The following is a 144,179-nucleotide window of genomic DNA, read 5'->3' on the forward strand; positions in this document are numbered from 1 at the left end:
ATAGGACAAATTACTGCTCTGTGTCTGCACCGTGGAAAGTGTACCCTCACATCTGAACAGCTCGGGGTTCCTGAGGCACATACCTACCCTCTGAGAAAGCTTTCTAGGGTGAATGACATTTGGGAAAGTTAGGAGGTTGGGGAACTGGATGTTGAGAAGGTCAGACTTGGAGTCCTTGGACAGTCTATATAATGGCCTGATGATAGGAGCCAAGTTAGCTAATACCCATCCATGCATCCATCCACCCATGGGTCTAGCCATCCATGAGTCCATCCATCATCTGAATAGAATACCTCCAGTGTCATTTCCTTTCTCTTGAATCTCCCACATCCTTACACCATGTGGCCAGGCTATGCTGCTTCTTGCCCAAGTAACATGAGAGAGAAAACCTCCTGGAAAATAGAAAGCTATACTGTACAAGAAAAGATGATAAGAAATATAGGGATATCTGTCCAGATAGCAATGCGTAATCAAAAACTAGTCTGGCATCAGGGTTTGGAGCAATAGGCAGAGAGAAAACCCAACCTGAGGCTACACTCTGTGAAGTGAGAGCTGTTGTGTCTGTTGTGAAGGAGGTAAGGAAATAATAGTGAAGAATAGCTTGCTCCTAGAGTCTCAGAGTCTAGCTCTAGGAAATTCTAAGTCTTGGGTTCAGCTTGGCACCATGTCCAACACATGTGTGACCACCCGAAGGAATAGCACTTGAGGGAGGGAACAGCAAGTGCAAAAGCCCTGAGGCTAGATTTTCCTTGACAACTTCAAGGAACAGCCTGGAGGTCAGAGAGTCTGGAACAGAAAAGGAGGGGAAGAGAGGAAGGGGGTTAAGTGGAAAGGTATCCAGCACTACTTCAGACAGAGCCTTGCAGGCTATGATTAGGAATCTGGATTTTGTTCTGAATGTGAGGAAAAGCCATTGAGGTTTCAAGGCGTGAGATTGTAAGGAGCACTGGGGAATCTACAAATACTCCAGTGGAATTGAACCGTCACATTCACATGAGGGATCATAAAAGAATGAACCAGAGAATAAGCTGGAGGCCAGACACAAACAACCAGAAGATCTGGGACTTATCATGTGTAATGGAGACACTGAATTGACACAATCCGATTCAAGTTTTGGAAAAACAGGTAGGAGGCGTTTTGGAGGTTGGATTAATAGAACAGGAGAGTTATGTAGGAGAGAGAAGGCAAAATAAGGGCACCAAAAAAACAACCAAGAAGGCTGCTGTAGTCATCCAGATGAGAGTTGATGACCAGGCAGGTGCTGTGAAATGGAGGACTGAGATAGAACCGCATGTGATTGAGTTTGAGAGGTAAGGAGGAGACTGGTTTTCTTCTCCCTCTGAGGAGTTTTGTCCGTTCCCATGGATGGAAATACCATCCTCCGGAGAGTGACTCCCCAAATTATATTCCCAGCTCAAATCTCACCTCTGAGCTCTCATCCCCAGCTGCCTCCTTGGCTTCTCTGTTGCCTCACAGATACCTGTGTGTTCCAACGACAGCCCTGATGGGCCCCTCTGGCCCCCACCATCCAGGCTTTCTCACCTTGGTGACAACACTATCCACAAATCTGCTCAAGCCAGGTCCTGCACCTAAGGGTGGGCCTTGGTTCCTCCCCACCCCCCACGACCACTCCATTGCAAGTCCTAACATTTCTAAGTGCATTTTAAATCTGTTCACACTTATTAGATCCACTGCTACCATCTTAGCCACAGTCACTATCATCTGTGGCTCAAATTGTGAGTTCAAAAAGGCAATGCAGAAGACAATCAATTTAGCTCCAGGAGATACCAGAACTTCTACTTATGTTTATTGTAGCATATCCTTTGTAACTTTTGTTTTTGTATTTGTTTCACAATATGCATTCTACATTAGTGTGACAATACTGATAATAATAGTCAACACTTAATGAGACCTACTAGAAACTGGGCCCTTGTCTAAGCACTATGCATTCAACAGCTCATATAATCATCCCAATGAGTGGATGAGGTTGCTATTATTATTATAAAACTGATTTTGCAGATGGAAAAATGGAGGCGCAGAAGTTATAAATACCGCAAGATCACACAGCGAATGGTGCCTGTAGTGGACCTAGAGGGGCTGTATTTACGCCCCTTGAAAGGATGTGATGAGGAGGGTTGGGGTGGGTCAGTATGTAAAGTGATTTTGGCTCAGGTCATGATGTCAGGGTGGTGAGAACCAGCTCAGAGCTCAGCAGGGAGTCTGCTTGAGATTCTCTCCCTCTGCCCTTACCCCACTCACATGCACTCTCTAAAAAAAAGAAGACAAAGAAAGAAAGAAAAATTAAAGAAAGGCTGGTAAGCAGACAACCTCCAGTAGTTCATTTTCCTTGGCACCCTCATCTGTTTCCAGTGCAGCCCAGCCTATGCCTGAGCAAGGCGACGGTACCTGGGTCTCGGCCTCTCCACTCAAAGTGGGATTCCTCTAATGGGCTCCCCCTCCAGCACTCTCCTCTGGCAAGCATAAATTTTATTGGAAGGATTCCTAGTTCTTTAAAGATTTTTTTTAAAAAAAATTATTCATGAGAGACACAGAGAGAGAGGCAGAGACACAGGCAGAGGGAGAAGCAGACTCCCTGTGGGACTCAATCCCAGGACCCTAGGATCATGCCCTGAGCCAGAGGTGGACTTTCAACCATTAAGCCACCCATGCATCCCCGAGGGCTTCCTGGTTCTAGCAGTTTCCTCTGCCCAGTCTGCTCACTTCCCTCCCAATCCTACTCCTCCATAAACCTCTTGGTCTTATCTGTGGCTCAGCCTCTGTTTCCCAGTATGCCCAATGGACATGGAGGCAGAGCCAGGACTGGATGCCGGGGCAGAGCAGATGACTCTGTGTGCCCCCACTATCCTGTCCCTCTGTCTGTCTTTGCATTTACTACACTTGTAAAGTGTACATTACACTTTAATGTAATTAAAGTGAGATTTTTGTGTGTCTGAGTCTGGGGTGTGTGTGCCCCAATACACGTATAATGTAAAATTTGCTGTTTTAACCATTTTGCAGTGTGCGGTTCAATGGCTTTAATTACGTCCACGCTGCTGTGCAACCATCTCCATGCTGTTTCCAAAACTTGTTCCTCATCCCAAACGGAAGCTTTGCGCTCCTTAAACGGTAACCCAAATCTGCTTTTTTAGATTCCAAAATAAGCTAAGGTTCATTAGGACAGCAATTATGTCTCACTAATCTCTATCCACAGTTCCCAGTAGGACCTGGAGTTTACTAGGCATCTAGGATATTGCTTACTAAACTGAAGAATTAAAAGGAAATTTCTTCTAAGATATTTGGAAAAACTTGGGAAAGGTGACATTTCATTGGACTCTTACAAGATGAATGAGATTTCAATGGGTGGAGCAGAGGGAAGGGCATCCCAGGCTGGGGGGAACAGCAAGACAGGGTAGACTGTGCTGGTGGCCACCCTGGAGTCAATGTTCCCCTCCCAGAACTGCAGTTTTGTTTAATGCAGCAAAGCACACAACTAAGAAATATACATACATTTCCTAACCCCTTGTTCAGATCCAGGGGGCCACATAACAGTTGTAGCCGATGAGATGTAGGCAAAAGATGAATGGTGATTTCTGGGGAAGGTTCACATTCCTAAAATGGGTATTGCTACCTCCTCTTTGTTTTCTTTCTTCTACTTCTCATGTGGAATGTAGATGTAGTGGCTGGAGCAACAGTAGCCATCTTGCAACCTTTCAAAATTATGGAGTCATTGCTCCTGACATTTTTGAGCCACTGATTTAGCAACTCTAGACTTCTCTGTGTGCGTGTGTATGTGTGTGTGTGCATGTGCATGTGCATGTGTGTGTGTAATTCCTAACTCTAAAAGTTGCCTGAGATTTTTTTTTTGTAATCTGCATTTAATATGAGTCTTAGCTGATATGACAGTCAATGGTTATAAACGCAATAGCAAGACTGGAAAACAAGACTAAGTACAACCTCAAGAGCCATGGGCAGCTCTGGCCTGCAGAAGAACTTCTGTCTCCTCTGCTTCAGGGAACTGACAGCCAAATGGGGAAGTTGCCTCTGCAGCTGTTCTCTGCCAGGATCAGGAAACTACCCAAATCACCAGAAGCCACAGTCTAGAAGCTAAAATGACCAGAAGGCCACTGCAATCAAGTGGTGTCTCAGGAAAGCCAACCTCCTGTGCACTTGCCAGCACAGCCACAGACGCCGGCAGGTGAGGAGGCCACTTTGTCACTCCATCTTCCAAACCCTGCCTGAGAACATCTGACTGATTGGACTAATTCACATTCAGAATTTGTGCCACAAAAGAACCTGGGAAATGTGATTTTTTTTTTTTCAGCCTCCCAGTCTCCACGCGCCAGAAGGAGGCTGGAGTAGGGATTGAATGCCATAGATGACATCTGCCATAGCCTGGAACAGAGTCATTCTCCTTCTTCCCCTGACCAAGTACAGCTTGTCTTCCAGGTTTTGCATTAGATTTCACTTGCTTAAGAAGGCATTCCCCGACCCTCAACCTATTTAGACTGCCCATCTCACCTCCTTGCTGAAAATCCCCATATCCTTCTGCAATTTTCTATTACAAATTACATATTCACCATTCTCTGACTCTAAGAACTTGTCTTCCTTGCTAAGCTCCATGATAGCAGAGACTCTTTCTGTCTTTCTCACCTCTGTGTTCACAGTAAGTAGTGTGCCCAGGACACAGTGCATTATAGTCTTTCTGTATGGAACAGGTCAATGTCTTGCACGAGTAAATACATGGAGGCACAAAAGAGAGCATGGAGGTGAGCACTGTGGAACAGCGTGCCGTGAGGCAAATATAGACAGACATCAATTGGAGGAAAGTTCTTTTGACATGGGAGGGGTTTCTGTCTCGGCAATTTGTTTTGCAGAAGTGGATACCCTCTAAGTATAAAGTATGGCAGACCTGGATATCCTCCGGAAATACCCATCACACTCTACGTAATTTTCATCAGCAGCCTTGAATGAAACCAGATTTGCCTAGGAGAAGGGCACTTATTTCCCATTCATGGGTATCTGTCTCCAATAAGAAACATTGGTCCCCAGTGTTGGGGACCTGAAGATGAATGAGATGCTCAGGAGCCTAAAAGATGCAGGAATGGTCTTTGTTCAGAGGTTGCCAACAGCCTGGTCCTCAGAACAGACAATCACAGAGAAGGAATATTTCTCCTATAGTTCTGGGACAGGAATGTTTGAATAGAGACCAATTTCTTGAAGGATTGGGCCTGACAACTTGTTCTCCTGTGTGGATGCCTTGCCATAATATTGAAAAGTTCATTTCTCTGAAGAAAGAGCCTGAATGGTAGCTACTGTGTTTGGCACAGTAATGCTTAGGCTCTGGCACAAAATCAGGTCATCAGAAGCTCCTTTCCTCTAAATAGAGGGATCCTTTACATTGGATGGACCAAGGTCTCGTGTCAAATCAATGCAGAGCCCCATTTTTAGATTCCCAGTCCCTTTTCCTCTTGCTCCAAAAATCCCTGAAATTGTTAGCAGAGTGAGTTTAGTCACAGCCCAGAGGCAGCAAAGCCCAGGGGACAAACTGGGGCTGCTCAAGGGGGAGCCACCGCTCTGGGGCTTGGTTTTGACCCCTGTTATATAGGGTCACACTTCCACCAAGATACACTAATATGGTCAACAAAACTAAGGTTTGCAAGATCAAGGTCACACAGAAAAAAGTATTAATTAGAACTGTTTAATATGTGTATATGCATATGTATACATATATGTAAATATGGAATATAGCTATTTATGAAACATCAGTAGACAGTGGTCAGGGTCATGTAAGATGTTGGGGACCCATTTGTGCCTCATTCTCACTTGGTATCATTATTAATCTACCTATCCCCAATCCCTCCCACCCACAAATCCTCCTGCCTTGCTTACAAATCTATGAAACATTTAATCTTTTTTCTTTCAGTGCTCCTGTTTCTTTCTTGGTTTAGAATAGTCATTGAGAGGTAGAGCTCTGGAGTCAGACTTTCTCAGTTTAAATTCCAATTCAACCCCTTGCTGCTATGTGACCTAGGACAATTGACCTAATATTTCCCTTCTTCAGCTCCTCCTCTGTAAAATGGTGATGAAAATATCTCTAACCACATGGAATTGTTGTGGGAATTCAATGAAGTAATCTATACAGCATTTAAAGAAATGCTTGGCATATTGTAACTCCTCAATTATATTTGTTATACTTCTTATAATTATTGTTATTAATATTTATGTGCAGCATTCTTTTCCTCTTAGGAGGCATAACTTTTGTAGATTTTATGTAGTAAGTCAAATTTATGGTTTAAGTGACAGCTGGATCAAATTTGTTTCCTTCCCATTCTCCATTCTGGGGCTTTGAATACAGCAAGTGAGTATAGGTTGAGCTCAGGATGAGCTGGTACTGAAGAAATTAAACCTCCTGACCAAATGTGCAAATTTCAGAAAAAGGAACTATAGCATTCATTACATTGCCTTGGGCAGCAAGCAACAGACCCTGCACAAACTGGCTTAAGCTAGAAGCAAACACATTAGTTCACATAGGAGATATCCAACAGTAGAGGGGACTTCGAGTTGGTTGATTCAGAGATTTGATGATGCCGTTTTGGCCCTCAGTTCTTGTTCTTATCTCTCCCCTGTGTCCTCTGTGGTACTGGCCTCATCCTAGGTCTGGCTCTCCTTGTGTTCATATGGTGGCTACCAATGGCAACTATGACACATGTGTCTTCTTTGCCATCCAGTGAGGGAGCAAAAAAAGGCTAGATACCCCTGAAAGATTCTTGACTGGTGTCTCCAGGAGGCTCTCCTCATGACTCAGGGGCCTCCCCACATCTATCTGGAAAGGATGGTGTTATCATGGTTTCTCTAGACTCTTCAACTGGGGTGGCATGAATATTGGAGTTCAGTCACCATGACCTTGGCAGGATCACATTAAAAGGCTTTCAGATGGTGCCAGGGCTTACCTCCTTTTATATTTTTTGAATGTCAACAAATGAGGATGTTCTGTTTATCTGTTGCTATATGGAAAATGAGCCCAAACTTAGTGATTTGAAGATATAATCATTTTATTATACCTCATAATTTATGGATTCTGAATTCAGGCAGGGTGCAGCTGGGAGATACTTCAGCTTCATGTGGCTTTGAGTGGGGTCACTCATTGGTATCAGCTAGTAGCCAGGCTGGTCTGAGGGTCCTAAGATGGCTTCACTTGAGTGATTGGCGCCCTGGGAACAGCTAGAGGCTGGGCTCAGCTGGATGCCTCTCCCTTACTGGGTAGTCTCAGGACCTTTCCATATGGTCTCTCTCCAGCAGACAGGCTGGACTTCTCACAGCTCAGTTTGCTACCGAGCTGTAAGAGACAGAAATTGTGACGTAGAAGAGAATTCCAAATAATTTGAAATGCTGTCTTCAGTACACATGAAAAACATAAAGAAGGCATGCAACTTCTCATAATAGACACCTTGTCTCCCTTCACACCCACGAAATGGAGATGTCCATTTAAAAAATCAGTTTGAGGAGGGCCCCCTGAGTGGCTCAGTCGGTTAAGCATCTGCCTTAAGCTCAGGTCATGATCCCGGGGTCCTGGGATTAAGTCCTGCATCAGGGTGCCTGCTTAGCGGGCAGTCTGCTTGTTCCTCTGTCCTCTGCTTCCCCTGCTTGTGTTCTTTCTCTCCTTCTCTGACAAATAAATAAAACCCTAAAATAAATAAAAATAAAATCCTAAAATAAAAAAGAAGACGAAGAGGTACTGCTTTGTCATACTGCCCAGGGTGACAGCATCACTGGCTTAGCCCAGTGTGGTTTCTCTGAAACACAAATCTGCTCAGGCCATTCTCTTGCCTAACATCAATATTGGGTTTTTATTCAACACCCAGGTAAATTTCAAATTCTTCAGCATGACTCATAAGCATTTCCTCTCCTGGGTCAAATCTTCCAATTAGCAGTGGAATGTAAGCTCCAAGAGGGCGGGCATTATATCTTTCATACTCATTGCTTTATCCACGGCACCGAGACCAGGCCTGGCATCTAGCACGCACTTCATAAATATTTATGGGTGGAAGGGAAAAAGGGAGGACAAGAAGGACAGTGGAAGAAAGGAAGAGAAGCAGGAAGTTAGCTTCTGTAGCACCCTCTACCTGACCCATAATACTCACTTTTAGTTTAATGCCTGGCTTCCTCGTGAATGGTAAGGTCCATGGGGGTAACAGACACACCTTACATGCTACATCTAGCACAGTGCCTGGAACAAAGTAGGTGCTCGAAAACATTCCTAAAATAAGTGAATTATTTAATAATGTGGTAAGTGCTTAAGGCACATACACAGCCTGAAAAAAAAAATGTCAATTGATTCTCTGGAGTTTGGGAGTGGAAATGGGAAGGAGACAGGACAGGAATGAATCCTTGGAGAGTGATGCCAATGGCTTCTGCTTGGGGGCCCAAGCTCATGGGAGGCCAAGTGACTGGTCCCCTTTAGGCCTATGGCTCTGGAAGTTTGAGTCCTTTGCTTGGTCCTGATATCCCTTTATGCACCCAGTTTTCTTATTTGGCACAGGTATCCAACCCTGCTAGTTTTTTTCCAAGAGAACGAGTCTTTTGAAGTGATGCGTGGACTGCCTTGCCTCAGCCTCCTGGAATGTGACCTCATTCCTCCCCCAGGTCAGTCATCTCATTAAGCAGCCTGCCCAGTCCTGCTCCAGCAGGCAGCCTGCCAGGCATGCACTTGGCATAAGAGTGCCAATTCAGGGACCAAGAGAGTCTTCACTATTTAAGAGCATGGGCTTCAGCCTCAAATAGACCAGATTTTGTATCCTGTACCCATCACTTACTAGCTGTGGGGTCTTGAGCAAGTTGCTGCCTTGGCTTCAACATCTGTAAAATGGAGCTAATAACAGTGCCTATTTCATAGTATATTTGTAGGGATTAAATTAGATTCTCCATAAGCCTAAAACACAGAGTGCTCGGTGAATGTTGATTATTATTTTTCTATTCAGGACTACTCAAGTCATGAATTTCTCTGGGATGGAGCAGGGGTAAAGGGAAAGATGGGGAGGGGGAAGTAGCATATATTAAGCACTTACAATGTACTGGGTACTGGGCTGACATGTCTGCAAGGGTCATCTTCCCCACACCACACAATAACCCTGTTGCTGTGTCTAGCATTAGTCCCATTTTCCAGTGGAAGGCATGCGGATTGTAGAGTAGGCCAACAGTTGGAATGCAGGTTCTAAAATGCACTTGCCATGTGAGTCTGGGCAAGCCCCTTCCCCTCTCCGGGCCTCAGCTCTCCATCAGTTGCAGCAGTTTCTATCTTCTAGGTTTGCCGTGTAGATTGAATGAGTTAGAGGTAGGTAAAAATGCTTAGCCAAATGATGCTCTCAGTACATGTGACTTTCCTCATTCCCAAGGGGACCTCTGGTTGGGAACAAGGTTTGAATATAGAGAGGGAGATGCCAAGGAGAGGTACCCCAAGGCAACAGGATTCTGGAGGGGATACCCTTACTCCCCAGAGGAATGGGCTGCCATAAAGACTCTGATGGCTGGCTACCTGCATCCCTGACCTTGCATTTACTAATGAGTAACAATAATCACACCAAATTGCAAGTTAAGGTCCCCAAAAGCAAAAATTGGAGCTTTTTGCATCTTTCGCACCCAGCACAGAGCCTGACGGTAGAAGGCACTCTGAGTGAGCTGAACAAGTGAATGCACTCTGCAAAGAGCTGTTTCTAGGTTGAATCCAGCCGCACCTCAATAAGCGTCACAAAAAAAAAAAAAAGGCTGAACAATTCCTCTTCTAGTTTCCATTATATGCCAAATATAGAAACCTGCACCAATGCAGGCAGGACAAAAGCACTGACCCTGAAGGCAGGAGTCTGGGTTTCTAAACTCCATGCAGCTCTGCTTACTATCTGATCTCCAGCAAGTCACTTCCCCAACCTGGGCCTTTGTTTGCCCAATGGTAAAATAAAGCTGTGGTGAATAGATGATGGGGTCCCCTCTAACTCACAAATGCGGTTGCATTTGTGTCTGATGTTTCCCTCACAGGGATGCTCTAAAGTAGAGTAGGTATATGGGCAGAAGGTGCCTGAGCTGGGATAACTGGCCTACTATAGATCCAAGAGACAGGGCTTTCCCAAGCCCCCAGAGCTGGAAGATGGCAGGGTGCCCAGAGCCCAGAACAGGGGTAGCTCTGGGGTAGGCCCTGCCTATCTTCTTCCTGTGCCTCTGCCCCTACCCAGAAACAAAGGCCTGCGGTCCCCATTCTAGCCCCTCCCAGAGCTCTCTGCCCTATGGTGCTGGCATCGGACTTGAGTCTTCCCTGAAAATAATTAGAGCTTGTGCCACTTCACCCACTCAAGCCAGACGTGGACGGGAAGGCCTCTGCAACAGGGAGGAGCAGGGAGGCTCCGTACACCTTGGCAACGTCGACTTATTCGTAACAAACAGGTTGGCTGAGTTGGGTGGCCAGCACCTTGTTTCCTGTTGGGATTTATGCCACATGGAGGTGACCCTGGTGTTTGAAAAAGTCCTGGTTTGAGAAGGCAGAAACTAGCACCTATGAAAAGCTTGTGGTGGGTTATGTGCTGCTCTAAACTAATGGTCAGCAAACTACATATCCTGTTTTTGTATGACCACCTATTTTGTATATGGTCTATAAGCTAAGAATGTGTTTTACATTTTTAAACAAATTCTATAAGGACTCCCATAATAGTCATGAATTTCGCTCCTTAGCCAACAAAGCTTAAAATATTTACTATCTAGTGTTTGCCAAAAGTTTGCTGACCTCTGCTCAAAGTTTTTCACATAGATGGACTCCTAAACCTCCTGCCTTGCTTACACACAGTAACCTTATGAAGTTGGTTATTATTACCTCCATTTTACAGATGAGAAAGCAAGAGGCCTAGTAAAGGTAAGTGGTTTACTGAAAATCTATAGCTGGCAAATGTTAAGATCAGGATTTGAACCCAAGTCTGAGTTCCTTCTTACGACTAAATAGATTTTTTTTTTTGACTGACTGTGTGACCTCAAAGAAGTCACTGTAGTCTGGGTTGAGTGTAGAGGTTGAGTGTCTGCTTTTGGCTCAGGTCATGATCCTGGGGTCCTGGGATCGGGTCCCTCATTGGGTTCCCCACAGGGAGCCTAGCCTCTGCCTAGGTCTCTGCATCTTTCTGTGCGTCTCTCATGAATAGATACATAAATCTTTAAAAAAAAAAAAAAAAAGAAGTCATTGTAGCCCCTGCTCAATGAGGTGAAGGCATCTAACTCCATCAGAGATTTTAAATTGGGGGTGGGAGGGACTTTGAGTAAATCAGCTCCAGGGAATCCCAGGTCCCTCCCCTGGAAATCTCAACAAGGTTCATGAGTTTCGTGTAGAGGTTACTGCCTGTGCACAGCTGCATTTACTTGAGGAGAGAATCCATGTCACTCCCCTCAGAAAAGAATCCCATGACTCCAAACAGAGAAGAACTACTGTACTAGCTTTCTTGGAAAGTTGTTTCCGGCTTTAACATACGTTGACGTCATCCATTTGGGTTGTTAGTTTTTTTCCCTCAAGGGTTGACTTTGTAGGCTGTCTTTTCCAGCCCAAATGTTATTTATTTCAGTTGTCTTTTCCAGACCTGTTACTTTGGGTTGTATTTTTCCCCCTCCCCTCACCCTCAAAGCTCTTCATACTCCTCACTGGGAAAAATGATAAAAAACAGGCACAATTAAGAGCGAGTAAGGTTTTTCTACGATGTATTCTGTAACGAGGGGAATAACCCATGTCAGTGGGGAGGGCAGGAACTGTACTTTATGACCTTTTATTATAATTATTCATGTTTCTATGTTGTCTGTTCAACAAATATGCACTGAACCCGACTAGACGGTTTTTGCTGTGTGGCCTGTGAGCTGCTCAGAGTCCGGGGTTCAGTGTTATTTGTCCTTTAGCCCCATAGCCTAGGACAGGCTTGACACGTGTCAGGCCCCCTCCATAAGCATTCGAAATGAACTAATGATGCCTGGCTGGCTGGATAAGTAGATGGTGAATGGGTGTAAGAGAAAGCAGTTGGGTGGGCAGGGAAGGGAGGTGCTTGGTGCTGGGCAGATCAGTTCTGTTGGCTCCCCATTGCTTTCCAATTGCGGCCTCTCAGAGTTCTTGGAGAAGTTTGGGAGGGCAGTCTCCGTTTTCCCATCAGCCATGGTTTGAAAGGTTATAGCTGACGTTTAGCTGACAGAGCCAGGACTTCCCACATGAATCCAAAGAAATGAGTCCAATCTCTTGCATTCCACACAGGCTAGAGGAACAATGCGGACTTCCCCACCCTTTGTCTCAGACCCAGACATCCTCACGTTGGAGAACAATGAAGTCTCCTCACCCCCCTTCTCATTCTCCCCAGACTTCCGAACTTTTCTTCTCTCCCACTCCTCCTCGCCTCTACTTCCATCTGGTGACTCAGCTAGCTGCTGAGGGTAGGAGGGCAAGACCCTCCACACAGCCAGCCCCTTGGGCTGATGGGTCTAGAGAGAAATAGCCGCAGAGGCAGGGAAGAGTGGAGAGGGCAAACCACAGCTCAGGAGAGGGCTGGGGTGCTCATGCCCATGGAACACAAGGCTAAGGAAAGCTTCTGCTGCTGGTAAGTCTGAAAAGTTCTGATGTTTTCTTAAGCTGGACAAGCTGCTAACCTGCACTGAGCTGGACTTTCTTCATCTGCACGGTGTACATAATCCTTTATCCACTTCCCTGAAAGCATGATTTCAACCATGATGTCAGGGAGCAAAATTGCAAGTTATCCTATAAAATCGAATTTCTATCATTATTTGGATTCAGGTGAGAGATGATTTTGATGCTCTAATTCAGCAGCTGTAGAAGGAAAAGAAGTTGCAATGTAGTTTAAACGTGGAGAGAAGTGAACTCGTACAAAGGTGTGGTGGAGGTTGAAATGTTTGGGTTGGGAACAAAAACACAGTTTGTGGCAGTAAGGTGTCACAAAGAAGCACAATCTCAGAACCAGACAGAAATGAATGTGAATTCCAGCTCTGCCATTTACTGTATGTATATTCTTGGGCAAGTGTCCTCTTGAGTGAGTTTCTTATTTGTAAAGCAAGAATAACAGAACCTACCTCATTTAGATGATGTAAGGTTAGATAGCACAGCCTGTTGAGCAGCTGGCCCATAACAGGCTCTCAGTAAATTGTAGGTATTAGAAATATTGCTCAGACACCATCTGTTCCAAGAAAAGAGGGAATTAGTAGACAGGCAGGGGACACTTTGGGTTATACCTACCCTTCCAGGCAGAGGACAGGGGTGGGACAATAGAAGCAAACCCTCCTTCACAGCTTCTGGAGGATCCTCAGCTGGGATCTCCCGAGAGGGCCTCATTCCATAACATGGTGTGTTGAATGGGGCCACCGGTGGAAACAACACCACAACGCAGAGGGTGAGATTGGCAGAGGAGGAAGGATGAGGACATAGGGAGGTTTCACTAGAGAAAGGCAAAGAAAGAGGAAGGAAGGAAAGATTGAGAAGGGGAGCTTGTGTACGGGAGAGCTGCCTTCAAATCAATACCTCAGGAGCCACTGAGTGGAAGATGAAAATCACTTATTTTGTGTTGCTCCAAGAATGGAAATTCAGAGAGTTTGTGAAGATTACAGAGGCCTAGAGTTTCCCCGAATGTTATGATGAACCTTCTCATGGAGCTGGTTGGGATTGGGCCAGGCTGTCTTGTGGGGAGGACGGTTGTCTTGACACCACATCAGCGTGCCCTGTAAGCACCTGTTGAGGACTTGGAGACAGGACTCCACACTTCAGGTGAGAGACTGTGATAAATGACCTCTGATGTCCTTCTCAGTAATCCTGAGGAGCATCCCCTGGATGAGTAGGACTGCCCCAGACAGGCAGCCTAGTTTGGAAGAAGCAGCAGCACATTTGAGACCTGTCACTACTGCTTTCCCCTTGGAAGGACTGGAAGTGCTCAGAAACAGCAACACCTCCACAGCGCCCCAGGGCGCCTCACACCTCAGCTGGCTAGCTCTGGGAAAGAAAGCACTATGACTCACAAATGTGGGGTTGGAGAAACGTGGCTGCCTCGGGAATGTTGTGACAAGATTTCCCAATCTCTCCTCATTTGCTGCCAAATCTCTCCTGAAACAATGGACCCAAGAGCCAGTGAGATTAGCTACAAAGTAACTACAAAGTTATTGGGTAGGGGCATCCGGGTGGCTCAGTGGGTTAAGCGTCTGTCTTCTGCTCAGGTCAAGATCTCCAGGTCTTGGAATTGAGTCCCATGTTGGGCTCCCTCCTTCTCAGGGAGTCTGCTTCTCTCTCTCTCTCTCTCTCTCTCTCTCTCTCTTTCTCTCTCCCTCCCTCCCTCTGCCTTGTTCTCCCCCTCTTTCTAATAAATAAATAAATAAATAAGCAAACAAATAAAGAAATAAAATCTTTAAAAAAAAGTTACTGGGTATTTTATTGGCTTTTCCCCTGAGTATAAAACCTCTGGAAAAGAAGTCAACTACTCCTAGGGAGAGACCAGATGTGAGGGGAGGGAGTCAGTGGTGGGTTGCAATTCCTGACAGGGAAACCATGACAAGAAGATCATAGGTAGTAGATACCTAAATGAAACCATGATACACACTTTTCCGGTGAGGTTGCAGTTACTTTCAAAACCTGATGGAGTACAAAAAGCTAAGCAACATCATGGATGTCATAGCAAACCTCTCCTAATAAATGGAGTAAGGCCCCACCCAAAGGAGCTCACAACAGAGAAACTATTATCTTTCTAGAAAAGTGAAAAGATCATACATTCCATTCCCTAGGCATCCCAGACCCAAACCACACCCAAACTACACCCAGTTTATCATTCTTACAGTTTCCTTCCACTCTTGCTCATTCAAGACTCTTCAGTAAGACACTAAACTGTGTCATGGAGGAGTGTAGATGTCCCTATCACCAGACCTGGGTTCAAGTCCCTCCTCCACTGAGTCCTAGCAGTGTGACCTTACACCTCAGCTTCCTCATCAGGTAAATAGGGACAAGAGTAATTATTTTGTAGAGATTCTGGGAGGATTATAGGGAATTTATTTATAAAGGGCCTGGTACAAGGTTGGTGATCAATAAATGGCAGTTCACATTAATAACAGAAACTATGGAAATGGAAAAGAAAAGACAATTAGAAGCAGAAACAGAAATTTTACTCCAAATACTTTTTTTAAAACTTAATTTGAGGGATCAACTTATTTAAAAAGATTTTATTATACACATTTTAATAATAATAAACAAGAAAATATAGAGGGTGTATCTATCCCCTGGCTCTTTTGAATTCTAATATTTTGCAATGTTTTTTTTTTTTTTTTACATTTTTAGAGAAATAAAACATTACAGTTAGAATCATATACCCCTTACTCATTCTATTGTCTGCACTCCTGCTTCCCAGGCCCTGGGCCGACTTCTCATTCTTTTTATGGTTTCTTGGGGCCTCCTTCCTCCATCCTGAACTAACAGTCACCACAGCCCACTTCTCTGTCTGCATTTTCTGCATTCTGGCTGAAGGATCACCTGCTTCCTCTAGTGCTCTGAGCTGTCTCTGAGGAGGAGGGGAAACCCCAAATGGTCTTCCAGCATTGTCCATGTCTCAGTGGTGCTCCTGACAGAGGCCAAAGTTGACCATGGTCAGGCAAAAAGAGGAGGGAGGGGTCTTCCCAACTTGGCCAAGGCAGCTTCACAGAAGATACAACCATGGAACCCCCACCAGGTCACTAACAGGCAACATTGCCTCTTTTCTACAAAAAAAAAAAAAAACAAACCAACCAGAAGGAGCTGCCCAGGGCCTGGCCATGCAGAATTCAAAGTCAGGCTGCTTCATCACAGCAAAGCAGACAGCAAGAAACACTTCCACTCCAATGTGGGAGGAACTGGTGGTTAATGGCATGGGCTCTAGGTTTTAGGTGTGGGATCACTGTTGTGCCCTACATAAAGTAGCTAGTTTTTGCTTTTCGGAAAACCAGAACTTTCTAAAAAATATTTCTATAACTAAGAGAAAGAAAGAAAAATAAAAGAACATCAGAGGACCCTAAGTTGAGACTCTGACCTCTTGACCCCTTTGATCCTCTTCTGTCTCTGTTAATTTGTATGTATATGTGGTGTCAGGAGGCCTGGATTCCAGGCCCAGCCTCTCCACTTACAAGCATGTGACCATAAGCAAGTCCTTCTCTTGTCCTCCCAAGGCCTCTGTTTCCACATCTGTAAAATAGGGGTAACATCTTCTCTGCCTACGCCCCAGGGCTGCTGTAGGGCTTTCAGCAGATGATGAGTGTAGAAATGCTAAAGCACTATCTGCATCTAGATAGTCTCCATATTCCTGCATCCTATAGGTCAGGATGAAAAGGGTTCGGGGGCAGCTCCCCTCACTCACACACAGCTCCTCAGGCCTGGTCTTCAGCAATCCCCACCAGCTTTGTGCAGGAACCTATAATGAACTCAAAGCATCCTGAGATGGCTGATAATAACAGCTGAGATGAATTTTCCTTAGTGTATGCCAAACACCATGCTGGGTATTTTATATTCTTTATCTTGAATCATTAAAATAATTATAGATGGTAAGTATTTTTTTTATTAATCAAATACAGTTTTGTTTCTGTGTTTTGTTTTTATAAATCACACCCTTCAATATAAAACTGATGAGTTGGTATTGGTCTTACACCTAGGGAAGTCAGATCATTAGCACCAGATTAGAAAACAAAGCACAAGAATAGATCAAGTACGAAGTTCAGTTGGGGAAAAGCATGTTCATAATAACAAGTGGGAAGTCATCCTTTTCATAGACGTTGGAGAAATGAAGACATTATTACCCCCATTTTATAATTAATGAAATTGAGGAGTGAAGTAACTTGTTCAAAATCATACAGCCTGCGAGTGATGTGAAGCCAGGATGTGAGCTGAAGTTTCACTAGATCCAAAGTCTGTCTTCCTTCAGCTGCACTAGATCACATGCCTTCAGAATCCTGTCTGCTTACAGACTAAGCAGATTGTATCCCTATTCCCTATTGCCACAGGGTGATAAAAGTTTGGGATCACGCATAAAAGCAAAAGTAACAGTTCATCATTACTCAGTCTTCCTTGAAACTGGGTATTTGGAGGTTGGGTAGAGTAAGTAAGGATAGAGGTTCATGGCTGGGATTGGTGATGAGAACTGGACTAGCAAAGAAGAAATGAAATGGTCACCATGAATACTCCTGGGAATGTATATTGATATCTAGAACATTCCAGACAACTCACTGTTAATTAACCCAATAAACTCTACTGAGCCCCTAATATATGCTGGTGCTCGGACAACAGTGCTTAGATATGGTTCCTGTCTCTCATACACATTTGACAAGTCTGAGTTCATAGAATACTTTGATTAAATACTTGAAAATTGGGGATCCCTGGGTGGCTCAGCAGTTTAGTGCCTGCCTTCAGCCCAGGACATGATCCTGGAGTCCCGGGATCAAGTCCCACGTCGGGCTCCCTGCATGGAGCCTGCTTCTCCCTCTGCCTGTGTCTCTGTCTCTCTCTCTCTTTCTCTGTGTCTCTCAATAAATAAATAAAATCTTAAAAAAAAATAAATACTTGAAAATTAAAATTAAAAAAAGTATAAAGAGTTAGAGCTAACATGTGATGTTTTGCAGACCTAGGCAGGAAAGGGAGGAAAGAAGAAGGGAGAATCAGAATAGAGCCTGTGTTTAGTTCGTAAACTCATCATAAGGGCGTCTGGCTGGCTCAGTCAGTAGAGCATGTGACTCTTAATCTTGGGGTTGTGAGTTCAAGCCCCACATTGGGCATAGAGCTTACTCAAACAATTAAGGATCTCCCAACTAATTCCCAAAAGAATTTATTAAAAAATCAAAACAAATAAACTCATCATAGTATTTGTGTGCCTGTTGAGGAAAGCCTGGCAGACCAAAGAAATTAAGAAAGGGGAGGAAGGGTCACTCCATCTGCCACAGAGGACATTGAGAATGGGCTCCCTTTATCTCCATCCTCCAAACACTTACCATGGATGAAAAAGGCCAAAGACCTCAGGGCACTAGCCTGATTAGCTAAGCAGTCAGACACCACTGTATACATTCCCCAGCCCTGAAAACGCTTCCCCATCAGCTTACCTCCTGCCGTCCTGGGATGCATTGAAATGTCAAACAGGTAGCTCTGCCATTTACAGAGGACAGTGGCTACTTAGTAGCTGGAAAAGCAAAAAAAGATGGGATAGGTATTTAAAAGATAAAAATGCAACCTAACATTTTTACAGTGTCTTAAAGTCCATAAAACTTTGGTATCTACTGTCTCATCTATTTTAGATATGACTGTCAGAATGCCTTATAAAACAGAGAGATGTTATCATCTCCATTTTACGGATGGGCGGACAGAAGCCCAGAAATGTTAGTGTTGCTGTTCTGGTATGTTAACAGGATTTAGGAAAGCACAGAGAAGGAGCACTCCCCTGAGTGCAAAAGACAGGGCCTATCAGGGAAGGCTTCCTGGAGGCCATCCAAGAGCTCAGTAGAAAAACACAATTATGCACTAAATAAATGAGGGGAAGACTCCTGGTATATGATTTTTCAAAGGCTTGGAAATGTGACAAAGACTGGAGACACTGGCAGGAGCAAGATGAAGATGATGATGGTTGTGGTGGGGACCACGACAGTGGCTAACACCCATCCATGCTTACTAAGTGCAGATACTGTTAGAACAGATACTGTTCTAAGCCATTTATCTACATCAATTCCCACACCAACCTTGTGAGCAGGTACTTTTCTCATCCCCATTTCACAGATGAGGAAATTAAGGCACAGAGAAGTCCCTCGCTCAAGGCCATATATGATCATGTTTGCTAACTTACAAAGTGTGAATTCTATACCAAGAGCCAAGAGCACTTCCCACTCTGCTCTCAGCAGAGATGGACACAGATTTGTGATTTAGCAATCCTTCTCTGACCTAGGATGGACTGGGTGTGGGAGCGGAGAAAAGAAACTGGATCCGACTAGGCTTTTGGTTCAAGAAGCTGAGGAGAGACAGTGGGAATAGAGAGCAGAGGAGCATTCCCACAATGCCCAGTGCTTGTGGGTTAGAAATTGCCCTCACATGACTCTGCTTTCTCTGCCTGTAAATGCAGAATGATGTATTTCCACCTACCCGCCTCAGAAATTGCTTGAAAATTAATGGGGTAGAAGCCTCGCTGGCTTTTAAACAACACCCTTGTACTACGGCTGGTGTTCATTAAATGCTGAACATATAAAATGTGCTTTGAACGGAGGAGCTGGGAATAATTATAGCTTGCTAATTATTGTTAATTTTACCACAGCTTTGAAACCCTGGACTTTCTCAATGATTTAAAAAAGAGATTGCAACCCCTCCATCCCATTAAAGTAGCCACACAGAGGCAGACAAGCAATTTCCCACAGGCTCCATTCTTTCCTTATTTGCAGTGGTTCAGCTACTTCTATGGGACAGGGAAAAAGAAAAGCAATGATTTACCCTTTTAGAACCCAGTCATACCTTATAATCCTGGCCGTTCTTTTTAAGAACTAGTTCCTTTTGGTCTCCCTACACTGAAGACAGGTATAAATATTACATGTTTCTGTGTGTGTGTGTGTGTGTGTGTGTGTAGAGGGAAAAACAGGTGTTTACAGAACATCTGACACACCAGGCACCGGGGCACCTGGGTTTTACTCATGGTGAGTAACAAACACTGCTCCCTTTCTTCGGATTGTGCCCCACCGTCTTTCCGTAAACACTGATTCAAAGTTTCACAATGGCCAGGCCGAAGAGAAAAGCCCATCGAGGGGATCCTTGGGTGGCTCAGCGGCTCAGCGGTTTAGCACCTGCCTTTGGCCCAGGGCGCGATCCTGGACACCTGGGAGCAAATCCCGCGTCGGGCTCCCGGCATGAGGCCTGCTTCTCCCTCTGCCTCTCTCTCTCTGTCTATCGTGAATAGATAAACAAATAAGTAAATAAGTAAATAAATAAATAAATAAATATTAAAAAAAAAAGAAAAGAAAAAGAAAGGCCCCTCGGAGGAAGAATGGGAGGATGCTGATGGGCTGGGTGACCTTAAGTGTCAGCCTCAACTGCCCCGCCATAAAGTGGGCGTGAAAGGCGGTCCATACCTGTCAGGACTGAGGTGAGGCTGAGATCCTGCTCGCCTACTGTGAACTAGGACTCCTTGCTGCTAGCCGAGCTGGGGGTAGGGCAGGGTAGGGTAAGGGTGAGAGGTTGAGAAAGGGAGGGGAGGGAGGGGTCAAAAGCCTGACGATCTCCGGGGCCTTCTATTTCAATGAAATTCTCCAGGATTCCAGTGGGGGAGGGGGGAGCAGCCAGGCGGCCAGGGTCTGCGGGCTGGCGGCCGCTCCTCCCCAGGTGAGGCCGGGCGGGCCGGGGGCGGGGCCCCCGCAGCCCCCCGCAGCCCCCCCGCAGCCCCCGCAGCCCCCCGCAGCCCCCCCGCAGCCCCCCCGCAGCCCCCCGCAGCCCCCGCAGCCCCCCCGCAGCCCCCGCAGCCCCCCGCAGCCCCCCCGCAGCCCCCGCAGTCCCCCCGCAGCCCCCCGCAGCCCCCCCGCAGCCCCCCCGCAGTCCCCCCGCAGTCCCCCCGCAGCCCCCCGCAGCCCCCCCGCAGCCCCCCCGCAGCCCCCGCAGCCCCCCCGCAGGTGAGTATCGGTTTTCTCCTCCCGGGCGGGCTTTCGGTCTGGAGGAGGCGGGAGCTGCCTCCGCTGCCCCGATCGTATCGCGGGGCGGGGGCTGCGCCTTCCGTGGGACGGTGACGGGGCGGGGGGGGGGGGAGGGGGGATGTGTCACCCAAATACCAGAGGGCGAGTCCGCCCAACCAGCCGGGCAGGTCCGGCGGAGTATAAGAGCGCAGGGGAGCGGCGGGCCGCACACTCCGCGCTGTCCCCGCGCCTGTCCCCGCGCCCCGCCCGCGCTCCGCGTCCCGCCATGGCCCGGGGTCGGGGCCTCGCGCTGCCCTCCCCGCCGCCGCCGCCGCTGCTGCTGCTGCTGCTGCCGCTGCTCCTGGCGGCGGCGACCCGCCCCGCGGCCGCGCAGGGCAACTGCACGTGCGCCACCAACAAGATGACGCTGTGCCGCGCCGACGGCCCCGGCGGCCGCTGCCGGTGCCACCTGCTGGGCGCGGACGCGCCGGTGGACTGCTCCACGCTGACCGCCAAGTGCCTGCTGCTCAAGGCGCGCGCGAGGGCCAAGAGCGGGCGCGCGCTGGTGCGGCCCGGCGAGCACGCGCTGCTGGACAACGACGGGCTGTACGACCCCGACTGCGACCGCGACGGCCGCTTCAAGGCGCGCCAGTGCAACCAGACGTCGGTGTGCTGGTGCGTGAACTCGGTGGGCGTGCGCCGCACCGACAAGGGCGACCTGAGCCTGCGCTGCGACGAGCTGGTGCGCACCCACCACATCCTCCTGGACCTGCGCCACCGCCCGGCCGCGCGCGCCTTCGACCGCTCCGACCTGGACGCCGAGCTGCGCCGGCTCTTCCGCGAGCGCTACCTGCTGCGGCCCCGGTTCGTGGCGGCCGTGCACTACGAGCGGCCGACCATCCAGATCGAGCTGCGCCAGAACGCGTCCGACAAGGCCCCCGGCGACGTGGACATCGCGGACGCCGCCTACTACTTCGAGCGGGACGTCAAGGGCGAGTCGCTGTTCCCGGGCCGCGGCGGCCTCGACCTGCGCGTGCGCGGCGAGCCCCTGCAGGTGGAGCGCGCGCTCATCTACTACCTGGACGAGAAGCCCCCCCAGTTCTCCATGAAGCGCCTCACGGCCGGCCTCGTCGCCGTCATCGTGGTGGTCGTCGTGGCCCTCGTCGCGGGCGTGGCCGTCCTGGTCATCACCAATCGGAGGAAGGCGGGGAAGTACCGCAAGGTGGAGGTCAAAGAGCTGGGGGAGCTGAGAAAGGAGCCGAGCTTGTAGGGCCCGGGGGGAGGGGCAGGTGGAGGCGCGGGGGGGAGGGTTTCAGCCGCGGGGGACCCCAGCCCCCCCTCCCCGAGGGGACCCCACCCCCCCCTCCCCGAGGGGACCCCGCCCCCCCGCGCGGGCGCGCAGACTCGGCCCAAAGGACACGTGGCTCTTCCCAAATTCCCGCCGCGCCCCACCCCCACCCCCACCCCCACCCAGTTTAATCCATCCTGGCTCAGGTCACCTGTCTTTCCCACGTGGGGCTTCAGGGGAAGCGTTTCTAGAATTCCTTCCCTTTCGGTCCCCGACCAGAACCCCGACTGGAAGAGTTCAGGCAAGTTCGGCGCAGGCTTAGGCATAAGAATCACGTGCCTGTGTGACAGCCCAGCACCGTCTGCCATAGACGACGTCGATGTCGAAAGCTTCCAGGGGCTTCTATCGGGGAGGAGGAGGAGGAGGAGGAGGAGGGCGGGGGTGGGGGTGGGGGTGGGGTGGGAACAGCGCTTGCACTGTCTTGGCTTAAGTTATTTTTGATTAGCTCCTCTCCTAGCGCGCATGGCCTTGCTGGTGAGAAAGGAGTTCGCCAGCCGAGCCCGTGCAGCGTATGCCCGTTTGCTGTCGTTTGGGTCACCCACCACGGATGCTTGGTCACCGGGAAAGAAGCCTGTTTCAGCTGCCTCAACACATTTGGGATGTCTCTGTTGGAGGGTGGACTCTCCCCTACAACAAACTCAGCGTCTGTTCTTCAGCCTGCCCTTATTATTAAAGCAGATGTTAGTAATGTTTCTTTTGTAAAATGTTTGTACATATTTTGTCTTTGATAATGCTGCTGTGATTTTTTTTTTTAAAAGAACAACAACAACAACATGAATTTAATAAAATACGGAAAAGGCACAGACCAAAAGATGGAGTTTGTGAAAATGCGCTCCGGATTCGTATCACTAGGGTATCCTCTCATTTCCCACCACTCGGGGATCTTATTTCAAATTATAACACTTATTTTTTTTTTCTCCCTTTTCAGGAACAGGCATTTCATTTTGCCACTCTGGTGTTTTCCTGAGATGCGTTAACAGGCTGGCATCAATACTGGTCTTTCTGAATTAACATGGCTTGGAAACCTCCCTCAGAGTGCAGGAGCGTGGGTCCGAGGCAGGAGGCTAGAACTAGCTGCCTGTTGTAGGGAAAGGGGACCAGCTTTAGGTTCTCTAAAGAGTCTCCAGTGGAGAATGGAGAGCACTACCTTTGTTTCAGGAGCTGTATCTCCTCTGAATCCCAGCCCTACTTGGAAGTAGTGGTATTATTCCCATTTAGCCCCTGGCGATGTACTTCCTATCAAATCTCTTGGCTCCCAGACAGGTTAAAGGACTTGGCCATATAGTTACAGCTAGTCTGCAGTGGGCCCTACCTCTGGTTTGGGAGGGGCTGGGGGTGGATGGCACACACACAGGTTGTTTTCCTAAAATTTCAGCGGTCATATGCTTTAAAAACTTGTACTTCCTATTAGCTGTCAAAACTGGCGACCTATTGCTTCTCAGCCTTTTGGCTAAGATCAAGCGTAAAACTGGCAGCCTCTCTCCTTCATGCTTCTTTCCTCATTGTCACTCCTTTGTGTTATGTGGAGTATGTTAGAAGGTCACTGTTTGGTGGCCTACAGGTAAACAAGTTTCAGCAGTTACCAGGAAATTGGTGCAACAGTGGGTGTGCACAAAGGAGGGAGTGGCTCGTACACCTGACAGTAAGTAGCTAAATCCAGGACTTGAGTTTCTTCCCCTGAAATCCATCGCTTGTTCCTCCTCCCACTGCCACTCTGTGGTTTATGCCTACCTCTCAAAGGCTGAAACACCAGTTAAGAATCGGGGAGGAGGCTTTCGGCTTCAGCCTTCCCAGCTTGGGGCGGATCCCTAAGTCCGTAAGCACTCCTGCTAGGGTGACACTCCCTTCACCCCATGCCCAAAGTTGTCTCTGGGTCAGTTCTCTCCTCTCTTAAGGAGGGGAGGGGGGGAATGTAGGCTGGCTTCTCCAAAATACAAGTGCCTGAGGCTAGAATGGGAGCTGTAATAGTGTGAGACTCTACTCTCCTTCAGCTCCTCTGAGTCACTGAAGTGCCTTAGCTATAGGGACCTTGGCCATCACTTCTAACCCAGCCTCTCATTTCACGGAAGGAACAGGTGAGGGATTTCTCGAGACCAGTGTTGCTGTGGCACAGCTGGAAGGAGACAGCTTCCTGTCCCCTAGTCTGGTATTCTTCTCACGACACCAGGGTGCCATTGTTTTGAGTCATTCAAAAAACTGTCACTTGACTGCCTACAAAATAAACAGAGTAAGGACTGAGTGGGCAGCTGAGCAATGGGGAGAGCCCTGAAAAAGCCTGTTTCTTCGTAGAGTATCATTTGTGGATAATTTCTAAATTCCAGCAGTAATTCAGGACTAAGTCTTGGCACTTTATTACGCTTAATACTTCCCAAAAGCACTTTTTACACCTATCATCTTTGAGACATTGGCTTACTGGAAACAACCCAAGTGATGACAAATCTGAGTTCAAATCCTGCTCCACAAAGCAAGTAAGTCCCTTACCTCTGTGCAGTTTCCCCATTTGCTGAACGGAACTTACAGATCTCTTTCATCAATGCAAAGCTTAAATGAAGTAACTGATCAAAGTGCCTGGAAGGATCTGGGCACTTAGAGTACAGGGTATCTTAAATTTCCTCCTCTCTTACAGGTCTTATCCATTTTGCCAGTCAGAAAGCTGAGGTCCAAAGAGATTGGGTTATACTCAGGATCACACGACCTCCATGTGCCAAAGCCAGAGTTTAGAACCTTTGTGTTTGGCTTCCTAGCCCAAGTCACTATCCCATGCACCAAGCAGGTTGAAATACTTTTCTTAATCACTTTTCACCCCTCACACTTGTGTTTTGTTTTGTTTGTTTAATGTATATTTTTATTTTATTTTAAAAATTTCATTTAAATTCAATTAATTACCATATAATGTATTATTGGTTTTAGAGGTAGAGGTCAGTGATTCAGCAGTCATATATAAGACCCAGTGCTCATCGTATCATGTGCCCTCCTTTATGCCCATCACCCAGTTACCCCACTCCCCTATCCCTCTCCCCTCCAGAACTCTCAGTTTGTTCCCTATGATTAAGAATTTCTTATGGTTTATCTCACTCTCTGTTCGTCCTGTTTTATTTTTTCCTCTGTTTTGTTTCTTAAGAGTGAGATCCTATGATAATTACCTTTCTCTGATTGACTTATTCGCTTAGCATAATGTCTTCTAGTTCCATCCATCATTGCCAATGGCAAGATTTCATTTTTTTGATGGCTGAGTAGTAGTCCATGATATATATATATAATATATATTTATATATATCACATATATATATATATACACACACATATACATATATACAATTACGTTTTGAAACTCAGCTTGCATCTACTGAGGGCAGGATTATCCAGACCTAGTCTCTCTCCAGGGGTTAAGCCTCTACCTCCAGGATTTCCCCTAGAACACTCCTTCACTCACTGCTTTGTGCACAGGCCTGGGACTGCCCTTGGAAGGAATGTGAGGAGCAGGTGTGGCTCACCAAGCAGGTCATAGCTTGTCTTCTGGGCCCTATGGGAGGCTCATCTGATTTCCTTGTTTCGGTCATGGGGGCTTTCTCCAGTCTTGCTATTTCCTTAAATGGAGCAATTAAAAAAAAATCACATCATTTTTTCCCTGCTCACGTATTTTTGGCTTCAGTATTTTCCTAATAGAATCACAGAATGTCAGAGCTGGAAAAAAAGATCATTGAGTATGTGACTCCATTTTGTTGATGAAGAAATGGAGGCCCAGAGAGGAGAATAGATTTACCCAAGTCAGGCAGATTGGCAGCATTACCCTAGAGCACCAATACCCTGATTTCTATCGTGTCTAACGTTTGTTCCACTTGTCTCCCTAGTTAGTCTCCTGGTTATTTTTATTTTTTCCTTGATCATTTCTATTCTTAAATTGTGTTGTTCTTTAGCTTTTTAATATTGCTTAAATAGGAGAGATACTTTGATTACATGTAAAATGTATGGACTTTGAAGTTAGCTGGTCTTTCAGACTTTTGTTTTCTTATTTGTAAAATAGGTAGAGTCTTATCTAATATGCTTGATTTTAAAGATTACATAGAAGAGGGGTGCCTACCTGGCTCAGTCGCTGGAACATGTGACTCTTGATCTTGAGGTCATATATTTAAGCCCCAGGGTGGGGGTAGGGCTTACTTAAAAAAAAAAGATTACCTAGAAGATATGAAAATACTGAATATTTTGTAAATCATCACTCTTGTTAGAATGAAAGCAAAATCCCCAAGAATCTGGGAAAAAAATAACGTAATGATTAAACTCTCTCCAGCAATGTGACTAGCATTCTTAAGGGGATATCTCTGTCCCTTCCCTAGGGAATTAGGGTAACCTTGGAAGCCACCTATTTACAAAGGCAGGGGCATGGCCCACCTGGTTTGTATAAGATGACTGCCCACACCCAGTAGGATACCTACGTTATAGTATGAGAAAGAAATAAATGTCTTTGTTTTGAAATTACATTATTATTAGGTTTGTGTAATAGTCTTTTATTTTATTGTGGCATACTCTTTTTCTTTTACTAGTTTGAGTGTCTATAGTATTATTCCTGTAACTGATGAAAAAATTAAGACCCTAAAGGTTAAACTACTTGCCTATGGCCACAGATCTAATATGTGGCACATCTGGGACTAGAACCCAGGCAAATTGGCCTTCAAATGCGTGCTCACAACCAATGTGCTGTACTGTCTCCTATAATTTATAAATTTGCAAAGTGTATATTAGTTTCAACTATATTAGTTTCCACTAATTTATTATGTGTTGACTCACATCCATTATCTTACAATTTCCCTAGGTCAGAGGTCCAACATAAATCTCTTCGACAGAGGCAGGATAGTATGCTGGTTAAGAGCATGGATTTGGGGAATATTTCATGAATTGAACAGATATGGTTTTTCTGGTGTTCATTCGTCACTTTTTCCATGCTTACCTGCATCCTCACAACCTTCTCACTGGGGGAAACACCTCCATTATATGAGTCTTGGTGGGATGCCAGATGCTCCTGTTCCCTGGTTGGTGGGAAATGGCATGTGATCTGGCTCAGCCACTGAACTTTCCTGCCTTGGACACTGATAGGGGACATGAAGGTATACATCAGGCCACTTGATAAATTACAGCAATGTCAGTTTCACAGGTGCCACACGTATCCAGTGGCAGCAGCAGCAGTGGAGCATCTCAATCAGACCGTCCCATTATTTGACCTTTGCCATATTTCCACTGCCAAGTGAGCCTTAATTGCTTAGCATTTTCTGAATCTGGCTCTCCAGCCTTGCCATTGATTCTGTCAACTTACCCCATATCCTCCAATAAATTTTTTTATGCTTAAGTTTAGCTAAACTCAGTTTCTGTTGCTTACAACCAACAATCTGACTGTTAGACTCCTTGCCTCTCTAGAATTTAAAGCCCAGAGGCAGAGATACTTATTAATTATATGATCACATAAGTAAGGGCACAATTTAAAAATGAGGTAAGTGTTGTAAAGAAAACGAGCATATGTAGAATTCTGACCGTGTCTTAGCAGGAGACACATCCTTAAGGAATTGACACTTAATTTGAGATGCAAGGTATGAGTAGATGTTATCTGTGCATGAAGAGAAGCATTTTTGGTAAGGGAGAAGGGCATGTGCCAAGGTCCTGAAGCTCAGGGAGTATGGTTTATGTGAGGACTTGAGAGTAGACCAGCATAACTAGAATATAGATAACAAGGGGAAGGTAGTACTACATGAGGCCGGAGAAGTGGGCTGAGGACAGACTATGGAAGACCTTTCAAGCTTATTAAATATTTTGAGCTTTGTGTAAATTTGTAAAGGGAATGCCCTCTGTGCAGAAGGTTAAAAAGACATACTTTTAGTTGGACTTAACCCTGATGTGCAGGGATTGGCATCTGGACTGGTGAGAACCTTTGTGTGATGAAAAAGGGGCACCCTCCTCCAATGACACAGCCTCATCCCCACACCAGACAAGAGCATAGGGAAATCATTGAAAGAGTATCATATTTTTTAGGGGATAACATAATCATATTGGGTTCTAAAAATATCACTGGCTGGATGGAATATGGAGAACAGACTAAAAAAGAGTGAGAGTAGAGGAAAGGAAATAGTAGAAGACCAGTAGAAGAGGAATCTCAGGTGAGGGATACAGGTAGTTTGAACTGGGAGCAGGTGTATAGGATAGTGGTGGTGATGGAGCAAAGTGGGTGGATTGGAGGAATATTTGGGATACAAAATCAATAGGACTTGGGGATGGATTCAATATGAGGGTGGTAAGGGGGAAGGAGATGTCAAGAATGGATCCCAGGTTCCTGGCTTTCATGACTGGTTGGTGGTACCCTTCATCATCTGTGGCAGAGAACACAGGAGTGGGAACATCTTTGGTGAAAGTGAAATGATGAGTATGGTTTTCAGACACGTAGGATTCAGCTAGGAGTTGGATATATATGTCTGGTGTTTTATGGGCTGGAGCTGAGAATTTGGGAGGCCATAGGCATATGGGCTTTGAAATGCACTGGAATATAGGCAGTGCTTCAAAACCATAAGTAGGGATGGGATTGTCTAGGGAAAGGTAAAAGACTGAGAAGGGAAGAGAACTAACACTGTGCCTAAAAAGGCTCTAGCAATTCAAGGGTTAGAAAGAGGAGAATGAATTGCAGAAGGAAACCAGGAAGGGTCAGAACCAGGGGATGAAGACAGAAGGACAAGCCTACATTGGTACCAGGAGACAAGACCAAGTCAGAAGTTGGGGGCTACTGATCAGATCGAGAGGGAGTTTTGGAAGGAACAAAGCCCCAGACCAAAAGAGACTTGAGTATCTGCCATTCATGATTACTCTCCACCCACTGCCTGCTATCTGGAGGCGACCATTTGGGAACAAGGAGAGGGTTGGCACATGCAGCTCAAGTGACCCATTTGTGAGTGCTGGGGGGAGGCAGGTGGCTGAGACTGTCTGGGTGCAACTTCTGACAGAGCTACTTGTCAGTGTGTGAACTTGGATCCAGTTATTTAACTTTTTCATGCCTCAGTTTTTCCTTACTTATAAAATGGGGACAATAGTATACCTACCTCCTCAAAGGATTGGTAAGATAAGTAAATACACTAGTACCCATGTGTGCTTAGACCAGGGCCTGGCATACCACAAGTGCTCATAAATGTCAGCTGTTGTTAATAGTTATGTTAAACTTGAATACACATTGTCCAGTGCAAGCTCATGAAGGAAGGGGCTGTTTCTTTTTATTCACCGCTGCATTTTCAAAGTCTAGCACAGTTCTTAGATCATAGCAGGTGCTCAATAATTAATGCTGATGAAATGGCTGGATAGATGAGGTAAATATCGATGTCTCCCTAAATGGCTAGCTGTGGCCTGGGAGTTTCAACAGAACCAAATGTGTCCCTTTGACAACTGTAGTTAACCATTTAAAGAGGTAAATTTCATATGCTTCCACCTCTCGCTCACCACTCAAAATAATATTTGGAAGCAAAAGGAAGAGAAAGAAAACCACTTAGAACTCCATGAAGGTTTTGTTAATGAAAAGCAATGTGGAGGGATGCGTGGGTGGCTCAGCTGTAGAGCGTTTGCCTTTTGACTCAGGGTGTGATCAGGGATGGAGTCCTGCATCAGGCTTCTTGCATGAAGCCTGCTTCTCCCTTTGCCTGTGTCTCTGCCTCTCTCATGAATAAATAAATAAAATCTTTTAGAAAAAAGTAATGTGGAATGCATTTGAATAATTTATGAGTGGAACAAACACAAAACAATAAGCAAGGAAAATACAGCATGAAAGGATACACAGAAAATTAATAGCTTTACTATATAAAGAACCGAGACAAATTGATTAGAAAAACAAAGATCTAACCAAGGCCTTAGCTAGCTACCTTGGGGCAAATTAGAAAGGGCTTCTTCCCCCCAACTCTGGGCAGATAAATTTAGAAAAAGTCACCCCATATAGTCGGACCCAGTCTTGCAGTGCAGGCTTGCCAAGTCCACAGGTATGCAGGTTGCTTTGAAAGAAGAAAAGGGTGCCCTTCCTCAGTTGTGTGGGCACAGGTAGAAGACTGGAATCAGACTTGATTTTGGCCACTGTATGCCCTTGGCCTTGGCCAAGGCTCATATACAGAACAGCCTTATGAGATGGTCCTGACATCAGTAGAAAATAGACAAAGGTCACAGATAGACAATACCAGAAAATGAACTAGAAATGATAATAAATATCTTTTCTTTTAAGTTTTATTTATTCGGGATCCCTGGGTGGCACAGTGGTTTGGCGCCTGCCTTTGGCCCAGGGCGCGATCCTGGAGACCCGGGATCGAGTCCCACGTTGGGCTCCCGGTGCATGGAGCCTGCTTCTCCCTCTGCCTGTGTCTCTGCCTCTCTCTCTCTCTCTCTGTGTGACTATCATAAAAAAAAAAAAAAAAAAAAAAAAAAAAAAGCTTTATTTATTCAAGTAATCTCCACACCCAACAGGGAGTTTGAACTCATGACCTTGTGATGAAGAGTCTTATGCTCCTCCAACTGGGTCAGCCAGGTGCCCTGATAATAAACATTTCAAAAAATATATATCTAACATCACCAGTCCTTACAGCAGTACAAAGCAAAGGGGAATAAAAATTCTCCTCTGTGAAATTAATACAACTGGTATTATCCAGTGTTGGTGAGGGAGGGGTTCATTGATATAACCTTTCTGGAAAACAAATTGACGATATCCACCAAGGACTTTAGAAGTGTTTCTTTTCTTTGATTTCCTAATTCCATGTCAACGAATTTATGTTAAGGAAATAAAACAGTGGTGCACACAAAGGTTCATATATAAGACGTGTTCCCTGCAGCAAATTTTTAAGAGCAAAACGCCGAAAGGAACCTTAATATCCAACATCAGGGGGATGGTTTTACAGGTCCACAACTCCTTGAGAGAGTTTTAGAATTCAGAATTTTGGAATTTTATTTTATTTTTATATTTTATTTTTTTTAGATTTATTTATTTGACAAAGAGAGCACAAGTAGTGGGAGTGGCAGGCAGAGAGAGAGAAGGAGAAGCAGGCTCCTTGCCGAGCAGGGAGCACGATGCAGGGCTCCATCTCAGGACCCCGGGGATCATGAGCTGAGCCGAAGGCAGACGCTTAAGTGACTGTGCCACCCAGGTGTCCGCAGAATTTTAGAATTTTAGAAGGATAATTTGGTGCCTGTTATTTAGCTCTGTCAGTAGGGTCTGTGGCAGCATGATCCACACATCCAGGTTTCTGCCATGAAACTTATTTATAGTCACACTAATTGCTATAAATAGACCATAAATAGCCCTAGGCCACTTCAGGTTAGCTTTGCTGCCAAATGAGCTGGCACCAAACTTTCAAAACAGCTTTTGGTTTTTGGAACAATTTGGACTTGTAAATAAGAGATTGTGGATCTGTATAAATTTTAGTATAATCCTTGAGGACTTTCTAATATGGGGCGGGGGAAGAGTAACAAGATTATATAAGGATCCCACTCCACTTTAAAAAAGAAAAATGGGAACACATCTGCTACTTTAAATGTACCATTTGTTATTTTACATCCAAGCTGACCATAACTGCTTTCCTTTTCCTCTTTTTCTCTTCCTTTAAAAAAAAATCTTCAAGCAGAATGGTACAACTTTTATCAGAGTAGGGATCAATCTTTGCCCCACTCAGCCTTCTTTGAACAACAGGTGGGCTGAGGCAGGAGAAAGGAAAGCCCTCCTGGGCTGCCTTGCCCTTGGTGAAGCGGAGAATAGCCTTTGCATCTGCAGAGGGAGGGCACTTTGCTTGGGGGAGGAGTGAAAGAACCTAAATTGCTTTTCTGATGAGGAAGTGAGAGGGGATTTTTTGGCCTTGGGTGGAAGCTGGGGGATGGGGGAAAAGAAAGATCACTTAGCAGGTGGTTGGAGCCTCTTAGTTTCCTGGAACTGCCATTATGCAGCACAACAAATTTGGTGGCTTAAGAAAACAAAAAACAATTTCTCACAGTTCTGGAGGTTAGAAGTTCAGGATCAAGGTGGCAGCTGGGCCATGTTCTCCCAGAAAGCTCTGGGGAAGCATCTTTTGCATCCTCTAACTTGTGGTGGTTTGCAAAGCAGTCCTTGGAGTTCCCTGGCCTGTGGCAGTGTAATTTCAATCTCTGCCTCCTTCCATAGGTGGTCCTTTCCCACTGTGTGTCTGTGTCCACATTTTCCTCTTCTTTTATAAGACAAGAGTCCATTAAATTAGGACCCACATTAATAGGAAAACCTCACCTTAACTTGATTACATATGCAAAGACCTTATTTCCGATAAGGTCACATTTCATTTACAGGTTCCAGGTGGACATGGGTTTTGAAGGGGTGGTACTCTTCAACCCAGTACAGACCCCCGAGTGTGCAAATGGACTGAGAAAAGGAATTCTGATTTTCCTTTTTTTTGTTTTCTTTTTAAGAGAAAGAGAAGGGGGTGGGAGGCAGAAGGAAGAGAATCTTAAGCAGGCTCCATGCCCAGCTCAGAGCCCAACTGAGATAAAAAGGGAACAACCATGAGAAGTGAAATCAGGAACCCCATACAAGCGTAAGGTAAGAGCAGGAGCATTCCTGGGGGTAAAAGCCAGAATCTTAGCTGGTGTCTGGTTATGAATGCACACAGAAATAAAATGCAAAGATTCATTGATGGGAAGAATGGGGCTTTCTGTTATCTCCAACTACACTTTTATGGATTTCCTAAATTTTTCACAATGATTATAATTTGTTTTAATAATCAGGAAAAAAGTCCCAAAAATTATTTAAAAGAAGAGCAGTTCATGGTGATGTATTATTTAGATTTTAATCCAGATCTTCAGAAAATGCTTAAAGACCTGGCAAACTGGGTTCTTCCTTTATTTAGTCTAATTAGACCACTAAATACTATTAAAACAATAATTTTCATCCTTCGTGAATATAATTATCCTCTTCAAATTATTTTCTTTGATCAGCGTGGGGAGTTTCAAAAAATTATTATTTAATTAAGAAATCCTAAGCAAAAGCAATTACTAGCTTTTATACTAAAAATTAGCACATATTTACAACTGTCTAGTAGCCACACAAAAACACTTACACTTGGTCATCGTTTATTCTACTATACTTTTTTTTTTTTTTAAGATTTTACTTATTTATTCATGACAGACACAGAGAGAGAGGCAGAAACACAGGCAGAGGGAGAAGCAGGCTCCATGCAGGGAACCTGACATGGGACTTGATTCCGGGTCTCCAGGATCATACCCTGGGCTGAAGGCAGCGCCAAACTGCTGGGCCATCGGGGCTGCCTCTATTTTACTATACTTTTGAAGAACAAATGAAGATTCAAAGTGGGAATGAGTAGACATTAGCCATTTACTACATTGCATCACTATGCTGGAAACAGGAATAGAGCAATAAACAATTTCTCCCCTCAGAGATTTGACATGTCAGTGTAGTAGTGGTATTAGTATAGGAGGATCAATTAAACAGGTAGTTCCAATAACATGAGGCAAGTGTTACTGATATGGGAAACAAAGGCAAAAGAAAAAATTAAATTTCTTTCCTGCCTACAGCCTATTGACAAGTCTTTGAAACAGATAAGTGACCTTCTCCTGGGAGCTCAGCTGCCTCGATGTTGACACTTTGCTAAGGGCAAAAGGCAATCTTACTTTAACATTATCCTGACCACCTACCCCTCCCACCCCCTTCATCACCAGGATCCTGTGAGTATACTCTAATATATAAAAATTTCTTTGGAAACCTCCTTTATCTCTACCCCCCAAGATATATATTAGTAATCATCCCCCAAGCATATGATCCACCCTATACATATATCTAAAGGGTCTCATGACTAAAATGTTATTAGATGATCATAAATGACCTTTTCCCACCAATAGCTAGCCTCCTCAAAGTCCTGGAAACCTTACTTCCAAAACTCCGCTCTTTTTAACCTACTCCCAACTTGAAAGTCGATAATGGGCCACTCTTCATGACCCCAATGCAGCTCTTCCTGCCTGTGGGTCCTGTCCCTGTGCTTTCATAAAACCACTTTTTTTTGCACCAAAGATGTCTCAAGAATTCTTTCTTCGCTGTCAGCTCCAAACCCCAATGATATGGAAAATATCATTATAGTGAGGGAGTATGGGGCTCTGATAACATCCACCAGGGAGAACTGATGAACTCTGAGGTGCAGGTCGGTATCAGCTTAGGGAAGATCTGCTTCAGGAAGTTTTATTTAGACTGAGACCCAAGGATAAATAAGGATTCGTCAGGTAGGAGAAGAAGAGGAAGGGGAAAGGGATTGAGGATGAAAGCAGATGTGCAGTACTTGAGTGTGTCAGAGAGAACTGTTTTCCATTCCAAGTGTTAACAATTCAACTCAAACTAGTTTAGGCAAAAGATACTTGTTGACTCGTAACTGGAAAGTGTAAAGGAGAGGTGAGCTTCAGACATGGCTGGATCCAAGGGCTCAAACAATGTCGGGTTTCTATTTCTCTCTTCATATCTTTATTCTGCTTTTGGCTTGGTCTCATTTTTTAGGCCAGCTTTCTCCTCACCACGGGCAAAATGGCTACGAGCAGTTCCAATCCCATGTTCTAATTAAGGGCCACAGAGGGACTTTATCTCCTTTAAATTTCTTTTGGATATATTTATTGTAGATGTTAATCAAACTAAGGATCTTGACAGGAGATCATCCTGGAGGTAGGGTGGGTCTGCAATCCAATGACAGATGTCCTTATTAAAAAGAGAGGACACACAGAAACACAGAGCAGATTATGACATGAAAGCAGAGCCAAAAAAAAAAAAAAAAAAAAAAAGCAGAGGCAGAGATGGAGGGATGCATCTACAAGCCAAGGAGCTCACTTGTAGTGAACATGTTAGTGATTTTGTCCTAGGGTTTGGAGTGAGGCCAACCTGGGCCTCAGAGCTACTACTTCTAATCTCTTGGTAGGGATGACTTAAGCACAAAACTCCTGGTGCACAGAAAAGTGGGGCAACTCAACAGGCCTGGTGCAGACGCATACAAGCCTTGCCCATGTGGGTGATTTCTGCCCTGTGTTTTGAAGAATAAATTAGTTAGGTGACAGTAGACTAGGCATTTGTAGCAGATGTCACTAGTGCCCACTCATATCTCCCGGCATATTGGTGCCTAGCCCATATTTCTGCACATGCTGGTCTAACTGGCAACTGCCAGCATCTGAATCCCTTCGCTTGAGGCTTTTTCTGGGCTCCCAGGAGCACATGAGGGAGGCTGGAAGTGCTAGAGAATTAATCATCCCCAGGACAGCCCTCAACCAATGACTAGCTGCAATTAGTGGATAAATAGACCAGCAACTTCATCTTTCAGTTTGGAAACTCTGAGGTGTGTGTTACATGGTCTTCCCACGTTCATCAGAGGGACTCCACTCCATCTGCCCCCATTTGTAACTAGTTTGTTAATGCATCATCTATTGGCTTCCTTTCCTTCCCTGTCTCACTTTCCCACTCCCCAACTGGTGCTTCCTGGGATCACCTCCCAAATGAATGACTTGCATTTGAATCCTTGTCTCAGGGTATCCTTCTGAAGGAATACCAAGTTACACTGCATCCTACGCAGAGAGAATGACGTGTACAAGAGCCTGGGAGCATAAGCATGGAAATTTCATGACATATTTAAGTGATTGTCCAAATTATTTGAGAATCTGCCGTCCTGGTCTCTTGATCTACTGTGTGGACTTATCTGGGGCTTGGAAATCAGTGGGTACCATGTTGTGATGACCCCTGTTTTATATTGGGAATTATTGGAGTTTAGAACAGCAGGGGAATTGTTAATTTTCCCTGGAGTCCTTGGACCTACACAGAGCTGGACACTTAGTGTGCACTCCGTAAGTATTTTTGAATTGATGAACTTGTTTATTTTATTGAAATTAGTGTATTAAAAATTCCAGTGCCTATTATATAATACATGTTCAATAAATGTTTGTTGGACAGAATTGAAGGACACTGGAAGTCAGACCTTTTTTGTACAAGCACTGTGCCACCTAGTGGTGATTCTGAGGAGGGGGGCTTTGCCAGCACTGGGTTTGTAATCCAGGATTTGGGGGCTTTGATTTTAGTTAGGGCTCAAGGTTGGAAGCTGAGTTGCTTGTAACAGCAAAGTGACAGAAATGGCTTACATGTCCAGGAACAGGGGGATGATAAATGATTCTATGTCATCTTCATAGAATACCATGCAGTGATCAAAATGGATTAAGTTGATCTATATACACTGATAAGAATTTTTTTCAAGACCTGTTCAAGTGATAAAATTGGAAGTCACAGAAAATACACATAGCGTGATGTCATCATGTTAAAACAAACATGAAAATACCCCCTGTATCTTTGGTTGTTTGAAAGGTGGGCTTAGCAACGGACTGGGTGGGGTGACAAGATGGTTTTTAAGTCCCTTCCAGTCCTGAGATTCTGTAATCCTATGAAGTAAAAAATGTATAGTTCCTTTTAAAAAATGCTGCTTTGACCCATATAAGAAAACTGTAAAACTTTATGGAAGGACATAAAAGAAGACCTGGCTAAATGGAGACACACGTCAAGTTTTCTGGATTGATAGAGTCAACCTTGTAAAAGGATAAAATTCCTCAAAGTTAATCTAAGTTTAAAAACAGAAATAACAAAATTAAAATCCCAGTGCACTGTTGGGTGGAGAGGACTTGAAAAATTGTTCTAAAAATCCATCATGCATATGGGCAGCCCGGGTGGCTCAGGGCTTTAGTGCCACCTTCAGCCCAGGGCGTGATCCTGGAGTCCTGAGGATCCGAGGGATCGAGTCCCATGTCAGGCTCCCTGCATGGAGCCTGCTTCTCCCTCTGCCTCTCTCTCTCTCTCTCATGAACAAATAAATAAAATCTTAAAAAAATAAAAATAAATAAAACCCATCATGAAAGTCAAACGTATTAAGAAGAACCAGAAAGTATTTGAAAATGAAATTTATATTGTAAACTTAGAATGATTAGAATCAGGCACTAATGTCAGAACAAAGCAACAAAAGAGAACACCCCAGAAGCAGAGAATATACTATATACCAGAGTGGTGCTTCACGTCAGTCAGACAAAGATGGGTTCTTCAATAAACTCTTGGGACAGCAGTTGCCTTAGTGGTCCTCACCATGGGCATGACACCTGCATGTATCTTTCGTAAAAGCTCCACTGGCCTGATAATTCAGAAAATATTTTAAGTTATATTTTCTTGCCTGACCTTGTACTTAAATAAATTTCTGATAGAGATTTAAGAAAGAACAAAGTCATTAAATGCCAGAAGAAAATATTGGTAAATACACGATGTTGGGCTTGAGATAGACTATCAATACAGTCTCAAAGACAGAAAACACCATGAAAAGATGGATGGATTTGTTTATATCAAAAAATTTTTAAAGTTTGTATATCTGCATACATAAATTAACAAGGTTGAAAGACAAATACCAAGCATGTTGTTTATTACATAAACGACAGACAATTCTTAAACATATAAAGTACTTTCACAAATAAGATGAAAAGGAATACTTTATACAAAAATGGGTTAAGGCATGAACAGAATATTTGCCAAAGGAGAAATCCAAATAGCATATAGCATGGAAAAAATGTTTACATCGTTAGGAATCAATGGAATGAATGCACATTAAAAGGACAGTGAGAAATCTTTCATCCTAGTAAAGTTTTAAATACTGGAAGTAATTTTAATCTTGCATTTCAAGAATGTTGCATACCAGAGTGTTAACAGTGATTAATTATCTTTGGGTAGTGAGTTAAAGGTTCTTTTCTCTTTTTTGTTTTATTTTTTCTTGGTATTACTAGTCTGGCTTGCAATAAAGGAATAATAGTTTGTTCTGACTCTTAGAAAAATGCTCAACTGAAATCTCTGGAGAACTCATCTCTGGGGAGTAAGCAAAGGATGCATCGAAGCGGTGGCCTTCCTCTTGGGCCTGGCTTGCAGTTGGCAACCCATATAGCATCATCTTGGCCCCCAACTTCAGGACCTGGGGCCAGGTGCCTGCCATTTGGACAAGAGGCATGAGACCAAGACAGGGAGACCGCTCAGTAAGCTGGAGCATAACAATCCAGGAGGCAATTTATGAAAATAACACTCTAGAACTTGGTGTGACTATTCTCTTCAAGCCAAAAAGAAAAAAAAGTTAAAGGCATCTCTGTTCATGTTCTGTAGGAAGAAAAGCTGGGTTGCCAGAGAAGAAATAAAGTAAGTGGAGCCTATGGATGAAGAAAATGCTGAGCTAGTTTTGTCGAAGTAGAACAGGGAAAGGAAGATGCTACAGTTGTCTACACTGGGGTGATTTCAGATTCAGAACCTGTCAATTCCATCATTTGGAACTGCCTGGCACATGTTCAAGAAAAATGAAAGGTCACTTTAGTCAAGGTACCACCTGTCCATTGCAGCCAAATTTGTGACCCTTACCAAATCCTGTGGCCATTTTGCCTGGCTTGCAACCTGAATCAAATCGAGATCAGCAGAGAGCTGCATGGTCTGTTGAGCTTCTGTCTACACCTGGTTTTAAAACAATTTGAGCTTCACAATTCTTCAGTTACACTCCCTTTACCTCAGGATTCAGCTTCTGGTACTTCCTCTGGGAAGTGTTGATGAAAGTCTTTCTGTATCCAAGCATCTTCTACTTCTGGAGAAAACTGAGTTACCTTGGGTTGGGTTGCCTGAAAACAGACTCTGAGATTAAGTCTCTGTGTGCAGGGTTTTTGGGATGTGATGGAGGGGTCATCGGAGATGACATCTATAAGTAAAGGACAGAGAACTGGGCAGAGGGAGAAGTGGTGCTACTCAGCCAATCCTATGGAGAGCTGTGGAGCTGGAGTTGCCTTGCTGGGTTGTCCTCAATTGAGGCACAAGGGTTTGTATCTCCTTTGTACCTCTTAAATCCATCAGTCACTGGATGCATGTTGTCCCTGGAGAGAAGTCATATTCTTGGATGAGGCAGGTTATATCAACCTCAGCCAAGGGAAGTCTCCAGGGAAGAAGGCAGCTGAATTGCCCTCGCAGACTGTTGAGGAAGAAAAGAATGTCCTGAGGGAAGTGGGCTTGCTGGAACCAGAAGACAGACAGAGGGTTATGCTCCACAGGAGTCCCAAAGGACAGACCATACACAATGGCAATGAGAAATGTCCTCGTGAGAGAGGTATCAGCATGCCTATGAAGTTCAGAGGGGGCTCTCTTCTGCAGGCCTGGGATGATGGGAAGAGAAGCAATCACAGGGCTGGGGTTGGTAATATCTTGGTTGGTAATGACAGCATCCTGAAGCAATAGAAACCAGGTGGTGGCTTTAACCATGAGAAGCCTGGAGGCTGTAATTACTATAATAGCTGGCAAGTTAAGAGGGGCTGCACAGGGGACCTGATCCTCAGAGGCTTTTAAGGTATTTAATAGTACAAGGTGTCTCTAGGGGAAAAACAGACAGGCAGCCAGTAGGGTGCTGCTTAATATCTATTCAAAAAGAAGGCAAGAATAGAGAAGCAGGAGTCTGACAGTGCTTGCTCTATTAAAAAGGTCATGCTTCTTGCTGAGTTCTCAGATCTAAGTCAATCTTCAGACCAAGACCACAGAATCCATTGACTAAAGAGGGGGTTGGGTCCTTAGGCAGGACCCTGCAACCCTGAAACAAACATTTACTACAGTGATTACTCTATGGCCTATGACCATTTTCACAGCTAACTATATGTTGGGGAAACAAACACCCAGAAATTTTGCAGGACCTGAATGAGTCTTGTTACCCAGAAACCCAAAGTGTTATCATGGCCCCTCTGTAAGAGTGGGACTTATGGAGGTCAGGTAATAAACAGAGTCCTGGATAACATCCAGCTTACCTTGAGTCCATGGGAACATAGACCCATCCACTGGTCTTACCTCAGCCCCTGAGTGCATAATTGGGACTATATATTGAGAGCAAGCTCCACATTATGTCCCTGGTCTTGAGTTCATGGTGGGGAAAACCAAATGAAAGCCACTAAAACTGTCCCTTCCCTACTGAGTTGAGATAATCAGCCAAAGCAATATTTCATCCAAGGGGAAAGGATGATGATGGTAGAGATTAATGCCACCATTAAAGACCTAAAGGATACAAGGTAGTTGTTCCTCTCACATCTTCATTTAATTTGCCAGTCTGGCTTCTTCAGAAACCAGGAGAATAGTTTATAGACAACTGTGGATTTAACTACATAGTAGACCTGATGATAGTCATTGTATCATCTTGGTGATCTGTCTTAATACAGATCTCCAGTCCAAAGGGATCTGGACCATCTGCACATCCCAGAGAACCGCACCCCATCTGTTATACTGATAACAACATGCTGAACAGGCATCCTGAGCAAGAGATAGCTCGTATATTGGAACATTTGGTGAGGCACATGCACTTCAGATAAACCCATGAAGATTCAGGGACCTGCCACTTCAGATTTTTTGTTTTTGGGTGTTTTTTTTTTTTTAGATTTTTAATTTATTTATTCATGAGACACACACACACACACACACACACACACACAGAGGGAAAGACATAGGCAGAGGGAGAAGCAGGCTCCCTGCAGGGAGCCCGATGCAGGCCTCAATTCCAGGACCCCAGGATCATGACCTGAGCCGAAGACAGACGCTCAACCACCGAGCGACCCAGGAGTCCCTGCTGCTTCAATGTTTAGGGAACCAATGGTCAAGGGATCTGCCAAGATAGTTCCTTCAAAGTAAAAGACAAGTTTATAAAACACAAATAAGGGAGGCAAAGAAAACATTGCTTATAATCTTGTAAATCCTCTAAAACTGTTTATAGTGTTTATCAAGATGTTTTTCATCATGCATTGAAAATACATATAACATACTGCTGTAGCATCATACCACTATCTGATACCGTGTTTATTTACCTGTTTGCTTGCTGACTGCCTAGATTTCCTCGCCGGGATACAAGCTCCATGAATGTCACATCTCTACCTGGTTCCCTGCTGTACCCCTGGCACCTAGAACGCCCTTGGTGCTGGCTATTTTTTGGTGGCATAAATGGAACATACTGTACACATTGTTTTGTGGCTAGCTAATTTCCGGTGACTTCCAGATGCTTCATTGTTCTCAAAATGTGCCATTTCACAGGTCACGCGAAAGCAGAGAATTCTCTCGCTCCAAAGGGTACTTCTATCATTGCAACTTCACAACCAAGAAGCCTTCGTCCTTTGGCAGCCCTCGAGTCTCCTTCGCTTTGGCCAGGACTGCCTGAGAATCTTGAGCAGTCACACCTTTGCCTGGATCATTCTTTTTTTTTTTTTTTTTTTTTTAAAGCAATATATAATGCTTGCTTGCTTGCTTGCTTTATTTATTTATTTATTTAATTTATTTATTTTTAATTGGAGTTCAATTTGCCAACATATAGCATAAACACCCAGTGCTCATCCCATCAAGCCCATCAAGGATCATTCTTTAGAGGTCCCGAGAGTCAGGTTCCTGGACAGGAGTGAGGACCAGCCAGGGCCGACCGCCCAGCCCGCAGCCACGTCCCTCCTCCGGCCGCGCGGGGGCGCCAGCGCGCCACAGTGGCTCCCGGTCCGCGGCCGCGGGGAGGGCCACTCTGGGCGGGTGTGGCGACTGCCCGCGGTGGGCGGAGCCAAAGGCGCCCGGGCCCGGGCAGAGGGCAGGAAGTGAGGGGGCGGGGCTTCTGGGGCGGGGTGTGCGCTTGCGCAGGAGCCCGGCCGGAGGAGTCTCGGCGTTCGCCGCTGCTGGGGTCTGTCCTGGCGGGACGCCTCCGCTCTTGGTTTAGGAGTTGGGGTGGGAGAACTTCCAGGGGGAGGCTGAGGGGGGCACTTGGGGGCAGGGGCGTCCGGCGTGGGCGGGCAGGGGGCGAGGGGAAGAGGAGGGGGGAGGGTCCAGCCTCGCCGCCCCCCCCCCCCCCCCCCTCCGGGGATGCGCAGGGCCCCGGGTGCTGCGCTGCCAACCTGGGGGTGTAAGTGCGCAGGTGGACTTGGTGTCGGGGGGTGCCCAGCCTCTCCCCTCTGCCTTTCTTTCTCATTTGCGGCTCCTTTTTAATTTTTTTAATTTTTAAAATTTTTTTAATTTTATATTTTTTAATTTTTAATTTTTTTAATTTTTAATTTTAAATAGTATTGACGCAGCGTGGGGTGCCTCGGACCAACACCTTCACCTGCGGAAAACCGCTTCTAGCGGCCTAAAGCGACTCGGGGGGCGGGGGGGGCCCCTCCCTTAGCTTTGCAAAGTTTCCTACCTAAACCCTGTGCAGCGAAGAGCTGAGCACGTCCTCGTCTCTAAACGGTTCTAGGCAGTTGTGATAATTTCTTCACGAACCAGTCTGCAAGAAGTCACTTTTTAAAAAAAAAAAAAAAATTTTTTTAAATATTTTTTTTATTTTTATTTTTTAAAATATTTTATCTATCATTCATGAAAGACACAGGGAGAGAAAGAGGAGAGACACAGGCAGAGGGAGACGCAGGCTCCACGCAGGGAGCCCGACGCAGGACTCGATCCCAGGTCTCCGGGGTCAGGATCTGGGCTGCAGGCAGGTGCTCAACCACTGAGCCACCTGGGCTGTCGCCCCCCCCCCCCCCAGGAGTCACTTTTTATGGCTTTTAAATAATGCCACTGGCCTGTGTAGAACAGAGCAGCAGTTTAACTGCACCGTGGAGCCTCAATGAGAAATTTTAGTCCAGGGTTGGGGGGGTTGCGATGAAGACCCCTCATTTGGAATTCAGGGATTGATCAACTATCACCACTGCCACCGATGCCATGTGGCCCTCGCTCCAGTGATGCAGACTTAGAACATGCATCAGCTCGGCCACGGGGAAGGGGTGCGGTCTGACATTTGAAAGCTTGAAACCCAAGTCTGTTGCCTTCCTATTTATTTATTTATTTACTTATTTACTTATTTATTTATTTAAAGGCTTTCCATCATGTGTACACTTTGCTTGAATGATTAAAGTACATGTCCTATTTTTTTTTCTTTTTGCCAGTCTGACAGCTGTTTCCATAGAAACTAGAGAAGAAATAGTCATTTTCAGCAGACTTGTGAAAACCGTCTTCCAGGCTTCAGCCGTGAGCGCCAGTGAGTGCTGTACTTGCTCATTCTGAGACAGTACTTAAAGGAACTCAGGATCTGAAATGTTCTTAGGCTAACCATCCAGATTGTTTAATTTTCCTCACCTCGTTAATTTTGTAGTCTTAGAGGTTTGCCAGCTATGTTTGTTGGCCTGGCACGGTTCTTTGAAGAGGATGTGTCAACCCTGATTCTTTTTTAGGCTGGGTGTAGCCTGGTGTTGGCTCTTGGAAGATGTATAAATAGATTTCTTTCCCCTTTCTTGAGGATAAACCACGCATCGCAAAATATCAGGCACTGTTTCTGTTCTAAATGACGCTTGATTGTCAGTGATACAAATGAAAATGTTTTTAGTTATGTTCATGTGATGTTTGGAGCTTTTGCTTATACCTTCTGGGAGAGACTTTTTTTTTTTTTTTTAAAGATTCCACATAAGTCTTGAGGGATGATCAAGAGTTGCTTGCTGTAATTACAGAGCTAAGCAGTGTAATAAATGTGCATAGAAATAGAGATGAGAGCTTTTCTGAGGGGTGTTGGTAAATCAGTGGGTCTGGAGCTTAGGAATGGGTAGGAGCTGGGGGAAGGTGCCTGGAGAAGTAGTGGGAGGTGGCATCGTGAGAGGCCTGGTCTTCCATGTAGAGGAGTTTACTGAAACCGATAGAAACTGTTGGAAATTATAAAAATAGTTGCCTTTTTGGTTTTGGGGCTTATAAGAGTAATAATACATCCTTGTAAACATTTAAACAGCACAGAAATACATGAGGAGAATACTAAATCCTTTACACCTACCATTTTGCCACTCAAAGTAATCACAATGAATGGTTTGCTACGTTTTACTTTAGATTTTTAATTTCTATTTGTATATACTAGCATATTTCAGCATTACTATTTTTTGCAAATTGGGCAGAGATTTTTGTCTTCTTTATTTCCTGTGGTATCTCCAGCATCCAGAATGGCATGTGATATGGCATGTAGGAGGCACTCATTAAATATTTAATGAATGAATAACATCATTCAGAGGTCAAAAACTGAGTGGGGTCTGGTGTATGTGTTTGGCCAAGGTGGTTAAAAACTTTGTTTTCTTTTTTAAGTTTGTTGCCAGCATTTTAAAACTGATAACTTTAATTAAAAGTTTGAATTACTGTCTTTTGAAAATATTGAACTGTTTGGTAACACTAAGCTCAAGTTCCATTATACTTGTACCTTCCTTGTATGGGCATGAATTTGCGTTTATATCACTATGGCTTTGCCTGGACCCTACCGACTGGACCCAACAGTGCACTGTTAACTATAGTAGCACTAGTCACCGATGGCCATTTTGTTTTAAATTAACTAAAGTTGATTAAAAATTCTGTTGCTCAGTCACACCAGCCGCATTTCAAGCGATATAGTACAGTACCCATAGGTGGGAGATACCATATTGGACAACAGAGACACATTTCCATAATTGTAGACATTTCTGTTGTGCAGGGCTGGTTTACACATCTGAGTTTGCCGTTCCTGACCTATAGAATTCTTGCAAGTAGCATTTGTTGTTATTTTTAAGGTTTGTGTCTCTTTGTCATTACACAAATCTCCATTTTTAAAAATGGCTGCATAGTATTTAGCATTGTAGGACTTCATGTGAGTTGTGGGAGTAGGATTCTGTTGTCTGATTTTGCGTTTTAGAAAGACTGCTTTAGTTCTTGTTTGGGGGTGAGAAATGAACTAGGCAGATAGGAGTTGGTTGTTTAATAGGCAGAGACATTGGAGGGTATGTAGTAATCTACAGCCTAAAGCCACAGAGCCCAGGAAGGGCTAGGTTGAGATAAATTGACATGACTGATTTAATGTGGATTGAGGTCTTTTGTATGGTAAAGTCACTGCAGAGATAATCCAGTACTAATCTGGAACTGATTCAGTGTTGAAAATTGGGAATTCAGCTTTGCAAAGTCTAGAAGAAACCCTTAGCTAATTCTAGTAAGCAGCATGTATAATATTAAAATGTTATCAGCTTGCATGTAAAACAAGTGTAACTGTTTTATGCCCTGTAATTTTTTTTTTTTAAGATTTTATTTATTTATTCTTGAGAGACACACAGAGAGAGGCAGAGACATAGGCAGAGGGAAAAGCAGACTCTCTGCGGGGAGCCGGATGCTGAACTCTATCCCAGACCCCTGGGGTGTGATCTGAAGGCAGACCCTCAACAGCTGAGCCACCCAGGCGTCCCTGCCCTATAACTTGTTCTTAGATACAGAAACCCTTTGAGAGAGAATTGTTTGAGGAAGAAAGTAAAAGGTCATAAAGCTCAGTTAAATTTAGGAAGTACAATGGATTCTTGGGAACTAGGAAAGTATGAATCTTGCTCCCTCTCTTTCTTTCCCTGAGACTTCATGATCTTTTATTTTATGCACATTGATTCTATTGTCCTTTTTGTTGATCCACTTCTCTTTTGCAAAGGTTTTTGTTTGCAGTTCTTGCTTGCAGATGGCTTTGTGTTACCATGACACCAACTATAACCCCAGTTTATACATGCCCTTACTCCTTTGCCTGATACTGCCTCACCTCTATGTCAGATATCCTAGCTCTGTGGCCAATGGCAGGGGTCACTGGGGAAGAGTGACAGTCGGCCTATCCCTTAAATTGAGGTTTTAGGATGCCCTTATAAAAGGGGAGTGCGATTGAGCAAGTGTCTGAAGCTTACCTCCTATAGTAAAAGAATGTGGATTTGTGTTGTTTATGCAGTTTGACTTCTAGCAGATGACTTTTTTTTTTTTTAAAGATTTTATTTATTTATTCATGAGACAGAAGGAGAGACACAGGCAGATGGAGAAGTAGGCTCCCCGCAGGAGCCCGATGTGGGACTGGATCCCAGACCCTGGGGTCATGCCCTGAGTCAAAGGCAGACCCTCAACCGCTGAGCCACCCAGGCGTCCCTGACTTTCTGTTTTTTTTTTTTTTGACTTTCTGTTTTTAAACCTTAAGTATACTTTCCCATTTGAAACAGTTTTTTCTGCATCTGCCCAAATGGCCTAAAAAATAATAGTTGCCTTGAACTATTCTGCTATTCATGGATGTCCTTTCTTTTTAAAAAATTTATATAGTGCATAACACTTAATGAAGAACTATATTGTCCGCTACTAAGTAGTCTTAGGTACCTTTGCCCTCCTCTATTAGATAACATCCATGAGGGCAGGGATTGTATTTTATGCTGCATGTGTAAGTCACAAGTCACCTAGCCAATGAAGAACCTTACTAGCTACTAAAATTTAGTTTTGAAATGATTTCTAGGCTTCGGTTTGATTCAGAAAAAGAAAAGAAAAAAACCTAGAAAGTATCTTGTTAATGACATCAGATTATTATGTATCAAGTTTGGACTCATTTAAAATGGATAGTAATTCCAAAAGGTTAACTTGGAGTTAATGTTTACTTAGCATGCCCTTTATTCACATTATATGTTAATAATGTAAGGGTGGAATGTATAAAGTATATAAAAGTTTTGAGTGACTTTCAAATAGTTTGCTGTATAGTTAATACGGTTTTTTAAAACTGGTGTTCTGAAGCATCTTTCTAGATAATATTGTATTAGTCTAGTTTGAGTTAGATTTACATATTTTCCTCCAACTTTTATTATGAAGATTTTGAAACAGAAAAACCAAAAATATTTATTTATTTATCATTTATTTATTTTTTTTTTTCCAAAAAGAATTTTAATGAACACATGCATAACCACAATTTAGATGAATGTTAATATTTAACTGCATTGGCTTTATGGGGTGTGTGGTTGTGTGTGTGTGCGTATTTGTTATACAATTTGAAAGTAAATTTTATTCATCATAAAAACATACTTCAGTAAGTACTCAGGTGTAGGATATTCACCTACATAACCACATCATTTTCACCTAATAAGCAGTACTTAACCCTAAAATAACCTAAAAGTAAATCCATGTGCAAATTCCCCCAATAGTACCAATTGTCCTCTAAAGCTGATTTTTTTTCCTTCAAACCAAGATCTATTCAGAGTCCATACATTGCATTTGATTGTTCTTTTTTTAGTATCTTTTGAAAAATAGCTTAAGTGATGTATAATTGATGTAAAATGAATTGTACGTATTTAAGCTGTGTATTATAAGTTTTGTCACATGTGTACACCTGTGAAACTAACACCACAATCAAAATAATGAACATACTCATTACCTCCCAACTTTGTAATTCCTTTCCTGATCTTCTTTACCTTCCTGTCCTCAAGCAATCATTGATCTCTCTGTAACTATAAATTATTTTGCGTTTTCTACAGTTCATATTATAGAGCTGGAATCATAGAATTATGCATGTTTTTGGAGGAAGTACAGTCTGGCTTCTATCACTTGATAGTATATAGAGATAAAATTGCTTTTGTATATTGCTTTTGTATCCTACCCCCTTGCTAAACTCCTTGTAATAACTTTTCTGTAGATTCCTTTGGATTTTTTATATAGATGGTCATGTTATATAGGCATATATAGGCATAAAGACCATTTAGCTTTTATGTTTCTTGTCTGGATGCCATTTATTTAGTTATGCATTTGTTCTGTTGTATTGTTGAGGATCTCCAGTACAATATTGTATTTAAGCGGTGAGAGCAAACATCCTTGCTTTGATCCTAAACTTAGGCAAAAAGTATAGTCTTTAACCAATAAATATGCTGTTGGTTATAGTTTTCTGTAGATGTCTTAGTTTACTGAGAGGGTTTTTTTTTTTTTTTTATCAGGGTTGGATGTTCGATTTTATCAAATGCTTTTTCTGTATCTACTGAGATGATTATGTGGTGTTTCTTTTTCAATAAATAGGGTAGATTACATTGATTTATGAATTTTTTACTCAAATTTCCATTCCTGGAACACATCTCAGCTGGTCATGATGTAGTCTTTTTATATATTGTTAAATTTGATTTTCTAAAATCTTTTTTTTTTTTAAAGATTTTATTTATTCATTCATAGAGACAGAGAGAGAGGGAGGGAGGGAGGGAGGGAGGGAGGCAGAGACACAGGCAGAGGGAGAAGCAGGCTCCATGCAGGGACCCCGACGTGGGACTTGATCCCGTGTCTCCAGGATCAGGCCCCGGGCTGCAGGCGGTGCTAAACAGCTGCGCCACCAGGGCTGCCCTAACATCTTAAGTTTTGTGTCTGTGTTCATGAGAGATACTACTCTATCGTCTTCTTGTAATTTTTTTCCTGGCTTTAGTATCACAGTAATGCTGAATAAAATGCAAAGTATTCCTTTCTTTTCAGTTTCCTGGAAGAGTTTGAATAGAATTATTATTAATTCTTAAATGTTTGATAGAGTTGCCCAGTGAAGCTGTTTGGGCCTGGAGCTTTCTTTGTGGGAAGGTTTTTAAACTATGAGTTCAATTAAAAAAAAATAGATATAGGGCTCTTCAGATGTATCCATTTCTTTCTGAGTTAGCTTGGTAGTTTTTGTTTTTCAAGGAATTGGTCCATTTCATCAAGGATGTCAAATTTAAGATTTTCTCTTCCACTGGTTTTAAGAAATTTGATTAAGATATGCCTTGAAGTAAGTTTCCTTTGTGTTCATTGTTTGTGTGGCTTTTAAATTTCATGGATTTGTAGGTTTATAGTTTTCATCAAAGTTGGAAAATGTTGGCCACTATTTTTTCAAGTATTTTTGTTTACCATCCCTCCCCTCTTTTCAGGGACTCCAGTTATACATGCATTAGGCCACTTGAGTTATCCTATACTTCACTGATGCTCTGTGCTCTTTTTTTCCCTCTTAGTTTTCTTGGTTTCTATTGATATGTCAAGTTCACAAGTCTTTATTTCATTGTTAAGGTATCTAGTCTGTTAGTCTCATCCAATGTAATTTTCTTGTTTAATTTTTTTTTTTTTTTTTTTTTTAGATTTTGTTTATTCATGAGAGGTACACAGAGAGAGGCAGAGGCAGAGACATAGGCAGAGGGAGGAGCAGATCCCTGAGGGAGGAATCTGATGCAGGACTCAATCCCAGGACCCCAGGATCACGCCTTGAGCCAAAGGCAGATGCTCAACCACTAAGTCACCCCAGGGGTCCCTCATCCAATATAATTTTCATCAAAGACACTGTAGTTTTCTTGTCTAGAAGTTGAGTGTAGTTCTATTAAAACAACATATTCCATGTCTCTACTTTAAATTCTCAGATTTTTCTTTTAAGTTCTTAAAGACATGGAATGTAGTTGTAATAACTACTTTAATATCCTTACCTATCAATGCTGTCATTCATGTTACTTAGGAGTGAGTTTTTATTAATATTTTTCATAATCATGGTTCACATATCCTATATCTTTGCTGCCTGGTAATTTTTAATTATAAATTGTACCTTATTAAATGGTGGGGGTTTTTTTTCTTTTTTTTTTTTTTATATTCTTGTAACTAATTTTGAGCTTTTTTCTAGGATGTGGAGAAGTTCCTTAGAAACAGTTTGATCATTTTGAGTATTGCTTTTAATCTTTGTTAGGTAGGGTCAGAGTAGCTTTTAGTCTGGGACTAATTTTTCTCTAATGAGGTAAAACCCTTCTGAGTACACTGGTGCCCCAGGAATTCAAAGGTTTTCCACTTTGAAAGATAGAAATCGGCACTACACTCTGCCCTCCTTGAGCCCTGAATTTTGCTCCTCTAATCCTGTCAGGTGATTCTTTCCCATCTCCAGGGACTTTCCTAACATGAGTGAGTGCCCTGTTTAGAACTGAGATGAGTACTGGAGGCAGATTTTCCTGCACAACACCCTCTGGAGTTCTTTCCCTGCACAGTCTTCTCTTGTATTCCATTCTGTGGGGTCTAGCTACTGTGGCCTGCTTGAACTCCCAGCTTCACCTCTCCAATTTAGGAGTGCTGTTGGGCTGGGCTAGGCTTCCCCTCTCTACTTAGTAGCCTGGAAACTCTCCAGGCAGGAAGCAGGGGCAATTGTAGGGCTCATCACATTTGTTTCCCATCACTCAGGGGTCACTGGTCTTCATTGTCTAACGTCTAATGTGTTGAAACCATTGTTTTATTATTCTGTTTGTTCAGTGGAAGGATAAGTCTGGTTCCTTTTATTCCATCTTGCCCCCATTCAGAAGTGTGAGGATTATATTTGAAAGGATCAGGTTTCTATTTTAAAAAATATATTTTAAAACTTAGATTTTACTATTCCTTTACATGCTTTTTCCTCCTACTTACTGCCAGTTCCTAAAATCTGTGGTTATTTTTGCTTAATCCATTTCTTAATTCTCCTGTAATTTAGCTGTTAAAATAAAAACAGACTTCCCCCAACTAAAACTCAAAAACGAAAAGAAAAAAAATCCCAAGTTTCTAGAGTATGTGTCAGAGTAAAAAAAAGTGGGTAAAACCTGTTTGTTTTGCATTGCCGACAGGCATTACTGAGGGATGGTGGTGGAAACCTAAGGTAATTCAGTCTGAGATGTGTTAAGGGAAGAACAATTGACACACCTGTTTCTTAAGGGTTATGTTCCAGGCTTTGTAAATAAGTATTTTCCAGAGATATTTAGAACTTATTTTTTGTGTGTGTGTGTTTCAGATAATCAAGGAGAAGAAAGATGAGCTTCATTTGTGGACTGCAATATGCTACTAGAAACTGTGTTTTCTTCCGAATACATTTGCTGACCAACTGGAGAAGATGTAACACACTAACTGTGACCTCACCTGACTGTCATCACATTAGTCAGATAGTTAATAAGTGTCAGGGTCTGGAAGTGAATCAGTGTGATAGGTTGACTTTTCTGCCTGAAAATTTTTATTTCTGTAGGACTTTTAATAACAAACGACCGAAATGCCTCTTGAGCACAAGATGTAAGGAATTTGGGATGGTTACCCCAAACTGTACTGCGTGGAATGGCTCTTTTTCGAGACAGCTACTGATAAAAGAAGTTGCAGGAGTTCCTGCCCTTTCACTATTGCATCCTTTAAACTGTCTTCCCAAAAGAGACACCAGGAGTTTCCACACTTCTCCTCGGTTTCAAGCTGCTCCAGTTCCTCTCTTGTTGATACTTCTTAAACCAGTGCAGAAACTATTTGCAATCATTGTAGGCAGGTAAAAAGCTTTTAAAAAATAAACTTTTATATTAAAAACTATATTTTTATTATAAACTATATATATATTTTTAATTTTTATTTATTTATGATAGTCACAGAGAGAGAGAGAGAGGCAGAGACACAGGCAGAGGGAGAAGCAGGCTCCATGCACCGAGAGCCTGACGTGGGATTCGATCCCGGGTCTCCAGGATCGCGCCCTGGGCCAAAGGCAGGCGCTAAACCGCTGCGCCACCCAGGGATCCCTATAAACTATATTTTTAATGAAAACTTGTTAGATTTCCCATTTCCATATTCAGCTCAAAATTAAGTTTCTGAACAATTGGTTCTACACAGTTTTGTTAAGTATGATTTAGTAATCTTGAAATAGTTTACTGCATATTATTTTTTTAAAGATTTTATTTACTTACTTACTTATTTATTTATTTATTTATTTATTTATTTATTGACAGCGCAGGGGGTAGAGAGAGAGAGAATCCTAAGTATACTCTGTGCTGAGCATGGAGCCTGACACAGGGTTCGATCCCATGACCCTGAGATCAAGAACTGAGCCAGATTCAAGAATAGAATGCTTAACTGACTGAGCCACCCAGGTGCCCTAATTTATTGTATATTATAGTATAAAAATATCTCTAAGAAATTTTATAGACACTTTTTAAAGAATCTTATGTTTATGATTATAAGAATGAGAAATGTTGGTTATGGCTTGTGTGTAAGAATAGTAACAAACATGTTAAGTTTATGGAATCTGAGGCAATGTGTCATGAAACTGAAGAACTTCACTTAATTAAGAATGGGCTCCTTCCTAGCCAAGTTAACACTTAATTGCTATTTATTTTTCTTTTATTTAAATTCTTTTTATTAATTTATTCATGAGAGACACACAGAAAGAGGCAGAGACATAGGCAGAGGGAGAAGCAGGCTTCCTGCGGGGAGCCTGATGTGGGACTTGATCCCAGGTCTCCAGGATCACACCCTGAGCCAAAGGCAGATGCTCAACCGCTGAGCCACCCAGGTGTTCCTAATTAGTATTTATTTATTTCTTCTATTTCCAGCACATCTTTGTTATTTTCTCTTGGGTACTCCTTCATAATAATTACATTTTTATAGCTAAATAATACTTTAATTTAAACCTTCTCCCCTAAATAATCTTGTTTTCTCTTATTTGCTCCATGAAGATTGAAGAAAGGTAAAGTTAAGCATTGTTTCTTCATCAAGCTTTCTTATATTTGATGACTATGAAGGCCCTTCTAGCCTTCCTCCTCCCATACTAACCAAACCAATTTTCTTTTTATCAGAAATCGAGAACTTGTACTCTCTAATGTATTGTGTTCCTAAGATTTGACATTGGCACTCAGAAAAAATACAGCTATGTTAGCTCTTTTTTTTTTTTTTTTTTTTTTAAGATTTTATTTACTTATTCATGAGAGACAGAGAGAGGCAGAGACACAGGCAGAGGGAGAAGCAGGCTCCCTGCAGGGAGCCCGATGTGGGACTCTATCCTGGGTCTCCAGGATCAGGCCCTGGGCTGAAGGTGGCACTAAACCGCTGAGCCACTGGGGCTGCCCCTGTGTTAGCTCTGAATGTAAGTAATGGCCGTCAAAGAAAATCAGAGCTAGCCCACAGTTAAAGCAGTAAACATTTTATGCAGGACTGTTGCAGTACGGGAAGAGACCTAAGTATAGAACCAGAGTTAATTTTGAATACAGCATGGGTAAGTGGGAATTTATAGCCAAGGTGAGGTTTGGTGGATGGAAAATTAGTAAGAGAAAATATCAGGAGTACGGGGTGGTTCTCCCTGACCTGACCCTACGAGGCTTTTTGCTGAAGGCAGGTGAGGGTCAGACATGACTTGGAGGCTGGTGAATGATGAGGAACCTGATCAGATTCTGAGGTAATCAGATATGAAGGGTGGGGGGTTCTGGCTAAACTGATTTAGTGGGATTCTTGCTGAAAACTGGACAATGAAGAGATGAGATACAGAAGTCCAAAGGTGAGGCCTAGTTGAAAAAAGTTCAGGGGAGCCTGAGTAGAGTCTGATGGAAGAGAGAATCTTTGTCACAACTCAGCCCAGGTTCTTAGGCCAATGGCTCTTTTCATCCTTTTTAATCATTATTTTTAACTTTTTGTTGTTTTTACTATTATAATGACATTTTTTAAGCTGTGTTATCATCTTAATTTTAAGCAGAAAATAAGTCACATATAGTTTTTTTTTTTTTTTAAGATTTTGTTTATTTATTCATGAGAGACACACAGAGAGAGGCAGAGACACAGGCAGAGGGAGAAACAGGCTCCATGCAGGAGCCCGATGTGGGACTTGATCCTGGGTCTCCAAGATCACTTCCTGGGCTGAAGACGGATGCTCAACTACTGACCCACCCAGGCATCCCTATAGTTAGTTTTAAATAGAAAATAAGTCTCTTCAGCTTGAAACACTTTGAGGCATTTTAAGTGTATCACTTAATAAAATTAAGATAACTTGAAGTTATTTTATAAGATAAATTTTGTCAAGAGAATGATGTATGTATCTTAAGTTTTTGTTGTGATTTCACAGATGAGCTTATGAGGAAAAAGTTTGTCCCAGTGTTGAAAACATTGCTTGTCAAAATGTCTGTGAACCCTGATAACCAGCAGAGAGTATTGTTGCCTGGTAGGAAGTGGACCTCCTCATGTGTTAGCTGTACAGTCTCTTATTTCCTTATTTTTAAAAAAGACTTTATTTATTTATTGATTCATGAGACACATAGAGAGAGAGGCAGAGACAGAGGCAGAGGGAGAAGCAGGTTCCCTGCGGGGAGCCTGATGCTGGACTCAATTCCAGGACCCTGGGATCATGCCCTGAGCCAAAGGCAGATGCTCAACTACTGAGCCACGCAGGTGTTCCTCTTATTTCCTTACTTACAGTGTTTATGCTCTTCTCCTTTGTCGCGTTCTTGGGGGAATAGTGGTTTTTTTGGTAGTGAGCAATAGTTATTTCTAAAACTCAGTGCTGAGGTTTTTTCCTTAGTACCTTGCTTGAAGTCCTGGCAGATTGTGCCAGAATTCTGATGACCAGTAGGGAGGATCATGGTTAGAGGTATAGATTATTGTACCATAACCCCCTCAAAAGCATGTTAGGGCAGTTCATTCCTATTAAGTGGTTAAGTACTCTGACTCTGGAGTCACACTGTCTTAGCTGGTTACTTCTGCAACCTTGGACAAGTTGCTTTGCTCAGTATTCTCTTCTGAAACAGGGTTAATGTGAAGGTTAAAAGAGATGACCTATATATAACGACTAGAATAGTAGTTTGCATGTAGTAAACAGTCAATAAATGTTAACTAATGGTAGTTGTGTAAAATTGCTATTCCTTTATTGTTCATCTTTAAAAAAACTTAAGAAAATTTAAGTGAACATTAGAATTTTTTTAACACTAGAATTTTTAATTATAGTTCTATATAACTGAATACTTTTTCATTATTTAGCCAAGAATTGTATAAATTGAAAAAATTCATCTACACGGAGAAATATATCACAAAAATTCAAGTGTTTGATGACGTAAAATCCTAGCATAAGATTAAGTTTTGGTGATATGTGCTGATACTATTGTCAGAACTTTGAATTTTTTTTCTGCTCTAGGGGCATAAGGAAATGGTGGCAGGCACTTCCTCCTAACAAGAAGGAGCTATTTAAAGAAAGTTTAAGAAAGAATAAATGGAAGTTACTCCTTTGTTTCGGTAGTTTTGGATTGCTCTTTGTAGTGTTTTATTTTACTCACCTGGAAGTCAGTCCTGTCACAGGAAGGAGCAAGTTACTATTATTGGGGAAAGAACATTTCAGACTTTTATCAGAATTGGAATATGAAGCAGTAAGTAGTATGAATTGTTTGTAATTAGATTGCTTAATATAATACTCAAAGCCGGAAAAATTTCTTAAGTATGAAAGAGGCACTACTTTTTTGTTAGTCTTTGATAGAAAATTAACATTTTCCTGAAAGGCCTCCAACCTTTCATACTCAGTATTCCAACTGCCTACGTTGCTTTTCTTCTCATTTCTTCCTTCTCATGACATGTCACCTTGAATGTCACTTTCTCAGGAAAGCCTTCCTTGATTATCCAGACTGGGTTAGGCAGGTTGGCTACAGTAGGCTTTGAGGGTATACTTCATACAGACTAAATTATAAATCAGCTCATTTGTAATTGTGTCCAGTGGTGGCTATATTGGGGTCAGGACTCCTACTTTTATTTTCTTGCTTTTTTTTTTTTTTAAGATTACTTATTTATTCATAAGAGACACAGCGAGAGGGCAGAGACATAGGCAGAGGGAGAAGCAGGCTCCATGCAGGCAGCCCGATGTGGGACTCAATCCTGGGACTCCGGGATCATGCCCTGAGCCAAAGGCAGACGCACAACCACTGAGCCACCCAGGTGTCCCACCTACTTTTATTTTCCTTGCATACTGTGCTTTTCTTTTAAATCACTTATCATGAGGGTAACAATAATTATTTGCATAATTATTTATTTGCTGATCTGTCTCCTTTGTTAGACTAAGCTCTGGGAACAGAGGCCCTGTCTGTTTTATCATTTTATCTTAAGTACTAGCACAACGTACAAAGTAGTGCTTAGTATGTATTTTTTGGATAAGTAGGTATGTAATAGAATTTTTATACCTTGAAAGTAATGTAGAATAAGATTTTTTTCCCCCAAAACATCATTTTTGGCAATTTATTATATTTTTTGAATGCAAATTAAAGTTGTAATTCAGAAGTCTCAACTCCTTAGCAAATACAAGTTAAGCATTTTATACCACTAGTGAGTTTCTTGAGGATAGATCCTCTTTGACTAGTTCTTAGTGCACACATAGTATGTGCTCAATTAGTATATGTTGAATTAAAGTCTCGTAGTCTCACTTGACAGCTTTGGTGTGGCTAAATCTTTGTATTTTTAAATTTCAGTTCAACTTGAGTTTGTCTGTGGAAAGTTACCATTAAAAAAGAAATAACAATGTGTTTTCACTAAAAAGATTGTTCCCAGTAAAGATAAGATGCATCTCTTCTAGTTGAGTTTATACAGAGATTGGAGATGTTTCTTAGAGTAGTCTTGTCTGAAGCAAGTTTGAGGAAAATGTTGTGGAAGGATTGAGACAGGCCTAGTGTTAAATCAGTATGTTCTACCATTTATATCATTTAGAAGCTTTAAAAAATTATATATATGTTTGTATGTGTTCTTTTTTTAAAGATTTTATTTATTTATTCATGAGATACAGAGAGAGAGAGAGAGAGAGAGAGAAAGAGGCAGAGAAATAGAGGGAGAAGCAGGCTTCCCTGCAGGGAGCCTGATACAGGACTTGATCCCAGGATGCTGGGATTGTGATCTGAGCCAAAGGCAGACAGACGCTCAACCACTGAACCACCCAGGTACCCCTATTCTTTTTATTTTTTAACCTACAAATGTAATAACTTGCTTGATAGGAAAATTCAGGGATGCCTAGTTGGCTCAGCAGTTGAGCATCTGCCTTTGGCTCAGGGTGTGATCCTGGAGACCAGGGATCAAGTCCCACTTCGGGTTCCCTGCATGGAGCCTGACTGTCCCTCTGCCTATGTCTCTGCCTCTCTCTCTGTGTGTCTCTCATGAATAAATAAATAAAATCATTAAAAAAAAATTCAAGCACACATTTTTATACAGATATTATAAAGCACTATAATTCTATATAATTTTGTTTCATCCACTTCAGAAGGGTTAATATATAATGTTTTTTTGTTGTTTCAGTTTACATTGGTGACTTATGCTTTTTAAAAATGCTATTGATAAAAAGACTGTTTCAGATCCCAATTCTACAAAATCATCTTTTTTTAAAATACATCTCAGGGAAGGTTATCAAGTTCTTGATCCGCATGTAAAAGAAGTTTTACATTTTATGGAAATTAAAGTAATATTTTCAAAACATGTTTAATTTTCCTACACTTGAAAGGGTTTCTTATGGAATATAGCTTCAGAAAAAGTGTCTTCATTTGGTGGCTAGTCTTACTCAACATAGTATAGAGGAAATTGCGTGCCCATTAGTTTTAAAATTTCAGTAATTTCCTTTCATTCTGTGTGAATGAAACACTTTAAAATTAATGAAATGTCTTTTTTTTTTGGTAGAAGTTTAAGTTTTTCAGTAAGTATATAGGGTGTTTTTCTATTCAGTGGGTTATGAAAGTAATTTTCTTTTTGTATTGCACTTCCTTATGTGAAATCTCTGTTCCCCAGGCAATGTTTTGTTTTCTGAAATATTTGGGAAAGTAGAAATCTTAAGCATTTTCTTTCTTTATAGACTAATAGAAAAAGATGAAAGTTTTATTTCAACCAATTTATATGAAAAATATTAGTTAATAGAATTTATTCCATTTGCATTGCCTTTGCATGAATAATTCAATTTAAGGATTTGAGTGTTTAGAATATGTAGATTTTACATAATTAAAAATTAAAATGTTCAACAATAAGTAGCTATATAACTCTTCATAAAGCAATATAAACATTTTGTGGAGCTAAAACTCCTTAAAATAAAGATGACTTTTTAATCTTTCAGTGGATGGAAGAATTTAAAAATGATATGCTCACTGAGAAGGATGCCCGATACCTAATGGTTAAAGAAGTAGTTAATCATTTGATTGAATGCAATAAAGATATTCCAGGGGTCTCTGAGATCAATTGGGTTATCCATGTGGTCGATTCTCCAGATGTAAATGCCTTTGTGCTTCCAGTAAGTAAAAGTACTCACACTAAATTTTTAATTGTTAAATTTAATGTCCTTGTTTTTTTAAGGTGTTCCAGTTGCTTACATTATTTTCTTTATGGTGCAGAATGGACAAGTGTTTATCTTCACTGGACTTTTAAATAGTGTGACTGATATCCATCAACTTTCCTTCCTTCTGGGCCATGAAATAGCACATGCAATACTTGGGCATGCTGTAAGTACCTAGAATGAATGTTTAGTTCTTGAAATACTGCTTTGAAGTTAGCAAGTCAAATCTTTTAAAACTGAATCTTTTCAGGTTTGTTTTTCTTTAAAAGATGGAGTTTTAGTTTTTAGTCATTGACTAACTCTGTTATCTCAAAAAATAAGATTGGCTAATTTTGAGAATTTTTATAGTCTTTAGTATTTGATACCTGGATAATTAGTGTTTCTCTTAAATACTATTTTTATCACCTGTGTCTTTTGCAAAGAAGTAATTATTCTCAACCTCTAATTATTTTAAATTAGATTTTAAACTTCCCATAATTATTAACATACTTGTAGTCTGTTGAGAAAATTAACTATATGAAAGTGATATGACTATTTAAGTGGTTAAATCCTTTTCCTTGCTTTTTTATTCATTCTCAGAGGATGGCTTGGAGCATTTCTGAAAATCTCTGGAATGATATGTCATATATAATTAATGCAGAGTAATAATAATGATACCTTGGCATTTTACAGTTTGCTGAGCTTTTAAATACAAACCTCAATTATAATTTTAATACCATCCTCATTAACTACGTATCTAACATCCCTATATTACATATGAGGAAACTCATGTTAAAAAGATTCTAGATAACTGGAGTAATGTGTCCAACTGGCGAATTGGGACTTTAATCCAGTTCTTCTGTTTGCAAATCCAGCCCTGCTTGCTTTTACTGAAGTTACCTGGATACTGGCAGCACCTTTTTTTTTTAATGGATCATAGAATTCAGGTTGATTTATGTTCCTGTGGATACACATATGTTTGACTTGATGGGTCCAAAAAAACCAATGTGTTTGTTTACTCATATATTATTATTCATTAAAAATAAGTATGTCTCTTTTGTCCACATTAATTAGAGAAATTAATTAGAAATACTTCCTGATTGAAAACATGAAGATAAATAGTGAAAGGATCATGAAATGCTATGTTGGAAATGCAAGTAACATTAATTTTAAATGAAAATGATAATGTTATGAATTGCTGTAAAAATCATCTCAAATCCTGTCTATTCCTTAAAGAATTAGTAAATTGAAGTGGGCCACGATTTTACTTTTCTGAAGCATAAATAGGAGTTATCTCCTTCATTTCTTCTGTGGTACAGAAAAATGTAAAAAACATTTTCCATAAACAGATATGTACAAGAATAAATCAAAATAGATGGTGTTTCAAGAAAGGACTTCATCGCTGCAAAATCAATCAATTTTGGTCACTTTAAAAAACATTTAAGAGATGTTCATATTCTGTATCTTTACTTTTCTGGCCTCTAGCTCAGTGCCTCATTCAGCACACTGTTGTCATTCCTATCAGTGGAGGAACGCTAATTAGATAAGGCCTTAAAAATTGAAAATAGTTATTAGTATTTCTTTGTAGAGGTCTTAGCCCTTATCAGCACTATATTTTCTCTTTTAGCAGTCTCCAGTTTGATTCATTATAGCCTTCAGTGTTTTTTTTCTTCATTCCACAAATTCATATTTAAAAAAGATTTTTAGTTTTCTAAAACTAATAGCAATTATATTCTTTAATAATTAATAACAAGGATTTTCTCTTCAATAATAACTTTATCTTTTGTAGTTTTACTCTTTTGTGCTAAAATAATTCCATAATTGTTTTTCATGACACACAGTTTGTATAATGAAGCAAAGAATGCTTTGCGAAGGCAGATTATATTGTTAAGAGAAGTGTTCTATGTGATTATTTTAAGTTGTCAGCCATGTTTCATACATTCAAGTAATGATTCCTGTATGAACAATGTCAGCATTATATTAACATTTGTTTATCAACTTAAATAGGAAACAATGAACAATTCAGTGTGTTAAACTTGTAATTGGAAATTACTACTCAAAACAACTATTTTAACTAAAATTGGTTATTACTGTAAATAAATATAAAACTTCACAAAAGTTGATTTCCTAGTGAGAAATATCAGAGTGATAATTTTGCACACTTGCCTAAATGAATCATTTGGTCATAAAATCCAAAAGACTTTTATTTAAAATAAATTTCCAATCTTCTTCTGAATTTTCCTTGTTTTAACTATTTCATATGTTAGGTAGTGTTTAGTCTGTCCAAAGGTATAATCATAATGAGCACATTTGTTTGCTTTAAAAACAGTTTAATGACTACATTAGAAACTAAAACTTCCTGGGGTTTGATTTCTTGTCCTTTTACTAATAGCTTTGGGAATTTTGACAATTCTTTTAGTTTCTCTCCATCTTAGTTTCTTTATCAAATAGGGATAATTGAACCTATTTCACAAGATCTTATTTTACTAAATATAAGAACCATAGGTTAATGAACTTCTGTTCATATCTTTGAACCTGTCATTGTTCAGTTTCATCTATATGATGTAGGTGGCTCAGTAAATGTTAGCTGAATGAGTGAATATATATAAACATGTAAGCAAGTATGTAAGCAAGGGATGGAATAAATAAAGCACATCGAAGAAAAAGAACATGTGATCTTAGTTGGTGAAGGTCAGTTAAATGTAATTATTTAGTGTGATTATACATGATGAACTAGAAGATGTAGGTATATGCTGTCTTTTTTTGTACATATTCTCAATTTATTATGTGTAATTTTCATTATTTTGATTATTCTCAGGCAGAAAAGGCTAGCTTGGTTCATTTATTGGATTTCCTAGGTCTGATTTTTCTCACAATGATTTGGGCCATTTGTCCTCGAGATAGTTTGGCACTTTTGGGCCAGTGGATACAGTCTAAACTACAGGAGGTAAGTATGAGACAGTAAGTTGAATTTGTAATGGCCTGTGATGAGAATATTTTAAATATTACTCTAAAGTAACAGATAACTATTTTCACATACCATGAAACATAGCTACTAAATTTTAGTGTCTTATGTTTTTTCATTTTTAATAGATCTATATTTTTTAAAGATCTGTTTATTCTAGAGAGTGAGCATGGTCGCCATGCACACGCATACACATGAACAGGGTGAGGGGTAGCAGGAGAAGGGTTAGAAAGAGAAGCAGATTCCCCATTGAGCGTGCAGCCGATGGGGTTTGACCTCACTACCCACAAGACCATGACCTGAGCTGAAACCAAGAATCGGAGGCTTAGTTGACTGAGCCACCAGGGTGTCCCTTTAGGGGATATTCTTATTAATGAGCATTCAACTTAGAAAATACGACATCTTTTAAATGATGGGGGATAGATGGGTTACAAAGGCTTAGCAACTTTTGGCTAACATGATATGGAGGGGACATAGTTATTGGTCTTTTTTTTTTTTTTTAAAGATTTTACTTATTTATTCATGAGAGACACAGAGAGAGAGAGAGAGAGAGGCAGAGACACAGGCAGAAGGAGAAGCAGGCTCCACGCAGGGAGCCCAATGTGGGACTCGATCCTGGGACTCCCGGATCACCCCCTGGGCCGAAGGCAGGTGCTAAACCAGGGACCCTAGTTATTGAGCCACCCAGGGATCCCCCTAGTTATTGGTCTTAAGGAGAAAAAAGCCTTGTCACAAATCCTTTCCCTACTTCTGTCACATTGCGTTCAGACTTTTCATTTTTGTCTCTCATAGTGACTATGGTGTACTTACTAGATAACTTCCTTCCCCCAAATATTTACATTCTGATGGGGAACTTTTAAAACCTGTAAACTTTTATGGGCATGATATTGCTGAAGCTGCCCTCATCTCCTTCCTCCCAGTTAAACTAGAATTACCTGGAAAATACCAAAAGGGTAGTTATATTAGGTGTTTGTTAACTTTATTTTTTAGTGCTTATGTATAATGATAGTCGTTGCAAAATTTATTGAGGTCATTTTGTTCACATTTCACAACTGAAAGTAGGTCTTGCAATCTTGATAATTGCTTTAACTATAATTAATTATTTTATTTCACATCTTTCTTCACATATTTCCTCCTGTCCTAGGAGGTTTGGTTATTCAGGAACAATCTGTTATTTGTTTATTTAATGATTTGTGGAGCACCCATCATTGTGCCATCTGGGTGCTGTTTAAATCTAATGTGTAAAATTCTTTGAGACAAATTGCTTTTGAAATTGGATAACTAAGCCTTTTATCCAGCGTTACCATATTGTTTGGCTGCGTTTATATTGAAATAAAGGTTCTTAAAAGGAAAAAAAAAAGAATGGTTATTGTTTAGGTTATAGGATCTCGTATTTTGAATTTTATTTCTGTTATTGATATGCTGGGTAAGTCATAGGAGTTTGTGTAGTTTTCTCCCCATTAATTAGTATGTAGATTTTTTTCTGTGATGTAATCTGAAGATTCTGTCCTAAGAAAGATAACTTGTAGCTGTTTCTCCCTTGAAATATTTGATGAATCCTGCCACTTCATGTAATTCTTTAATAATTAAACTAAAAGTAGAGATCACTTCTCTTTGAATGCTTTTTCCCTAAATCAAGGCTCCTCCAGTTATTTTGGTGATAAGGATATGTTTCTCTAGAAGCCTTGCTCCAAGGGGATGCTGATAGTGAAGTCATAAAGGGAGGGGAATTGGCTGACATTCATTTGCCAGAAAAAGGAAGAAACAGGGGACTTTACATAACCATTGGGGGGTCCTATTTTTGTAACCTTAGAAGATTTGGGTATAAGGTAGCAGTCCTTATAGAGTGCTACCAGGTAGAGTTTTGAAAACTATTAGTAATAATTATGGTAGCTGTTTATGGAGTGCTTACCATATGTTAGGCAGTAGGTACACACTGTAGATTAATTATGTACAGGGGTTAAGAATATAAACTGTGAACAGATAGACCTGTTTTTGAATTTAGGCTCTGTTAGACCTAAATTCTTTTTTAATTTTTTTTTAAAATTTTTATTTATTTATGATAGTCACAGAGAGAGAAAGAGAGAGAGGCAGAGACATAGGCAGAGGGAGAAGCAGGCTCCATGCATCGGGAGCCCGATGTGGGATTCGATCCCGGGTCTCCAGGATTGCGCCCTGGGCCAAAGGCAGGCGCCAAACCGCTGCGCCACCCAGGGATCCCCTAAATTCTTTTTAAAAAAATACATATTTTATTGGAGTTCGATTTGCCAACATATAGTATAATACCCAGTGCTTATCCCATCAAGTGCCCCCCTCAGTGCCCGTCACCTAGTCATCCCATTGGCCTTCCTGCCTCCCCTTCTGCTATCCCTTGTTCGTTTCCCAGAGTTAGGAGTCTCTCATGTTTTGTCTCCCTCTCTAATTTTTCTCACTCATTTTCTCTCCTTTCCCCTATAATCCCTTTTACTATTTTTTATATTCCCCTTATGAGTGGAAAGTAGACCTAAATTCTATATAACTTGGGTAGATTACTTTACCAATTGTAGGCCTCAGTTTCTTGGTCTGTAAATTGGCATAATACTGGCTAAACTCAAAGCACTGTTATGGGTTTAGTGATGCATTTTAAAGTGAGATCCCTCAACCTAAGCACTATTGACATGTTGGGCTAGATAATTCTTTGTTGTGGGGAATTGTCCTGTGCATTGCAGGATGTTTAGTTAGCCTCTAAACATCTGACCTCTACCCACTAGATCCCAGTAGCACTTTTAACCGCCATCCTTCCTCCCCTACAGTAGTGACAATCAAAACTGTCTCCAGGGGCACCTGGGTGGCTCAGTCAGTTAAGTGTCTGACTCTTGATCTTGGCTTAGGTCATGATCTCAGAGTTGTGAGACTGAGCCCCACATCAGGCTCTGTGCTGGGTATGAAGCCTGCCTATGATGCTCTCTCTCCCTCTGCCCCTGCACCACCTGTGTGCACTCTCTTTCTAAAGAAAAAAAAAATGTCTTCAAACATTTCCAAATGTCCCCGGGGGCAGAATCATATCCAGTTGAGAACCAGTGATTATAGAACGGTTAGCACAGGCCTTAGTACAAAGTACGGACTCAATAAATAGGAGCTGTTGTCATAATTTGCTCGTTTTATCCTGTCTGTAACCCCTGGAGGTTGGTGCTGTTGCTACTCCATTTTACATATGATACTACTGGGCTTAGAGGGGTTAAACAATTAGCCAAGGGTTCACAGTTAATAAGTGTCAGCATTTGGACTTGAGTGTAAGATTCTGTCCTTTTAAAGACAATGCTTTTAACCAGTTACACTATCAGTAGACTTGGTGGAACCCTGCAGACTGCTTGTTGAAAGTGAAGACTGATACATAGTTCAGCAACCTAGAAAAGACCTGATCATGAAGGAAGAAAGTCATATACTGTGGATCAGATTGATTATATTATTTCTGGACATCACTGACGTGTAGCTACCTCTGAAAAAGTATTTCCTCTATTAATAACTCTGTTCTCAAAAGTTCTGACTATTGATCCCTCTCCTACAAATTTTAGTACTTACTGAAAATAAGAATTTGACTGGAAAGCATTCACATAAATACAAGTAATTAGGAAAGTTAAAAATACGATAGCTATTTATATTTTTTTATTGAAGTTGGAAGAAAATTTCATTTCCCTAACTAATCAATACCTCAAAAAGAAAGATGGAATTAAGATAATTTATCAAGGAAAGAAAATTCTGCTATTTGGTTAATTTCCTAACTGAAATAAATTCTCTAGTGGTGTCAGTGGTTATTATATAGCTATATTTTTTCAATTTTCTTTTAAAACTGCAAGATCAGGGGCACCTGGTGGCTTAGTGGTTGAGTGTCTGCCTTTGGCTCAGGTCCTGATCCCGGAGTCCTGAGATTGAGTCCCACATCAGGCTCCCTGCAGGAAGCCTGCTTCTCCCTCTGCCTATGTCTCTGCTTCTCTGTGTCTCTCATGAATAAATAAGTAAAATCTTAAAAAAACAAAAAAGAAAAACCACAAGATCAGAATGTTCCTTGGCCATATTAAAAGCTTGCATTAATAAGCTTTCTTAGAGAATCCTCTACACAGTAGGTAGAGGTTGTAATTGGGAAAATAGAAGTACAGGGATCCCCTGCTTTCTGAAAGTTCTTGTTATGTCACTTTCAGGCTTTTTTCATAAAAGTAAACATACTCTTTGGATTCTTTTGGTTAGTGAAAACAGGTACTAATGTAGGTCTTTAGTAAAAGCAAAGTAGAGTGAGGCAAACTTTTGGAAAGTGGGGGATACTTGTACTGTAGTATTCTTCTCCCATTATCCATGGGGTGAGGGGAGGGTGGGATATATTCAAGACCCCTAGTGGATAGGCTTAAAGCCTCAGATAGTATCCAATCCTATATATACTATGTTTTTCCCTATAAATACATATCTGTGATAAAGTTTTAAAGTTCAACACAGTAAGAGATTAACAACAATAACTAATAATAAAATACAACAGTTATTAACCACACACTGTAAAAAAAAGTTATGTAAATATGGCCTCTCAAAATATCTTACTGTACTCACCTGCTTGTGATGACATGAGATGAATGGTGAAGTGAGGTAAATGATGTAGGCATTGTGGCATAGCATTAGGCTGCTCTAAACCTGCCAGTGTGTCAGAAGGACCTTGTGCTTCCAGACCCCTGTTAACTGTGGGTGACTCAAACCATGGAAAGTGAAACTGGATAAAGGGGACTACCATACTCTCTGTGATACTATAGACTCTTCTGTAGTCTGTAGGCATAATTTTTTAAATATTCTTTTCATGTTTTTAAAATATTAATCTCTGGTGGAAGAAATAAAGGCTGCCCTTTGAATGTTAATCATGGAGAGTGTAAAAACTCTATCCTAAATGTTCCATGAAATTAATTTTAAAAATCTCACTTTGGCACTCCTTTTGTTGTAAGATAAATATCCTTAATAGAGCTTCTCTTTCTTATCTCTTCTTAGTATATGTTTGATAGACCGTACAGTAGAACATTGGAGGCTGAAGCTGACAAAATTGGACTACAGCTAGCTGCAAAGGTAAAATGCTCAGTAGTTGAGAAAACAGAATGTCCTTCACACAGTACAAGATAAATGTACATCATCTTAATGAGCTGTGGCATGAGCCAAGAATGAGAGTTGGGCTGTATGAAATTTGTCATTAATACCTTTTTAAATTTGTGCACACTGTACACTGATAGACTATCTTTATTTTACTCCTCTCCTTTGTTTCACTGATCTAAGGGTACTTTTCGAGTAAAGTCCTGTATAACGTCCCCCCCCACCCCCCGAGAAAGGTTTATCCTATTGTCGCTATGATCCTAGATGAACAAATTGAATTTTTACCATTTAAATAAACAGTAGAAGGACAGGCTTATTACTCTGTATCTTTAAGACTGCTTTTGTTGCAGCAAATGACCTTTGCTAGCCACAGAAAGCAACTCTAGGCCTTTAGCATGATTTAAGTTGGCTTTGTTCATGTCTGCTTTATAAGGGAACTGCATGCCTGCCTGCTATTTTTATCATCTGTGATAACTGAGCATTGTTAGTAGAATTTAATATTGGAAGTAAAACTGCATTTTTTAAAATGGTTAAAAAACAATGCCACTTTGTACATTAAATTCAAATTGTACTTGATTCTTTGTTGAGTTTCCAGTAGTTATTAAAAGTCCTAGCTATTAAAAATCACTATTATTTGAAGTTCTTATTAGGAGTTCTATGGATTTAATTTCATAAATGAAGATACTGCTTATTCACAAAAGCAAAAGTAGTTATTTGAATGTTATATAATGAAAGTTAAGTGAATTATCTCACTGTTTAGATTAAGAAGTTCCCGAATAGTGGGCCACAGATTGGCTATAACAAGAGTTTCCTAACTTTAATGTACTATAGTCTATGGAATTTTCTCTTTAAAGTATGTTTTATGTTCTGGTTAAGAAACCTTTGCCTATTTCAATAAATTGTTACTGTTTTACTTCCAAGAAGCTTATTTTATTATCTTTTTAAAATATAATATTAGAAAAAATATTAGAAAAAAATATTAGAAAAAAATATAATATTAGGAAGAAATCTAAATTGTTTTTTTTCCCATGTAGATATCTAATAGCCTCAGCACTGTTTATTGAAGAGTTATCTTTTCCCCACTATACTTCAGTGCTCTCTTTGTTGTAAATGTGGGAGGCTATAGAGAAGTCCATTTCTGGACTCCCTATTGTGTTCTGTTGTCTTTGAGCCAATACCACACTGTCACTGTAGCTTTGTAGTAAGATGTGATATTTGATAACTTCTGTCCTCCAGTGTGGTTCTGCAAGATTGACTTGGCTATTCTTAGTCCTTTTCCTTTCCATTTAAATGTCAGAATCAGCTTATCAAATTACACACTTCTACAAAAACATGCTTAAGATATTGATTGGAATTGTGTGAATTTGGGGATGGTTGAGTACTGTTAATAATATCGAGTCTTCCAGCCCATGAGGGATATATTTCTCCATTTACATAGATGTTCTTAGATGTTTCAGCACTGTTTTCAGATGGGGTGTGTGTGTGTGTGTGTGTGTGTGTGTGTGTGTGTGTATAGGACTTACACATCTTTTGTTAAATGTACTGCTAAGTGTTAGACATTTTTTGATGTTATCGTCAAGTATAATTTAAAAAATAAACTTCCTATGTATAGAAGTGCAATTTATTTTTTATAAACTTGTATCTGGCAACCTTGCTAAAGTCACTTAATTCTAATAGTGTGTAGATTCTTTTAGATTTTTTACATACATGTTTGTGTTACCTGTGAGTAATGACAACTTTAGTTCTTCCTTTCCAATCTATGTCCTTTCTTTTTTTACCTTATTGCAATGGCCAGAAACTTCAGTACAATGTTGATGGTGAGACTTTTATTTCTTCATGACCTTAGGGGGAGAGCATTCAGTATTTCACCATTCTGATATCTGCTATAAGTTTTTTTTTTTTTTTTTTTTGTAATCTGACTTTTTAGAAGAGTTGCCCTTCTATTTCTAATATGCTAAGAGAATTTTTTTAAATTATGAGTAGCTGTTAAATTTTATCAAATTCATTTTTTTTTGTATTGAGTATATAATTTTTCTTCTTTAACCAGTAAATCTGGAAAACTACATTTATTTTTATTTTACACATTAGGACAACTTGCTATTTTTGAAATAAACCGATTTTATCAATTATATTATCCTTTCAGTATATTACTGAAGTTGGTTTGCTAATGTTTTGCTTATGAGAATGTTTGTATCTCCATTCATAAGAGATACTGGCTTAGAATTTTCTTTTTTTGTAATGAATGTCCTGTCATGTTTTGGTATCAGGATTATGTTGGCCTCATAAAATGAGTTGGGAAGGGTTGTTTTTCTTTTCTCTGGAACAGTTTGTATAATATTAGTGACATTTATTTTTTAAATGTTTGGAGATTTCATGAGTAAAGCCATATGGACCTACACATTTCTTTGTGTAATGGTCTTTAGTTATGGCTAATCTCTTTAACAGATACAGAACTATTCACATTTTTCTGTGTTGTGCTAGCTTTTAAAAAAAAAATTATTTACTTTAGAGAGAGAGAGAATGAGCAAGGGAAGGGGCAGAGGGAGTGAGAGGGAAAGAAGCACACTCTGCACTGAGTCCATCGCAGAGTTTGGTCTCATGACCCTGAGACCATGACCTGAGCTGAAATCGAGAGTTGGAGGCTTAACCGACAGAGCACTGAGGTGCCCCAGTTTTGTGTCAGTTTTTATAAGTTTTGTTTTTTATAGAAACTTAGGTTTTATTTAAATTCTCAACATTATTGGCATAACGTTTGTCAATATGCATATATATATCTATATTTGTATTTTATATATTTTTTATTGAAGTATAGTTGACACACAATATTGCATTAGTTCCATGTGTATAAAACAGGGATTCGACAACTCCATATGTTATACTCACCGTAAGTGTAGCTACCGTCTGTCACCATGCAGTGCTGTGGCAGTACCATTGACTGTATTCCCTATGCTGTACCTTTCATCCTGTGGTTTATTTATTCCATAACTAGAAGCCTGTATCTCCCGCACCTTCATCTACTTTGCCTGTCCCTCATGCCCCTCTCTTTTGGCAACCTTCAGTTTGTTACCTTTACTATATTTTTAATGTCTGAAGGATATTGCATTCTATATATGTATTTTATTTATTTATTGAAAATCTAATTCAGTTTTATTTAAGGAGTTTCATATGTTGTGATTCCTTCCACTGTCAATCACTTTAGTTCTTCCAGAGTTTAAGTCATAATCTTCAAGGTAGCCCTTTTCTAAAGTCATGTGGTGTGCCTGGGTGGCTCAGTCAGTTAAGTGTAGAACTCTTAACTTAGGCTCAGGTCATGATCTCAGGGTTGTGGGATCAGACTCTGCGTTGGGCTCAATATAGAGTTTGCTTGAGATTCTTGTTCCCTCTCCTTCTGCCCTTCCTACTCCTTGCTCACACACTCTTTCTCTCTCTAAAAGTAAGTAAATGAATCTTTAAAAAGATGCTTTGCTCAGTCCACAGTTCTTTTAGTTGGGCTTCTTTGATCTCCACTTGAATATGCACGTACTTCAGAAATTCAACAGCTGTAATTTTTGGGATCCAGTGTCTTCAAGCAGTTTCCTTTAGGGCCACAGTTAGGGTCTGAGTAGATGGATCTGCCTAGTTCTCCATTTCAGACACCCTCTAAACGTGAATAAGTTCAAACTGTATTCACTCCTAAACTGTCAAACTCTAGCATAGTAAAGATTGTTGGGATATGCCAATATCTAAGGTTAAAATAATTTGACTATTAGTTCTTTCATAGTATTAGCAGATCTGTCTTGTGGTTCTTTCCCACAGATAACTCACGTTTCAGCATGTATATTTTCTGTCACGTCTTGTGAGCTCACTGATCTTACTTTCAGTTGCGTCCATTCTGCCATTCAACCTGACTTTTAAATTTTAGTTATTATACTATTCCATGCTAGAATTTCCCTTTGATTCTCTTATAAATTACAATTCTCTGGGGAAATTCTCTATTTTGTCATAGTTTTATTCATATTTTTTGAATATGTTAATTGTAGCTTTTTTTTAAACATTCATGTTTATTAACTATTTGCATTCTCTCTGGGTCTGTTTCTATTGTTTGTTTTTTGCCTTTGGTCTTGTTCTTGATATGCTTGCTCATTTTTTTTTTAAATAAATTTATTTTTTATTGGTTTCAATTTACCAACATACAGAATAACATTCAGTGCTCATCCCGTCAAGTGCCCCCCTCAGTGCCCATCACCCATTCACCCCCACCCCCCGCCCTCCTCTCCTTCCACCACCCCTAGTTCGTTTCCCAGAGTTAGGAGTCTTTATGTTCTGTCTCCCTTTCTGATATTTCCCACACATTTCTTCTCCTTTCCCTTATATTCCCTTTCACTATTATTTATATTCCCCAAATGAATGAGAACATATAATGTTTGTCCTTCTCTGATTGACTTACTTCACTCAGCATAATACCCTCCAGTTCCATCCACGTTGAAGCAAATAGTGGGTATTTGTCGTTTCTAATGGCTGAGTAATATTCCATTGTATACATAAACCACATCTTCTTTATCCATTCATCTTTCGATGGACACCGAGGCTCCTTCCACAGTTTGGCTATTGTGGACATTGCTGCTAGAAACATCGGGGTGCAGGTGTCCCAGCGTTTCATTGCATCTGAATCTTTGGGGTAAATCCCCAACAGTTGCTTGCTCATTTTTGATTGAATCCTGGACATTTCATATAAATAGTACTGTTGGCTCTGAATGATAATTTCTTCTGGTAATGGGGATTCTCCCTTTAGCCTGGAGGACTAGAATAGTCCAGAGTATTTCAGTCAGTCAGAGCCTGAGCTGAGACTTCATAAGTTTGAATTTACCTCTACTTCACCTTCATTCATAAAGGTATTGCTGTTCAGGGAAGTCTACTGAGGCATGGAGTATTTGCTCAGTTCCTTCTGTGTAGTGGTTTTTGCACTTCAGTTTTTCATCTACCAGCATCATGAGACTGTTGAAATGTCTACTCAGTTTTCATCCATTTTAAGTGTCCTGTGCAGCTTAAAAATTGATAGGACACCTTGGTGAACTGACATCAGGTGGTGTGTTTGCCTTCCTATGTTTCAGATCTTAGCTTCCCAAGTTTGGCTACCTTGTTAAGCCTGAAGTTTTGGCTCTCTAGCCCTGCTAGACAGCTGAAAAATCTCCTTAGTCACCTCTTTATGCATGAATTTCTTTAGAGTTCTGCTTATATTCTCAGCCTCTGGCTCTTTACTGCTTAGAATTTAACAGATTTCTTTGAAAGCAAGAGCAACACATAGATAAGACTCTCCTCCCTGAGCTTTCCTTCTGGGATTTTTGCTTTTCTAGTCTTGGCTGACTTGGTAACTTTCCAAAACCTTTGAACAAATATTATTTATACTTTATCCAGATTTTAAAAAATTTTTGTTGAAGTATAATTGGTATAGAACATCCTTTTAATTTCAGGTGTACATCATATTGATTCCGTATTTTTATACATTACAAAATAATACCCATGAGAAGTGTGATTACCATCCATTGCCAAAGTTATTACAATATTATTGGCTGTATTCCCTATGCTGTACATTATATCCCCATGACTTATTTATTGTATAACTGTTAGTTTTTACCTCTTAATCCCCTTCACCTATTAGATTTTCTAATTATGTTTGATAGTAACATTGTTCTGCTATAATTTATTTACTCTGTCACTGCTAGAAGAGGCAGTCCCTAACTTAGTCTTTTTAATAGCTACCTAATATTCTGTAATATCAGTAAGTAATTTAGTTATGTATCTATTCATGTGCTTTTGGATTATTTCCAGGTCTTTTGTCATTGTTTAAATTGCAAATTGGCATCCTTATACACATATCCTTATGTTCCTTGAGCTTTTTATAGCAGGGTGGCATTGCTGACATGCCACTTTTATTTTTAAAAGATATTCTCAATTATTATAGAACATTATGGCAAATCTTAACAGTGACATATCAGAATACCGTTTTTCTAATACCCACATCAGCACCATTTTAAATGTCTTTAATTTTTGTTAATTTGGACAAAAAATGGAATCTTGTTGCCTTAAAAAATTTGCATTTTCTTGCCTAGTAGTAAAGTTGAGAATATTGCTTCATTTTTATTGACTATTTTATTTCTTCTTTTGTAGATTGCCTTTTTTTTTTTTTTTTTTTTTTTTTTTTTTTTTAAATTTTTTATTTATTTATGATAGTCAGAGAGAGAGAGAGAGAGAGAGGCAAAGACACAGGCAGAGGGAGAAGCAGGCTCCATGCACCGAGAGCCCGACGTGGGACTCGATCCCAGGTCTCCAGGATCGCGCCCTGGGCCAAAGGCAGGCGCCAAACCGCTGCGCCACCCAGGGATCCCTGTAGATTGCCTTTTTTAAAAAAAAATGTTTTTTCTGCATAGATTTTAAAAATACATATTCTAGGTCCTACACTTGGAAATTCTAAATCAGTAACTAGATGATGAAACCCTGAATCTCAATATGTTTAGGAACTTCCAAGTGACTGTGCTGTCTAGACAGGTTTGGAAATTACTACTTTGAGTGATCAAATGTCAATTTAATGTTTTTGGATGACTCAGTAAATTAAATTTTCTGTTTTATTTGAGAAAGAAGAATGAAATTAGAAAAGTTAGTAAATATTGATATTCCTTTGATTACTTTAAAATATATAAGCTATATATTTTTAAAGAGAATATATCTGGGTAGATAAAACTATGATTCATTTTCTAAAGCACATTTAAATATTGTGGACAAGGTGACTTTTGCCAGTTGTCACATCATACTTAGTTCAAAGGAGAAAATGATACTGCTTACAGATGTTAAGTTATGAATCCATAGTGATACCAGTAATATCTTTGTTATGGAGCCCTTAGGATATAAAAAATGCCATGTCTGAGTATGAGTATTCATTTCCTATCAAAAGGAAGGAACAGTGTAAGAACCTCAGATATTATATTGATACTACCATTTATTCTGCAATATCACCTGTTTTGATGATAATGTCATTATCTGTGATTTAACACCATATTCTAATACCATGTTTAGTATGCTATATATATATCATCTGATCTAATCCTTTAGTAACTCTGTGAAATATTGATTAGTATCATTATCTCCATCTTATTGATAAAGGAACTGAAACCCAGATAGGCTGTGCTACCTTCTTACAAGTACAAAACGGTAAAGCCATGATTCAAACCCAAGTGTGTATGATTTCAAAGACTGTGCTCCAGTTTTGTTTCTGGTGTTATCCCTTTACCACAGTTACATTTCTCAAGCTCATCTTGTTTCCATGTTATTATATCCCTTGCATGCGTTTTCATCTTTGTGTTGTTCTTTTAGTAGCATTTGACACTATTAACCATACTCCCCTTTAAAAATATGTATGTATTTGTGTTTTTAGCTACACATTTCAGTATTGTATAGAAAGTTGTTTAATACTAATATTGTAAACTCATAATGGGAAATAACAGCCTTTACTGCCTCTCTACCTTTTACCCTGAAGTGAAAGTCACCTTAACTTTAGCTGTTTACCTTTATGTTTCCACATAATGTGTTTATTAATTTAATTTCTTGACTGATTAGGTTTAGACAATTCATTTCTTGTTATGGAAGATTTAATCTTTTATAACCCAGTTAATGTTTTTATGTGTTTATTTGCTATCTGTGCCTATTCCTCCATGGTTAAGTATTTTTCAGTTTTTTTTTCTTCATACTCTACTAGGATTGTGTTTTCTTACTGTTGACTTTGGAGTGTTCTTTACGTATTCTGGATACAGTCATTAGTTGTATGTGTGATTTGAAATTGTTTATTCCTTATCTGTGGTTCATCTTTTTAAACAAAGTTATGTGTGCTTTCTTTTCTATTTTTTTCCGGAGAAAACATTTTTAATTTTGATGAAATCTAGTTTAAGATACCCCAATGAAACTCTGCTAATTTCTGAGGCGAGCTTCTTTCTGAAACCTTAACCCACAAATTCCAACTACTCCTGTAGCCCTAAACTCTTGTCTTCTAACCCCTTAGCTTAGCCAAACTTACCATGTTCTGCTTGGGTTTCACCCCTTTATATTGAGATCAGGAAATTGCCTCTAGGCAGAGAGCAGGAGCAAATCTGGGGATCTCAGTACACAGTGTTTCTCTTTTTTTCAAGAATCATAGTCTTGTCTTGCCTTTTGTCCAGTACCTGAAAATGTTTGCTTCATGTAATCTGTCCATTTTTATGGTAATTTGTGGTGGGAGGACAAGTCCAGTGCCAGTTATTCTCATGAATGGAAGTGTATACACCCCCACATTCGTAGCTCATGATTGTCCATATTTTACACAAATACACTAAGAAACTTCTCAGAAGCTCTGCATACATAGGTTGGGATAGGGGACTCCACTGTAAGATGAAAAGACAGTGAGCTAGCTCTGTCTTTGGGAATTTCTACAGGGAAATTGTGGCTGTTCAAGTGTCTTTGCAGAAGAATCCTATAAAATTGGCTGTTGTTATTTAGGGGATAAAAAGGGAGAGGGAGGTGGGGTTATCCTTTTATTGGTGAGTCTCTTCCTTATTCTCTTTGTGAATCTTTCACCTCAGCCACTTTCTCTTGAGTACCAAATATGGAACCTTTCTGGAGTCCCCATGATGTGGGGCTGTCAGCTGCCAAAGAAGCAATATGTATAGTGATAATGAGCGAGCTCAGGAACTTGACTGCCTCTGTTTGAGAATCTGCTTTGCCAGCTCTAGAGTATTAGCTGTGTGATCCTGGGTGAATTTTTTTATCCTAGAATTTCTATACCTCAGTTCTCATCTATAGGACAGGAATAGTAGTAAGACCTATGTTGTAGAATTAATATAATTAAAGTCCCAAGAGCACTAATCTATCTTCTAATCATTTATATTTAAATGTATGCCTGTGTTTCAGCTGTAGTCAAAAAATTAAAAACAAAACAAACATATATCTGCCTGTTACTTCCTCTTTCTATTTCACAAGTATCCTAAACCTAATATATTCAAAATATCCTTGATTTTCCTTCACATCTACTTCTAGTCATCCTTTCCCCAATAAATATCCACCTTCTATTCAATTATTTTTGGAAAAGATCTGGAGTCCTTAATACTACCTTCTTTATCATTCACATGGAATCTATTACCACGTGTTAGTAGTCATGTCTATAAAATATATCTCAGTGTTTCTATCTCCACCATTAGCATTTTACCTGAACTGTGCCAGCCTCATGCCAGCTTTCATTGGCTCCAATCACATTTTCCTCTACTTTGCCATAAATTATAATTAGGTCCAGTCAGCTAGGATATTTACTTCCTCAAGGTAAGACCTAAGAGGACACTGGCCAGCATTTGCCATGAGATTTTTCAGATTCTATTTGATTGGCACTTTTTTCCCCATATTTGTTAATATATGCTATTAGAAGACATCTTTGAGACCTAGGTGACACTCTTTAAATTGACATACATAGCCCTTCTTCAGTCTATTATGTTGATTTCTGTTTATTAATTCAGTGTGTACTTAATGTGTATGTATCATTTTCCAGGATGTAGGGATTATATAATACCTTTATGGAGGTCAGAATTTGAGTAAAAAGCAGAGACATTCAATAAGCAATTTTTGTAGTTTAAAGTATTGTGATAGAAATACATAGGATCCCCAGAAAAAGTAGAGCAGAGAAATGTAACTAGGGATGAGAACTTGGCCTAGAGATTAGACTGAGAAAGAGATGCTTCTAGCAGACATCTGAAAGCTAGGTGGTAATTATGCTGGTGAAGATGTCTATGGGGATGTTTGTGGCATGGTGGACAGCATGTTCAATGGCAAAAATAATTGCTTAGTCTAGTAGTTAAAAATGCAGTGTGTTAAAATGTAGAGTTCAAGAGCACCAATGTCAAGAGATAAAACTGAAAGTTAGAGACTTGTTAGCAATTTTCAGAATTTTATATCTTACCCAGCATAGTGGTTGACACCTTGAACTCCAGAGTCATATTGACCTGTGTTTGACCTCTTGTCTCTTTCCCATGATTGTCAGCAAATCACTTAACCCTTCTCTTTTCTAGTCTGAAAAATGGGAATAATGATAGTACCTACCTCTCGTGGTTACTTGATTCTTACTTGTGTCTTGTATCCTCTTTTTGGACATTGATGCATCAAACTTTCTTAACTTCTTGCTATTTAATATTCACATCACAGAGCATAATAATCTTATTCCTAATTCTGTCCTTATTAGTCAACCTCCTCATTATAGCCTGACTTCCTTTGTACCATGCCTAAAAGGGAGGGAACATGATGACTAGAGGACACAGATGCCCTGTACCCTTCGTAGTTTTGGCAATTATAGTTATTGGCACACATTAATAAGTTGGTATTCTGCTCTTATATCAGCCTTGTGAACTTGGTTAATAGGAACTATTTCTGTGAGATTGAACTATTGGTCATGTGCTATCCCATTAGATTTATGAGATTTTACGGCCAAGGACTAAACAGAATATGGAAAATTCATTAAAATCAAGCTACTAAGGATGCCTCTTTGAAAATAGGCAGCTTGCTGCCTTTAGAGTGCTCTCTAGTTGCTCTTTGTTATTGGGTGTGAATTTATTTTGTGTTTTTATGTTTTTATAGTTTTATATTTTTATAGTTTTAATTTTTCATTTATAAAACATTTAATTTATCATTATATAAGTTATCAGAAAGACTAATACAAGGTTGGTAAAAACTGGTGACTCACAGAGTAATAACTAGTAGATGTCCTTACTAGCTGGCAATCAAATTACATATTTTATTTTGTGTGTGTGTGTATTCTGTGTCATTATAAAGATAATTTGACACTTCACAGTCATTTACATAAATGGCTGATTTCACCAGCAGCTAAATCATTTTTATTTTTTAGTATCTGTTTCTTAAATATGAAAAAGGAAACTGATTTTGTTTCAGTGTTTTTAATGCAGGAGCAGTCTTTTTAGTAGGGTACTTCTTGTGATTGTCACAATGTTTAGGGTAATAGAGATTTCTGGTGTTTAATTAGCATGTGATAGGCACTGGGAGCAGGGATCTTCAATACCCTGTAATGGCCTGGAGAGCCTTCCAAATGGTAGAGTTGTCCAGCCCCCCAAATTTGTAAGTGTTCCTGTTGTGAGGTGCCAGATGGATTTTTCAAGTAACCTGCATAACTGTGCAGAGAGCACCATCTAGTGATGGAAACAGGTAATAAACAAAATCTATTTTCATGGCAGAAATAAAATCAAAATTGTAAACTTTCTGTATATAATAGGTAAAAATCATAGACTTTTGGAGCAGGAAGGAAAGTTGGAGATAATCTAATCAACCTTCTCTTTTTACAGATAAGGAAATTAGGGTTCAAAGAGGTGAAGTGATTTGTCCCATAACATGCACCTAGTTAGGAAGAACCCATGCTAAGATGCAGGTCTCAGTTTCCAGGTTGGTAATCTGAGCCTTTGTCATAGCATACTGACTATTTTTGTATTCAATTTGGGTTAATATCTTAGGTGCTTTGCTTAGTGATTAAAGAATAAAAAACAGGAAATGAGGAGAACATCTTATTTACTAGGTGTGTTATAATGTAAATTTTCATAAAGCATACATCATGTGTTACATATTATTTGAACTTCATTATATCATGTAGACAAATGAGACAGGCTTTGTGTATTCACTTAATTTTTTAGTTGCAATGATTTTAACTCTGTTGAATCTTATGATAGAACTTTAGGATAGGGAAAATACGTACATGAAAGTTTGTTAAAACTTTATTGTATTGATGAACTGACATGTTGACAATTAAAAGATGCAAAAAACTTTAAAATGAAATGAATTTACAAAATGATTGAAGTCTTCTTATTTCTCTTTGTTAGGGCATATAAAATAGCTTTGGTAAGTCCAGGTTTTTTTGTTTTGTTTTTAATGAGGTATTGAGAATGGTTTAGCTGAAACCATCTTGATGCTATGTCACATTCATTTGGAAAAGAGCAATTTTTTTTTAAATTTTTTATTTATTTACTTATGATAGTCATAGAGAGAGAGAGAGAGAGGCAGAGACATAGGCAGAGGGAGAAGCAGGCTCCATGCACCGGGAGCCCGACGTGGGATTCGATCCTGGGTCTCCAGGATCACGCCCTGGGCCAAAGGCAGGCGCTAAACCGCTGCGCCACCCAGGGATCCTGGAAAAGAGCAATTTTTTTTTTTTTTTTTTGAAAAGAACAATTTTTAAGTATTGACTGGAAAATGTTGTTTAGACAAGAAATGTGTTCTACCATAAAGTGAGCTTTAGTGAGTGATGTCTTCAGAGGTATTAGGAAAATGATTGTATGAAAGTGAGAGACTGGGAGAGCTGGTTTCCTGGTAGATGGTAGTGACGGTGATGACAGCAGTGCTGGTAACACTGATGATGCTATTCACAACAACAGCAATACTGTTGACTAACGTCCCTGTACGTGAGGGGCCCTGTTTTGTTTGCATGTGTTAACTCTGTAATTTTCCTAACAGCCCTGTGAACTATAGGTGCTGTTATCATCCTCATCTTATAGATGAAACTGAGGGACAGAGAAGTTAAGTAATCTGACAACGATCTCTCAGATAGTAAGATTTTTCCCTCCTAGGATAAAAATACATGTTTCTGAAATGGAACTTTCTATGATATTGTAATGCACCAGGAACAATTTTGGTTTTCTGCAGCACTGCCCCAAAGATAATCGTTTTAAAAAGTGTTTGGTCTCTCTAAATAGCCTCAGTGTATTCTTCTATCTCTAGGAGTCCAGCTACCCTTCTGCCACAGTCCTTTGTAGTATTATCTCAGGTGACTATTTTACCCACCACATGTCTGTGTGAAATACAGGAGAGGATGTCACAAGGACTGACACAAGTGTAAGCTGTTAATGGCATTCTGAAAAATGACTCAGAACTGCTAATGTCAGATTTTACCTCTTAGGGTTATGGCTGGCAGGAGTTTTGTTGGAGAATCTAGGTGAATAGAAATCAAAATTCAGAGATACCTTTATTGTTACATTTCTAATGAAAATTTTGGCTACAGGTAGGATGTACTAGGTCTGGATTTATTTATACGTATTTTTTCTGGTATTGTTTTGACATTGGAAAATATTCAAATATAAGAATAGCTCTTCTACTATTCTACTCTTATGAATATCATATCCCACTGAGTTTCTAATTGAATAGTAGCAAATTCTTTTTGCATTAATATGTCCCTTAATGCATATTCATGCATGCTGATGTTATAGGCTGAATTAAACTAAATCCTTCTTTAATTGTAAATTTGTGATATCATCACTTATGACCAGACCTAACATCTTGCAAAATTCGGGGGAAAGTAAGAGTAGAAATAGTATCTACTGTGTTCTGGGTCTAGACTGACTACTTTAGAAGAGTTCCCACATTTAATCCTAATGATCTACTGCTTTCATTTCATTTTTAAAAATGAATCTGAGATTCCTGGAGACTAAGTTATTGGCCCAAGGTCACAAACACTTCAACCATTCTACTTCTGTTCAAATTGTGACCCTGTCACTTACTAGTTATGTTACTTTCAACAAATTACTTGACCTCTGTGGGCCTTGGTTTCTTCCTCTGATCTGTGAAATGAGTGTAATAATAGTACTTACTCTCAAAGGTTTGTTATAATGATTCAATGGGTTAACATTTGTCATACGCTTGGAATAATACCTGGCATTTAGTGCCATGTAAATCATTATTAATTAAACAAAATAAATAAGTGGTATTTTGAACCCAGTCTCTCTGTTTCTAAAATCTGTGCTCTTCCCATTGTTCCAGTATAATGCCTCAAAAAGTGTTCCAGGACCAATGTATTTTACTTAGACATATTTTCTTATATTTCCCTTGGCCAACTGTAACCATTACTAGTTCTATTTTAAGAAGGAAACCTTGTCTAGGAATTATCCCATCTTTTCTTAATGTACTTTCAGACACTTTGTAAACGCAAGTTCCTTATTTTGTGATAATTTTTAAAAATTTATTTTAGAGAGGGGGAGGGAGAGCACCCAAGTAGGGAGAGAATCTCAAGCATACTTCATGCTAAGCTTGGAGCCTGACACAGGGCTCGATCTTGAGATCACGACCTGAGCCGAAATCAAGAGTTGGACACTCAACCAACTGAGTCACCCAGGCGCCCTGCTGTAATTTTTATTGAGAAAAATGAATTAGGTTTGTGATAGGCTGAATATTTTTTTAATATTTCTGTTTTGATATATAATTATCATCTTTTTTTTATTGTGGCAAGAATATTTAATATCTTAACAAATTTTTAAGTGTATAATACATACTATTAACTATAGGCAGTGTTGTACAGCAGATCTCTAGAATTTATTCATCTTGTATAATGGAAGCTTTCTACCTTTTGAATGGCAACTTTCTTTTTCTCCCTATTCTCAGCCTGTGGCAACACCATCTATCCTCTGCTTCTATTTTAAATACTTCACATAAGTGGGACCATGCAGTATTTGTCCTTTTGTGACACGTTTATTTCACTTAGCATAATACCTCAAAGTTCATTCCTGTATTTGCATATAGCAGAATTTCCTTATTAAAAACTGAATAAGATTTCATTATATATGTATACCACTTTTCTTTATCCATTTTTCCACTGATGGGTATTTAGATTGTTTCTGTATCTCGATTGTTATGAGTAATGCTACAGTGAACAGAAGAATGTTGATATTTCTTTGAGATTTCAGTTCTTTTATATAAGTACTCATCAGTGGGATAGCTGGATCATATAAAAGTCCTATTTTTAATTTTTTGAGAAACCTACATACTCTTTTCTGTAGTGGTAATACTATTTTACATTTCCCACTGACAGTGTGCTAGGGTTCCACTTTCTCTGTGTTCTCACCAACACCCCCGCCCCCCTTTTTTAAAAATCATAGCCATCCTAACAGATGTGTGGTGATCTCTCATTATGGTTTTGATTTCCTTTACTCTCATAGTTACTGATATTGATGATTTTTAGATATACCTATTGGTCATTTGTACATTGTTTTTGAAGGACTATCCAAGATTTTTGCCCAATTTTAAATATTTTGTTTTTTTTGTTGTTATTGAGTTCTAGGACTTCCTTATATTAAATATTAACCATTTATCAGGTATATCGTCTGCAAATATTTTCTCCCATTCTGTAGGTTGCCTTTTCACTCTGTTATTTCCTTTGTTGTACAGAAGCGTTTCCATTTGATGTAGTCTCCTGCATCAGTTTTTGCTTTTGTTGCTTGTGCTACGGTGTCATATTCAAGAAATCATTGCCAAGACCAGTGTCATGAAGTTCCCCCCCTATGTTTTCTTTGAGGAGTTTCATATGTTTCAAGTTCTGTGTTTAAGGTTTTAATCCATTTGGTTGCATCTTTGTCTGTGGTGTAAAGTGAGGGTCCAATTTCATTGTTTTACATGTGGATATCCAGTTTTCCACTTAATGAGGAGACTGTCTTTTGCCCATTGTATATTTTTGGCACTTTTGTCAAAGATCGCTTGACTGGATATGCTTAAGTTTATTTCTGGGCTCTCTATTCTGTTCAAATGGTCTGTATGTCTATATTTATGCCAGTATCATTCTGTTTTAATTACTGTAGCTTTGTAATATATTTTGAAATTAGGAAGTATGAAGCTTTTACCTTTGTTCTTCTTTCTTAAGATTATTTTGCCTTTTTGGGGGTCTTTTGTGGTACTTTGTGAATTTTAGGATTTTTAAAAATATTTTATTTTTTTAAATTTGAGATATAGAGAGAGCATGAGCCAGGGCAGAGAGAGAGGAAGAAATGGGTTCTTGTTGAGCAGTTAAGCCCGTCTGCCTTTGGCTCAGCGCATGGTCCTGGGGTACCAGGATTGAGTCCTGCATCAGGCTCCCTGTGGGGCTTCTCCCTCTGCCTGTGTCTCTGCCTCTCTCTTTCTGTGTCTCTCATGGATGAATAAATAAAATTTTAAGAAACTCCAAAAAACAAAAAACCAGCTCTTAGTTTTTTTATCTTCCTATGATTATTATTATTATTACTATTATTTTAGTCTTTATTCCATTTATTTCTGCTCTGATCTTTATTGTTTCCTTTCTTCTAATTTTGGACTTGCTTTGTTCTTTTTCTAGTGCCTTTCATTGTAAAGTTAGATTAATTATTTGCTATTTTTCTCATTTCTTGAAGTAGGCCTGTATCACTATAAACTTCTGGCTTAGAACTGATTTTTTGTGACCTAAAGATTATGAACTGATGGTGTTTTTGTTTTCATTTGTTTTCAAGTATTTTTTTCTCTTTGATTTCTTCATTGACCCATTCATTGGTTCTGTTGTAGCATGTTGTTTAGCCTCCACCTGTTTGTGTTTTTTTTTTCAGTATTTTTCTTGTAATCGATTACTAGTTTCATACTGTTGTGATTGAAAAGATGCTTAATAAAATTTCAACCTTATTAAATTTATTGAGACTTGTTTTATAGTGTAACATGTGATCTATGCTGGAAAATGTTCCATGTGCACCTGAAAACAATGCGTATTCAGCTGTTTTTGGATGGAATGTTCTCTATCTACCTGTTAGATCCATCTGGTAATGTGTCTTTAGAGTTATTGTTTCTTTATTGATTTTCTGTCTGGATGATCTGTCCATTGATGTAAGTTGGGTATTAAAACCCCCTAGTATCATTATATTATAGTCGACTTCTCTCTTTATATCTGTTAATATTTGCTTTATATATTTAGGTGCTCCTATGTTGAGTGCATAGCTATTTACAATTGTTACATCCTCTTATTGGATTTATCCCTTTATTGTTATGTAATGCCCTTCTTTATCTCTTATTATAGTCTCTGTTTTAAAGTCTGTTTTGTCTGAAACAAGTACTGGTAACCAGCTTTTTTTTTTTTTTTTTTTTTTTTTTACTTTGCGTGGAGTATCTTCTTCCATCCCTCATTGTCAGTCTTTTTTTTTTTTTTTTTTAAGAGTTTATTTATTCTAAATAAAGGAAAATGAAGGATATAAACTTCCAATTATGGAATGAATGAGCCAGAGGGAAAAAAGGCATAGCACATGAAATACAGTCAATGCTATTGTACCAATTTGCATTCCTACCAACAGTGCATGAGGGTTGCTTTTACCCCACATCCTCACAATACTAGTTATTTCTTGATTTTTTATTTTAGCCCTTCTTATAGGTATAAGGTGATATTTCATTGTGCTTTCTATTTGTGTTTCCCTGATGATTAGCAATGTTGAGCATTTTTTCATGTGTTTGTTGGCTATTTGTATGTCTTCTTTGGATAAAGGTCTATTCGTGTCCTCTGCCCATTTTTAAATTGGATTATTTGGAGTTTTTTTGGTGTTGAGGTATATAAGTTATGCATTTTGGTTATTAACTCCTTATCAGATATATCATTTGTAAGTATCTTCTCCCATTCAGTAGATTGACTTTTTGTTTTGTTAAGAGTTTCCTTCTCTGTACAAAAGCTTTCTGTTTTAATGTAGTCCCAATTGTTTATTTTTGCTTTTGTTTCCTTTGCCTTAGGAGACATATCTAGAGAAATATTGCTGTGGCCAGTGTTAAAGAAATCACTGCCTGTGTTCTCTTCTAGGGTTTTTATGTTTTCAGGTCTCATGCTTAGATCTTTAATCCATTTTGAGTTTACTTTTGCATATGATACTAGAAAGTGGTCTGGTTTTATTCTTTTGCATCTTGCTATCTAGTTTTCTCAGCACCATTTATTGAAGAGACTATCTTTTCTATATTGTATATTTTTTCCTCCTTTGTCATAGATTAATTGACCATATATCCACGGGTTTATTTCTGGACTTTTCTATTCTTTTCCATTGATCTATATGTCTGTTTTTGTGCCATATCTTCATTTTTAAATTCTTTTTTCTTTTTCCTCTTCAGCTTGGTTGCTCTCAATTTTCCAGTCTTTCAGATCTCTGATCTGTTCTTTTATATCCTCTAATCTACTTTTTATTCCCCCTAGTGTATTTTTCATTTCAGTTACTGTATGCTTCACCTCTGATTGGCTCTTTTTTTTATATTTTCTATTTCTTATTGAAGTTCTCACTGAGTTTATCCACTTTTCTCATAGTGTGGTGAATATCTTTATGACCATTACTCTGAACTTTCTCATATCGATAGATTACTTATCTCCATTTGATTTAGTTCTTTTTCTGGGGTTTTGTTTTGTTCTTTTGTTTGGAACATATTCCTCTGTCGTCTTATTTTGTCTTATTCTCTGTTTGGTTTCTTTGTATTAACTAGTCGATATGTCTCCTGGTCTTGAAAGTAGTGGTATTACGTAAAAGGTATCATGTAGTGCCCAGTAGCTCAATTCCCTTGGTTACCAGAACCAGATGTTCTATGGGTATCATCTGTGAGTGTGCTGCATCTACTCTGCTATTATGGTTAAACTGTGAGTACTGATGATGTGTTGGTGGCTGGAGCTGGCCTTAAGCCTGCCTGTCAACAATGACTGACTGAAACTACTGTGGGCACACTGATGGACATGGCTTGCCTCTGGTACATCTGGCTGAGGATTGGCTGTAGTCACCATGGGTATGCTGGTGGATGGGGCCAGCCCTAAACCTTGCTGTCTACTGTGATTGCTTGGATGCCTTGGTGGGTAGGGATTGCCACTGGCATAGCTGACTGAGAAACCTGGCAGTAGATACTGTAGGTATGCTAGAGAGTGGCATTTGCTTCTACCCTCCCCTGGGCAGGAGTCACATTAGAGGAGCACTGCTCCTGACCTGGCTGCATACTGTATGGCAGGGCAGGTACTGCTTTGGAGGAGTGACTACTGGGATAAATCTGTAGGGGAGTGCTGCAATGGGGCAAGTGATACCAGCAAGGTGATAGAAAGTGTCAGAACTGGCTCCTGCAAGCATCCAGATAGCAAGGCTAAAAAGAGGGCAAGAAAATGGATCCTGTCGTCACTTCTGTTCCCAGAGAATTCTGCAGACTCCTGCCTCTGTGGCAAAAATCCTAAAATTAGACTGTAAATCTCCTTCATGTGTAACAAAGATACTTTTCAAATGGGTGCTTCTGTGCTGGGTCTCTGACTGAGTAATATAGTGCAACTGGCCTTTTAAGCTCAGTGACGTGGTTTCCTATAGCCTTCTGGTACCCTTGGAGTTAAGCCTTGTTGATTTTCTTTTTTCTTTTTTCTTCTTTTTCCTTCCTTCCTTTTCCTTCCTTCCTTCTTTCCTTCCTCCCTCCCTCCCTCTCTTTCGCATGAGAGAGAGAGAGAGAGAGCGCACGTGCACAAGTGAGAGGGCAAGTACAAGCAGCTGGAAGGGCAGAGGGAGAAGCAGGATTCCTGCTGAGCAGAGAGCCTGATGGGACCCTGGGATCATGACCCAAGCTGAAGGCAAATGCTTAGTTGACTGAGCCACCCAGGTGCCCCAAACCCTGTTGATTTTTAAAGGTAGATGTTATGGGGATTTGTCTTCTTGGTTTAGGTCCTTATGGCTTGAAGTGCCCAGGGTTGGGCCTAATCCCGATTCTTCCTTTTCCATATTTGTTATTGCTCCTCTTTACTGGTTGCTGTGCCAGAGGTTTGATTCACTACAGTGTCTATGCCCCTCCTTCACTTCTTGTTGTAGCCTTCTTTTTATGTTTTTAGCTGTGGAAGATCTATTCTGCCAGTCGTCAGGTCATTTTCACAGTTAGTAGCAATACATGAAGTTGTTGCCTTGATATATCCATGGCAGGAAATAATCTTAGGATCTTCCTCCTTTGCCACCCCCGCCCCCCCACCACTCTTCTGTTGTACAGTTCTTTCAATGTGCTGTTGGATTTGGTTTGCTAGTAGTTTGCTGAGGGGTTTTGAATCTGTGCTTATCAAGATATTAGTTTTCTATAGTTTTTTTAGTGTCTTTGTGTGGCTTTGGTAGCAGGAAAATGCTGACTTTGCAAAATGATTTTGGAAGTATTCCCTCCTTGTCAACTTTTTTGTGTGAATTTAACAAGAATTGGTGTTAATTCTTCTTTAAATGTCTGATGGAATTCATTTGTGAAGCCATCTGGTTCTGGGCTTTTCTTTTTTGGTAGATGTTTTATTCCTGATTCAATCTTCTTTCTTGTTTTAGGTCTTGTCAAATTTTCTGTTTCTTCATGATTTGGTCTCAGTAGATTGTATGTTTCAAGAATTTATCCCATTTCTTCTAGATTATCCAGTGTTAGGGCATGTAACTGTTTGTAATGGTCTCTTAGGATCTTCCTTATTTCTGTGACTTTGGTTGTAATGTCTCCTCATTCATTTCTGATTTTGTTTGAGTTTTTTCTCATTTTTTTTTGTCTTGCTAAAGATTTGTTAATTTATCTTTCAGAAAGTCAGCTTATTAATTCATCAGTTTTTTCCTATTCCTTTTCTATTCTCTTTTTTGTTTATTTCTGCTATATAGTCTTGGTATTTCCTTCCTTCTACTAACTTTATATAATTTTTTTTTTTTAGATTTTATTTATTTATTCATGAGGGACACAGGGAGAGAGGCAGAGATGTAGGCAGTCTCCTTGTGGGGAGCCTGATGCAGGACTTGATCCCAGAACTCCAGGATCATGACCTGAGCCAAAGGCAGATGCTCAACCACTGAGCCACCCAGGGGCTCAAATGTTCTGTAGTTATTAGTTCTATTTTAAGCTTATAATAACTTCAGTTACATACAAAAATTCTACACTTTTACTTTTTATCCCCCCCACACTTTGTTATTGATTTCAGTTTACATATTTTTATATTGCATATCCACTAACATTCTTGTAGTTATTTTTAATACTACTGACTTTAAACTAGAATTAAAATGATTTGCCTACTACTATTAGAATATTATAGTATTCTGTACTTGTATACATATTTACTTTTACCACTGAGTTTAATACTTTCAGTGCTTTCATATTGCTGTTTATAGTTCTTTACTTTGAAGAGTTTTCTTTATAAAATGTTTCTTGTAAGGCAAGTCTAGTGGCAATAAAATCCCTTAGATTTTATTTGAGAAAGTCTGTTTTTCATTTTTGAAGGACAGTTTTGACACACTATTCGTGGTCAGCAATTTTTTTCTTTCAGCACTTTGAATATGATGTTCCAATCCTATCTGGCCTCCAAGGTACCTCCTGAGGAAACCATTGATATTTTTATGGATGTACTTGTACATATTGATTCACTTTTCTTTTTTTTCCAAAATTCTTTCTTTGTCTTTGACTTTTTAAAATTTGCTTGTAATTTTTCTAGGTTATTGATTTCTTTGAGTTTGTCTTTCATGGAATGCATTGGGTTTCCTGCATCTGGTTATTCATTTCCTTCCCCTGAAGTGAGAAGTTTTCACCTATTATTTCTTTGAATAAACTTTCTGCCCCTTTCTATTTCCTTTTTTGGAATTCTGTAATGCATATATTGGTCTACTGGATAGTGTCCTATAAATGCTTAAGTTTTCTTCACTCTTTTATTTATTTATTTTTTCTTTTTCCTTTTCTGGATAATTTCTGGTGACTTGTCTTTGAGTTCACTGAGCCTTTCTGGATCTAAGCCTGCTATTGAAATCTTCTAGCAGTAAATTTTTCAGTTCATTTATTTTTCAGTTCTAAGATTTCTCTTTAGTATTTTAAAATATTTCTATCTCTGTTATAGTTCTCACCATTGTTTATGTATTTCTTCTGACCTGGGTGACTATCTTTATGAGGGTTACTTTGAATCTCTCAGATAAATCATACATATGTTTCATTAGGGTTAGTTTCTAGAGATTTAAGTTTTTCCTTTGGGACATATTTCCCTGGTTATTCATTTTTCTTGACCCTGAGTTGGTATCTTTACATTAGAAAAACTTTTCAGTTTTCATGGACTGGCCTGGTACAGGAGAAGGTCCTTACCAATTAGCCCAGCCAGGTATTTTGTGGACTTCAAATCTTCATACCAGTCCAAACCCCTGTCTTTGTTCTTAGTGGAACCCAGACATCTAAAGTTTGCCAGTCTCTGAGGAGCCTGGGTTGCTCAGTCAGGTAAGTGTCCAACTCTTGATTTTGGCTTAGGTCATGATCTCAAGGTGATGCGTTTGAACCCTACATTGGGCCTCTGTGCTGGGTGTTGGAGCCTGCTGAAGATTCTCTATCTCCCTCTCTCTCTCTCTGCCTTTTCCCCTCCAAAATAAATAAAGTATACCAGGTCCAATCAGTACTCTGAGATAGGTGAGATAGTAGGCAGTTTCTCAGGCATCATCCAGAAATGTCGGAACATTAGACCAATGGTTCACTTTCTCTCTTTCCCAGGGAGGAGAAGCTCAGTTCTGGGGAATTTTGCCACTCAGTCTATGTTGAGGGATTGTGGCAAGGAGCTGTTCCAAATTGTCCTACTGGCTTTGATATGTCTGGTTTATGGTGGCCCAAGGTGCAGGAGCCTCTGAACTAGTTTCTGAATTTCTCAGGAAGGGAATTTATAATCCCTGCCCTCAACACAGTGCCATACAATTTGAAGGAAACCTCAGTTCCCAGCTTCTCCCTAGTGAAGGAAGAATTGGACCATGTGTCCAACATTCCAACTTTTCCAGGGATGTCCAAGGAACAAACTGGCTTCTGTCTTTTTTCAGAGCACTGACAAGAATCAATATATGCTAGGCTTGGAGGCTGGTGAGAGTAAGGATAGCAGTCTGAAGTAGCACACAAAGAGTTGTAGTAGCCCCTCCCATAGCTCAACACAGAGCAGTGAATGCCAAAATTCCCCAGTAGACCAATATATGCAGCCATAATTTTAACCACTTCCCATTATAGCAAGCCCTGCCCCTCTGGCCAAAGTGACTTCCAGGGGACTTAATCATCTGGTAACATTCCTCCCCCCAGCTTTCCCACTTCATTTTTTTTTCCACTTTTTGGTGAGGGGAGCCAGATACTAAAGACTAGAACTTTCTAAAACAACTGTATATTTGGGGAAAATTAGAAAGTGACTGCACATGCTTAGAAAAATCCTGAGGAGACAGATTTATGCTTCAGGCAAACCCTAGGCACAGAGACAGCAGTAGTCAAAAAAAAAAAAAAAAAAGTAATAACAAAACAATAACAAAAATAACAAACTTTGTAGAAAGAGTGGAATCTGATATCCAGTGTTACATTATTAGATTCAAATGTCCAGTGTTCACCAAAAATGACAAGACACGTAAGAAACTGGAAAGTACGGCCTATTCATAGGGAAAAATTAAATTAGTAGAAACTGTCCCTTAAGAATATTTAATGGCAGACATACTAGATAATGACTTAAAACAATTGTCTTAAAGATGCTTAAAGAACTAAAGGAAGGCATAAGTCAAGAAAACGAGCAAAGTGTAAATATCAGCATAGAGATAGAAACCCAAAAAAAACTAACAAGAGATTTTGGAGCTGAAAAATACAACAAAGATGTAAAATTCACTGGACAGATTAAAAGGGAGATTTGACAGGCAGAAGAAAGAATCAATAACCTGAAGATAAGACAATGGAAATTACCAAAGCTAAGAAACAGAAAGAAAAAAAAAAAAGATTGATTTAAGAGACCTGGAGGACATGATTAGGAGGACCAACATATACAATGTGGGAGTCCCAGGAGAAGGAGAAAGAGAGAGAGAGAGAAAGAGGCAGAGAGAATATTTTAAGAAATAATGGGTGAAAAGTTCCCAAATTTGATGAAAGACATGAATATAAATGTCCAGGAAGCTTGGTGAACTTCAAGAGAGATGAACCAGGGAGACCCACACAGATATTTTATAATTAGACTTTAAAAAGCCAAAGACATAGAGCAAATCCTGAAATAGCAAGAGAGAAATGAATCACATTTAAGGGAGCCACACTAAGATTATCAGTAGATTTCTTATCAGAAATTTTGTGGTCCAGAAGACACTGTTTGCTATATCCAAAGTGCTATAAAAGAATAAAACTGTCACCAAGAATCCTATGTCCAGTAAAACTGTTTTTCAAAAGGGAGAAATTAAGATACTCTCAGTTAAAAAAAGTTGAGGGAGTTCATGACCACCAGAACTGGTCTGTAAGAAATGCTCCAAGGGGTACCCCAGGTGGCTCAGTGGTTTAGTGCCGCCTTCAGCCCAGGGTGTGATCCTGGAGATTCAGGATCGAGTCCCACATTGGGCTCCTTGCATGGAGCCTGCTTCTCCCTCTGCCTGTGTCTCTGCCTCTCTCTCTCTCTCTCTCTCTCTCTCTCTGTCTCTCTCTGTCTCATGAATAAATAAATAAAATCTTAAAAAAAAAAAAAAAAGAAAGAAATGCTCCAAGGAGTCAGGTGAAATGAATGGATAGGAGACAGTAACTCAAAACTTTATGGAGAAATAAAGATCTTAGTAAAGGTAAATATATGGACAATTTCAAAAGCTAGTATTATTGTAACAGTTGTTTGTAACTATACTTTTTTGTTTCTATACAATTGTACATTGTAAAATAATTTCTTTATTGTATTATGTACAATAAAGAAAATACCTTTAAAGAAAAAAAAAAAACAATTAGTAGTATAAAAGCTTGTAAGCTTTATTACTGTAAGGTTAGTTTGTAACTCCAAATCTTGTTTTCTGTATAATTTGGGAGATTAACACATTTAAAATAAGTATTTATTATTATTGTTATTATTTTGGTTATACAATGTATAAAGATGTACTTTTGTTACATTAGAGACTGAAGAGAATGGGAACAGAGCTGTGAAGAAGAGTTTTTATATGTTACTGAGGTTGAACTGATATAAATTCAAATTCGACTGTTATAAACTTAGAGGATGTTAAATGTAATCCCCATGGTAATTACAGAGAAAATAGCTATAGAATATGCACCAAGGATATGAGAAAGGAATTTAAACATTTCACTACAAAAAAAAAATGAACTAAACAAAGAATATAGTATTGTAGGAAATGAGGGCAAAAAAAGTAGAGGACATATAGAAAACAAATAGCACAGTGTTAGAAGTAAGTCCCTCTTTATCACTAATTACTTTAAATGTAAATAGATTAACTTTCTAGTCAAAAAACAGATTGCTAGAATGGATAAAAATACATGATCCAAGTATATGCTGTCTATAGTAGACTAATATGTGATTCAAGGACATAAACAGGTTGAGAGTGAAAGGACTGAAAAAGATATTCCATACAAATACTAACCAATAGAGAGTAGGGGTGGCTATACCAATATCAGACAAAATAAACTTTTATTAAGAAAGATTACAAGAGACAAAGAATGGCATTATATAGTAATAAAAGTTTCAAACAACAAGAAGATATAACATAAAGATTTATGTACCTAATTACATACTGTCAAAACATGAAGCAAAGACTTACAAGACTAAAGGAAGCAATAGTTATAATAAGAGTTGGAGACTTCAGTAGCTTACTCAGAATATAATGGATAGAACAACTAGATAGAAAATAAAGAAATAAAGGACTTAATGCAGTAAGACGACTAAGAGATTCTTTATTCCAAAATAACAGAATGTACACATTCATCTCAAGGTCATATGGGATATTTTCCAGGATGGATCATATGTTAGGCTACAAATTCTCATTGATTCAGGTATATATCATTGAGTGTGTCTTCTCAGATCACAGTGGGATGAAGTTAGAAATAAATAACAAAACTGGAAAACTCAGAAAATTCTGGAAATTAAACAGTACAGTTTAAAAAAAAAAGATTTTTATCTTTTTAAGTATAATCTCTACACCTAACATGGGTCTCAAACCTACAACCCCAAGATCAGGAGTCTCATGCTTTTCTGACTGAGCCAGCCAGGTACCCCAAGACAGTACACTTTTAAATAACCAATGGATTGAGGAAAAAAATCACAAGGAATTTAATAAAAACTAGATAAAAACAAAACAACAAAACAACATACAGAAAGTTATGGGATGCAGTGAAAGCAGTGCTGAGTATGAAATTTATAGCTATAAATGCTTACATTAAAAAACAAGAAAGATTTCATATAGACAGCCTAACTTACAAATTAGTGAATTAGAAAAAGAAGGAAATAGTAAAGATTAGAGCAGAGATAAATAAGAAATAGAGAATGGAAAAACAATTAGAGGAGAATCGTTAAGATCAAAATTTGTTTTTTTAAAAGGTCAACAAAATTGCCAAAGCTTTAGCCAGCTGAACTAAGAAAAAGTAGAGAAGACTCAAATTACTGAAATCAGAAATGAAAGTATAGAGATTACTAATGACACTATAGAAATAAAAGGTTTATAAGAAAGTATGATGAAAGTTGCATGCCAGACATTGGATAATCTAGAAATTAACAATTTCCTAGAATCAAAACCTTACCAATCCTAAATCATGAAGAAATAGAAAATTTGAATAGACCTATAACTAGTAATGAGATTGAATCAGTTATCAAAATCTAAGAATAAAGTCTGACAGCATTCCTGGTGGATTCTACTAAGTATGTAAAGATGAATTAATATTAATTCTCAAACTTCCCCAAAAGATTGAAGAGGAGGGTATACTTCCTAAGCTGTTCTTTAAAGTCAGCATAACCCTGATACAAAGACAGACACTCAAAGCAAACTATAGACCAGTATCCCTTAAAAACATTGATGCAGAAATCCCCAACAAAATACTAGCAAACAATTCAGTAGCATTTTAAAAGGATATGCTCCATGCCAAAGGGAGATTTATTCCTGGAATGCAAGAATGGTTCAGCATATAAAACTTGATCAATATAATATGCCACATCTAACAAAAGGAAGGGAAAAAGAAGCTTCACATGATCGTTTCAATTGATGTAGGAAAAAAATTGAGAATATTTAACACTTTTTCATGATTAAAACTCAACAACATAGGAATGCAAGGAAACAACATCAACGTAATATGAAAAACCTACAACAAACGTCACACTCAGTGGTAAAATACTGAAAACTTTTTCTGTACTTCGGGGGCAAGAAGACAAGGATGCCCACTTTCACTTCTATTCAACTGGTACTAGAAGTTTGTAGTTAGAGCAAGAAAAAGAAGTGATAGGTATCCAAATTGGAAAGGTAGCAGTAAAATTATCTTTGTTTGCAGATGATATGATCTTATAGGTAGGAAAGCCTAAAGACTCCAAAAAAAGGTGTTTAATAAATTAATTCAGCAAAGTATCAGGATAGGTGTTAGCACTCGAAAATTCATTTCTATATACGAACAATGAACAATCTGAAAAGGAAATTATAAAAGCAATTTCATTTACGATAGCCTAGGCAAGAATAAAAGATTTAGGAATTAAGTAGGTGAAAGACTTATATAGTGATAACTAAAAATTCATTGCTGAAATGAAACATAAAGAAATAGATATCCTGAGTTCATTGACTGGAAACTTAGTATTTTAAAAATGTTAGTAGTACCCAAAGTGATCTATAGATTCCACGCAATCCCTATCAAAATCCTGGTGACTTTTTTTTTTTTTTTTTGGTAGAAATAGAGAAATCAAACCTAAAATTCATATGCAATCTTAAAAGACCTGAATAGCCAAAATAATCTTGAAAAAGAAACTGGAGGACTCACACTTTAGATTTCAAAACTTACTACACAGCTACAGTAATCAAAACTGTGGCATTGGCATGAAAGATGTATAGACCAATGGAATAGAATAGAGTGCCCAGAAATGAACCCTCACATATATGATCAAATAATTTTTTGTCAAGGATGGAAAGTGGGTAAAAGACAGTCTTTTCAACAAATGGTGCTGGAAAACTGGATATTCACAAAAGGAATTAAATTGGACCCTTACATAATACTGTAAACAAAAATTAACTCAAAATGGGTTAAGAACCTTAAGTGTAAGACCTAAAACAGGGATCCCTGGGTGGCGCAGCGGTTTGGCGCCTGCCTTTGGCCCAGGGCGCGATCCTGGAGACCCGGGATCGAATCCCACGTCGGGCTCCCGGTGCATGGAGCCTGCTTCTCCCTCTGCCTATGTCTCTGCCTCTCTCTCTCTCTCACTGTGTGCCTATCATAAATAAATAAAATTAAAAAAAAAAAAAAAAAAAAGACCTAAAACAATAAGACTTTTGGGAAAAAAAATGTAGGACCAAAGCTTTACACATTGGGTTTGGTCATGATTTCTTGGATATGACACCAGAGGCACCGGTAACAAAAGAAAAAAATAGGCCAATTGGACTCTATGAAAATTAAAAAAAATAATTTTTGCATCAAAAGACACCATCCACAGTAAAAAGATAACCCACTGACTGGGAGAAAATATTTGCAAATCATATATCTGATAAGGAATTAATATCCAGAATACAGAGAACTTTTAAAACTTAACAACACAGAAGATCTGATTGCAAAATGGACAGAAGACTTGAGTAGACATTTCTTCAAAGAAGATATATGAATGCCACTAAGCACATAAAAGATGCTCAACATCATTGATCATTAGATAATGCAAATAAAAACTGTAAGGAGATACTACTTCATACTCATTAGGATGCCTACTATCAAAATGACAGAAATTAACAAATGTTGGTGAAAATGTGAAGAAATTGGAACTCTTGTACATTGTTTGTGGAAATGATAAGCCACTGTGAAAATGATACGGTAGTTTCTCTCTCTCTCTCTCTCTCTCTCTCTCTCTCTCTCTCACACACACACACACACACACACACACAGACAAATTCAGTTACCGTACAATCCAGCAGCTCCCCTTCTGGATATATTTCTCAAAGAATTGAAATCAGGGCCTTAAAAAGATATTTGTATACCCATAGCAGCATTATTCACAGTAGCTAAAATGTGAAAGCAACCCGTGTCCATGGACCAATGAATGGATAAGCAAAATATGGTATGTACATACGAGATATTGTTCATTCTTAAAAAGGAAGGAAATTCTGCAGTATGCTATAATACTGGATGAACCTTGAGGATATCATGCTAAATGAGTAAGCTAGTCACAAGACAAATACTGTATGATTTCCACTTGATGAGGTACTTAGAGTAGTTAGAATCATAAAGACAGAATCTATAATGGCCTTCACCCAGGACAGGAGAGGAGAATGGGGCATTATAGTTTAATAGAAAATATTTTTAAAACACAGTGATATAAAGATAAGTTTTAAAAATGTTCTCAAAAAATTCTCATAACTAATTTTTAAAAATTAATTCTGGTTTTAGGCTTGTGTTGATGTCAGAGCCAGTTCTGTGTTTTGGCAGCAGATGGAATTTGCAGATAGCCTTCAGGGCTATCCCAAGTTGCCAGAATGGTTATCCACACATCCTTCTCATGGAAATCGAGCTGAGCGCTTGGATAGACTCATACCTCAGGTGAGCTAACCCTGTATAAGGCAAGACTTTGTTTTTACTATATCATTTATTTTTAATGCAGTTGCTTCTTGTACTTAGAAAAATTGAGTTCTACTCTAGCCTGTCAAATATTTTGATCACTATAATTATGGATTATCACTTTTCAAAGGATTTGACTGATGAGTAAAAATCCTGCTTGTCCACAAGTATTGGAGAATAAATTGCAGTTCAGTTGACTTCTTGGTGGTGAAGATTTAATCTTTTTAGAATCATACCTTTCAATTTTAAACTGATTTGGGGAAACTCTATAACTCAACATATTGATCATAATTTAGTCTTTTCTTGGTGATTTAAGCTTTGTTAAAAAGCTTGTTAAAAATACCAGTTAAAGAATTGTGCAGAATTTTGGGATCAATTAATTATTAATTTTGATAGTGATGCTAGAATTTGTTTTCTTAGAAAAAAATCTCTTTGTATTCATTTGCTCTTTGGTTATTTATTTGTTTGAGAAGATACATTAAAGCATGTGCTATTTGGCACTCTTTCTTTTTTGGTAGAACTCCTGAATGGATCAAGTTGAAGCAGCTTTCTCTGAATTAGTTGTTACTATCTTCTGAAAATCTTTTTGACTTAGTATCATTCAAAATGTTTTATGTAGTTATCACATCAGTACAAAATGGATATCAGATATCTCTAAGCCAGGCTACATCTCTCTTCCGTTTCACTTGAATTAAATTTGCTGGTTGGTTTTAAAAGCAGAATATTCTTTAGGATTTTAAGAATTGGTATTGGTCTGTTTGCTAAGGGATAAAAACAGATGCAGGTGTATTATAAAAGTATCTTTCAGTATGACTTCAAATTCAGCTTAAGAAATATTGAGTACCTACCATAAGAAAGAAATGATGCTAGTAGATACAGGGGACACAAAGAGGAATAAGACATGGTTCTCGATATTTTCATGCTAAGATAAGTACAAATTGATTCTTAATATAACAGGGAATGTGACATCATAAGAAAAGTAGAAATGTAGTGGAATGCAATTTTTTGGAATGAGAAACAGTCACAAGATTCATTCATTCATATGATCAGTATTTGTTAATACTCACTTCTAATCTGCTACTTTGTGTTCTATTGCCAGAGAATGAGCAAGGACAAAACAAAACAGTCTTTGCTTTCTTGGAGCTAACATTTTAATTAGATAATTCAAATAATAAACAAGCAAACATACTTGTAGTATATCAAGTAGTGATAAGCATGAAGGAGAAATATAAAGCAGGCAAAAGGTAATAGAGAGGGCTGGGCAGCAGAGAAGGTTTACTAGTCTGTGTTCATGTGTCAAGGATGACCTCACTGAATAGAATCTGGAAAAGCCAGGGAGCAAATCCTGTAAATATATGGAGGGAGTCTTTTAGGCTGAGGAAGTAACAAATGCACAGGACCTAAAATGAGAGTATGTTTGGTGTGTCCAGGGAATAGCCAGGAAGACATGGAGGCTTGAATGGAGTAAAGGAAGTGAGGAGAGTGGCTGAGATGTAGGGGGACCAGACCATTAAGGGTCTTCTAAACCATTGTAAAGACTTAACTTTTGTTTCAAGTGGTGAGGAAGGCTAGTAGAGGGTTTTCAACAGAGGGGTATTCAAATTCAACCTGACTCTTGTGTTTTTTAGTGATCACTGGGGCTCCTGTGTGGAGAGTGGACTATAGTGCATCAAGGGTGCAATCAGGGAGACTATTTAAGGAGGCTCTTGCAATAATCCTAGTAAGACATTATGGAGGCAGAAGAGAGCGAAAGAAGTGGTCAGATTTTGAATATATTTTGAAAGGAATGATGACAACTTCTCTACAGTTTGGGCATACTTTGTACCTTTCATAAGCATTGAGGATAGCCAGACATGGGTTCTTAAGACCTTTCCTAAATATATTTCGATTTATACTCCTTATTTGGAGAAAAAATATTTGAGAAAGAAATAGCAGTGAAATTTACCTGATATATAGTAATCATTCATCTTAAAGGGCAACATAGGACTGGGATCATATGTATTTCATTAGTAAATATGTGTACTGAAGCTCACTGGCTCTGAGAGTCAGTCTTCTTAGTGCTACCTAAGACCCAGAGACCTTGTACTACTCTGGGAACTTTAGCCTATCTCTAAAGTCATAATAACCACATGGTTTTCTTTTAGAATTTCCTTTCTTTGCATTTTTGCTCAGTGAACTTCTAAAAATATATGATTTACTTAAATTGAATAATGAATTCTAGCCAACTTTCTTCATCTGAAGCCTGTCCTAAATTCTGTAAAAAATGTGGTTTAGAGAAATCTTCAAAATAATAATGAATTGATTAGTAAGGACGAGGAAAAGTGGTTAGAGAAACAAATATGTTATTTGGGAACCAATGATGAAAAACACTGGGAGATTTTTTTTCTTCTAAAAATAAACTATCCTAGTTCAGAAACTTAATTTGAAAACCTCATATAATTTCTTATATTTTCCCCCCAAGTGATTAAATTCAATTTGAAAGTAATAAAACTCTACTACAATATTGGGAATAATTCAGTGGTTGAAGTGAAGCTGATAGTGCAAGAGTATATTGTTAATTAGAATACATAGTCATAATTCAGAGGTTGGAATTCCCTATCATCGACAGTCTAATTTCTGTAATGAGAAAAAGTGATTTCTCAGGCAGTATATAGAATTTTGTGAGTCTATAGACTACTACTAAAGACTTCCTTTTTTGTTGTTGTAGCTAAATTTTATTTAAGGTTTCTTTTTTTTTTTTTTTTTTTGTCATCGTTGTTGTTTTTACTTATGTAAGTACAGTGTTATATTCTGCCTGAAGTTCCTGTCCTTTATGTTGCTGACCATATGCCTCAAGTGTTGTACATCTCAAAGGTAGTTAGGAATACAGCACCAAAGCACAGAGAAATCTAGGTGAGAGACGAGGACTTCAGAGTCACCTGAAAAAGGTGATAGTTGAAGCTGAGTAGATGAGTTCACTTAGGAAGTAAACAGAGAAAAAATCCTGGACAGAGTTAGCCGTATAAAGTAGTTTGCATATTTAACTGGTAGGAAGAAGATCGAGCCTGTAGTAAATCAGATTTATAGAAGGAGAAAAGATCAAGAAAATCAGGAATGTAAGATTCTTTAGTTCTATGAGAACAGAGATGATTTTGATTTTTTAAAAAGTTTAATTTATTAAAGATTGTGTATTTTCTACTTTTTATTGGATTCCTTGAATGTCATCAAAGAAATGTATTCTTTCCTGCCATAGTATATCAGCATTTAAGATATTTTAAATCTATACTTTGTGCATTCAACAAATATTTATTGGTTATGTGTTATGCCAGACCATAGTTGTTACAGGTATTGTGAAGAAAAAACACAAAAAAACCCGCCCTTGTGAAGCTTATGTAGTAAAGGGAGACAGACAATAAATAGCATTAATTAGTAATGTATAGAATGAATCACTGATATATTGTGTACTAGTTAGTAATGAATGTTAATAAGGAAAATAATGTAAGAACGATGTATTTAGTCAACTTAGGCTGCCATAACAAAATACCAGAGACTGGGTGGCTTAAGCAACAGAAATTTATTTCTTCATAGTTCTTAAGGGTAGAAGTCCAAGATCAGGTTCTGTCTTAAGCAATAGCAATTAATTTTTTCACAATTCTGAAGGTTGGAAGTCCAATAATTTTCCAGCAGATTCAGTTTCTGGTGAGATCTTTCTGGCTTGCAGATGGTTGCCTTCTAGAACATTGTGCCCTCACCTGGTGGAGAGAGTGAGTGTTTTGGTGTCTCTTCCTTTTCTTATAAGGACATGCTAATCCCTTCATGAGGGCTCCACCCTCATGACTTCATCTAAACCTAATTACCTCCCAAAGCCCTATCTCCAAATACTGTCATGACATTAGAGGTTAAGGCTTTAACATAAGAATTTGGGGCAAGGGGGAACCATTCAGTCCCTAATGGATAGGTAAATTGTGAGCAGAGGTGGTTGAGGTCCTGGAATAGCTGTTTGAAATGGGGTTCATCAGAGAAGGTTTCACTGAGAAGTTGGTATTTGAAGGAAAAAATGTAATAAAGAATGAGCCCTGTGGCTTCCTAGGAGAACACCCTTCCAGGCAGAAGAAATAGTACCAGGCCTTGAGGTAGGAGTGAGCCTGGTGTATTTGAGGGACAGGGACAGCAAGGAGACCAATGTAGTTGGATGCGGTAAACAAGGGAAAGTGGAGAGTATGGGTTTTGTAGCCAGTGTAAGGACTTTGGCTTTTGCTCACAGATGGGACACCAGTGGAAAGTTTTGAGAAGAACACTAGAGGAGTAATGGGATTGACTTAATGCTTGGAAAGAATGTAATCTCTAGCTCCTACAAAACACTAAAATCATATATATATATATATATTTTTATAGTCAGAGAGAGAGAGAGAGAGAGAGGCAGAGACACAGGCAGAGGGAGAAGCAGGCTCCATGCACCGGGAGCCAGATGCGGGATTCGATCCCGGGTCTCCAGGATCACGCGCTGGGCCAAAGGCAGGCGCCAAACCGCTGTGCCACCCAGGGATCCCTAAAATCATATAATTTTGAAGTGTTTTAATATAGTATGTTTTTCAGAAAATAGACTAGTTCTTCATTTTGTTTTGCTTTGAAAATCAAGAAAATACCCCCAAGTTAGAAAGAAGTATACCCTTGCTATTTTTTTAATGTGTATTCTGAGATAAAGCATTTGTAAATTCCTAGTTAAATATAATCCTGTGATCCACTAACATTTAAAAATGATAAATATAGGGTTATAGTATTAATAATATTTGTGGTTAATAAGATGATATGCTGTAATTTTATTTACTTGAAATAATCAGTTAAATTTAGGAAACAAATATACCACGCATTTTGGTTACCATAACAACTTAGGTGAAAAATTGAAGAACAGATGTTATATTAACCTGTTGATGTTTAATGGTATGACAGTTTTAAAATTACACTTAACACTGTTCAGATTTTAAATTTATGTATAACATAAGTTGTCCTTGAAAGAATCCCTTATTTAACTTTCTTCCTATAAAGATTGTTATAAAATATGGATGAATAGATGTGAATAAAGGAAATGGTATGATAACCCAGGATAGAGATTTACTTGAAAGATTTATTTTACAACCGAAAGCATTTAGACTGAATTTTTCTGTTTCTCATTGCCTTACTCTCTGCCATCTTTTTCTTGGTTGGGGGAAGGAGATAGAGAATGATAGAATGTATAAGAAAAACATTTAATTTGGCCTTACTGTTCCTTAGGGTTATGTTATAATAATTTATAATAGGATTTATTTTTTAATAACTCTTAGAACTTTCAATGTTAGCCTTATTTGTAAACTGGTGTTTAAATTTTGATGTTCAAATTTACTACATTCAGTTTTTATAGATACCGGCAGGCTGTAAATGCATTCATTTTAATCTCATTTTATCTTGAATTCTTTAAACTTTCAGGAAGCTGGAGGTTGAACTCTTGTAAATCATTCTTATGCATTTATAATTGGACAAAGTAAATGCATAAATCATTAATATCATACATCTCACGAGTAGAAAATAGGAGTGTTTAACATTGAAGTGAAATGTCGTTGTTGGCCAGTGTACACAAACATACACTGTTCACCTTACAGAATTTCATTTTGTCTGACATGGAGAGTGTTGAGGAAAAGGCAAATATCTTAGCAGCTACTGTAATTGAATTGGCCTCTGAATCATATAAAGCCAGGAAGCCTGACAGTAACATTGTCTAAAACCTTAAAAAAATATTATGGTGCATGTGATGTGTATCTACTTGAGGCTGAAGTGAATGGACTATTAGAAAAAAATGCTTTTAGAGGGAAAAAAGTATGATATTTTTAGAAAAATGTGTTAAAAAATAGAGGTGATTTTTTTTTCTCTTGAAATGACTTGTTTTCTACTTTCAAAGGAAGCTTTTAATCTAATTATAAAGCTTCTCTGACCATTAATTTTTTTCTCCTCTTTTCTTTTTTAAAACCTAATTAATATGGTTTATTTTTTATGAATAAGTAATTGCTGTTTTACTTGATATTTAGTGCCTAGAAGAATCCTGATGTGTACTATCAGTTGTTTTTATAAATACTTCAGTTATTATTGGGAATAAATACAGCCATTTCATAATATATCATTCTCCTATGCCAGGAGTGGTTGATTATAAGATTTATTTGAAAACTTCTTCTTATTTATCATTCAGGAGGAAAATTGACCTGTGTCAAGGTGGCCTTAATTTTAAAATTTTTATATTTATTAAAATTTTTCATTATTTATATTTAATTTTAGACCACTTCAAAAACTAGTCAGACTCCAATATCCATAGCAGTTTATGAAAGGAACTGAAATATATTAGAAGGCAATTTTTTTTTTAAGATTTTAATTATTTATTCATGAAAGATACAGAGAGGCAGAGACATAAGCAGAAGGAGTAACAGGCTTCCCTCAGGGAGCCCAATGCAAGATTTGATCCCTAAACCCCCAGATCACTCCCTGAGCTGAAGGCAGATGCTCAACCACTGAGCCACCCAAGTGTTCCCGAAAAAAATTTTTTAAGGTAAAATCATGACTTACACAAAAATAAGATGAACAAAATCTGAGATTTTCTTTACCTATTAATCCTGAGACAGCCAGTAATATGTTACAGCCAGCTCACAGGAGAATTTCAGAACCATAGGTATATAGACAATCAGGAATGATGAACCAGCTTTACAGATAGATGCAAAACTGATGTATTCATGAGGCAATGATCAATTGCATTCCACCAGACAGATCACTTACATTTCTAAAGACAAGTATTATTTGCATTGTTATTAGTTTTCTACAACTTATGGAGTTGTAAAACAGCTCTAAGGCCTTGAAAGGCAGAGGTGACACTTGATAGGATATCCAGTGATTTTTTTTTGCCCATTTCAAAGTCTTTTACAGTTTCTTCTGTTTTTATTTTCTTTTGTCATCCATTTGCTTTTAAGTAAAGACATTAAATCAAATCATCCTGACAGGCCAATATATAAACAGAAGTTTTTGTTTTGTTATTTGTAAGGAGCCACATAGCGATTATCCTGGCTGTATTACTATTCTGTCTCTTAAAGTAACAACCTACTATTCTCATTCATTTCTGTTAAATTTGTTTCTGTTGAGTTTTTGATTGAGGTTATTGATGCATTTTAAAATCCTAGGCTTTTTTAAAAAAAGTACATGCTTGCCTACAGAAATTAAGGGAGGGAGCTCGAAGTGCAGTATAAAGAGATTGGTTTCATTTTTCAGGATGTTGGGGAGAAAAAAATTTTATCTACCCTTCAAAGATTCTTCTGGCTGGTCTAAATTAAATTGACATGAGATAGACTAACAGGAGAAAAACAGGTTTAATTTTGTACATATGGAAACCCCACATTCATGAGATGTTCAAAGACAGGTAAAATGAAGTACATATGCCATTCTGAGCTAAGGAATGGGATAAGCACCCTGGGCTTCAAAGGGGAGGAGAGCAATTCACAGGGCAGTTAGAAGAGCAGATGTTTGGTAATGAGATGTTTGCCCTGCCATATAGATGGGTCACTCAGATAAAATTTATTTCCGATAATAACTCTTACTCTGGGAAACACCCCCAATTTATATTCTTTTAGGTAGTTAAGAGAGGAGCAGAATCTTCTCTTGAGCCCACAGGGGTTGTTGAATGCCTTCAACTCAAAATAGTCCACATACTAAAATGGCACATTTTAGGGAGACTTTTTCTGCACCCCTTCAAGGAAAAACATTTAAACCTCTCATGAGTTATTTCAAACTCAAGGTGTAGATGTAAAATCAAGAATGAAGTCACAGAAATGAAGAAATGACAGGTGAATGGAGGATACAGAGGAAAAACATCTTTAAAATTTTTTTTATTATAAATCTTAAAAACATGTAAAGATAGAGAATAATTTGAATAATTAATGAATCTCCATTTTCCCCTTATCTTTGTTAGTATCAGTCTTTTTATACTTTTACTTCATTTGAATCTTATTTTTTCCCATTAGTATTTTAATGTAAATGCTTGACATGATGCTTTCTCCCCGATTACTCCAAAATTCATTTTAGAAAGTAGTATCATTTTCATCCACAATTATACTATTATCATTCTTAAGAGAATTTGTAGTAGTTCCTTATTAAAAATAAATATCCTGTCCATATGCAAATTTTTCTGTCTCAAAATACAGTTTTACCATTGGTTTATTCAAATTCAAATCCACCAAATCCATGTGTTGCATTTGGTTGTTTTGTCCCTTACATCTCTTTGACTTCAGAACAGTGCCCCCCTCCCTTTTGTTTTGTTTTTAAACATACCATTGACTTGTTGAATAAATCTAGTTTCAACATTCTTTATTTATGTGATTACTTTTTTGTGATATCGTTTAACTGGTGTTAAAAAACAAAGTTCAACTGAGTAAATTTAAAGACCAGATTGGCTTTATTCAGTGATTTGTGAATTAGGCAGCAGCTGGTCTAGCAATAGAAAGGAGCTCCAAATAACTGAACAAAATGGGAGAATTTCTATAAGCAGAAGAGGACAGGGACAAGGAAAGAGGGGTTACCCATATTTCTTTGGGGGTTGAAAGGGATCTACTGGAAGATTACCTCACTAAATGCTGACTGGGAAATTCTAGATTTACTGGTTTAAGATTCCATTTCTGGAAGAGGTTCAAACTTCAGTTAGGTTAGCTATTAAGTCTTGGTTTGCTAATGTGGGGCTTACCACAAATGAGTCTGTTTTGGGCCTGTTGCTCCTCTCTCTTCTTTTTAACACTTGTTTCTCTGTATACCTGTAAACAGAAGTTAAATTTTGGCAAGAATATTTTATAGGCAGTGCAGCTATGCTTTATATTGTTTCACATCAGGATTCTTTTAATTTGGCTACTCCACATTTAATGATGCTACATTTACCTAGGGGTTTGGATGGTGATAGCCTGGTCCTTCTCTTGTCAACATGATTTTCCCTTGTATGGCCAGCAAGTGATTGTAGGTTAATGATTTAGCGCTCTGTAAATATCCAGTTTTTCAGCAACCTGAGAAGTTTTTTGGATTGAGGGGAACTGTCATTGTCCTCTGTCTCAAAAGGCTAACCTGCATGTGCGTCTTCAGGAGGAATCTATGTAGAAAAAGAAAGAAGGGAATCAGAACAGCCAAATCAAATCTAATGGAAGAAAAGATGTTACAGCCACATTTTTCTCCTATTCAAGAATAGATTTAAGAGACAGATAAGAGATTTAAAAAAAAAATAAGAATGATTGAGTACATAAAGGTTGAAAAGAAAGATGATTGTAGGTTATTGTATTTAAAAGATATTTTGTGTGTGAGTGTCCTTAACTAATAATACCACAAGGACCCTCATCTAAACTAAATCTAAGAATAACAACAAAAAGCCTCTGAAATGCCCATTTCCTTCCTGTAAGGTAAGCTTCAAAGAGTAGAAAATCTAAAAAAAAAAAAACCAAAAAACAAATTTCAGGTATAATTTAAAAGTTTTCCTGCTTAGGAGAGGATAGCCTAGGTGCCCCCTGAAGCTGGCATGAGAAGGCTGATTTAACTACATTGAAAGTGACAGAAGAAGAAAGAATGACTTCTAAGATACATCCATTCTGGAAAATTGCTAAACTTGTGAATACAACAAACAAGCTGTAAAACTTTCAGTGAAGGCTGTAAAGAGCAGAACTGATGCCCCAAGCAAAGGCTCGTTGATGCTAGATATAAAGGAACATAGCACAACCAAATTAAAACACCCAAAGCTAAAAAATAAGTCTAAAAAAAATGAAGGAACACTGAAAAGACACAGGAAATCAAGCTACATAAAACTGTGGAAAAGACGACCAATACCTTCATTTATGTCTTAATTTCTTTGTGTTTTCTATAACACATCTTACTTAGATGTGTTATAGATTTAGATAACATTTCTTAAGATGGATTTTTAGAACCCCAGAGCATCATGCCTGAGATGCCCTGAAATGACAATGCCTAGACATTTAAATTGTCAAGTGTTTAATCTTCATCACAAAGATAGGATTTTATAAGTTGCCAAGTATAAAGAGAAAATATAGTCACATATGAGTAAGAATGACCTTACATCTTACCTTTTAGACTTTGGAGAAGTCTAAGCATTTACGGGAAAAGAAATAAAGCCAAAAAAAAATAGTGGCAGTAATACACTTTGGTATGCTATCTAGCCAAACCAACTTTTCCTTCTTTAAGATAGAAGATCCCTTAATACATGGAACACATAAAACAGTGAAGTACTTAGTAGCTAGCAATTCTCTTTGCAGAATCTATGGAATCTATGATGATAAAAAATAGATAGAATTTATAGTTTAATCTGTTTACAAATGATTATGATTCTAGCTTGCCCCGGGCTATTCTTAGAAAACCACAGATAGAGTAAGTAGTTAATAAAGAATTGAGTTGAAAGTATGGAAAAATAAAAAAAAAAAAAAAAAAAAAAAGAAAGTATGGAAAAATAAGATTCAACTGACACAAAAAACTAAATGCTATGAAAAAGATGTATTTTTTTCCCCCCAAAAAATCATACATCTTCAGAAAAGTACTGGTCTTAAAGTGGACAAAAATACATATACTTAATATGAAAATATTATGGTTCAAATTATCAGAACATAGTACATTAAAATTAATATAACAAAAATTAAAATATGGTCACCCACATGAAAATTAAAATAAAATTCTTGTGTGTATAAGACAAGAAAGAAATGCATAGACAAGAAGAGCATTACTTAGAATAAAATTGTAATGGTTGTAGTTATATTTTCATGGATTGCTGTCAAACCTATATGTAAAGAAAAAAATTATCAATTTAAATGTCTGTATTAGTAAAAGAGAAAAAGAGAAAGGAAATCAAGAAATATAGTGTACCTCAGACAGGGAAAATAAAATTAAGCAGAAATAAACAAAATTATAATAGTTGGTTGTTTCAGAAATTTTGTCAAAGTGAAAATTACTGAATCAGTTAGTTAGACAAAGAGGATCAGGAGAAGAGCTACGATAATTAACATACAGGATAACCAAAATACTTGAGAGAATGTTATTTTTAGGTAGATGATGTTAATTAATGGCTCAGGTCAAAATCAGAAGTAATTAAAGTGTATGCATGCATGAGCATGTATGTGTGAGAGAGAGAGAACTGCCAGAGTGGATATAGCTAGAAGTAGAAATTGTAACTAGAATGTACCTCCTCAAATTAATTTTTGAAGAAAGAGGTAAGGTATAATTAAATCAAATAAATAAAAACAACTGTATCAGAAACCCAGAGTCATAACAAATTAGCAAAGAAAAGAGCACCTAGCCCTGATGGGGATTTACTTTGGAGAATTTTTGAAAGTTTAAAGAACAGTTATTCAGTAAATAATTAACTCTAGCTTCAAAATATAGAAAGGGACATTGTTAATTATCTGATTCGTTTTATGAACATTTTGTTTTGACAAATTGATAAAAATACCACCTTTAAAAGAATTTATGGACTGGGGTTATTAACCAGCAAACAGTACAGTACTACGTGACAATAATTATTTACTTGGAGCAAGTAAATTATCCTCAAATACATGGGTAGCATAATAAAAGCAGTGCTGTTAACACAGAGGAAGGAACTCGGGACTCATTTTTTATTCCTTCTCTATATCCTGTCCACTAGAAGATCTTGTCTACTGCCCCTTCTCCATCACCATCATCCCTTACCTGGATTGACTGCAGTCATATCCTATTTTAATCTTTTCCATTTTCCACCTCATCCCCCAACAGCCTGTTTGCAGTACAGTAGCCAGAATCATCTTTTAAATGTCATTTCCCTGCATAAAACCTTTTAGCAGCATCTCTTGAATTATCTTGGAATAAAAATCCCAACTCCTTGCTCAGCCTTTAAGTCAGGTAATTTGGCTGCTGCTTCCTTCTTCAGCTTTTTTTACATGCTCCTCTCCCCCAGATTGTCCTGGATTCCAGTTCTTTCATACTGAGTTTGTTTCCTCCTCACTGCTCCCCTGCTGACTCTGCAGCCTGAAATATTCTTCCCTCAGCTCCTTACACAAACGCCATCTCCCTTCAGAGATTTTCCTTGATTCCCCCAGTTTCAAATAGCCCTTCTTCTGTGCAGTCATTCTCTAACAAAGTTCTCGGTTTTGTCTCTTCACATACTTAACTAAAATGCTCTTGTTGACTTGCTTATTGTCTGACTCCTCCTCTTAAGAATGTAAGGCCCTAACTCACTGCTATATCCTTAGTACCCTTGACAGTGTCTGAGATGCTTAATGAATATTTGTTACATGATTGCATGATAGTTCATTATAGGCAAGATAACTAAAATAATATTGGGTTGAAAATAGAAAAATGGGGCAGTGCAGTTGAGTAGCAGTTACATTCCCTCATGGGAGTTTAGCATATAGAAAACTAAGAGTTGATAATGGGGAAAGGATGCTTAAGTAGTATAAAAATAGCAGTGGTCTTGGGAGCTTTGGGTTTTAATTCTGACCTGCCTACCTAATTTTGCAGAAGTTATCTAATCCAACCTTCAGGTTCTTCATCTGTAAAATTGCAATAACATTATCTCTTGGCTGATGTACGTACTTGAGTGTGTGTGTGTGTGGGGGGGGTAAGGTCCTGCTTCCTTCCCTCTTTCCTTCCCTCCCTCTCTTATAAGGCACTTCAATAATAAACATACTCCATTGGGACCAAGATTTCAAAAGTGCTTCATACCATAGCACCAGTTGAGATAACGTAAGTAAAATACCTGGCACAGTTCAGGGCACATAGGAGGTGAACAGTATGGTAGTTTCTTTCACCTCTAGTGGGAATCTGTAGGCTAACCGATTCTGTAGTTAACTCCAGTCTTCCTTGGGATTCTTAGAATTGTGTGTGTGTGTGTGTGTGTGTATTTTTTTTAAGATTTTATTTATTTATTCATGAAAGACAGAGAGAGAGGGAGAGAGGCAGAGACATTAGGCAGAAGGAGAAGCAGACTCTTCATGGGGAGCCTGATATGGGACTCAATCCCAGGACACTGGGATCATGACCTGAGCCAAAGAGGGACAGACGCTCAATCACTGAGCCACCCAGGTGTCCCAGAACTGTATATTTTTATTATTAGAGTACGTTCTTGCTTTCTCTTAGACTCTCAACTCTTGAGAGTGTCTTCCGTATGACATTTATCATAATGATTTATTCATAGCTTGTGTTCTATAGGTGTTTCTTTAAAATTCAGCATGCATTTATTAAGTGCCTGTTATGTGCAGTGCATAAAGTTAAATGAAGAAAACAAAGTAAAGGCAATGGAAGGGCATATCCTTCTAGTTGTGTATAGTGGGAAAATATTGCTCACTTTTAAAGAGATATTTAATAAATGTATTTAATAAGACAGATTTGAATTTATAAAAATAAAATATGTTGACACCCTGAAATTTGGTAAAATAAATGTGGAAAAAAAGGAAAGTAAGAAATAAAAATATTTCACCAACATAGGTGATAAAATCTTACTATGCAAAATAGATGAAGATTTGATAGAAATGTGTGTGGTTTGTAATAGGGTTTTGTTAGATGGAGGAGATAAACAAATCACACATGTAGAAATATTAAGAGAAAAACCTTTATGAAAAATAAAAAAAGAAAAATACATAGTTTTTCTAGCAATTAAGCATAGCTTATACATCTCAAAAGGACATTTATTTAGTAAAAAATGTATTTAAGAAACAAAATATGGTGCAAAAAAAAACTAGTACAAAAGCATTGTATAAAAGCATCAAAAGCAAAAACAACAGAAGTGGGTTTTGATCCCTTTTTTTCTAAGCCCTTTCACTTTTATGCCCTTCTTAATTTTTTTTTATTAGACTATTTTTAAGAGCAGTTTTAGGTTCACAGCAAAATTTCATGGAGGTACAGGAGAGATTTCCCATATACTCCTTGCCTCTGCTAGGTTCCCCCACTATCAAAGTCCTGCACCAGAGTGGTACATTTATTACAAAAGATGAATCTACACTGACCCATCTTCTGGACCCAAAGTCCATTTATATGAGGGTTCACTCTTGGTGTATATTCTGTGGGTTGTGACAAATACAATGACTTGTATTCACCATTACAGTGTCACACAGTAGTTTCATTGCTCTAAAAATACCCTCTCTCCCTGCTCAGCCTTGACAACCATGGGTCTTTTTAGTATCCATAGTTTGCCTTTTCCAAAATGTTACGTGTGTAGCAGGAATCATATGTTATATAGACTTTTTAGATAGATTTTCTTTGGCTTAAAAAATTTAAGTTTCCTTCCTGAGTTTTCATGGCTTGATAGATCATTCCTTCTTAGTGCTCAGTAATATTCCACTATCTAGATGTAATACAGATTATTATTTCTCCATTCACCTACTGAAGGACATTTCGTTTCTCCAAGTATGGGCAGTTATGAATAAAGCTGCAATAAACATTTGCCAAGCAATTTTTTTGTTCCCTGCCAGTCACTTAACCTCTTTGGGGTTCAGTTTCCTCAATCTGTAAACTATACTTGATGATTTCTAAGGATTCTGAGGTTTGAGATGATATAGTTATCTGGATAAAAATCATGAAATATTATGTTATACTGATTATGAATAACTTTTGTAGGCCTTTATGCTGAAAACATTATAAGTTGGCAAAGCCTTCCTGGTAGAAAGCAATCTGGTCCTGTATAAACTAAAATTATACTCTGTTCCGATCATTCTGTTTTGGGGGTATACTTCAAGTAAACCCAAATGGAGGTTATAAAATAACATTTTTTCTTTAAGCAAAGATTTTCATAGGGTAATTTATTATTTATTTTTAAATATTGTATTTATTTAGAAAGAGAATGCATGCATGTGCACACAAGTAGGGGGGAGGGATACAGGGAGAGGGTGAAGCCAACTCCCCACTGAGCAGGGAGCCCTATGCAGGGCTTGATCTCAGGACCTGAGATCCTGACCTCAGGCAGCTGCTTAACCGACTGAGCTACCCAGGCACCCCCATAGGGTAATTTATTAAACAAAACAAAACAAAAAAACCTATGGAAACAATTCAAGTACCCTGTAATGGGGAAATGCAGGGTAATTGTGTGAGGGCAGGGACCATGACTATTCAGACTGATGTGTGCTTAGCACCTCACTCAGTGTGGTGTTCCAAATATTGGCTGAATGTGAAAATGCTGAAAAAGAACTTAGGGGAGAGAGAAGACCTTGCACTGAATATAAAAGATTAGATGGCATTCTGCTTTTCCTTTCATTTGCTGCTTTGCCTCTCTCATGGCTTCACTCAGCTGTTACCAGCTCTTACCTGCTGGACTCCATACTTGCCCCTTTACTGACCCCAGTGAATGTCTTAGGCATGTGATATAGCAGCCATAATGTAGTGGCTTCTCACTTGGAAAAGGACATCACCGTGGTTGGAAAGGAGTAGACCGTGTGTCCCCATTTTGCCAGGGCATTCTCAGTCTGTGCTTGATGTCTCACTGCAAATCGCAATAGCATCTTCCACTCTTACAGGTGGCTGGGTTCAGACAGCAGGGCGCCATTTAGCTGAGAGTCTGCCTTTTTGTTGTGAAACATTTGCTTGATTTTTCAGTTCGGTTTACTTTAATAAACATTTTTTTTTTTAATGCTCAGTGTATGATTGTGAGATACAAAGAAAATTCAGATAAGGCCCAGTCACCAAAGAATTTCACTTTAATGCTTTTTCCTCTTTAGTTTATTTTGGTAACTCATAGTCCTTTGGAATCAGAAGTGTTCCTAGGTCCAAGCTTCTGCCCTGGCCTCATCAATTTTTTTTTGGTTTGCCTCTGGCTTCATGCCTTTCTCTCCCTTGGAACTTAAAGAAATACTCTTTTAAGAACCTGTGCTCCTCCCATGTGGCACTCTGGGTGTTTGGGATGATGGAATTCCTCACTCAAACCCTTTTGAGCTTGCTCCTAGGCTCTCTTTCCTTGGATACATGTACACAAGACCCTTCACAGTGCCTGCTAAACCAGGGATGGGAGGAGAAGGGAATGGATGGCAGGTCAGTGGCAGGAGGATGGCCAGGCTCCCTGCAACCTTACACGTTGCAGAATTCAACCCTGCTTTTCAGGGTTACTTTCAATGTATATTCTTCAAAGTAGGAGGATAGAACATATTTTTTGTAGTAGTTTATTAGCTTGACTTACCGCTTTCAATATTTAAGCATGATATTTGTACGTCCAGTTACATTCTTGCCATGTAATGGATATCAGGGGCACAGATATCAGGGGCAGGCCCACTCATAGTAAAACCTAGAATCCTTACCATGACCCATGAGATCATACATAATCTGCTCTTGCCCCTACCCTGCTCACTGCAGCTGCGCTGGCTTCCTCATTGTTCCAGAACAGTCCAGGCATGCTCCCATCTCAGATCTTCACACTTCCTGCTGCTGCCTCTTGGAATGCTCTTCTTCCAAGTACCCATGTGACCTCTTCCCTCATGTCCTTCAGGTCTCCCTCCCTCCTCGCTGCACCACCCCTACAAGCAGCACCCCCTCCCCACTGCCATCATTATTTTATCAGTGAAACCTCACTGGGCTAATCTTTCCAAAATTTTACTATCCCCCAAATACTGACTGTCTCCTTCCCTGCTTTACTTACTTCCCTTAACATGCATCACTATAAAAAGTTAGAATAAAAAGCTAAACTAGGTCCCTCCCCTAAATATCTTTCTTTTAACCCCCATTAGATATAAAATGTTTTTTCCTTAAAAATTTTCTATTTTAGAAAAAAAATTTCTGTTTTAGTTTTTATGTCTTTTTTGGTATATTTTTTTTATTGGAGTTTGATTTGCCAATATATAGTGTAACACCCAAGTGCTCATCCCATCAAGTGCTGCCCTCAGTGCCCATCACCCAGTCACCCCATTCCCCTGCCCACCTCCTCTTCACTACCTCTTGTTTGTTTCCCAGAGTTAGGAGCCTCTCATGTTGTCACCCTCTCTGATATTTCCCACTCATTTTCTCTCCTTTCCCCTATAATCCCTTTCACTATTTTTTATATTTTTTATTTCCCTGTATGAATGAAACCAGAGTTTTTATGTCTTAAGGTCATTTATGTATCCACTTTAAAGAATTACATAGATCTCCAAGTCTAGTTATTTAAAGCTGCAGTCCCTCTACCTTGCCTTAAATTTTTTAAGGGTAACCATTTTCAGCTCTCTTAAATGATACTTTTGGTATTTCCCACCATAACTGTATAACAAACATACTTATATTGCTACTTCCTAACTTTTCAGTTTTAGGCATTACCAGTTTACTTTGTAGGGGATGAGAACTAAGCTTCCCCTTACCATTGGGGCATACCCCATGCACATACACACATGGTCAGCTGTCAGCTTTCCCTCTTCCCAGTATTTAGTTGTGATTTTGGATAGGTCAAGCTTCAGTGTTTTTAAAACTGTTAAACGCCCCTCACAGCTGAGCCATGTTGTATACTGTGACTACTTTTCCTATAGCATTTTATTTTTCCTGGAATTAAAAACTATCATTATTTTGATTTGTTTACTTTCCTAGGTTATTAGCATCAGTGCTCCCTCGACTGCCCTAGTTATGTGTATCTTCTTTGAGTGTGTTCACATGTCTACATGCATTGTTTTCTGAGTCTTCAGCTCTTTTAAAATCTGGATGGATGTTCTTACGATCAGGCCTAGCTTGACTAAAATCATAGACACACAGAAGTCTTGTTTATTCCAATAGGACATCGGTCAGTCACTTCAGATATTCATTACTGTGTGAACAAATAATGAAAATGTAACTATGTTTCTTGAATTTCTGTATGGTTCTCTTTCATGTATTGTAATTAAGACACCTTTTATTCCAAAAAATACAGAATATTTTCTTATATTTCATTGTATTACAAAGAACATATTAGGAATTACTGGAAAAAATTTAATAAATTTATGTATGTATATTTTTGTATTATTTCTAGGCTCTTAAAATTAGAGAGATCTGTAATTGCCCACCACTTTCGGGACCAGACCCTCGATTACTATTCAAACTCAGCATGAAGCATTTTCTGGAAGAATCGGAAAAAGAAAACCTAAAAATCACTGCTGAGAAACATAAAATGGATACTCTTACCATTCAACAACAGAAGCAAATACCCTTAACGTACATAGTTGAGAAAAGAACTGGCAGTTGAATTAAAATTTATGAGACATGGGATATATGAAGAATGTATCAACCCTTACCATTTTTATGTTACTTTTTAAAAAATGATGTTTGAGATAAAAAAAAATGTATATTCAGGGTCAAATCATGTATATTACAAGTATTATCTAAATTCTTCAAGGTATTTTCATGAAATATTGATGTATTTTAATCTATTTTAAAATATCTTCAATGAGGAAAATGTCACAGAATAAATTTATATTCCACATTTTACTCTGTCTCATACTTGCTTTTCATTTGGAAGGCAGACCTCTAGTGGATGAAAAATCAGAATGTGCAGTAATTCTTAATGTAGAGAGAGTTCTGGCCGAGCCTAAACTGGGATTTAGAGTCTGGGTGGTTATGATGAACTGGGAAACTGACCATCTGAAGCATCCGTTTGCAGAAATTGACTTGCACTGGGATAGGATTATGTGGAATAGGGGACCCTGGGATGGAGAATTTCCTGGCCCTCGCTTATGGACTCTGAGGGGAAAAGGGCTATCTAGGCAGAAGCTAAACTGTTTCCACAGGAGGGAAAAGTAGTGACCTTTGTGGTCCAAGTGACAGAGTGAGAAACAAAATGGCAAGAGAGGGTCACTTCCTTGCAAACATAGTGTGCCGCTGACAGTCCAAAGTCCTAACAGAAAGTTGTATCATCTTGGCTCCTTTACAATAGTATGATTTGGGAATCTCAGGGGTTCTCAGAGAAGCCAGTGACCCCGTTCTCATTGAGGGAATACCCAGGAGGGGCAAGAGAAGGTGCAGCCCCCAAGTTGATCTCCCTGGGCAGCAGACATCACCTAAGGGCTGGAAGAAGATGGGGCAGGGAGCACAAGGCACAGCCCTAGCAGTGCTCAGAAATTACTGTTACAGAAGTCTGGAAATAAGTTTCTAAAATGTATTATTATTTGTATAAAATTATCTGTACTCCCAAACTGGTGAAGTCTAGTGATGTTAAGTTTCTATTCACAAGAGGGACATTATTCTTGAAACACGTTATATTAAGTAGTTTCTTGGAGAATTAAAAGGGAAAGAAACTATCTTTTATTGACTGTGTACTATGAGCTGGGACCCATGAAGGAGGTTGCAGCGGTTTCCTTTCACGGTGAGAACCAGGCTTGGAGAGGTTATGTAGTATACCCGGTGCCTCTCACCTAGAAAGAGCAAACCTAGATCTATCTGACTGCACATCTGTCCATCTTCACAACTCGCAGGTACCTAAAGCTAAGCTATCAGAAAAACAGGCACCATCTCCAGGTGTGTGTTAGCTTCCTCATGTGTGGCTTCAGTCAGGTAAAAATCTAATTGTAAAATCAGGATCACTTCCCTGCAAGATGTCCTTTCAGGTGTTCCTTTTCAGACCCTTCTACCAAAAACTGTACATGAAGAGCCTGAGTGAGGCAGGTTAGCAGATAAGAACCTCTCCCTCTGCCTGTAGAAGCTGGTGACTCCTCATTTGGGATGTGTCCTGACACATTTCCTTAGACAAAATAGGTACCTAGTTGTTAAGAGAATTTCAGGGGCTCTTTAAATTTTTTCAGGCTTACCAGAGATTGCTGGTAAGGAATGTCTTGATCTGTACACAAGACAACACTTGCAAGGAGGAGATTCAGATTAACTGTTCTGGTCGTTGTTCACACTCTGACCATGATTGCAGTTCTGTCAGAGGCTCTCCATAACATGTAAAGTCATTTGGAGAATGTCACCTAGAGGTAAACAGTAAAACACACCGTTAGATTTCCCTGTAGATTTCCTAAGAAAGTAGTGTAGTGGAGGCCCTAGTCTATTTTTCCTTCCATCCCATTATCACATCTAATTGTACTGTTCAGACTTTCCAGGAAACATATACAAGTTGACAGGGCACAAAATATATAGAGAGAATACCTTATAGGGCATATAAAAAAGATAATTTTTTTTTAACCCATGGGATCAATAAATGTAAAGGAAATGTTACATTTCAGCTCAGGGTTTTAGGAGAACTTAAATAGCAGTTGAAATGTAATATAATATGTATACGCATACTCTAAGTTGTATATGGAAAAGACCTAAGTTCTGCATTTAGTTCCATACCATACTGTCAGGGCTTTTCATCTACCCAGAGGATTTAGGTGTCATTGGCTAGTTGCTCAGTTGTTAGGAGCATGATGCCAATAAATACAGGGCACAAATTCAATCTAATCTCTCTAGAACCTGGGCAGTTGTACGACTGTCCTCTGAAACCAAACTGAAAGAACAATATATATATTTACTGCTATGTCCCTAATACCTAATAATTTTTGGCGCACTGTGGGTATTCAATTAGTATTTTACTGATACTGTACACTCAACATTATCTGGTCAAAGAATAGTGAAAAACAAGAAAAGAAAGAGAAAGAAAAAAAAAGAAAGGAAGAAAGAAAGAAAAAGAAAAAAGAAAGAAAGAAAAAGAGAAAAGAAAGAAAGGAAAGAAAAGACACCTTATGAAGTCTGTCTCTTTGTAGCCATGGGACCCTGGGCAAAACATTTCACCTCTCTGACCCTCACTTATTCATTTGTAAATGGGGATAAGAAATCTTACCTCATAGACTGAAATGATGAAGGCAAATGATGTACTGAAAGCATTTAGCATAATGTGTAGAGCTCCAAACAATAAAAATAGCCATGATTTATTGAATGCTTATTTTGTACCAAGCATGGTGCTAAGCATTTTTCAAACACTGTTGAACCTCACTGCAGCCCTATTTGTGATAGGTAGTCTATTACCCCCCATTATACTCCAGGAATCTGAAGTTTACAGGGTTAATGAAATTTGTTCAATGTTACTCGATGTATTTAAGATTATTTTACTTCCAAGAACAGAAAAAAAAAAAACCAACCCAACCCTCAAACTTAAGAAAATTTATTGCCTTACCTAACAAAAAAGCCCAGAAGTACACTAGCTTTGGACATGATTTAGTCCAAAGGATCATGATATCAGAGCAATGGTTCTTTTCCTCTGCAATTTTTCTCAGCTCTGGCTTCACTCTTCTCTGCTGATGTCAAGATAGCTGTGCAACTGCCAGAGTTACATGCTTCATTCACATCCTGTTGAGAAGAGTGGCTCACCTTGCAAATACTGAAACAGAACCCTCAATACTAACTGCACCCTCTAAAGAGCAACCCAGAAGCAACCACAGGGGATGGGGTGATCCTGCCTGGCTGGAGCTGAGGATGGTTACAGTCAGTGCCAACATTTATTCTTTTTCAGCAGGCAAAGAAACAAGATCATTCTTTGTAGATTTGGTCCAAAATCATATTTAATCTGAGCAAAAACAACGTAACATAAGTTTTATGTTGACATGGTAGTAAATCTGCATTAGAATATGGGCTTTATCATTTACAACCTGAAGTATCTCCTACCCTCAAAACCACCCTATGAAACCGGAAGGATAAGTGGTGGTATTTACTTAGGAAGGAGAAGACTCAAGCTTGGAAGGATTACGCAAGTTATCCAAGAATGCACCTCAAGTCGATGGCTGGACTGGGATGAGAAGGAAAGGATGCTTGATTTGTAATCCAGTGCTCCTTGAGCAATACCACATTCTTTGGAGAGGGAGGTATTACCTACATTTTTTATCTGGAAGCTCAGAGATACTAAGCAACTGTGTGCCCAGCACTGCTCAGCTCATAATGGCAGAACTGAGATTCAAACCCTCATCTTCTGACCCCAAAACCTGTGCTCTTCATCCAGTTACTACCACTTTAGTTAGCAGATCTCATAAAGGAAGTGGCAATGAAAACTGCTCATTTCCCTTCACCCCTCACTTGTGAACCGTAGGGCCAATACCCTCCTTTCTCTTAAAAGCATTCATTTTAATACTCTATGACAAGTGGCAAAAATATTCATTTTAAGAGTATTGATATACATGAGGGATACAATTCCTGTGAATCATCTTATGACATGGTTTTATTAGGGTCTGGAGAGCTCCTTAATCTGTGCTGAGAAATACCTCTCACTTTATTACTGGAAAGAACTACGTCAGTCAGAACCCCTAACTTCTAACAGAAAACCAGTAGCCTTCAGAGGTAGGCCAGTGACTCCCAGCCTTTCAATCATCAAGGACTCCTTTTACCTGACCTGACTGCATGGACTTTGACAGCACAGAGTTCTGTCTTGAAGAGGTGGAGTGTCTAGACTCATGACCAGGGTTTCTTGGGGTGCCAGCTGTTTAGGGGTTGAGTTAGTTGGGCATGGGGTGTAAGTCACAGTGTGGTCCTGCCCCCATGTCTCAGAATTTCTGTGATATCATCAAAGACCAATCAGGACCTCTGATTGTCATGTGACCTCTGGTATTATCAAAATTCCAGCCAAAAGAAAAATTTGTGATTTTAATTAGTCTGGGTGGCCTAATTATGTGAAAGAAAATATAAAATTTTTAGTTAGGCTCTTTGAAATATTAAGCATAGCTGGCAGAGTCCCAGTGCCATCAGTGAGGACCACAAGGGGCCTGGGACCTCATCCTGGTCAACAGGGATCTAAAGTCAGATTGCTTTTTTTTTTTTTTTTTCTTTAGACTATAAAAGAAAGTAAAATTGACATGTATTAATTTTGACCAATATATTAAAGTAGAACTATATTTTTGTGGGTTAGGAATAATGGATGATCTACCTAAAGGTCTATATTTAAGGATGTCTTTTTTTTTTTTTTTTTTTAATTTATGATAGTCACAGAGAGAGAGAGAGGCAGAGACACAGGCGGAGAGAGAAGCAGGCTCCATGCACCGGGAGCCTGACGTGGGATTCGATCCCGGGTCTCCAGGATCGCGCCCTGGGCCAAAGGCAGGCGCCAAACCGCTGCGCCACCCAGGGATCCCAAGGATGTCTTTAAAGTAATTACTGTTTTTGTACAGAAACCAACAAGTTGAATTTTATTTCTTCTACAACTAATCCTCTGATGCTATAGTAGCCTTGAGAGAATCAAGGGCAATATGACTAGTCTCGTTTCTGCAGGGATTGGGGGAGGGGGGAGGACATGAGATAGTAACATCTGCCCTGATTACGTCCCAGGATTATTATGGATTTTGAATATAGTTATGTGTATATACTTTGTACAGTATCCAAACTGCTATACTTCTGCTGATTCTTATATTCTAGTATTGTTTTAGTCTGGGCTTTAAGATTATTAGCTAGGAGAGATCATTTCCAAAAGGATGGCCATTGGCCTGATCTAGTATAACACAAAATTGAAGATATGTAAGACAAAGGGAAGCCTATTTATACCATGTTTTGTTTTAGTCTGACTTATGAGTGTGTGTGTGTGTATTTAACCCAGTTATTCTATTAATCCTATAATGATCTTTGTCTAGAGAGTGTACCTGGTTTCCATCAATTTCTACTTTCTGATGCTTAAGTCAATGTCTTCCTGGCCAGCCCACTCTTCAGATGATGAACTGAGAGAATGAGGATTCATGTTTGGCGAGTCCTGCTAAGGACAAGACCCCATATCCTTTCTCTCCCTTTAATCCTCACAGCACCTCTTCAAGGCATGGGTTATTTTACCAATTAACAGGGAAATGGAGGCTCACAGGACTGTGTAACTTGGCCAAGGTCACACAGATAGCCTAGGAATTCAACTAGGTTTATGATACACAGAAGCTTTTACTGACTTTGACTTGCTTTGTCTCGCACAAAGTAAATGAGAGCAACTGTTAGGGCAATGCAGGAAACATTTATTTGGGGTCCTCCTTTGTTCTAGGGCCCAAATCTTTTCTCTTGCTCCATAATCCCTGACACTTTCCATGGTCTCCCCTCTCAACACCATCTTTCAACGCGTGCAGTGAGCCAACCAGCTGAATGAAACAAGTTCATTACAAGGGCACAGAAGCCCTCAGGAATGCAAATCAGCACATAGTAAGTGCTCACTGACAAGTCCAAAGACCGAAAGAAAGAATGAATGGATACATATGAATGAATACAGACAAGTGAGCAATAGGGGTTATCTGAATGCTTGAGGCAGTTTTGGGGTGAACTTTATAAGGCAGTGAGGGGAAAGCCTCACCCATGTGCCAGGGTATATCACCTCCTCCCAGAACCCAGGTTCCCACAAACACTCCATAGCAGGTGCAGAAAAATCCTACCAGGGCAGCCCGGGTGGCTCAGAGGTTTAGTGCTGCCTTCAGCCCAGGGTATGATCCTGGAGACCCAGGATCGAGTCCCACATCAGGCTCCCTGCATGGAGCCTGCTTCTCCCTCTGCCTCTTTCTCTCTCCTCTCTGTTTCTCATGAGTAAATAAATAAAATCTTAAAAAAAAAAAAAAGAAAAATCCTACCAGTTCTCTACCTTCCACTCACTCATTCACTAACCCTATTCTCTGCTTTATTTATCTTCATAGCACTTATCCCCATCTGAAATCATAGACTTATTTGACTCAACAACTACCCAAAGTTATTTGGGTCACTAGCTTTGACCTGAGCTGATCACAAATACCCAACTCTTTCTTGTCAAGGGAACTAGTTTAGGAAACCACTGAGCATTTGAGGTCTGAAGATTGGGCTTCAGAGCCTGTGTTCCTTACAAACTCTATGATGGAATAAGCCACTATGCCTCTCAGAGCCTCTGCTCATCCTCACTGGAATGTCGTGGAGACAGATCATGTCTGCCACATTGCACGGCAAGCCCACCCTCCACCTGGGAGCCACCTGGGGGTTGGAGCTCATCTTTCTTACTTACTCTTGATCCAAAGCACTGCTCAAGATGCATCTCTTCAATCAATTTAAGAATATAATAGTGGCTAGCATTGCTTTTCAAAGTTGTTGAGCAAACTCTTCACTGTGAGTCTCCCCATTCTATCAAGCAGGCTAATATTCTCCTTAGGCTTGCCCTTAAGAGCTCAGCATCTACAATGAGAGCCAGATGAGGCTGGCTCATTCTAAGTGAATTACTTTATTCTGTAAGACTCAATTTTCTTCCTCTGGAAACTGGAGGTGGTAATAGCTGGGGTTTCATGGTGGTGGGTGGGAGGCCTAAACATATGCCTGGAGCTCAGCCATTTCCTCAGCATGTAGAGGATATGTGCATCAAGAGTACATAGGACCACCTGTGAGGGCCCTCAGGCCACCCAAGATCATCTGCAGCTGGGGTGGAGAGTTTCCAGTACCTTTCTCACCCTGCTGCTTCCTTCTCTGCTGAGGGGTTTCTCTGGCACCTCCTGATTTTGTTCAGCCACCAGCAGGGGCATCTCAGAAGAACAGGGCATTTAACTCCTGTGGAATGTCCCACATCCAGGGGATCAGTGTCAGTGGATAAATGTCTCATATTTTGGGATGATTCTAGGGTATGTTCCACAGTTTGCCAGTAGGTGGGACTGGGACCCCCGTTACCCAGAACTTTAACCTGCTCATTGATACATACTCTGTATAAGCTTCTCTTCCTTACCACTCTCTTCATTTACTTCTCCACATGTGCTTCCCTGCGATCGCTACCAAATGACCTGGTGCCCACCTACCCTACCTTAGTGCCTATCTCAGGGCCTGCTTTGAAGGGAAAACAAACTGTGTCACTATCAAACTTGTTATTATTGAATTCCCATAACAACCCCACTTAACAGAGGAGAAACTCAAGTTCAGAGAGGTGAAGTAACGGGCCCATAGTTCCACTGCAAATAGTTCTTTTTATAAAAAAAAAATTAATTTATTCATGAGAGAGAGAGAGAGAGACAGAGAGACAGAGAGACAAAGAGACAGAGAGACAGAGAGAGAGGCAGAGACACAGGCAGAGGGAGAAGCAGGCTCCATACAGGGAGCCCAATGCAGGACTCGATCCTGAGACTCTGGGATCACACCTCCCAGCTGAAGGCAGGCACTCAACTGCTGAGTCACCCAGGTGTCCCCACTGCAAATAGTTCTAATAATCCCTATCTCTGGGGATTGTTTTGGGGAAGTCAAAAGTCAATTATGAGATATAAATTGGCCTTGTAAACAGTAGTAGTAGCATGAGTTGCTTATTGTCCCTTCATAGTGCTACCTCTTCTAATGGTAGTGACATGGACAGTGATGCTCAGATACCCAGAGTAGCCATAAACATGCCTAAGTACAATAGCTAATCATCTCTCCTTCAGGCCACACAGTCAATTCCCAGAGCAGCCTCTCAGTTTGAACCTATTATCTGTGATTCATGGGCTCTGGATCTAGAGTGACCCTAATAGCCACCCATGCAGTGGGAGTTTTGACTTGGAAATCATAGTCCAAGCAAAAAGTGGTATTTACACAAATGTGACAGCTCGTCTGGGAGCAGGAGAAGTTTATTTAACAGCCGGAACAGATTGCAGAGTTACCACTCAATGGCCTCGTCCAGAGCACAGAAATCTGTCAGGAGTCGAAATGTGAAGGAAAGGCAGGCTGGAAAGACAAACCAGTCTTGAGGAGCCTGCTTAGCAGCACTCAAACTTATTCTGCAGAGGACATTTGGGTTGGATTGTTCTGGAGATGTGGTCGCTAGGGCTCAGCAAGATCAAGTTACTGACAATAAGATCAGTAATCAGAGCAATAATAAGAGTCACCATTCATTACTGAGACCTCGTACAAACCAGGCCCCAAAAGCACTTGACATATTTATTTGATTCCTGCAACAGTTCTGTGAGGTGGCTACGATTGCCCCGCTTTATATATGAATGAAGAAATCAGAGCCCAGGGAGCCTCACTGACCTGGTGCAGACATCATGGTTTGGACTACCTGAGCTTTTGGGCCCCAGATTAATGCTACCTGGAGGTGTTAGGTGTCAGTACATTGGCTTTTTGGTTGGTTGGTTGGTATATAATGCATGAACACACAGTGTAATGTAGAAAAATATCTTTCAAATCAGATAGACCTTAGATTAATTATTTTACTTTCCCAGGACTAATTTCACTCCTCCCAAATATTTGGTAATACCTGCCTCCAGAGCACCTGCAAGAAGACAGTGGGTTTATGCATGTAGTATTTATTTTTCCATCTCAACTTTGTGGCTTGTAGTCTACTTCCAAAGATGATGTTCATTTTTTTAAAGATTTTATTTATTTATTTATTCATGAGAGACACACACACAGAGAGAGAGGGAGAGGCAGAGACACAGGCAGAAGGAAAAGCAGGCTCCATGCAGAGCCTGACATGGGACTCGATCCCAGTTCTCCAGGATCACGCCCTGGGCTGAAGGCGGCACTAAACCGCTGAGCCACCCGGGCTGCCCTCAAAGATGATTTTCAAAGGAAAGTTTGGGACCAAAATCTGAGAGGAGGAGATTCATTTCTTTGAGGCCAGGCCTCAAATTAGGAGATTTTTGTTGTTGTTGTTGTTGTTGTTTTGGTAAGTCAGAGTATGTCAAGAAACAAATATAAGAATATTTTTCAACAAAATCATTTGTTTTCTACTCAAGGTAACATTGGGTATTAATCAGACATTACCTGCTCTGGTTTCTCTGCCCTCTGCTGGTGACATCTCTCTCCTTGTACTATTTCAAATGTCCCAGCAGAGCCAGAAAGCCCTCCTCACCCTAGGCGTCACTGACATGCAAAGAGGGCAGACAGAGCTCCCATGGTCAAGCTCAATGACCATGACTGGCCACTCACTTTCTCCCTTGAAGGGAACTGCCTTTCCCTCTTTTTGTTGGTAAGTTATTGATTCAGGCTAATTTTCAAAGTGAGATTTAGGAAAAGTAATAATGATAAGTATAAAACAACTAAAAAAGCTAAAAATTAAAATTAAAAGGACAAACCCTGAATCTAAAGATTATCTTGGGACCAAATATTCCAAGGACAGGAGGGAAACACTTCTGGGAGAAGATAGTATGGTGAAGACAGATGACACAGAAATAATTATTTTACTCCTATTAGGACCAAGTTTAATGGTCACACAAGGTATAAACTGCACCCTCCAGGGGGCACCATTCACTGGCATAACAATGTAGATAACACCCAGAATAGTTGTGCAACAAGGCAGCCCTACCTATGACCCCTTTATCCTTTCTGCCAGGGAGCATGATCATCAAGGTAGAACATAATTTAACAATGAACTCAAGTTCTTGCTGGGAGAGGAGATGGTCAGAGAGAAGTTGGATACTTTTATTAGCTTTTATAACAATAAGAGGCAATTGTAATAGTCAACACAGAGTAAAACGTGTCAGAGACTCTACTAAACACTTTGCATATGTTCCCTTTTACCCTCAACTACAATACTGTTGCTGCCCAGCCAATAGCCATTCTTCCTCTTCTTTTCCAGCAAAACTTTGTTCTGTTTAGGTGGCTGTGTCCTGCCCATTTAAGGCAACCGAGGCAACGTTATCCCTCAAAGACAGTGATTGATATAGGAGTTAGGCCTGTGACCAGATCTGGTCAATGAGGCATAAAGGAACATGTAATATTTTCCAGAGATGGCAAGTATGTCCCTCCCTATATAAAAGTCTTTTTTTTTTTTTTTTTTTTGTAACTTCTGACTTCTATTTCTGCTTTGCAGGTGCTGTGTTAAGATATGATGTGTGTTACTGCTGTGGCCTTCTCATGAACCTGAGAATCATGAAGATGCCAACCAAGAACCCTAATATTACCTTGTTGCTGAGCCAACATTGGCACTGCCTCCCTTGAAACTCTTTGTGAAGTGAGATAATTGTCTTTATTGTTTATGCCACTATTAATTGAGTATTCTTTTACTTGCACTCAGAAGAATTCCTGCTGATAAAATATTACTGGTTCCACTTTCCATTTTATGAATTAAATACATTTTGCAAGTTAAATATCAATGTCACAGAGCTAGTAAGTGGCCTGGCTATGCTTTAAGCCATGTCTGCCTGAGCCTAAGCTTTTTCTTTTTGCTACTCTTCTGCCTGGAGCCAAGTCTAAGGTCTAGGGAATTGCATTCCAGAGCAATATGCTGGCCTAATCAAATAAGAAGAGCTCTCAACAGCAGAAAGCTCCATTGGGTAGGGAGGTCTCTGTCCCTGGAAATGTTCAAGCCAAGATGACCATCTATAATGGTTGTTGGGGAGGAGAGTCGGGCTCTGAGCACACAAAGTAAGGAAGATGGACTCTCAGTAAGAGGCAAATGTTCCATAAATGTGTTCTGGAATAGAACCAAATGAACCCAAAAACCAGGTAAAAAATAAGTTGCAGCCTTGGCTGACCAGGTTTTCTCTCTGAGGAAGTGGCTTGTCGGGCATTTGTGCTCAAAGAATGGGCATGATAGATAGCTCTGCTCCTGGACCCTGAGGGGTCACGGTGTCATGAGTGGGTGGGTGAGGGGTAAAGCTCAGGTGAGTCTACATCAGAGTCCTAGTTGTGCTGTTTCTTAGCTGTGAACTTCAGCTTCCTCCTTTGCTGAACAGGAAGAATGGACTTGGTGTACTTCACAGGGCCACTATGAGGATTAAAGGAGATGACCATACACTTCCAAAAACATTTATTGAGGACCTACTATGTGCTTAGCCTTCTATTGAATCCTGATGTCTGTGTAAGCTGTAAAGAACTTTCCAAATTTAAAATATTAAGTTTTCTTCTTTATTTTTAAAATATGTGCAACTTCTCTCTCCTTCGTACCCCACCAAGGGAACAAAAAAAGGACCTCATTCATCTATTTTGAAATAAATTGAGCTCTTATCCAGGAAAATAGAAGAAATGACTCCAACAGACAGAGTTTCCAGCAAGACAAATCCCCCAATGGCCTCTCTCTGCCACCGCTCAATAATGGTGTTTGCTATAAATCAGAGAGCTTCTTTATCAAGTGCCTTGGAAACGCTTGGGACCGATTTAGCCCTAGAGTGAGATTAATCACAAATGCTGCTTTAGAAAGAGTGATGGGTATGAATAAGAAGGTTCAGTGGACATCATTTCGATTTACCCCAATTGCTATAGATAGCTGCAGTTTACAGAACTAGGGTTCTAAGTTTTTAAACATTTCTCAGTTCGAGAAAAAATATTGCATCCAAAAATGATCCCTAACAATGATCTAGAGGGACAGAGGAAGAAACTAATGGTTTTGAAAACACCTACTATGTGTATCAAACATTATGCTTATATTATCTCTTTTAGTCCCATAACAATTCTGTGAGATAGGTCTGGTTATCCTCATTTTACAGATGAAAAATGTGAGAGACCCATAGCAGTGAGATGACTTGTATAAATGGCAGAGGGAAGAATGAAATGCAGGTCTCTTTGTCTAAAGAACCTTAACACAGAGCCTCTTGGAACCTTAACTGTAGATTCCTGACAGCTGAGCTCTGCGTAGCCACCAAAAAATAAATGGAACTGGGTTACTGAGACTTCTGGCTCCAGCAGTGATGCTTGAAACAGTCCCTTAGGACCCATCTTTAATCACTCTTTCTATGATGGCCTTCTCAGACATCTCATTTTTTCCCCCAGAGGTAGAGGATGAATGAATGAATGAACTAAAGTCTGCCAGACAGAGTAAGAACTTACCTCCTCTCGTTTATTTATAGTATGGCAGTCACACAAAGTGTGGCACCATTCAGAAACCCCCTCCCTGCTTCAAGAAAACCTGTGGAGAACATCCGTGACCAATGCTCCGGCCGCCATACCACCAGATCCACCATGGACTACCTCAGTCAGTGTCTGAGCACAGCAGGGGTGCCAGGGCTGGGTTGAGCCATCCTGCCTCACATGAGGATGACTTTTGCTCAGGGGCTTCCTGTTGGCCTTACTGAGTCTCTTAGAACTGTGCTACAGTCAGAAGCTCTTCTGATTCAATCCTCCTTCCTCCCCACTCCCTTTGCACATGTGTCAGACCTTCATGGTGGTCTCAAGGCTCTCCTGCCTACTCCTGCCCCCACCCCATCACTCATGTGTTTTTCCAATGACTCTCTTGTACATCTAATGCCATCTTCATGTCTGCTTCTTGGAGAACTCTAAGGGACAGACTTAGTGATACTATTTCCCCAACTCACTGTTTACTGCCAGGAAATAGATCAATATGGTGATATTGTTATAGAATGGAATACCATAGAGGAGTGAAAGTAAATGAATTAGAGATATAGGTATCAACATAGAGACAGCTCAAAAATATAATGTTGAGCAAAAACCAAAAAATGGCACAGAGTGATACGTACAGTATGTAACATTTATATATAAAGTTTTAAAGTGTGTGGGAGAACTTCATTTGAAAAAAAGGCAAATGATGGAAATAAATACCTGGAGGGCAAAGAAGAAAATGCGTCAAGCAATGTGATACATTGTTTGTAGATACACATACATGTAATAAAAGTATAAAAACACACCAGGGAATGGTAAGCATCAAATTCAGGAGAGAGGTTACCACTGGGGATAGAAAAGAAAGGAGAATGCAACCAGGTTTTCTATTTTGAGCTGGAGAGTTGGTACACAGTTGTGCATTGTACTTATGCTTTTTATATGCCTGAAGTATTCCATAAAAAATTAATACATATTGAATCATACCCAACAAAGTGCCTCTTTTAAAAAAAAAAATGTTAAAATGATTTGGAACTGGCTTTAGTGGAAAATCTTGGATCTGTGTTGTCACATGCCAGCAGCTGGGTCTTAGTCTATTGTGTCTGTTCCTTCCGTGAGCAGTAGTTAGTTATTTTTGTGCTTGTTTCTACTCTCTCCCTTTCCCAGACTCTTGCTGGACCATGAGCTCTAAGAAAGAAGACTCTCAAATCCTTATTTCTGAATCCCCAGTGGCTATGACAGTAGCAGGGGAGCAATATGTGTACATTTTTATTTTTTTTTAGATTTTTTTTTTACATTTTTAACATTTAAATTGAATTTGCCAACATAGAGTGTTACGCCCAGTGCTCATCCCATCAAGTGCCTTCCTCAGTGCCCGTCACCCAGTTACTCCATCCCCCCACCATGCTCCCCTTCTGCAACCCTTTGTTAGTTTCCCAGAGTTAGGAGTCTCTCATGATTTGTCTCCCTCTCTAATTTTTCCCACTCAGTTTTTAATAATCAAGAGATAAGAAAATGGGATTTGTAAAAAGAGAAGGCGGGGAGAGCAGACGGCAGAGCATAAAGAACTAAGTGCTTCAGCATAGCCAGGGAGGCAGAGCTTGCACCTCCATCTGAGCACCACCACATGTGTGCAGCAGGTGTGCAGTGAGGTGTCTCAGGGGCCGGGTTGGAGGGCCTGACATATTTGAGTTCCTACTACTTACTCCGGCCACTTTATTAAAGTCTTCATGGGTTTTATTCTTAATCTGCCCCCCTTGGAGAGTTGGGAATCATCACCCCTTTTTACAGATAAAGAAACTGAAGCTTGGTGAAACTGAGACCCGCCAGAGCTTCCCAGCTGCTAATTAGCAGAGCTGGCTTCATACAAAAATCTTTGTGATCTCAGTTGTCCACTGTGGGACTCTGCATCCTGGTAATGTGTTTGTTTTGCACAGGGCATGCCATGTCTTCCATTTATTAATGGGTTCATTTATTCAACTCTCCTACCTTGCAGGCAGCGCTGCACCAGGCACCAGAATACAGTGATAAACGGCACAGCCTCAGACTGCCCCTCAAAAAGCCCCCCACCCACCCAGCGGGGCATACAGAGGCATAATCAGGTTGCCGGTGCTGTAGGGGGAGTTGCATGGTAGGGGAAGGTTAGGGAGCAGTGGTGCATCACCCAAAGAAGGTGTCAAGTCTTCCTAGAAAAATGACCTCCGGATAAGACCCAGGAAGAGCCAGGTGAAGGCAAGAGAGAGTGTGTGGCAGGGGAGGGAAATTATTCCTTCAAGAAAGAATAGCCTCTCTAAGGTCTGAAGATAGGAAAATAAAGTAAATGACAACTTCAAATGACAACCATCTGGGCATCCTCCCTGAGTATCCCTTTTGTCTGCCCTCCAGGTGCAGGATCCTGGGCTTCAGGGACCTTCCCTGGGCACCCACTTTGCTTCTACTAAGTCCTACCCACCCCAACTGTGTTAGGCCAGGTCCTCCGAGATAGCAGAGAGCAGAAACTGAGACAGGATTACATGTGCAGCAGGTTACTGCCTGTGTGGCTGGGGGAGCTGTAGTCGTGATGTCAGTCCGATCCCGAGGGAGGGAGAGAGGGAAGGAAGGTGGGCTGGGAATGTCTTAGACAGTGCTAGGTTTGGCAAGGCTCCCTGGAGTTCTTGAGATAAAGGTTCCCCTGAGAGACCCGAGTCTCCCAGGAGCTACCCCCACTTCAGTGGCCCTGCCTGGCTCTGCCCCTGGTTGGGAGAGGTCAGGTGCGAGCATGGCACAAAGGTGGCGCTGGGTTTCAGAGAGCAGTTGGTGGGACCAATGGTCAGTTACACGCTCTGAGGTTGGACATCCAAGAGGCATGTCTTGAGGCCACCCGCCTTGCTGTCCTAGGTTTTTCATCCCAAAGCCTGGCTTGTCCCTTGGCCTCCTATTTCTGAATTGCAGCAGGGAAGACACATCTGACCAGAGGTGGTGTAAAGTGGTGCTGAGGAGTGTCGCTTGGAGCCACCCCCAGCTCTGCCACTTACCAGCTGGGTACCTCAGCCCCCCAGTTACCTCATCCGAAACTGTGGATGATAGCACTTCCTATCTCATAGGATTGTTGTAGGAGTAGATGAATTAAAATACATGCTAAGTGCTTAATAAGCATTATCCATTATTTGAGTGGAGCCATTTTGATTCAGAGGGTGTTTCAGTGCATCAGTTTGACAGGGCTGCCTCAAAATGTAAAAACCCAAGTACCCCTACAAATGCTGTGTGCCAGACACACTGGAGCTTCACTCTGTCCTTAGCTCTTTGCCCATATATCTGCAAAGATCTCCTGACCATGAGGCTCGGTTTGGGGTCCTCTGATCCTGAAGCCTCCTCTCCCATGGAACTTTTCACAATGACTGGTTGCAGTTTTGTCATTGCTGTCATTTCCTCTGCTACACTGAGAGTTCCTATGGGGTGGGGACAGTGTCCTGCCTGCTGCTGCATCTTCAGAGCTTGGCATGCTGGCTGGTCCCAGCCCTTGCCAGGCTCAGACACAGGCCATACGGCCTGGTCTCCCAGGGCATCTACCTGAGAGGGGAGCCAGGCTGCCATCCTGCTCATGCTCTAGATGCTGAGCTCAGTGCTCAGGGCTGCTGTGTCTGCCCAAAGGGGGCACGGTGTTCTAATTTGCATTCACACAGAGTTGCTGACGGATCACTAAGCTGGGCATTAGTGAGCTGCACCTACCCAGAGGACGGCCCTTTTCTTGTTTGAAAAAGGTTCTGTGTCAACTAACAGAAGCTCTGCCAATCAGTAGGGCTCAGAATGTACAAGAGTATGGTGCAGTGTCTCACAGCGTGTCAGCTCTCCTTCTAGAAACTTCTGGATAAGCCCTTCTGAGTCTGTTTCTGCCTGTGTAATATGAGGGGTTTCATTTGTGTTCTTCTAAGGAACTCTTCTGCTCTGACATTTAAGGATTTGTGGGAGCAGGTGTTTGGATCTTACTAAGGTGTGAGAACAGGAGCTGCCCCAGGTGGAATTTAGGACCACTCATGTCCTCTCCTGGGCAAAGGTGAGCCTTGTTCATCCCCCTGGTCAGCTCCCTCCTCTGCCAGGGAGGCTGCCTGACCAAGCCCACATATACCACATTTGTTTCATGCTTTATAGTTGCCTTTATATACCTTATTTCCTGTAATTCTCCCAACTACCTCGTGATGTTCGTGTTATCATCTCATCTTATCAATGAGGGAAATGAAACTCAGAGAGGTTAAATAACTTTCCCAAGACCACAGAGTTCAGACTTGAACACAAATCTAGAAAGTGGAATTCCTACCCACTTTCCTTATACTGCTTATATTTTTTTCTCTGCATTGCATATTTCATTCCTCCATTTGTAATATAAGAACATGATTCCACTTCATTCTAGTTCCTCCCAAACACCTCATGTACACAGTAGGCACTGTCTAAGTGCTGTCTGAGTAAAAGCCAACATACTTGAGATGCAATCCCATCATATGTCAAACTAGAAAAGCCCTGTGCAGATACAGACCCCATGTGGGTGTGACAGCGCTCAATCTGATACCTTCTATGCATATGCATGGTGCAGCTGGTATGACACTTTTAAGGAGACAATTCTGTTTATAAAAACAAAACCCAGTTCTCCTGTCTGTGCCTGCCAGGGGCTATGGATTTGTTAGCCAGGTGCTCTGCTTCCCCGTTTCTGCATAGCGTTCTTTCCCATTCTCCCCTCCCCACAGCCCAGCCTCTGCATCTCCTCTCACTTAGTAGCCACAACTTCCTTGACCCCTCCAGCTGTGAGCCCAGTTTCTTTCTTCTAAACTTTCCTCTTGCCAGCTTTGGAGGCATTCACCCAGAATCTCCCAGAGCCAGTTCCTCAGATGTCCTATGGGCAACCCCATAGTCTGCCCTGTTTCAGATTCTTGGACACTACTGAGACTCATTTATATCTGTGAAGCCAGGGACTTACACAGATGGGTCCACCCGGCCACACATATTCATGTCCACTGGGCCAAGAGCAGAGACAGAGGCATGCACTTGTGCCCTTGGGGGCAAAGAGCCCATGTACAAACCCACTGGATGCAAATGTACCCAGGCGTTCACGTAACCATGTGCATTTGAGACCGAGTCTGTGGCACACATGCCCCTCAGTATGTGAACACCAGTGTATGCAGACACAGCTCCATGTATGTGGAGACACACATGCATGGAAGTTACAAGGAAGGCAGCCGTAGCCTCCTCCCCCCAAGGAAGATTCCATCACAGCATGGAACATACAGGCTCACACCTCCTCCTTGGGGCCAGCTCTGCCTTTGCCAGGTTGTCTGGCCTTAGGAACAGAGCCAGAACTTGTGGTCCAGGACTCCCCAGGGGCCACACACTGGCCTGTCACCTCCACATTCAGCCACTCCTCTCACCAGGCACTCTTCTGCTCTCAGCGGGGAAGGTGCTAAGGCTTGAGGTAATTAAATCTCTCACTTCGCTTCAGCAACATTGATCTATACAGGGACACACTCTGACTCTGAAGGAACAAAGCTTTTAATTTCCTGGCTGGGATATGCTGTTCTTAGACTTGTTTCATGTGTGAGTCATAAGTAAAAATTACAACACATGCTCCTATCTTCCGAGAGTGTGATGGCTTGTAAGGCACTTGTGTACAATTTCATTTGAGTCTCATGATAAGCCTATGGGAAAGGTGGTAAAAAATGGTTAAGTCCATTTTATAGATGAGGACAGTGAGGCCGAAGCAGCAACAACAGCTACCACTGACTTCCTACTACTGTGTGTCAGGACCTTGTTCTAAATATTTTGTATGTTTCAATTTTTTAAAATTCTTAAAATAATACTAAGAGGTAGGTCTGTCTTCATCCCTATTTTACAGAGAAGTTAAAGCACAGGAAGGTCATATGAACAGACTGAGGTCACCAACTTGGTAAGCAGTCTGGCTCCATCAGATGCTGTATGCAGTTAAAGGGACTTGGCACAGGGTATTTGTCTTTTGGGTAAAAATCTAAAGCAATGACCTCCTGTGCTCCGACCACCAGAGACCATATATAGAATTTTCATACATCCCCAACTCCACCCTTAAAAGATCTTATTCATCTTAAAACTCTGTAGTCATTAAGGAATAGCTTATGCCATTTCTCTGAGACTTTTGAAGTTTTGAAAATAGCTTGGGGATACCCTGAACCTCCAAAACATTGCTACTGATTAAGATGCCTGGGGATTTAGGGGGGATCGGGTCCAGGCTGGAGACACCTGAGATATGGGAGAGAATTTAGTTCAGATACTTCCTAAGATTGACCTGGGTTCAAATTCTGCCTCTGCCATTTACCCCTTGTGTGTCCTTGGGCAAGTAACATACTTGTCTGAGTTTTGGTTCACTATGCTGCAGTGTCAGATGGGTACAATAGCACCCATCACTGTAGCATAGCAGAGTGATCACAGATGCCCTATGACACCTCCATGTGAGGAAAGCAATATTTGTAATTGTCAGAAACATGATACAGCCAGCAGAAGTACATGAAATCAGTTACATAAATTGCAAACTGTATATCAAAATTCTATTTGTCCTGAGACACTGTGGAAATCAGCACATTTCTCACAAGATGGAAAATAAGAACAGAGAAAAACCAGGAGCTCTTTGGAATAACTCAGCTGCAGAGAGACTTCATTCTCTTCACGAGCACTCTGTTGAGGCTCCCATTGTTTCATCGATAATTGCCTGCCTCTGTGTCCCTTGATGGACACCTTCGACTCTTTCAGCTATTTAGTAGTTTAACAAGAGTCAGTTGTGGTGCTTACGTTATTGTGCTTACGTGAAAACAACTTTAGAGTAAATCTTGCTTTCTCCTTGCCAATCCCTGAGTAGCTCTGGCTTTCCAAAGCCTCCATCGGTGGTGTGTCTCCATCCTTGCTCTCTTTTTTCTCACCCATCTTGCCTTTTTCTTACTTAGAATTGTTTCAGGAGGATAAGTGCAAGTCTCAACCATGTCAGGAGAAATAACTGGTTTCTAGGTTAATCTTTTTTGATCATGGGTCTCTATTGGTCTTGGAATTTTGATACATTCATTGGTACATCTAGTACCAATGTATGCATATTTATCTGTTTATAAAGTATATTGTTACTTCCCTATTAGCATTTTATGCATAAGATATACACAAATGGAGGTTTCTTTTTTTAAGATTTTATTTATTTATTCATGAGAGACAGAGAGAGAGAGAGAGAGAGAGGCAGAGACACAGGCAAAGCGAGAAGAGTCTCCATGCAAGGAGCCCAATGTGAAATTCAAACCTGGGAATCCGAGATCATGCCCTGAGCCAAAGGCAGGCACTCAACTGCTGAGTGCTGAGCACTCAACCGCCATTCAGGCGTCCCAACAAATGGAGATTTCTAAGATAGTGCTTTAAAAAAAAGTGTGAAATAAAAATAAACAATAATTTTAAAATGATTTATTAACGAGACAAAAATATTTGCTCACACTAAAATAATACGTTTTTGAAAATCATGGTTTAACACTTTCTGAGATAGTTATTCAAAGATCCAGTCCAATGTTCAATTTATACCAGAGGTTGAATTTGATCGTCTTAGTTGTAAGAGACTACCAACAGCTGGTTTCATCATAGAAAATGTTTGCAAAAATGTTGCAAACTCTTGAATTTTTGAAAAACAATTGCATATCTCATCTTTACTTTAGACAACTCTTTTAAATACTTAGCTTTGTGATGACTAGTGAATCTCTATTTGGTATAGAAGATTTTCATTATCTTCACTCAGATCTAGCATTTCAGATAATATACCCTGTAAATCCACTCACTGTACATTTGCCAAATAAAATAAACTATGAAATATTGAAAACCAAAAACTGTACATTTGCCAAATAAAATAAACTATGAAATATTGAAAACCAAAAACTGAATGACTCCATGGTAGCTCTTCTGCATTGTAAGGCAGTTTCCTCAGGATCCCTCACAAAGAGTAGGTAACAAATAGAATATCAGAGCTTCAGTGTCCATCTGTATGTTACATCTTAGTAAACCTTAATGTTTTACTTATTTTACATTTAAATATATAAATAGAGGGCTAATATGTTTTCCTCCAAAGCTTCCATGAATCATTGTGCATGCTGTCTGGGTAGGTCAACCTCATTTTGGAGACCACTGGGCTAGAAAACAATGAGATTCAGGACTATGGACAGCTACACACTCAAGTGGGAGGGCACCATATTTTAATAATCTATCTTTGACACCTATCTGCTGGGATAGTTGTAAGGAATAAATAAAATGGCATAATAAATGTTCAGTGAATATTAATTCCTTCCTTCTCCTTCTCTGCTACTCGATTTGAGGCCAAATGAAAGAAAGGAGATGGATTCAGGGAAGATATTTTGGCCAGAAATAAAACAATGCAATTTTGGAAGTGTTTCTGTGTGGGTGTTTCTGGTGCTGTCCATACACAATGTCCCAATTAGGAGTAAGGCCTGAACAATAAGTTCATATTCTATTATAATACAGATGATGTGCCCTTCCTGTCCTTGCCCCAAATATATACATATAATGTTAGGCTTTTGCTACCCTCCTTGACCTGACTCAAGCTCCTGGATGGTAAAGTGGTATTTGTGTATATAGATTTTGTGTCTTTAACTCTGGTTGATCTATCCATGCATTCTGCTTGAAAGGAGCTCTGGATACTAAGCCCAGTTCACATTTGTGGTAGTTTTAACATACATCCACAAATTCTTTGATATTTCTCTTTTTAAGTTGTGGAGCTTAGTTCATCTCTTGGTCCAGTGTGGGCTGGATCTAGAGACTTGATTTTAATAAGATACAATATGAAAGAGTGAAAGTTTGTCATTCATAGGATTGGATTATTTAAAAAACTGTGATTCTCCCTCATTTAGTATCTCTCTCTTTAGAGTAATTGCCATGAGGAAAACTAGCTTCCATGTCTTAAGAGCACTGAGGGAGCCTTGTGTAGAGGCCCATGTGGTAAATATCCAATATGACCAGTCAACAGCCAGAGAGAAACCAAGGCCTTCTGCCAACAGCCTTGTGACTAAATCTTTTTACAAGTTGATTCTCCTGTCTTGGTCAAGCCTTCAGCCAACGGCTTGGCTGCAATCTTGTAAGAGATCCTGAGCCAGAGCCATCTAGCTCAACTGCTTCCACATTCATGACACTCAAAAACTAGAAGATAATAATATTTGTTGTTTTAAGGCACTAAGTTTTTGGGTAATTTGTTACACAGAAAAAGGTAAATAATAAAATATTCAAAATCCTGGGCCCACTTCCTTTGGTCCTCACTGACTTTAATTTTTGCTTTCTTGAGTTTTTGAAAACAAATGATTTCTGAATTTATTTCCCATTTCTGGTGCCAAACCATTATTATTTCCTCTCATGTTTATAGAGCTCAGTTTCCTCATCTAAAACAACAACAACGGCTACCAAATATTGAGCATTCATCCCATTCTAAGGATGTGCATACCTCTATTATCCTGCCATTCATCTCTACTAGCATATAAAGTGACCATTTGACTATTCCCACATGATGAGTAAACCAAAGCTCAGGGAGGTCAAGAACCTGGCCCACATTAGTATTTAAACACTGACAGGTCACACTACAAGCCATATGCTCTAAACTACTTTGCCTTTCTATACACAACTTTGATCCTGGTTCCTTTCATTTACTTACAGATTTAAGGGGAGGAGAGTCCCTGATTCCATAACTCACCAGGTGATCACTGTTTCCTCTTCTCTAAAATAGGGGAAACAACATCCACCTCAAAAGGTTCTATGGGGGCTAGATGCAAGAATATATGCAAAGCGTCCACCTGTTCCACTAAACCAGTGCTGTCCAATAGAACTGTCTGAAAGTGCTCCCTGTCTATCCATTATGGTAGCCACTAGCCACACGCATCTGTTGAGCGCTTGAAATCTGGCTAATAGAAATGAGGTATTCTGTTTTTCATTGTATTTAATTAAGATGGTTTATATTCAAGTAGCCACTATGGTAAGTGGCCACCATACTGGACAGCATAGTACCAAACTGTAAGCTCTAGAAAGGTGGGGACCATGCCTATTTGGCTCACCATAGCATATTCAGCACTTATCACAGTGTCTGACACAAAGAGGCACCTGTAGTTAATTGTTGAATGAAAAAATGGATGAACAAATGAGTGAATAGTCCATTGCGGGCATTTGATAAATAGTATCTATCAGCTGGGCAGAACATTGATGTTTAGCAGACCCCTCCTGCCTGTGTGCTTCTCACCTTTTTCTCCCCTCATCAACAGCAGCCAATTATGCTCTCCTGCAGAAATGTCATTTGAGCCAGGAATTGGACAGAGACTAGATTTCAGGTGACTGAGGGGACTGAGGGAGAGAAGCCCCCTACATCTCTAATGGGCCACAGAGGACAGGAAGCCCTCTCCTCATCCCTCCAAGGCTCACTAGAAAGTTTGGCTGTAACAGAGATGGTTAAATTAATGATGAGGCTCAGTGACAGGGAGGCCAGAGCAGCCCCCTAAATGTCACCTTCGTTATTTTTCAAGCCAACACGATGAACTGCCTTCCCAGTCAGCTCCCATGTTGTTACTGTTCTGCCTCAGGGTGGAGGGATTTTTTCCCCTAATCCCTACAACATGAGTGGTGTAAGTTCAGCAAGGGCAAGAGACAAGATGCACAGGCCGCTTAATAAGGGGTTTGGCTGTCACTGAGAAGGAGCTGTTGTGCAGACATGAAGAGATGGTGGGGTGAGAGTGGCCTGGTGGGACTCCCTTCCTGGTTACCTCTCTGTAATGCAACATCTGTCTTTCCAGTCTTGGGAGCGAGAGAGCGCCGTCTGACACTCTGACCCAGCCCTGGGTTATTGTTGTTGTTTTTTCCCCTCCTTGCTACTTCTTCTCTAGATCAATATTCTAGGTGTAAAACAGAATGAGGCATGGCTGGGAGCACAGTGAGCTCTGGGCCAGGGGTCTGGAAACATAGCTAGTCTGGACTCTGATTGCACTAGTGTGGCTGACCTCCGGCAATTCACTTCCCATCCCTGAACCTCAATTTTCCACTCTGCAAAATGGGAGAGGATTGGACATGGCAATCCTGACAATCTCTCTAAGCTCTAAGTTTACATAGTAGCTAAAAGTTTGGACTTTGAAGCTACATAAACTAAGGTTTGACCCCTGGCTCTGCTCCTTAGCTGTTACTTAGCCTCTCTGGGACAATAATAATAGAATCTGAAAGGAATGCTGTGAGGATTAGATGAGGTAATGAATTCTAGTGGTCTCAACCCTGGCTGCATAATAGAATCACCTGGGGTGCTTTTAAAAAATAACAGTGTCTACAGCCTCACCCCCAGAGATATGACTTAATTGTCTGTGGTGAGGTCTAAAGTGCTGGGGTTGAAAAAAATTGGCTGCTCAGGTGCTTCTGAATCATATTTAAATCATACTTATGGCCTAATTGGGGGAGGGGGTTTGTAGAAAGCAGAAGCTTAGTATTTGGTGATTCAGTGGATATTTTTAAGATCACTTGTGTCCTTTTTCTCTAAACCTGGCTGTCTGGCCCTAAATTACAATGCCAAAAACTAGCCCCAGGCATGTGAAGTACAAATCCCCATCAATACCTCCTTCTCCCATCCTTCCTCCCTTTTCCCTAGTCCTCAGACCCCTCCATCCCCACAGCTGGAGTGCTCTGGACCATCATTAGTGCACTTCTGGATTCTTTAGTAGCCTCTTAAATTATCTTCCCACTTCCAGGATTCATTCTTAGATGAATCAGGAAGACACTATGATTATGAACATAGACTCTGGTGCCACACTGGGTTCTAATCCCAGCTGAGCTATTTATAAACTGTGGCCTTGGATGATTTCTTAAACCTTTCTGTGTTCACTTCCTTCATCTGATTACTAGGGACCCAAGGATCCCAATCTTTGAAATCAGTTTTTCTCCTCTGCACAACCCTCTTACAGTGTTGCCCTTTTGAGGAGAAGGAAAGAAAATTGAACAATATAAATACTAACCATAATGTGGAATATTTTCCATGCCTATGTCATTTCGTCTCCCCCGAAGCAAGCAAGATACCTATGCCTATTTTGCAGAAGACAGATGCAAGGCACAGAAAAGTTATTTAACCTGACCAAAATCATGTAGTGAGTAGTCAGGGTCTGTCTGACTCCAGAATCCATGCTGTGGGCTTCTGATGTAAGAACAAGGGCCATCACTTTGGGGACGTTCTTCTGCTTTGATAGACCTCACAGCTCTGGGAGGGATACCTATGGTGTGCAGCAGGGAGAAAGGAGACACCCACATCCACCCACTTGTTTAACCACAGCTTCTGAGCCAGCTTTGTTTGGTGACAGATATCAAATTAGGGGATATATCTGTGGCTTTTTTTTTTTGGAAAGACAGGTAGGAGGGAATAGAATGGTCGAGTGACCAGCCTGAGATTTCCCAGAAAACTGATGAAGAATTAAATATAAAAGCATTCATTCCCACTTTTGGATATCAATAGTGAGGTGGTTTAAAGAAAGCGAGGAATTTGAGTTTTACAGAATAAACTAATATTTGAAGGTAGGAGGAGTGTATGATAAAATATCTCCTACCCTCAGAAAGGAGGACAGCACTTTATTGTCACAAACTGGGTCTGGAGGATTGCTGTGTCTGAGAGCAGAAAGAAGGAAGTCTCAGACAGGTCTGCACCAGACATGAAAGGCAGCAGCCTCTCCATCAGGACTTGGGTGAGGTGGGAGGGTCCTGAGGTAGTGGGGAGGAGGAGGCTGACACCCAGAAGGCAGGAGGTGTGCCCCTCAAACTCTGGTTTCCTCTCCTTTCCTGCCCCAGCGCCTGCTTGCCCTTCACAGATCCACCCTCCTGCTCCCTCCCCTAACCTGCCCCTTCATCTGTCAGCAAAGCTGTTCTGTGTTGTTGTTGCCCTGGAGGCCTTTGCTCAAGGTGAACTTCAAGTCTGGGTCAGCGACTCTTCCAGGTCTCCTTTGGCACCAGCAGGCCTCCTGGGCTACCCCTCCCTGAATCTTCCTCTGGCTCTGGCCTGAAAGGTATTTCTGGTCACCAGTCAGGCAGCTAGACAATGTGTCTTAATACTGAGGCTTCCTTGGCTGCCCCTAAACTACTGGATGCAGGGGTTTTTGACTGTGTCTGCGAGGCTGTTGCATATTAACAGCTCAACATCATTGCCAATGACTTCAAGTGGCACTTTTCAAAGTGTCTGCCCTTGGAAGGAGTAGCTCATGGTTCATTTGACCCTGTACTTCACCCAACTGCTTCCTGAGCCAGTGGTGGGAGCGTAATCCCAGCCTAGAATTGTGTGGCCGACTTAAAGAGTGGAGCCAATTGATTCATTTCATCCAAGTCTGGAGTTGGAAACTTAAAGAGACTGCTGCTAGTATGTGGCAGGCCTTGGAGCTGGAAGGTCCTATGGACCTGCAGCTGGAGGATTAAGGGAGCACGTACCAGCTGATGTGTAAGCAGAAGAAAGCAGGAAGGGTGTGGATAAGGGGACAGACCCACTTAGGAAAGCAGAGCCTTGTAGGCCCCATGAACTGGAGGCCACACCTTGGTTTCCCTGAGGACTGCTTGATTTCCTGTCAGGTTCTCTGAGACCTCTGAGAACAATCCTCCGACCCTTTTAGCCTGGTTGGCTCCAGTGCATTTCTCTTTCCCATAATCAAGAGTCTTGATGGAAACAGAACATGAGGAGAGCTGCCAGACTGACACATAGTGGCCTTGGAGAGCCACCTGAGGGAGGTGAGAAGAGGCTGGCTCCAGGGTGGCCACTTATACCCAGTCTCCCTAAAGTCTCTGCAGTGTGCCTCTGGTCGCAGGGACAGCTGAGATGCACAAGGTCAGGAATCTTGAGCTGTGAGATCCAAGGTAACCAGAGGAAATGGCTGTACATTCAGATAGGCTTGGAGGAAGGAAAAAGTCTGAGAGGGGAGCACTTGGAAATATGAATACATTTATTACTATTATTATAGAGGTTTACATGCAGTCAAACTGACTTTCTTTTTTCTGGGTTTACAGTTCTAGGAGTTTCAATATTTGTATCGATGTATGTATGTGAGTAAACATTCTCACAAGCAGAACACAGAGCATTTCATCCCCCCCAGAAACTCCCTCTTGTGGTGGAGCCTTCCTCCCACCTCTAACCCCAAGGTTCTCTGTCACTGCAGTTTTGCCTTTTTTAGAATGTCATATAAATGGAAACATACAGTATGTAGCCTTTAGAGACTGTTTTCTTTCACTTAGCATTGTGCTTTTGACATTCATCCCTGTCATGTGATTTTAGTTGCTGAGCAGTATCCCCTTGAATGGATATACCACAGATTGTGTGTCCTTTTCATGTAGTGTCCTGTTTCTGGTAATTATGTATGGGGTTGTGATAACATTTATGTGCAAGTTTTTGTATGAATATGTTTTTACTTCTCCATCCCAAATACCTGGGAGTGGCACTCCTAGATCATGTAGTAATTGTAGGCTTAAGTTTGTAAGAAACTGCAGACTGCTTTGCAGAGCGGCTGTACCATTCTGCATTTCCACCAGCAATCAGTGAAAATACGAGTTGCTCCATATCCTTGTCAACACCTGGTTTTGTTTTCTTTCTTTCTTTCTTTTCTTCCTTCTTTTCTTTTTCTTTCTTTCTTTCTTTCTTTCTTTCTTTCTTTCTTTCTTTTCTTTCTTTCTTCTTTCTTTCAAGATTTTATTTATTCATGAGAGACACACAGAGAGAGGCAGAGACACAGGCAGAGGGAGAAGCAGGCTCCCTGCTGGGAACCCAATGCCGGATTCAATCCCAGGACCCCGGGATCACGACCTCAGCCAAAGGCAGATGCTCAACCACTGAGCCACGCAAGTGTCCCAGACTTTCATTTTTAAGAAAAATTTAGCCATGTGCCATGGTCTGTAGGTTTATGTCCCTCCAAATTCATACGTTGAAATCCTAATGCCTGATGTGGCATCAGTAGGTGGGATCTCAGAGAGATGATGAAGTCATGGGAGCACAGTTCACAGCTTCCCTTCATGTTAACTTCATACAATACTATGTGGTACATTTGTTAAAACGAAGAAGTTAACACTTTCAAATACTATTAACTAAGACTCTTAGTCTAGTTCCTCCTTTAGTGTCTTTTTTTCTGTTCTGGGATCCAACTCTGGATCCCACATTACATTTAGTTATCATATCTCTTTGGTCTTCTCTGATTTGTACAGTTTCCCAGGCTTTCCTTGTTTTTCCTGACCTTGATGAATGCTGGTCAGGTCCTTTGTAAAATATTTCTCGGTTTAGTTTTGCCTGATGTTTTCTGGTGGTAGACTGGTGTTGGACCACTGAAGGTCCTTCTCATGGTATTAGATCAGGGCTACAGGACTTCCACTTGACTGCCCATGTCAGCCTTGATCACTTAGTTACAGTATTGTCTGCCAGATTCCTCCACTGTCAAGTTTTCTTGTTTGTTTTCCTTTCTGTACTCTGTTCTTTGGAAATGAGTCACTAAAGCCAGCCCATCCTCTAGGGGAGAGGAATTAAACTCTAGCTCTTGCAGTGGGAAACCGCTCTTTGAACCAGAATTAGAAGGAGCTGCTTCTATGTTTATCCAATGCATGGTTCTAAATTTTGGACTGCCTTTTAGTCTGGGCAGAGAAAGACTGGAGGAGAAATCAATTCAGCACCAGTTTGGTGTTCCTTTGCAGATTTGCCTACTACCATTTACTTTGCAGAGTTCTCAGAGAGCTGCTCCATGCTTGCTTTCTAGTGTTTCTGTTACTTTCACCAGGAGTGAGGCTGAGTAGAGGGTGAGTGCTTCATTTTGATGGGAACCAGAAACCACTCATTTACTTTCTATTCAATAATTCCTTCACTCACTCCCATTCACTCATTTGCTTATCCCTCATTTGTTAATTCTTTCAGTATTACTTATTTGCTCATAAGTCATATACATTTCAATCAATACACCTGCTTTAAGCACTTATTTTACTCAAGTGCTATGCAAGTCACTGCATATGAAATAGATATAGTTTCTGTCTGAAAATAATCTTGGGCTGGAGAGAAAGTAGATTACCAAATAAATACAAGTAGAGTAGGATGAGTTGTGGGAACAACGAACTGCCTTAAATGAGAGAATCTAAAAGAAGACAGCCTGGGGGCACCTGGGTGGCTCAGTGGTTGAGCGTCTGCCTTTGGCTCAGATTGTGATCTTGGGGTCTGGGATCAGTCCCACATTGGCCTCCCCACAGGGAACCTGCTTCTCCCTGTGCCTATGTCTCTGCCTCTCTCTCTTTCTCTGTCTCTCATGAATAAATGAATAAAATCTTTAAAAAAAGAAGACAGCATGGCTTCAGGAAGTTATCTTATTTGGAGCTAGATGAATCTGAGGTCTGCAAACATTTCACTTTGAAAGGACAGCATAAACTAAAGCATGAGATTGGGAGATGAAGGGAGCATGTTTGAAGAAGTGAAGTCCTTTGTCTTCAACCTTGGCATTCCTAGGATTTCAGAACAGGCATGTGACTGAAAACAATCCTAGGGTGGAACATAAGACTCCTCCAAGATAACGCCTTAGTTTAGAAAATTGATATTTGATGGTCTCTTCTATCTGATTCTTACTCATCCTGGTGGGTTCTGTCTGCTTGCTGTTCTATTATTTTAAAAAATGTTGGCTTTGCTCCAAGGAGCCTGGCTAGTCTGTCACAGGGCTCACCTGCCATCTGGAAAGGATTGGAAGGCAACAGAACCTGCCTCTGCAGCTGTATCTGGAAAATGGGGTGGGAGTAGTAGTAACCTGATTCCTACTGATGTTTATATTCAAGAGGAACAAAGTGCTGAGATTTATCATTCATCTTCAATGATATTCCATCTCCTTTGGATCCCAACCCCTGGGAACTCAGAGCCTCTGTATTCATCCTCTGATACATACAGATCTTACATTTTATCTGGCCTTTTTCCTATATTTGATCATTCATTCAGTTAGTCATTCATTCATGCATACATGGATACATCCATGTGTATTCTACTCATACTTAATGCTGGGCCTTGATTTGACTGTTGCTTTCCTCTGAAAGTCTTGCTTTGCTCCCTACACTATTCCTATTCTTTTTCAACCTAAGCATTGCCTTCTGTTTTTTGTTTTAGTTTTTAAGATTTTATTCATTCGACAGAGAGAGATTGAGAAAAAGAGAACAAGCAAGGGGAGGGGGAGAGGGAGACGCAGACACCCTACTGAGCAGGGAGCCTGATGATGAGCTTAGTCTCAGGACCCTGGGATCATGACCTGAGCCAACGGCAGATTCTTAACAGACTGAGCCACATGGGTGCCCCTCCTTTCCTGTTTTCTTTGGATGGATTCTCTTTCTCTTTAGTGTGTGTATGATTCACCTTTGAACTGTTCTCATGGTCTGTTCTGCTCCCTCCTCTTTTAGCCCTCTTGTCCCCACAGCTGAGGCAGCCGTGCAGTCCAACACTGAGATGGGGTAATTACATGGGGTTCTACTCAGACACCTAGCTTGGCTGCTAGTGCCTCCATTCTAATAGCTGTGACTTGACCTCATTTCTGAGACCCTGTTATAGTAATTTCTTCTGTTCATGTTTTCTGTCCCCAAGTTTCTCCCATTGAAATGTGTCTGGCCCTCCTGTTCCCAGTTACTTGTCCTTTCTCATAATTGGGGATCCTTCATCTACAGACTTAACACCAGGACCAGCCCCACGACTTGGGCACAGTATCAAACCTCCTATCACCTCTGACCTGGATCTATCTGGTCTGCTCCTCATTGTGCCCTTTAAGATGGAGGAAAAAAAAATAAAACATGAATTTGGGATCAGATTTACCTGTGCTTCAAAATAAAATATTGTTAGACAAGTTGTTTAACTCTTCAATATCAATTTTCTAGTTGTAAAATTGATTATGGGCAAAATTCCTATCTTCTACCTTGCTAATAGAATACCGGTTTTGTTCAGATGTTAAGCAATCACAAATTCCTAAGGAGGAAACTGAAGCCTTCAGTGGGTTAAGGTTGGTTGAAGCTGATAGGGGTAATTCCTTTCCTCTTGCCAGCAATTGTTTTAGGAGAGGGCATGGGATGAAATTCTGGTCAATGAGGTATGAGGGGGATGTCTTCTAGGGGCTTTGGGAATGGATTTCTTCAATGGAAAAAGAGCATCAGAGAAAGTAATACTCACATTTCTGCCTCAAAATGTTGTCTCTCATGTGATGCTTGGAGCTGAGATGGCCATTGTAGGAGACTGTATAGTATACAAAAGGACAAACTCACACCCTGAGATGTGGCAGGGCAGAAAGATAGGAAAGCCTAGTTCTGGATGATACGGTTTAGCCACTTCATCGAGCAACCAGAAAGTGTGCTTCCTTCAGTTTATTTATTGTTCAAGATAAATTCCCCTTCACTTGTCATTTTTAGTTGAGTTTTGCTACTCACAGCCCAAATCATCCTGATATGTGGTATTGTAATTCCTATCTTCTAAGGTTTAAATGAGAAAACTTTT

The 144,179-nt window shown here is 40.0% G+C and overlaps 2 protein-coding genes across 3 annotated transcripts; both read left to right on the top strand.

Annotated features, from left to right (window-relative positions):
* The first annotated feature begins 20,757 nt into the window (after positions 1-20,757).
* TACSTD2 (tumor associated calcium signal transducer 2) lies at positions 20,758-22,790 on the top strand. The gene has a single exon (XM_041770033.1). The coding sequence runs from the start codon at positions 20,777-20,779 to the stop codon at positions 21,905-21,907; it is 1,131 nt and encodes a 376-aa protein (XP_041625967.1). The 5' UTR covers positions 20,758-20,776; the 3' UTR covers positions 21,908-22,790.
* An 18,861-nt stretch (positions 22,791-41,651) lies between these two features.
* Positions 41,652-113,521, top strand: OMA1 (OMA1 zinc metallopeptidase). 2 transcript variants are annotated; one of them, XM_041772545.1, is made up of 10 exons: positions 41,652-41,712; positions 42,953-43,044; positions 50,563-51,075; positions 54,691-54,919; positions 57,622-57,795; positions 57,896-58,003; positions 60,635-60,763; positions 65,783-65,857; positions 94,958-95,107; positions 113,067-113,521. In XM_041772545.1, the coding sequence occupies exons 3-10, from the start codon at positions 50,582-50,584 to the stop codon at positions 113,277-113,279; spliced, it is 1,572 nt and encodes a 523-aa protein (XP_041628479.1). In that variant the 5' UTR covers positions 41,652-41,712; positions 42,953-43,044; positions 50,563-50,581; the 3' UTR covers positions 113,280-113,521. The 2 variants fall into 2 exon arrangements, with proteins under 2 accessions (XP_041628479.1, XP_041628480.1); XM_041772546.1 differs by lacking the exon at positions 41,652-41,712 and adding an exon at positions 41,729-41,756.
* The last annotated feature ends 30,658 nt before the right edge of the window (positions 113,522-144,179 follow it).

Source organism: Vulpes lagopus, chromosome 10 (genome assembly GCF_018345385.1).
Source record: "Vulpes lagopus strain Blue_001 chromosome 10, ASM1834538v1, whole genome shotgun sequence".
NCBI classification, from domain to species: domain Eukaryota; kingdom Metazoa; phylum Chordata; class Mammalia; order Carnivora; family Canidae; genus Vulpes; species Vulpes lagopus.

Coding starts and splice junctions, on each gene's coding strand:
- TACSTD2 (XM_041770033.1), top strand. CDS start 20,777: ATGTGTCACCCAAATACCAGAGGGCGAGTCCGCCCAACCAGCCGGGCA.
- OMA1 (XM_041772545.1), top strand. CDS start 50,582: ATGAGCTTCATTTGTGGACTGCAATATGCTACTAGAAACTGTGTTTTC. Junction 57,796..57,895: donor TAAATGCCTTTGTGCTTCCA/GTAAGTAAAAGT, acceptor TTTATGGTGCAG/AATGGACAAGTGTTTATCTT. Junction 60,764..65,782: donor TACAGTCTAAACTACAGGAG/GTAAGTATGAGA, acceptor ATCTCTTCTTAG/TATATGTTTGATAGACCGTA.